The sequence below is a fragment of the Talpa occidentalis genome, unplaced genomic scaffold (assembly GCF_014898055.3).
Source record: "Talpa occidentalis isolate TD23 unplaced genomic scaffold, MPIMG_talOcc4v2.1 talOcc4.16, whole genome shotgun sequence".
In the NCBI taxonomy this organism is placed as follows: Eukaryota; Metazoa; Chordata; class Mammalia; order Eulipotyphla; family Talpidae; genus Talpa; species Talpa occidentalis.
Window position 1 is genome coordinate 35,937,999 of NW_023601653.1, and position 121,896 is coordinate 36,059,894.

The 121,896-nt window shown below is 42.0% G+C and overlaps 1 protein-coding gene and 2 pseudogenes across 1 annotated transcript; all 3 read left to right on the plus strand.

The window, feature by feature from the left end:
- The first annotated feature begins 30,261 nt into the window (after positions 1-30,261).
- On the plus strand, positions 30,262-30,737 carry LOC119246937 (40S ribosomal protein S24-like; annotated as a pseudogene).
- Positions 30,738-32,826: 2,089 nt separating this feature from the next.
- LOC119246938 (acyl-coenzyme A thioesterase THEM4-like) lies at positions 32,827-38,334 on the plus strand (annotated as a pseudogene).
- An 18,536-nt stretch (positions 38,335-56,870) lies between these two features.
- CPM (carboxypeptidase M) lies at positions 56,871-121,597 on the plus strand. The gene is made up of 9 exons (XM_037514017.2): positions 56,871-56,909; positions 57,227-57,389; positions 92,738-92,835; positions 104,293-104,465; positions 107,258-107,442; positions 108,136-108,306; positions 111,524-111,676; positions 114,632-114,780; positions 117,600-121,597. The coding sequence occupies exons 2-9, from the start codon at positions 57,230-57,232 to the stop codon at positions 117,837-117,839; spliced, it is 1,329 nt and encodes a 442-aa protein (XP_037369914.1). The 5' UTR covers positions 56,871-56,909; positions 57,227-57,229; the 3' UTR covers positions 117,840-121,597.
- The last annotated feature ends 299 nt before the right edge of the window (positions 121,598-121,896 follow it).

Below are 121,896 nucleotides of genomic sequence, written 5' to 3' on the forward strand. Positions count from 1 at the left end.
ATTCAGGATCTGCCTGTAAGCCTGGGACACCCCAAGAAAAGAAATTCTTATTTCTTAGCTCTCTACCCCAAGTGTATTCTGTGGGTTTCCAGATACCCTGGATTGTTACCTCCTTGGGTATACCTAGAATTTTTTCTGGCCAACAACAGTAGTTTTCAAAGATAGTCCTCTGCCCAGCAACATTGGCATCACCCAGAAACTTCTTAGAAATCAAAATTGTCAAACCCACCCTCAAGCTACTGAATCAGAAAATCTGGGGGTTGGGAACTGAACCCAATATTGCAGGCTTTAAGAATCCCTCAACCACCCACCTATACAGAATCTTCACTATAGGACAGTGAGGTCTGGTTTTGTTCCATGGTGCAGTCCTGAATCTGTGTCTCCAGATTCTGGTTTTAAATATGATCATGAGGCCCTGATATCAGGCAAAACCACAGGGAACCAAAACTGATATTGGGAAAAACTGAGAGGTACCCAGGCATCCCCAACTGTTTAGGGAGAAAACCCATGTCACCTGTTCTAAGAGTTTGTGTTCACACATTCATGAGAGTAATCAAGCTCAAGTGTGCTTAAAGCTATTTTACTGGGGAGAATTTCAGACGGAATGGAGAGAGGAAGAAAAGGAGGAGGTTTCAAAACACAGACTTCCAATCAGACTCCAAAATCATCCTGTCCTGGACAACCATTTAGGCCAGTAGGCAGGGCCCAAAGCAGAAAGTTCAAGGCCCAAGAGCAGAGCTGCCAGGAGGACAAACCCAACGCATCTCCCAGGAGAAAACACAAGCAAGAAGTTGGGCAGAGTCCATGGGGTGGGAGAGAAGGAAAGAACCAAAATTCAAAATGTGCCACTGTAGGGTAAAGAAAATGTCAGACTTTTCTGCCCTTCCGCCATCAGGATAGATGATGGATCCTTGTCCTGAATGCATGCCTGATGGCGGGCACCTGGAATAGGGTGTGGGCATAGGTAGATGGGATTCAGCTGAGCTAAGACTGTGCTTTTTAAGGGCGGCGTCACGGGGACGCCAGCAGCAGCAGCCAAAGCCGAAGCCGAAGCCGAAAGAGAAGCCAAGAAGCAGCAGAACGAACGCCAGAGAGCCCAGATAGAGTGAAGACTTGCTGGGGGCTGGGAGGCCTGCCAGCCTCCCAGCCCCCCAGCCAGCACCCCTGCCTGCCATATGCCTAGTGAACCCCAATAAAAGACCTGCAAAAAACCACTGAGGACTCTGACTCCTCCTTTACCCGGTCTGCATGGGATCAGAAGACCTGCACTGTGGCCTGTCCTGCCTCTACAGCCACCCAAGTTGGATCTACAAGATCAAAATGGTGGCTGCCACATTCTCTCAAGAATGTGGGATGGTGTTGCCACCTGTCAAAGCACTAAAACCAAATTGTATGCACACACGTGTTCAGTGTTTTAAGCCCAATATGGCTGCTCAGCTCCCCCTTCCTGCCCAGCAGCTCCCCAGACCCCGCCCTGCTGTGGAAGTACAGTTCCACAGCTTAATGCAAGATGCCAGATGCCTAAGATGATGGTGCAACAGATGGGGGGTGGACTGAGTTCAGGAGGTCATGGGGAGGAGCTTAGGGTGTCACTCACTTCCCCAGGCCCCAAGCCAAGTCACCGTACTGCATCCTCATAACAGCCCCATATTGGAAACTGCCATTGGCAGCCTATCAATCTCTTCTGCTTCTCTTCCTGGCAAACTTTTCCACTGTTTTTGTTTATAAGCAGTATCCTGACTAGACTGCCCTCCACATTCTTCTTTCTGGTCTGAGGATAATCTCAACTCTGGCAGAGAAAGCAGAAGTGATACCCCTCATCCCCAGTGGAAGTCAATCCTTCTTGGTCCAGTGCTTCAGCTCTGCACATCCAGATATCTATATCTATATCTATATCTATGCTATATATAAATGATCTTCCACCCTGGTTACTGGCACAGAACTCCCAAAGCGCTTGTAATTTCCTAAGTGATAAGAGAGGAAGGAATCTTTTGTTGTAATATTTAGCTTTTGTCCTTGTTTCTTTAAATACCTCTAATGTGATAAAGGTGCAAGGAACCTATTGTTTTACATAACAAGCCCCTTTCAACCACACCAGTTTATGTTAATGAGGTGACTTTTGAAAAGCTCCTAAGGGGGGGTGGGGGGGTGGCACTGTTGCCAGGGAGACCAGTCTTGCTGTTTCAGGGTTGAAACTTTCTCCTTGATCCACCTTCCCACCACCATCACCTACAGGAAAGGTAGAGGGCTGGAGATAGACTTCATCCCTAATGACCAGTGATTTAATCGGTCTTGCTTACACAATGTAACCTTCATAAAAATCCTAACTGAAGGAGTTCGGGGAGCTCATACTGGGAGTGTGCATCCCTGTGGGGCTTGAAGCTTTTACTGTTCCATCTGCTGTTCCTGAATTGGATCCTTCATAATAAACTGGTAAATATGTTTCCCTGATTCCTGTAAACTACCAAATTATCAAACTTGAGGAGGAACTCATGGGAATCCCTAACTTATAGCCAAGTAGGACAGAAGTTGTGAATGGCCTGGGGGCCCCCTATTTGGGGTTAGCATTGAAGTGGGAGCAGTCTTGTGGGACTAAGACCTTAGCTTGATGCTATCTCCAGGTGTTAGAGGGAAATGATGTCCTGAGCTAATCCCATACAGGCTTTGTGGACCCCACCCCCACTCAAGACTGAAGCCATCAAGACATTGGGAAAGACAAATCCCATCACCACCAAGGGAGGGTGGCTGGGACCTGAGGGTGGAGTTAAGCAGCCAGGTTGGGTATAAAAACCAAACACGTGGGCCTTGGGGTCTCGCTTGCTGTCGCTCGCCTCCTGGCTTCACGGCTCCTGGCTGGCGGCCAGCTCTCAGAGCGCCATTTGGGATTCCAGATCGGGGGATCGGGTAGGACGCATTTAAAACTTTGTCTCCCACTTTTCTCCCTGAGCTGTACATTTCCTCAGTTCCCCTTCCCTTGTAAATAAACCTTTTATTTACCTTTCGCCTGTGCCTGCAGTAGAGCATTGATAAGTCCTTTTAAGCACGCGGGTGAGGACCCACAATCAGGCACCCCGTTTTGTATTGGGGCTGCCCTGTAACACAGGCAGATAATGTTGAAGGAGAAAATTTTTCCTTCTGCCTTTCTAGATTCTTTGACTGGTTTAATAATTAAATAGCTGTAAGACAGATTAAGAGGAGAAAAGCACATTTAGTTTCTTACACACAGGAACCCCAAAGACCTGAGACTGAAGGGGAAGTCAAACAAAAGCAGGTTTATATGCCATCCTGAACTAAGGAGTGGGATAGGGGCCTGGGTCTCCTGAGGGGAGGATGTCGGATCATAGGAAAAATAAAAGAGCAGATATTTGGTAATTAAATGTTTGCCCCACCATCCAGATAGGTCCTTGAGATAAAAAGTTATCTCAGTAATAACTCTCTTTCTGGACCAGGCACTTTATCTAAATTATTTTAGGTAATTAAGGGGGAGGTAAAAGTTTTCCTTGAATCTGCCGGCTCTTGATGGTCTTTAGTTCATAATAACCCATATACCACAAAGGCACATTCTGAGGTGGCTTGTTCTGCTCCTCTTCAGTGTCAGAGTGGAAGTGAATTATAAGGCACTCAGTTGGTGTCTGTAGAGAACTGGAGGGCAGCTTGGTGTGGACAACCTGCACATTTGGTTTCATAAGTGTTGTGAATAGAGTGAAATGGGATTTTCTCTTCTCCCTCAACCCTAAAAATGTGGGGCAGTCCTTCGTGAGTGTCTGTAGGGTAAAAGATTATCAGGCTTTTCTGCCCTCCCACCATTAGGATTAATGATGGATCCCTGTGAACCTAAATGCATGCCTGATGGCGGGCACCTGGAGTGGGGTGTGGGCATAAGTAGGTGGGTACACCTGGGCAGAGACGGGGCTTATAAGGGCAGCGTCACGGGGAATGGGACCAAGAGCAGAGACCACAAGAGAAGGCCAGAGAGCCCAGAAAGAGTGAAGATTTCACTGGGGGCTGGGAGGCCTGCCAGCCTCCCGGACCCCTGCCATCCTTGCCTGCCATGTACCTGGTAAACTCAATAAAAGCCTGAAAAAGCCTCCAAGGGCTCCAGGACTCTCCTTTACCTGTCTGCTTGGCTCATAGAGATCCTGCTCCATGCCTTCCTCCCACTACAGTGTCCTTGAAGATGCAGATATTTATATTTTCTTCATATAAATTCTGTGTTTTCTGGTTTCCATACATGTTCCTAGGTTTTCTTTACAGTCAGAGAGGGAAAGAGCTTTTTTTTTTTAAGTTTTGAAGAAATGGTGCTAGTTTTGTTTAAAAAATGGTGTGTGTGTGTAAGAAGACACTGGCATGGTGGTCATTGCCAATGATAGGATTGCAGTGATTTTAATAGTTTATTTGCCTTTTCATCATTTTCCAAATTTTTTAACAAAACAAATGAATAAGAAAACCAGATACCACACTCATACCATTCTCATTTTCTTTATTATTTCATGGTGATTCAATGAGCCACCAAATTGTAAGGAAATCCTGACTGAGAAGCTTTCAAGTCAGATTGACTTATCTGGAGTCCTGAAACGATCATATATAATCCTAAAACACTTCTCAGAGCTGCAAAAACAAAGGCCTACACAGCTAAGAATCTGGATCCAAAACTAGGTCATCAGCTGTGTTCCCAGTACGTGAACTCCTGACACACCCCTTGGTGCCAGTGTCTCAAAAACTATTCTCTGTTACACCAGGCATGGACTTTGCTCTCTTTTTGGTCCAACTTGGTAGATCTCTGCAGAAAGAAACCTCTCTCCACTTTTCCATATCATGCAGGCTTGGCATACTAGAAGTTCAAAAAAACCTCATTCTTGAAAAGAGTGGTGGAAGCTGTAGGCGACCCTCTTCCATTATCCAGCTTTACTTTCTGTGGTTTTAGTAACTTGAAGTCAACTGCACAACTGCAGTCTGAAAATATTACATGCAATAAGACATTTTGAGAGAGAAATTACATTCACATAACTTATTACAATATATTGTTATAATTGTTCTATTATTTATCACAGGTATTATTAATTTTTACCGTGCCTAATTTACAAATTAAACTTTATTATAGGTATGAATGTATAGGAAATGTGTGTGTGTGTGTGTGTGTGTGTATTTAGAGAGAGAGAGAGAGGATTCAACACTACCCATGGTTTCAGATATCTACTGGGGGTCTTACAATGTACCGCCTATGGATATATTTTCATACCCAAGGAAGGCAAGAAGAATAAGGAAAAGAAAAATAGAAATCGGAAACAAGGAAAAAAGTTTAGTGCCCAGAGTTGGCTTGGCATTTAAGGTTTGGCTGACTAGATATTCTGCCTTTTGGATTGTGAAAAGTTGGTGTTTGAGAAGTTATTTTAAAATGAAGCAGAGCAGGGCCTCCCCGGTGGTGCAGCGGTTGAGCGCTGGGTTGCGAGTCTGCCCGCTGCCCGCGGCCTCTGCAGCGCCGGTTCGATCCCCGGCTGCTCCCCGGCCACGGGAGGAGGCTCCCACATGGCGCGCAGACCTCTCCTGCCGCCCGCTGCTCCCCTCAGCAGTGTACTTCGGTCCTTCTGCCTGTTCTGCTCCCCGCTCTGGCTCTGGTGGGCTCTCTCGCCCTCCCGCGCTTCTGGCTGTACCCAGTGCTTGTATGAATAAATAAATAAATCTTTAAAAAAATAAAATAAAATGAAGCAGGGCAGGCATCACAAAGAAATTGTATTACCTGTTTTCTTGAACTGGGTCAAAGACCTTTGGATGGGGCCGAAAGCAATTGTTTTAAGAAACAATCAAGCAAACAACTGTTCAATAACTGATTTCTGGATTTTAGCGGGAGGATAGAAGACGTCACTTTCCTTTTCATCTTCCTAGAGAATCAGTAACTGATCATGTATAGAGAGAAATAGTTTAAGCCTGTTAACACTCATCCACTCTTCTTTAACCAATTATCTCCTTTTCCTTTTCTTCATAAAAACCTCTTACATTGTCCCTACTTAGGACACATTCTAGGTTTTCTCCCTTAACCTATAATGGGAATTGCAATTCTTTGATCCCCAGTAAATGCAACTCGCCTTATTATTTACCTCCTGAATTTTTAGGTTGACTGGGTCAAGCAGACCATTTACAGGGATACAAGGTCACCCCAACTTTGGTTTACTCCAGGCAGGAGTAGTGCCAACTTGTGCCTAGAAATGTGTTTCAACAGACTAGATGCCATCATTCTAGTCCCCTGTTCCACATTGCTCTGCACATAGGTGTGGGGAACCCAGCTTCACAAGCACATGGCATAGTGGAAAAGAATGCTGCACAATCTAATGCTGATACTGTGAACTACCTTAACCTTATAGTTGGTGTGATATCTGACAGATGCCAAGATTGCTGTGAGTCTCTTAAAATCTTAAAATACGCGATGACATTCCTTGTGTGTTGTGGCACCCCAGGGCAGCTTGGTATACAGTTTGAGAAACATGGCCTTGGTAGTCACTTCATCCTTTTTCATATTAGTGTGTTTTCTCATTAAAAAATATATTTTTCTCAGGCCTCCCCTGGTGATGCAGGTGGTTGAGCGCTGCACTGTGAAGCTGTCCACAGCCTCTGCAGTGCCGGTTCGATCCCCGCCAGCCGCAGAGCAACCTACATGGCGCAGCAGACCTCTCCTGTCTTGCCCGCTGCTCCCCTCAGCAGTGTACTTCAGTCAATCTGCTTGTTCTGTTCCCCGCTCTGTCTCTGGTGAATCCTCTCACCCTCCCGTCCATCTGGCCTGTACCCCGGTTCTTATATAAATAAATAAATAAATCTTTTAAAAAATATATATTTTTTCTCATTTTCTTTCTTGAAGAATTACTAGCCAGAGTTACTCAACTAGTAGAGTCCATTTGGTAAGACAAACACAGAAAGATGGTATTTGGCCAATTAGAAGAAAATGTCATTGAAAATGGGGAAGGGGAATTAAATGAAGAAGTCTCAGTAAATGAGACCGAGTCATCGTCTTAATCATCTAACACATGTCAAAGTGTGCTGGAAAGGACATTTTCCTTTTTGAATTATGAGCAATTTATTTTTTTTCTTTTTAAAGATTTATTTATTAAAGATTTATTTATTTATTTATACATGCACTGGGTACAGTCAGAAGTGCGGGAGGGTGAGAAAATTCACCAGAGCCAGAGCGGGGAGCAGAGCAGGCAGAAGGACTGAAGTACACTGCTGAGGGGAGCAGCGGGAGGCAGGAGAGGTCTGGGCGCCATGTGGGACCCTCCTCTGGTGGCCGGGGAGCAGCCGGGGATCGAACCAGCGCTGCAGAGGCTGCGGGCAGCTTTGCAACCCAGCACTCAACTGCTGCGCCACCGGGGAGGCCTGAATTATGAGCAATTTCAATTGTAGTTTGACTTTGTTTTTTTTGTTTGTTTGTTTTGTTTTGTTTTTGTTTTTTTGTTTTATTTTTATATTCCCTATACAATTGCAATCCCCTTATTTTGACCCCAATCCCTCCCCTCCCCGCCCCCCACCCCCTATAGAGTGTCTCTGGTTCATAGTTTTTGGTTGATTTTGATTTTCACTTTCTTATAGTTATTCATTTTCCTGGTCCCTTATTTATGTTGCTTGACTTTGATTGACAGCAGGTAGACAGAATGACAGATTTAGTGAAAAGACACTTCCAGGGCAAAACTCGGGGTCTTTTTTGTTTGTTTGTTTTTGTTTTGCTTTTGGTTAATCTTTAAAAGTCAAGGCAGAAAGGAGAGGGGGCAAGAAAAGAAAAAAAGACGTGGCTTCCCTTACATGCATGCCTATTTTTTTAATTACATATTTGGCAAATATCTATATTCCCTTGCCTGCAGGCAGTTACATTTACATCAAATGCCTTAATGCAGGATGTTAAAGAAACAATGACTGGTCAGAGCTTGGCCAAAAAGGATTAAAGAATCTTTGGGCTTACACTGGTGCCTTCCCTCTTCCTCATTCTGCCACAGCCTTGCTGAGATGGCCTTGTCCAGACTTGCTCAATTCTTTCTTTTGTTCCACCTAAAGCATCTTTTTATCCCAATCTGGGTGCAATCAGGACCAAAATTGGGTGCAGCAATACCTCACAGGAGGATGGGATTGCTCAGCTTGGGGAGAGTCATTGAATCTTCAGTCCTTCCAGAAGTAGGGACTGTTGTTCTTGACCCAGGAGGAACCTTAAACACTCAAGTGACCGGGACCCTCATGGGTAGTTCCTGAAAAACTTGGTGACTCAGTCCAAGATGAGAAAGCACATCCTGAAATCTACAAGTCATAGAGCACTTTTCAGAATCAGGAGGACATTTTTGCTTTTGCTTCTACATTTCTGATTTTAAGCTTCATTCTATAGAAATCTGAGCGGGTGGTAAAACGAGTGAAAAATGAATGTTATGAGTGCTATGGTTCATAGTCAGCATTTCTTGCTTCCTAGCCCTAGAACAGGAGCAGTGGGAGATTTTGTTCTCATCTCACAAAGCAGCTGTGCTGACACTTCAAGCAGCTGGCTCTGAAGTTAAACACACCAGGCTTGATCATAAGTACGAGCAAGAGGAAAGCACTCCTGAAGACAAGTAGCCAGTGAGAAGAACCAGACCCTCAGCCTATAGAGGTTTCCCTTTCTACAAACGATCTAAAAGGGGAAAGAGACAAGGCATCAAATTTTAAATTACCATTTACCAACTATTGCTTGCTGCAGCCAAAACATTTGTCTGTTGGACCGAACATATCACTGGAATGGTTTTGCTTAATGATGTTTGGAAAGTTAAAATTTTGCAATGTGAAATATTCAACTCATTTGCACTATCACTGGCATTTAGGAGTTGAGTGTGGTGTTGTTACACAGAAAGCATCCTTCAAATATGTCCTCAGAGCCCCAGATTTCAGGGATTGCTGAAAGTTTGGAAATTAAATCATCTGCCCCAAACTCTCTCCTCTGACTTAGAAGCTGTCAATCTCCTAAAGCAAACTGGGAAATAGCTTTTTAAGAAATGCTCAGAAGAAGAATCACTTGTTCTTGATCACTTCGTTAAACAAGCCGAGCATTGAGGCAACTGAAGGATCAAAAAGATACTATTAGGGAAAGTGGAGTCTAGTTTAGACTTGTACATGAAACCTAATTCGGCAATGGGGAAAATGGAAAGAATTTAGGTTCCATGGCTTTGAATTCCACCAGAGGAGAGAAACAAAATTGAAATAGATAGTATTTATATTATTATTAAACCGTAGAGAACTCTGATCATTTCTGGAGGATGCCAGGAACCACAGGTGTTTCCAAGGGTCCAAATGGACAGTGACCTTGGCACAGATCAGGGAAGCATAGAGCCATTGCAGGCTTCAGATCTGAGCTCTCCAGTGCAGATTCTGATGACAGCAGCAATACTAGCAAAACATGAATTCTTTCCTCCATCACAGCCACTGAGCTTGCTCTTCCTTCTACCCCAAACATGCCCCCCATTTTCACTACGACTAGTCATCCACCTCTCCATGAGCTTCCCCAAACCAACAGATACTCTCACCTATCATCCACTTTATAGCTTTTAGCACCACCCAAATTTATATTATTATCTTACTATTTGTTAAGGGTCTGTCTCTCCAGTGGTGACTAATGCTTAACCACTGGCTGTGAGGGAGGGAGAATGGCAATAAATCTATATTGTACACAACTTTCAAATATAATGAAACAACATTCCTTATTATAAATTCCATAAAGTCTTATTGATTCTTGCAGAACGCCTTTGAGGATTTCTGCCAAGCTCTTGTGTCTGTAGCCAAACTATGGTTGCAGTTCTATCATGATTTGACAAATAGAACTGCACCCCAGTCTGCTATCTCTTTTTGTAATAAAAGTATTGCCATTAAATCTGACATATCATCTGTTATTAAACTATTTCTAACCCTCAAACAATCTATATTCACTAACTCAGCATCTCTTTTAGCTTCAGCACTGTTGTTACATCTTTTTAGATTTTTGTCTAGTTGCAAGGATAGAAACATGGTTTAGTAGTAATTTTCAAAATTCTTGAAAATGTAACACTCCATCTTCATGGAGTGAAGCTATTGATAGCTCTGAGCCTTTTCAGCTTCGATGGTTGTGAACTCTATGGGAGGAGGTGGACTCTTGGCACATATCAAACATATACAGATCCTTTCTAATACAAAACATACTAGTATCTTGGTTTTGATTCTCTTAAATACTTCCATACTCAATTCTTAATCTTCCTGGGATGGAGAGACTAGAAATAGTGTTATCATCCTAACTATGGTTGTCCACCTATGAAGGAGGGCAATGATGACCCTAATTATGAGAAGATTCTAATTATCAGAGATTTGGGTTGGACGTGAGCCTTGGAGCTGCAGACATCCAGAGCAATTCTCCTCACTGTCAGACCGCTTTTTTATAGACATGTGTCATAGGTTTCAAAATGTTGAAAGGGTTTTGGTCTCCTGACTCACACTGTCTTAATTCTGCCTACTCACTGAAGTCTGTAACTTCTGACCAGGCTGGACTTATGATTGGCTATGGTGTTCCCTTAGCTCTTAAGATATGTAGACAGATGAGTTGGCTGGGGTGTCATAACCAAGTACCACAAACTGGCTCAAATAATAGAAAGACGGGCCTCCCCGGTGGCGCAGCGGTTGAGCGCTGGGTTGCGAAGCTGCCCGCGGCCTCTGCGGCGCCGGTTCGATCCCCGGCTGCTCCCCGGCCACCGGCGGAGGATCCCACATGGCGCGCAGACCTCTCCTGCCACCCGCTGCTCCCCTCAGCAGTGTACTTCGGTCCTTCTGCCTGCTCTGCTCCCCGCTCTGGCTCTGGTGAATTCTCTCACCTTCCCGCGCTTCTGACTGTACCCAGTGCATGTATAAACAAAACAAGCAAACAAACAAAATAAATAAATAAAACATGCCTCTATAAAAAAAAAAAAAAATAATAGAAAGACATCCTTTGGGTAAATACCTAGGAGTGGAATTGCTGGATCATATGGAATCTCCATCTTTAGCTGGTTGAAGAATCTCCACACAGCTTTCCATAGTGGTTGGACCGGTGTGCACTCCCACCAGCAGTGTAGTAGAGTTCCTTTTTTTCCACATCCTTGCCAATATTTGTTGTTGCTAGTTTTTTTTAATATGTGCCATTCTCACTGGTGTAAGATGGTATCTCATTGTAGTTTTGATTTGCATTTCCCTGATTACAAGAGATGTTGAACATTTTTTCATATGCTTGTTGGCCATTTGCATTTCCTCTTTGGAGAAGTTTCTTTTTAGTTCTTCTGCCCATTTTTGGACACAGAAACACTGATTCAAAAGGGCACCTGCACCCCTATGTTTATAGCAGCACTATTTACAATAGCGAAGCCATGGAAACAACCCAAATGCCCTAAAATAGATGACTGGATCAAGAAGCTGTGGTACATATAAACAATGGAATATTACTCAAAAAAAAAAAGCATTCAAAAAAGATAAACTCATGCAATTTGCAGCAACATGGATGGAGTTGGAAGGGATCATGCTCAGTGAAATAAGGCAGAAAGAAGAAGAAAAATATCGGATAGTCTCACTCATAGCAGGAATTTAGAAAACCTAAATAAGGGACCAGGAAAAAGATTAATTATAATAAAGAAAAATTCAAAATCAACAAGCAACCATAAACCGCAGACACACTAATGGGGGTGGGGGAGGAGAGGAGGGATTAGGGCCAAAATAAGGGGGGTGGGTATTGTACGGGGAATATAACCAAAATGAAAATGCATACATTGTGCAAAAATGAAAAATGATGTAAGAATTATATAAAATAAAATAAAATAGAAAAAAAATAGAAAGACATCCTCTTACACTCTGGATGTTAGAAGTCTGAGATCCAGCAGTTGGTAGAGCTGGTTCCTTCTGAGGACAGTTGAAAAGAATCTGTTGCACACACCGGCCTGTGCTTCTAGAAGTTTGCTCTGTTCCAGGGAGCAGCCTCCAGCTACCAGTAGAATACTCATGCAAATCCACAATATTGGGATAGATCCACTTGTTGGTCAGGCATAGAGCAAAGAAAATATTCCTCCTATGCCTATCAGCTATGTTCCTCTCCAGAGTCTAGTCCCTACTCTCAAATAACCTCTTCCCAGGTAGCTGACAGGTCATTCCCTCTGCAAGAATCTATGGTATTCACTCTTTATTACTACTTTTATCATTTCAAAAATAAAATTATATGTGATATTGTTGTAGAAATAAATTCTAGCCTTTTACCCAGGCAGAGGAAGAACAAGCGGTACTTCAGGAATGGTGAGGTCAGGAGAAGTTTTATGACTCATGCACGAGGTCCTAGACCTGGGTAGCCCCGTAAGGTCTGAGCACCCGTTTAAAGACCAAGTGTTCCTTTTATACACAACTGTGTCCATATCTGTTACGTGGATAACATCATTTTTCACCAGGCACAACCATCGCTGCAAAGTCCCCAGACAAGGGGGGCAAGGCAAGGGGGAAAGATGCAGGAATTCGGGGATGGCCTTGGAGAGAAACCAGTTTGGCTGGCTGCCCAACCTTGTAGATAAAGAGTGCTGAGGCCCTGGCCATGAATCTTGAAAGGGAAGGGGCTGTAAGTAAGCAAACTTGTTGATTATGCCTGCATTGGAAAGTTCATTGCACCTGGGCTGGAAGTTCTGCTGGAATCTTTATTACATTCATTTGCTTAATATTGTATTTTCTCATCAATATATGATATAAATTATATTTAGAATTATAGTTATAGGTATAATTGGCATATAATTCTGTACATTTAGGGTGTACAATAACTGGTTTATGCATTTATATTGCAATATGATTAACACCAGAGCATTAGCAATCACCTCTACCACGTCACATAATCATTATTTTTTTGGTAACGAAAACAATTAAGATCTAGTCTCTTAGCAATTTTGAAGTTTATAATATGATATAGTTGATTACAATCACTGTGCTATGTATTAGGTCTCCAGAATGCATTTAATTATGTGCTTGTTGCAAGTTTGTACCTTTAAACAGTATTTCCCTAGTTCCCCTAGTCCCTAATAATCACCTTTCTAGTCTCTATTTTCATTAGTTTAGCTTTTTAAAAATTCCACATAGAAGGGAGGTCATACAATATTTGTCTTTCTTTGTCTGACTTAATCTGGCTTATTAACATAATGACATGTCACAAATGACAGGATTTTCATGTTTCTCATGGCTGACTAATATTCCACTGTGTGTGAATACACATACACACACATACATACAACATGTTTTTTATCCACTCATTCATTGACACACACTTAGGTTGTTCCCATATCTTGGCTATTGTGAATAATGCTACAATGAACCTGGCTGTGCAGGTATTGCAACAGGGTGGTCCCCAGGAAAGGGGGAGGTTCCCTGCCCCACCCAAGGGAGGGTGGAGCTGAGCAGGAAGGGGAGAAGCTGCAGAAGAGACTGAGGAAGGAAGGAGCAGGATGGAGCCAGGAGACCTGGAAGAGGCGCATGGAGCCTAGAGACATGTAAAGAAACTGCGCTTGTCTTTTGGTCGTGGACTGGGTGACACAGATGTGGGTGAGACCCGTGGGGAGGTGACAATGGCAGCTTTTATCTGGATGTTGATTTTGCTCTTTTCCTTCCGGGCTTGTCCGGTTGTTTGTGACCCTTTTCTGTGGGTCCCCACTGGAAGATGCTTTAGACTTGTGGTGGGCTTTGGGGCCTTGTTCTGGGCCGATCCCATATGGATGGACTTTTACCCACGAGGGGACGGGTAACTTTGGGTGCTTCATTTAGAAACTAGACTCTTTGCCTTTCCTGTATTGTTTCCTAGTTTTATTAAAGTTCCTTCCCATTAAAGTCTCATATGTTTTGTGTTGATGCGGCGGATGGCAGAACCCATTTAGAATAGGCAGGTTTGTGGGGGTCTGGGGTGCCCCTCTCCCTGTCCTATAACAGTATCTCAATTCCTTCAGATATATACAGCTCAGTATTTAGTCTAGTGGCTGTACCATTATACATTTCCACCAACAGTGAATAAAAGTGATTCTGCGATTTCTTGTTTCTTGTTCTTTTCTTATAACAGCCATCCTAACAGGCATGAGGTGATACCTCATTGTGGTTTTGATTGGCAATGCCCTGGTAATTGGTGATGTTGCACACATTTCCATATACCTGTTGGTCATTTGCATGTCCTTGTAAAATGTCTGTTTGGGTTCTTTACCTCCTTTTTATTTGCATTGTTTGCTTTTTTCTTCTATTGAGTTGTATGAGTTCTTTAAATATTTTGGATATTAACCTTTTATCAAATATATAGTTTTGCAAATATTTTCTCCCATTCTATAAGTTGCCTTTTCAATTTATTGTTTCATTCACTGTGCAGAAGCTCTTTTGTTTAATGTAGCCCCACTTATTTAATTTTTGTTACCTGTGTTTTTGGTGTCTTATGCAATTAACCATTACCAAGATCAATGTATAGGATATTTCCCCCTGTTTTCTTCTAGGAGTTTTATGGCTTCAAGTCTTGCACTTAAGTCCTTAACCCACTTTGAGGTAATTTTTGTGAATGGTATAAGATAGGGGTCCAGTTTCCCTGGTGGTGCAAGGGGTTTTGGGTCTTAGCACTATCAGGCTATCAGCAGCCACTGCAGCATGAGTTCGATCCCCAGCCAGGGAGCTAACCCACATGGCACAGAAGACCTCTTCTGTCTCGTTTGCTATGGTATATTTCAGTCAATTTACCTGTTCTGTTCCCCACTCTGTCTCTGGTGAACTCTGTAACCTCCTACACCTCTGGCCTACACCCCAGTTCTTATATGAAAAATAAATAAAATAAATCTTTTAAAAAAAAATCCTTTGGATGTGGACATCCATTTCCCCCAGCACCATTTATCAAAGAAGCTGTCCTTGCTCACTGTGTTTCTTGGCATCTCTGTCCATATGCGCATGGGCTTGTGGCTCTCTATTCTGTTCTAAGTTATTTACTCTTAAAAATAACTTTCCTGTACAGGCAAATGATTAACAAATAAGATGTCAGAGAGGTTATGGGATACATGATCAATATATTAAAACCAATATGGTAATACACAATTCAACAATCTAAGTAGAAAAGAAACCTATGAGATAAAGAAAGAAATTGGTCTCTATCTCCTATTCCTGGCACAGAGCTCCCAAATGCCTTGTAATTTCCTGGGTGATAAGAGCATCTATTGTTTTAATTCGGTGACTCTTGATGTACTCCTGAACATGGGCTGGTCACCAGAAAGACCAAGCCGTGATTAGAAACTTGGAATTTTCATAGTGTGGTATTTAACCCCTTGCGCCACCAGGAAGGCAATCCGCAGCCTCTGCAGCATGAGTTCAATCCCCGGCTGGCCAGGGAGCTACCCAATGGCGCAGCAGACCTCTCCTGATTTGCCTGCTGCTCCCCTCAGCAGTGTATTTCGGTCAATCTGCCTGTTCTGTTCCCCACTCTGTCTCTGGTGGATCCTCTCACCCGCCCCCACTCCCCACATCTCTGGCCTGTGCCCCAGCTCTTGTATGCATAAATAAATAAATCTTTAAAACAAAAAAAGAAACTTGGAATTTTCAGCACCATTCCCATTCTCTTGAGAAAAGAGAAAGGTTGAAAATGGAGTTAAAGATGAATCATGCCTATGCCATGAAGTGTCTATAAAACCCCATCAGTGGGTGTTGGGGAGTGTCCAGGTTGGCAAACACATTCAAACTAGGAGAAAGACACACCCCAATTTCATAGGGACAGAAGCTCCTGATCCAGGAATCCTCCCAGATCTTGCCCCATTTATCTCCATATCCTGCTGTTCATCATATCCTGTCATATCCTTTAATAAACTAGTGAAACTAAAACAAACAAAACAAATAATTTTTTAAAAGCCCACATACCTCTCTACCCCAAACTCTGTCTAGTGTTTTGCATTTTCTTTGTAGAAAGGTTTTATGGAATTTAGTAGAGTGTTTTCATCTGTGATCACCTTGTTACAGGAGAGTAAACCAAGGGTACATGCACGGAGTTATTGTAGTCTGGTTATGGGGGTGAGATGAGCCCATATGAGACAATTATCAAATAGTACAAAATGGAATTATGACAGGATTAAATTGTACAGAAAAGGTTCAAGTTTTCTGTCTGAGTCTCTCAAAGAAAAGGTCAAGATCATTTGTTTCTAGTTGGAGTTGGTAAACCACAGAAGTGACACATTTCCTCTTGGATCATACACCACCAGTTGATATGGGGGTGACACTGTGCATGGACTGAAGGAACAACCCTCCCCCTTCCTCTAACTGCTCTCTCATCCTCCCTTAATAGTTGAGTCTCCTGTCTTTCCTTTGATATCTTTCTTCTATTTCTTCTCCCCTTTTTATTCATTGAACCCCCCTTCTCCCCTTTTTCTTTAAAATTTATGATGTAGTCATATATTCTACACTGAACTAGGTACAAACTCAGGGCTATGCCTTTGGGGCAAGATATATAACCCCTCAAAGCTCTGTCTCCTCATCTGCACAAGTGGAGACACTAATATTTGTGGGTTTTTTTTTTTGAGGGATAAATAATATATGGAAAATGCCTCGCACATAGACAGCTCCCAGAAGATGCTTATTTATTCTCTACTTCCACATTTTTGTTTTTGCAGTACCATGCACGCAGTTGTCATTAGATAGATGCTTATTAATACACTAAGTAGAATGAATATTTAGAGTTTAAATTGGTAGACCCTCATATGGTTGAAATGATTGAGTTTGGGAGTGATTTAATAACAATTATGATAACTCATTTTTTTATTTTGTGCTGTACACTGAAATTGGGGAAATCTTTTTCATTAATAATCTGGAATGACTCTCCCCAAGTGCATAAGGTAGACATGATTTTTATTCTCTAAGATACAGCAGGTTCTTGAATAATGTTTCATTCAATGCCATTTCTTTTTAAAAATCCTGGCCCACTCTGAATGTAATGATGTTGTTCAAGAACCTCCTTTTGTTATATATTATTTAGGTTGAAGTTGCAGTTCCCAAGAATGTATTGACAGTGTTAAGTGAGGAATTACTATACTGTCCTTATTACTCAGGGGCCATACTTCATTTTACTTGTTAACAAACTGAAGCTTAGAGGGGTTGAGTAATTTTCACGAGGTCCATTTCATGTGCAATTACATGAGTAATTTTCATAAGTGGAATCTTGACTCCAGAACCCAAGCCTTGAACCACTAGGTTATACTGCAGGTTGTTTGCTATTCATAAATTTCAGTAGCCCCATAAGAAGGGTTTGTTTCATGAGTGCAAAGTGAAATCATCCTTCTTAAACAAAGTATTAAGTCATGTGCATTTATACAAAACAGAAAGACTTGAAACAGGGCCACATTGTTCTCATAGGAAAGGATGAATATTAAGGGATGGGAAGATGGAAAAATTGGGGATATGAGAAGAAAATATATTGAAAGAGACTATGGAGGCCAGCTCAGAGCTAGTGGATAACTGAATGGTCTAATGGAGAATTTTATTAATTTGTTTGCTGTTTAAAATGCAACATAAGCTTTCTCTTTGTCTTTCACAAAATCTCTAGTAAGACTGACATTGTTCTCTGAAGCTTTGTGAAGAGCGTGTGCTAAGAGCAGATGTTATGCAGAGTGAGCCCTGTTTTCTAAATTGGGAGAGGGATTGTCACAAGGACTCATGACACCTGGTTATAGATCATTGAAGTCCAGACCATCTTTCCCTGTTTCTTTCACCAGCATTTGCTTCTCTTACATCTACAGACTTGCCTTCCATGTTTGTGCCTTTATTCATTCAGATTCTGATACAAAATACTTTAACAGGCCCTAGAAAGGATCTAGATGTGAATATGACAAAGTTTCTTGGGAGTTCATCGAAACTCGTATATCCTTAAGTAAATCAAAGAGACATATTATACAAACATTAAGTGTAGACAACCATTTTAGTCATTAAAACATCACCAAATTGGTGTTGGACTGTAGCTGAGCTTGTCCAAATCAGTTCCTATTTCAACTGTTTTCTAATAAACAGGTGACAAATGCAAACTTTAAAAATTAAGTTGGCAAAATCCTAAGAATGTGCATTCTCATCTTACATAGAAATTGCTGCTAGATCAAACAGCATATTGCTATTCAAAAAGTGAAATAGCAGTCAGAGCAGATTCTGGATCTTGCCTAAAATGCCAGGGCAGAGGTAGATGAATGGATGATAATGGCCAAAGGCACAGACTTCCAGTTAAAGATGAATGAGTTTTAGGAATCTAAGGTATAGCATGGTGACTAGAGTTAGCATTACTGTAGAGTATAACTTGAAAGTTGCTAAGAGATTTAAAAAAATTCTCCCCACATATAAAAAGGTGCAAGTGTGTGAGGTGAGTAATCTTAGTGGTAATCACTCTGCAATATATACATATATCAAATCAGTAAGCTGTGTTCCTTAAACACACACAATGCCACATGCCAGTTATAGCCCAATAAATCTGAAAAACAAACAATAAAATAACAGCAACAAATAATAATAACAAAGCACTTAATCCCAGCAAAGTAGAGACCAATTGAGAAAGACTGGATAGCCTGAGGTGTTTTGTGAAGGCTGAGGTACCTTGCACAGAAATGGAAACTAAGAGACACATCTATTCATTAGAATTGACTTCAGGCCATGTGCTATTCTGGGTGGTGAGAACAGGAGTATTATTCAATCCCATTGCTAGAGTAGATAGGCAAGAAAACCAATATTCAGTGTATTGCAAATGCAAAGGGGGACAGTATGTGAGCATCAGGAATCTGCAAGAAAAAGCTATCTCCCTAAATCACTACACGGAAGTTTATTTCTTGTCTCTCCTAAGAGATGGCGAAGGCAGCTACCTTTTCTTGCTAGTCCTCTTTTTTATAATCAGATGTTTACCAGTGTCTGCACATAGTAGGTGCTCAATACTGTACTTCACTGAAACTGAGACACCATTATTAAGATTATATCTTTCTTTTATGTCCAATCGAAAAGGGGAAAATCCTGCTAATTAAACCACAATGTGTGAGAGGTCATAAACATAAACCGATTCTGATTTCAAACTCGTTAAAATATGGGGGAAATGCTCGTGGTTGCATTGATTTCTAGCAAGCACTCACTGAACTGTTTCGCTGAATTTTTAGAGGGATACCCTAGAAGGAGGGCATTCCTCCCATAGGTGGGACAGAGCAGAGATTTCAGAGTGGATTTCAAAAAATTAACTGTATGCTCCTGGCAAGCGGATAACATTGTTCCCTGTCGTCTCCAACGAGGTTGTCAGAAAACAAGTGCTGGAGAGGGTGTGGGAGAGGTGACCCTTTAGGAATATAAATTGGTGCAGTCGTTACGGAATGCAGTATGGAGATTCCTCAAAAAAAATTGAAGGTACAATTTCTATGTTATTCAGTTATCCTACTTCTGGGTATTTAATTGGAAAATAGAAAAACACTATTTTGAAAAGCTCTATGCACCCCCATTTCACTGCAGCATTATTTTCAGTAGCTAAGAACTAGAAACCTCCTAAGTGCCCACCAACAGATGAGCAGATAAGGAAGATGTGGTAGGTACACACAATGGAATACTCCTCAGCTATGTATGTATGTATATGTATATATATATATATATATATATATATATATATATAAAATGAAATCCTGCCATTTGTAGCAACACAGATGACCTAGAGGGTATTATGCCTAGTGGAATAAGTCAGATGGAGTGAAACAAACACTGTATGATTTCATTTATATGTGGAACAGAGAGAAACCCAACAACCCAATGAGCTAAATAAAACAGAAACAAACGTTTAGACTGTAAGAGCATTCGTGGTGAAATTAGTGGTTACCAGAAGGGAAGAGGGAAAGGGGTGAGAGAACTGAGTAAAAAGGGTCAATTATATGGTGCAGGATAGAAGTGAACTGGGATATACTGATATTGACTGACAGCGATGCCTGGAGGCATGGGCTCGGCTCAGGCCCTGACTCTGGTATCTCTGCATGGTTTCCTGAGCCAGTATCCTCTCATCATCTGTACAGTCTGTCCTGCTCAGGGTCAGGAAGGGGTCCACACCCAGGCTTGGGTGACCCAGGCTTGGGTCAGAGTGACACAGGGAAATGCTGGGTCCCCTCCCTTAAGGTTAGTGGATGGTATCAGCAAAAAACAACTGGGTTCTGCTGAGATACCCCTTGGGAGTGTTGTGACTTTGAGAGTGCCGCTTACTCAAACATTTCTACATCTCCTTGTTGTCATCAGAGTTGGAGAGAAAAAAAAAGAGATGCACAAAGTGACTGGAAGTTATATATTCATTCAATGTTTAGTCATCTCTCCCCCCATTTTTGCTACTTGCCAAGCACCACACTATAGGAAAAAGGCAGCCAGCAAGACAGATCAAGGTCTTGCTCTCTTGACAGTACATTCTAGTGAACAGGGTCACATAGGCAATAAATATTCTGACAGCCTGAGAGGGGATTTTACGTGAATTATTCAGGAAAAACCTGTAAAGTATGGGGGAACCAGGATGGAGAAGGGGAAGAAGTCAAGTGAGGGCAACTTGAAGTAGAATCACACCATTACCTGATCACTAGGGAATCTGATGTGGAATTGTAACAGGGTGGTCCCCAGGAAAGGGGGAAGTTCCAGGTTCCCTGCCCCACCCAAGGGAGGGTGGAGCTGAGCAGGAAGAGGAGAAGCTGCAGAGGAGACTGAGGAAGGAAGGAAGCAGGATGGAGCCAGAAGGAGACCTGGAGGAGGCGCATGGAGCCTAGAGACACATAAAGAAACTGCTTGTCTTTTGGTCGTGGACTGGGTGACACAGATGTGGGTGAGACCCGTGGGGAGGTGACAATGGCAGTTTTTATCTTGATGTTGATTTTGCTCTTTTCCTTCCGGGCTTGTTCAGTTGTTTGTGACCCTTTTCTGTGGGTCCCCACTGGAAGATGTTTTAGACTTGTGGTAGACTTTGGGGCCTTGTTTTGGGCCGATCCCATATGGATGGACTTTTACCCACGAGGGGATGGGTAACTTTGGGTGCTTCATTTAGAAACTAGGCTTTTTGCCTTACCTGTATTGTTTCCTAGTTTTATTAAAGATCCTTTTCATTAAAGTCTTATATGTTTTGTGTTGATGCGGCGGATGGCAGAACCCATGTAGAATAGGCAGGTTTGCGGGGTTTGGGCTGCCCCTCTCCCTGTCCTATAACACTATAACAGATTTGGCGCCCCACGTGTAATGGAAAGAATCTTTAATAAAACTAGGAAACAATACAGGTAAGGCAAAGAGTCTAGTTTCTAAATGAAGCACCCAAAGTTACCCATCCCCTCGTGGGTAAAAGTCCATCCATATGGGATCGGCCCAGAACAAGGCCCCAAAGTCTACCACAAGTCTAAAACATCTTCCAGTGGGGACCCACAGAAAAGGGTCACAAACAACTGGACAAGCCCGGAAGGAAAAGAGCAAAATCAACATCAAGATAAAAACTGCCATTGTCACCTCCCCACGGGTCTCACCCACATCTGTGTCACCCAGTCCACGACCAAAAGACAAGCAGTTTCTTTATGTGTCTCTAGGCTCCATGCGCCTCCTCCAGGTCTCCTTCTGGCTCCATCCTGCTTCCTTCCTCAGTCTCTTCTACAGCTTCTCCTCTTCCTGCTCAGCTCCACCCTCCCTTGGGTGGGGCAGGGAACCTGGAACTTCCCCCTTTCCTGGGGACCACCCTGTTACAGAATCAGCCTTTGGAGTTGTACTTTGAGGCTAGCGGATGAGGCTTTTATGCCCCATTTCTGGCAGTCCTTGGCCTCTCCAGGTGAAGTGGCTCCTCAGTCAAGAGCCAGGCTGCAGAGAAGGTAATAGGTGCAAGTTGTGAGCTGTGGCTTTCAAAGGAGGTGAGCTGGGGGCTCTCTGGGGATCCCATCCACATAGTCACAAGGGAAAAGTCTCATTTTGAGAAGTGCGGGGAGAGAATGAACATTCTGTGAAATGAGAGAGACGATGTGATTACTTAAAAAATGGGTGGCCCTGAAACCGGGGTAGATTCAGATTTTGTGGAACCTGAAGCTTACAATTCAGGGGGCCCTTTTATAGTAAAAGGATATAAATCCTAAATTCAAAAGTAGTACAAACATGAAAATTTATTCAAAAGGAGAAACCAAAACAACACACAAATAATGAAAAGTTAGCAAATGCCTCCAACATCAGAAATCCAGGGGGAAAACCCCCCCTGATATTTATATTAATGGACTCCTGACACATTGCTATAGCACCTTTTCTTACATATCTTAGTTATATATCTTTTTTATTACCTTCTCATGTGATAAGGATCTTTCCCCAAAAAGTTAGGTTAAAAATTGTTTTGATTTCCAAAATCAACAAAAAACTATGAACCAGAGATACTCTATAGGGGTAGAGGGCGGGAGGGGAGGGATTGGGGTCAAAATAAGGGGGTTGCAATTGTATGGAGAATATAAAAATAAAATTTATTATAAAAAATTGTTTTGATTTCATATTGATTTTTTTAAATTCTTTCAGATTCACAACTTATTGTTTGATAAAATCATACGACTTTTTTTTTTTAAGGATTACTGTGAAGTTTGGGAAAGCTGCTATTATGTTTCATTCATATATAAGGGGTAAGATTTGGAAAGTGAAAGGTTCGGCGCGGTAAAGAAAAGGAGAGCCAGGCTACATTTCTCAAAGGGAGGGAAAGTTTATTGCGCCCCGGGCGGACCTCACAGACCCAAGGCGGGGGTCAGTGGAGTCGCACACGTTGTTGGGGGGAAGCAGGGTTTTATAGGGCGAGGAGAGGTCAGGTGGGTAGTTGGGCTCCTACGGCGGGAAAAGTTTGTAGGGCAGGTGGAGGTCCTTTGTCTGAGATGAGACTCGTAGTGGGAGGGGGGAGGCTCATTGTCTGAGTCCTCCAGGCAGGTATCCGCATTCCTGCCCCCCAGGTGGGCTTCCTGGTTGGCTCCTGCATTCCGGCCCCCTGCATGGACCTTTCAGAAAGATGTGTAGATTCTGCCTCCACACTGCAACTCACACTTCTCCATGCTGCCCTCCTCTTTTGATGGTGGATGTGGTGGGACAAGTTCACAGTCGGGTGTGTGGAGGCCACAGCGATGGCAGCGACCCTAATAGTATTCCAGGAAAGGATTACCGTATCAAGAGCTCTAGCAATAATGGACCCTCCTGAGGAAGATACTGAAAGTCAGTTACATATTTCCCCTAAACTCAATGAAATGAATCCTTGAACCTTCCCTTTGACCAGTTATCACTCCAATGTCACCCACCAAGGGGCAACTGGAATAAAAAACAAGAGTAACCTTACATTTTAATCAATGATGGTTAAAATGTTTTACTTTTGCCATGAATGCAAAACAGACAAAGCATCTGAAAAGATTACTAGGCTTCCTCCTAGGACTTAGAAAGGATCCCTGCAAGGGAAGAGGATCTGGAAATCTGGAATACAGCTGCACTACCCTCACCTTAAATCCACTTGTCTTAGAGGGACTCTCTGAGGAGGTGACTGAGAAGTCAAAAACACTTAGTTGACAATAAGTTATTAATTGGAGACTTAGGGTGACTCCATTGTGTTCTTTGAAGACTCAATTCTGAGGCTTAGATCAAAGGATAAGAGGGCTGGAATACAGCATGTTTCCTGGAAAGACTCTTGAAATAGAATTTGCCTGACTCAGAGACCCTCACTATCTCTTCCTGATTTATGGTCAGTGGTCACCTGCAGACAGGCAATGAATAGTAACTAAGTGTCTGCACAGTGTTGGCTGAAATCAGTAAAGCTTTTATACCAGGGTTTTGTTAGGTTGTGATTTGCATCTTCCTCTTCCTCCTGGTCTCTGGCAGACAGGCATGAGTGCCCCAGCCTTGTATTTATTTGTTTACCTGCCTGTCTCCCTTACAAAACAAGCTATGCCAGGGCACTTGACCAATACTTTCAATGAATACATAATTGCCCATCCAGGAATGTATGGAAAAAAAAGAAAACCACTCTACCAGTTTCATTATTTTATCTCAAATTCCCAAGGACAGGTAATACTTTCAATTTGGCAGTTACGTAGTGCTTAACTCTGAACCATTTAAGAATATTTCTGATTTTTTCAGGTATTTTGCAGAAAGCATGAGCAACTTTACATAAATAATTTTCACAACCGGATAGAATGCATTCACAAAATAAAGGATAAATAACACACAAAAATGCAGTTTTTGTTTTGTTTACTCTGCACCAAAATATGGAACAGATTCCCTTTCTCATTTTTGAGGAAGACAAGAGAGCTGCTTGTCTAGAATGACTGTTCCCTTTGTCAATAAATAAAAGATCTTCTGTTTGCAAAGATTTCACATGATGTACTAAAAAAAACTTTTTTTTAAGGCATGTAAGGTTTTCCATAGCAAGTGTGCTTACCATATTTGCCCAAACCACTTAATTACAGAGAACTCACAGAGATAAACCACATTCTGTGCACTGCTAATAGAAAGGCTATGGGGTACCTGGGCGTTTTTTTCCTTTAGATTTCCTCATTCCTTCCTAGTTTTCACAGCTCCAAAAACAACAAAGGCAATAACAAAAACACAAATTATTTTGTAATTACAGTTAAAAATTTAAACCTATTTCTAAGGGACTAATAATAGCAGACATCTCTATAAATTAATAAAGAAAATATTTTCCCTGTATTAAACTACCAACAATGTTTAATAAAAGCAACTTAAATCCTTCATAAAGTTCCTAGGATTCCCAAATAAACCCTGGATTAAGATAAACGTCTACTTAATCCCAAAGATTTCAAAGGAATTAGAGAATATAAATATTTGTATTTAAAAAATTTAAATCCAGATGAAATCTGAAAGTAGTAAGTGAAGATTAACTCTAGATATTTGGAAAAGATAATTTGACAGTTTCAGTGCTCAGGGCTCTGAGCTAACTTATTTTAGTTTCAGTTCATACAGGTTTCCCTCCTTTGGAGAGAAGAGTTGACTTTCAGATTGAAAGAAGCTAAATGGAAGTGAAACCATGTTATTTGACATACTTTCAGGTTGAATCGAGAAGAAATGGATGGAAAGATTGCCCCAACCTCATTCCAATTTCTCCTACAAAACCCTGATTCACCTCTGGCCTTCTGTGATTCCGGATCAACTTCCTTCCCAACCAAATTCAAGGTGGATCATGAACCCAAACTCCCTGCGTGGGCTTATCCTGAAGGCCCACTCATTAAGCCCAGAACTAACCTGCGAGGAAAATTTCAGTCTGTGAGAGAGGGGCAAGGCATACTCTGAAAGACAGACCCATCTGCCCCCAAATCTTGCCCCACTGACTTTTCCAAAATCCCCCTTGGGGCCAAGGATGGTGATTAGCAGAGAATCTGATTTGAACCCCAGACAGCTTTATTAATAAGATGATAAGAGGACAGTAAATGGAGTTCTATTAAGTAAAACTCAATTCATGTAAAAAAAAAATTGAGGTTAATCCACATAGCTTCAGGTGATAGCCCTTTACCCCACCGCCCTATTGCTAAGGGGAATTTTGAATGATATTGAAAGTCTTTACCTAAGTTTCAACTACTTCTCTGCATGCTGATGTGTTAGGTATATGAAAATCGAGCATAGGCCTCATTATTTGGAATCTGCTAAAATAAGTTAGCTTTTAATACCTTAGTTTGAAACAGGCATTGAGTTAGCAAAGAATGAGACAGGAACTCTGTCTTGTCTTTGGTAGGTAGGTGGGCTGCAGGGGTCAGGAAAGGTCACCTGAAAGTGAACACATAAAAAGGTTCTGTAGAGTCACAGCAGGGAAGGTGGTCAGTCTACCAAGGTCATGCCATCCTTGAGTCTTTCCAGTATATGGCTGATAACCTTCTCACAGACCCATAATCTCTTCTGCTGTGACCCGGCCATAGCAGCCAGATTTAGAATTCAGTGGTTTGACCTTGGACAAGGATGATTTTTTTTTTTAATGCATACCTGCCCCATTAAAATGTAACTTTCACCACGGTGTGGATGGAAGAGAGCTTAGTGGATCATGGGTGCTCATACTAACTGAAAGAGTGAATGAAGTATTTAACCTTTCTGGACTAGTTTTCTCATTTGTAAAATGAATATAATAACACTCAATATGATGTATATATACAGGTGGCTTCAGAACAGGGTTTTCCTACCCCAGAGGTCCTTTATGTTCTTCCTGTTCAGGGAGAACAGGGTTTCAGGATGTGCAGCTGCTGACAAAAGGGAGGGTGAAGGGCAGTTAAAGCAACTGCAGGTGGGTCCTGTTATGCCTTGTTTAACCATGTTTACTTGGAAATTCACTCTGCTCTTCCAAGCAGGAGGTTTGGATATCCTTACACTCTCATTTTTGTTTTCTCTGGCCAGCTACTTATAGTTAATTAAATGAAAATGACTCAAAATGTGGTTGAGGAAGGAAGGATAGGACCAAAACTTTTTAGTTACATATCATAGTTCTCATTCTCATTTGACTCATGCCACTTAGGTGGGAAAATATTTTTAGAATAAGTATGCTCAATTACAAAATAAACGTATAAACATTGGTATCTTTCCATCTGGTGTTCAGATGGAAAAAAATAATGGAAATATTTTTATAAAATCAAAACAAAATACTAAACACCAATGAAAGTTAAAACTTAAGAAATATGAAGGCCTATATGGAGAATCCTCAACAATTATTAGAGACATAAAACAACACAAAACAAAATAATAAGTGAAGAGATATACTTTCTTTCTGGATGAGAAGATTCATTATTGTAAAGTCATCAATTCTCAAATCAATTTATAAATTTAATGTGAAATTTTCCATTTTCCAGACTGAACTTAAAAGTATAACCAACACTATAGGGGAGGGCAGGAAGGGAGTAGGATCAAAACAAGGGTGTTGGGAATTGTATGGGGACTATAACCAAGATGAAAATGCATATGTTGTACAAAAATGAAAAATGATGAAAGAAATATATAAAGCAAAACATATGGAAACACACACACACACACACAAGACTATAGTTAAAGAATGACTTGTTCTATCAATTTGTTATAAAGATTTTTTTTAATTTTTAAAAAATATTTATTTATGCATATAAGAACTGGGGTATAAGCCAGAGGTGGGGAGGGTGAGAGGATTCACCAGAAAGAGTGGGGAGCAGAACAGGCAGATTGACTGAAATACACTGCCTAGGGAGCAGCGGGTGAGGCAGGAGAGGTCTGGGGATCTAACTTGTGCTGCAGTGGCTGGCAACAGCTTGATAGTGCTGTCTTTAACCCCTGTGCTACCAGGGGTTAAAGATTTAATACTTAAAGTTTAATAAAAAAGACTGAGTCATGGCCCTTACTTCATGGTTTACTAAGAGTCACTTTGAAATACATTGGTTTATAAATATCAAAAGTAGGCAATTTGGTGAAGAATGTTATAGTATAGTCATAATGCAGAATATATGCAGCAGTTAAAAATAATGTGATAGGATAATACTTATTGGCATGAAAAGGTATTAACAATATATTAATAATTGGAAAATTTATTGAAATTGTCCCATTTTGGGGCCTCCCCGGTGGCGCAGCGGTTGAGCGCTGGGTTGCGAAGCTGCCCGCGGCCTCTGTGGCGCCGGTTCAATACCCCGGCTGCTCCCCGGCCACCGGAGGAGGGTCCCGCATGGCGCGCAGACCTCTCCTGCCGCCCGCTGCTCCCCTCAGCAGTGTACTTCGGTCCCTCTGCCTGCTCTGCTCCCCGCTCTGGCTCTGGTGAATTCTCTCACCCTCCTGCGCTTCTCACTGTACCCAGTGCTTGTATAAATAAATAAATAAATAAATAAATAAATAAATAAAATCTTAAAAAAAAAAAAAAAGAAATTATCCCATTTTGGAAGAACAAAAAAATGCATGTCTATACACACAGAGGCAAAAAACAGACAAATAAGTATGAAGATATTATTAAAGGTTTTAGCCCATTTGTCTCTAGTTCAAACATTATTTCCAGTTTTTGCTACTATAAAGTAATATTATGTTACTAATTTTATGGAGAAAAACATTTTCCAAATTTCAGGTGATGCCCTTCAAAATAGATTCTTAGCATGATAAAACATCTTTAAGACTATATTGCAAATTTGTTTTCTTAAAGGGTTGTAGCAATTTTCACTCCTACCAGCAGTCCTTGTACTCTTCCTCATATTTGTCATCTCATTTTAAAAAATGAAGATACAAAAAAAAATGTTCTTAATGTTTTCTTGAAATTTTTCACTGTTGTTTTAATTTGTCTTTCAAACTCCAGTGAAGTTAAACACATTTCCATATGTTAATCATTTGAATTTGCTCTTTTATGTATTGTTCCAAATGCGTTCTGCCTGGACCATTTCCTTTTGAGTAATAATAGACATTAACATGAAGACACAATTTTTTCCACTCCTAGAAAAATATTATTATATATTTCATATTAAAACTCCGGGTAAAAAATTGTCTCCCATCTAAATTCCTATTGTATTATAAAATGAAACAAAGCTTTAGCTATCAAAGGAACATAATTCCCTAGAAATTTATTATAACCATTCATTGCTGAAGACATCTTTCATCTATGCTGATAATTCAAATATAATTATTTATAGATTTCATTTTTACTCCCCTCTAAATGTGCCTCCAAAAGGAATTTTCACTAGCATGTTGGAACATCTCATTAAGAAATGTTATTTAGGGCCTCGCCGGTGGCGCAGCGGTTGAGCGCTGGGTTGCGAAGCTGCCCGCAACCTCTGCGGCGCCAGTTTGATCCCCGGCTGCTCCCCGGCCACCAGAGGAGGGTCCCACATGGCGCGCAGACCTCTCCTGCCGCCCGCTGCTCCCCTCAGCAGTGTACTTCGGTCCTTCTGCCTGCTCTGCTCCCCACTCTGGCTCTGGTGAATTCTCTCACCCTCCTGTGCTTCTGACTGTACCCAGTGCATGTATAACAAAAACAAACAAACAAAACAAATAAATAAATAAAACATGCCTCTATTAAAAAAAAAAAAAAAGAAATGTTATTTACACAGCATAAACTTCCCTTATGAGCAACACTGAATAAATAAGTTGTTTAGGAAGAAAAATGTATTTTGTGTCCAACAGACCTGAAAAATAAGCTTACTGAACTGAAATGAGTTCTTGGTCTATTTTCAGCAATCAATAGCACTGTCAGGGAGCTTCCAGGACATACCTGTGGTGCCGTGGTGAAGGCAGTCATTACCTTATTTTTTATGAGTTGTTATTTTATTAATTAAAATCACTTTAAATCATTATTTTTCAAACTGTCAGCAGGTCACGATAGCGGTTAAGTGGGTAAGACTTTTTTCTTTTAATGAAATAGAAGGGAAAAGAAAGGAAAAAACACATAAGAGGATCATATAATTTACCAGGTCACTATATTGACTGTACCCCTACTATGGGCTATGGCCTAATGGGTGTCAAAGACTCCAGATAATGGACAATCCTTGTTTAACTCTGTTCTCACCCCATCAATTGCTCTCCATTGACATTAGTGTTTAATGACAAAATTTGTTTTAAAGGCAATTATTCATCAGCTGCTACCATATGCTAGGCATTGTTCTTGATCCCAACTGCCACAGAGCTCCCCTACAGCAGGAAGACAAAGGGTGAACAGCATCAGATGGCTCTTTAAACATCATGCAAAGAAGGAGGGAAAAACAAGAGCAAGTGTCTGCTGTGCAACCACACCAGGCTGGGTAGGTTCATTGTCAATTTTGCAGATGAAAAGAGAATTTTGGAGCCTTCGGTGGATTTTGCAGGCCTTTTATAATGAAACAGGGTGCATATCCACAGCAGGCAGAAAGAGACGAGAGAGATTCCAACACTGAGGAGGCAGAACAGCAGTTGGGTCCCCTTTACACTGCAAGCGCCCGTAGCCACACAACTGATACTTTGCTGTGAATGCAAGGCCCAACTTGTTTGCTAGATGCCTGAAAGGTGGAAAACACAGCATTTCAAGATTATGGGCTGTCTGTTGAGTGCAAGGTGAAAAATAACCTGATTAACTCACTTCCTTCCAGTGTCAGGTACAATGTAAGGTAAGATGGTCAGAGAAGGCAGCACTGAAAATGTGTCATTTGAGCTGAGTTCAACATTAAAATTTTTAATCTAGCATTTTCAACATTAAAATTTTTAATCTAGTATTTTAAAATGTTATTTTAAATTTGAATGAACATCTTAATAATCATCATGAACACCACTGAGATTTAGAATATATGAAAATTATTTTTCTCTGTGGCTGTCTGAAAATCGATCACTAGCATGAATGACACAGTAATCATCCAGACCAGGAAGTTCATGACCAACCGACAGCTTGAGCAGAAATAAATAGTCATTGTCATCCTGCACCCTGGGGAGGCAACAACAGTTCCTAAGACAGAAATGTGTGGTAAACTAGCTAAAATGTGCAAGGCTACCTCCTATGTCATATCTGTATTTAGATCCAGATTTCATTTTGGAGATGGCAAGACAGCTGACTTTGGTATGATTTATAATTCCTTGGATTTGGGGAAAAAAAAAAGTGAACCCAAACTTAGACTTATAAGACATGACCTATATGAGAAGAGAAGACCTCAAGAAAATAGCACAAGAAACACAAGAACAGAATGAAGACAGTCAGAGGGACTGCAGAGGCCATTGTTGGTGTTGGCAAAAAAAGGAGTAAAGATTTTTCAGTGACTTTATCTGTGAGGATTGTGCAAATTTTTAATGAGAGGATTAATAAATTAAAGCTTTAACAAATTAATAAAAAGTATAAGCTATTTAATACCCTATTATGATGTTTAACATTTCATTCATTTCTATATTTAGCCATTTACTCAACAAATGTGCATTTCATGCCTACTGGGGCTCTGCGGATTGAACTGAAAAGCAGATAAATTGAATTGCTGCTCTCAGAAGTCTCCTGTCTAGTGGGGTGCTCAAAGAAACAGGCAAAGAGAATTATAATATGATAAGTATATTATGGGGCTACAGGTTGCATTCTCTCTTTGGGGGCTCAGGGGAAGGCTTCCTGGAGAAATTGTGATTAACCTGAGATACAGAGGGGGAATTTAAATTATTGCAAATTCTAATTTTATTTTTACTCATCCTTGTTTAAAATTATAGCTGAGGGCCTCCCCGGTGGCGCAGCGGTTGAGCGCTGGGTTGCGAAGCTGCCCGCAGCCTCTGCAGGGCCAGTTCGATCCCCGGCCGCTCCCCGGCCACCAGTGGAGGGTCCCACTTGGCGCGCAGACCTCTCCTGCCGCCCGCTGCTCCCCTCAGCAGTGTACTTCTGTCCTTCTGCCTGCTCTGCTCCCCGCTCTGGCTCTGGTGAATTCTCTCACCCTCCCGCACTTCTGACTGTACCCAGTGCTTGTATAAATAAATAAATAAATAAATCTTTAAAAAAAAAAAAAAAGAAATGCTATTTCTATATAAAAAAAAAAAATTATAGCTGAGACCATAGGCATTTTAATAGTGCTTTTTTTTTTTTTTTTAATAGAGGCATGTTGTTTTTTTTTTTATTTGTTTGTTTGTTTGTTTTGTTTATACATGCACTGGGTACAGTCAGAAGCGTGGGAGGGTGAGAGAATTCACCAGAGCCAGAGCGGGGAGCAGAACAGGCAGAAGGACCGAAGTACACTGCTGAGGGGAGCAGCGGGCGGCAGGAGAGGTCTGCGCGCCATGTGGGACCCTCCTCTGGTGGCCGGGGAGCAGCCGGGGATCGAACCGACGCAGAGGCCGCGGGCAGCTTCGCAACCCAGCGCTCAACCGCTGTGCCACCGGGGAGGTCCCATTTTAATAGTGCTTGACAAGAAACTGAGTTATGACAAAAATACTTTTAACTTTGTATAATTCTGAGTCATCATTATCCTTGTCAACCAAGAAATAATCAGACTGTATAAAAGAAAAAGACATCCTGGGCCTCCCCGGTGGCGCAGCGGTTGAGCGCTGGGTTGCGAAGCTGCCCGCAGCCTCTAGAGCACCGGTTCGATCCCCGGCTGCTCCCCGGCCACCTGAGGAGGGTCCCACATGGCGCGCAGACCTCTCCTGCCGCCCGCTGCTCCCCTCAGCAGTGTACTTCGGTCCTTCTGCCTGCTCTGCTCCCCGCTCTGGCTCTGGTGAATTCTCTCACCCTCCCACGCTTCTGACTGTACCCAGTGCTTGTATGTATGTATGTATCAATCAATCAATAAATAAATCTTTTAAAAAAAAAAAAATAAAAAATAAAAGAAAAAGACATCCTCTGGGAGAAAATATTTGTACATCATATATCAGACAGAGAGCTGATATCAAGATAAATAAAGAATACATACAACTCAACAAAACGAAAACAAGTAACCCAATCATAAAATGGGCAAAAGAGTTAAAAAGACATCTCTCCAAAGAAAACAAAGAGACAGCCAACAGGCATTTGAAAACTGCTCATCATCACTTATCATTAAGGAAATGCAAATCAAAACCACATGAGATGCCACCTCATACCTGTGAGAATGGCCCACATAAAAGAGCTGAACAAGTGTTGGCAAGGACCCAGAGTAAAATGAACTTTTGTACATTGTTGATGGGAATGTTGTCCTTATGGAAAACCATATGGAGATTTCTCAAAATTTTAAAAATAGAACCAGCAATTCCACAACTAGGTATCTACCTGAAGAATGTAAAAATACTAAGTAGAAGGCATATATGCACTCCTATGTTTATTACAGCACTATGTACAATAGCCAAGTTATGGAAACCACCTAAGTACCAACAACAGAGGAGTGGATTAAGATGTGGTTCATACACATGATGGGATAACACTCAATTACAAAAAGAAGATGAACTCTTGCCATTTGTGACAACATGGAAAGAACTGGAGGGATAATACCTGCTGAAGTAAGTGAGAAAGAGAAAGACAAATACCAGATGGTAAACCAGTGTTACCTAAAAAAGAAAAGAATCTCACTTAATATAATCAAGAAAGTATTTATTCTAGATTAGGAATCAAGACCTGGGTTCACAACCAAGGATGAAGGTGGAAGGGTTGCTACTGTGTATTCTACTAGGATTAGAACAAAGGAGAATTTTTAAAGGGTCAAGCAGGGACTTGGTCTGAGCTTAGGTCATTTTTGTTAACTTTTACATTGACTGAGAGAGTCTTGAGACAGAGGGTGGCAATGTGGAAACTTATGTTACAAGTGATGTGGGTGGAATGAGGCATATATTTATATTGAAAAATTGGGAGAGCTCACATACAAGTCAGCTATGAAAATTAGAATTAAAAACCCATCAAATTCTGATTGGCAGTCCATTACAAAAATTAGGTGGAAGTCAGTTGAACTCCAATTGATGCAAAAGCATGCAAATCAGGGGAAAAGTTCATTGAGCAATGATTGGTCAAGTTACAATACTTGGAGATGTGTGGTAGACTGACTTTTTTTCAGTTGCTTCCTAGAGGTGGATGTGTCTTAGCATGCCTGGGGCTCTTCCCTCAATAGCCCCCTGACTCCATTTTCATTTAACCATACTTAGATCACTCCATTTTGATTCCTTCCTTCCTTTCTTTTTTTCTTTCTTAATATTTCTTGTCATGTTTTATAGGGAGTGGCTGTTGATGCACAAAATGGAAACGGTGAACGTTTGCACTGCAGAACTACATTTCAAATGTTAGAATTTTGTTGCTGAGAATCATGTTTCTTCACTTGCGGCTGTAAACTATCATCACAGGAGGTTAAATTTGCTCGTCAACCTTGTGATAATTAACAAGACCTCCTTGAGGCTGTTATAACAAACTTGTTAGTGCACAATTGAGGAATACCCAGGGACCTCAAACTGTTAAAGGGTGTACACTCTGAAAGGGATTTGGCCATCCACATGCACAAAGGCAGATATTAGTGTGAAAGAGCTTCAGTGGAATGTGTGCATAGGGAGAGAAAAAAAGAAAGAATATTTCTAATAGTTTCCCAATAAAATGCCCATAATTATCCATCCCCTCATGGGCAAACACCCAGAGGTCAGTCCAAAGTGGGACCTCTAATGCCCAAAAGCCTCATATCTAAATATATCTGAAACTTTTTCCTCCTTTTGTGATTTATGCAAATGAATATAAACAGGTGAGGTATTTAAGGTTCCCACACCCAGATATATCTGTAGACTTCTCCACACCGATTCTCAGCTTCCCCACACAAGCAATTCTTAAACACCAAAGTTGTGGGGGCCAAGAAATTTAACTCATTTCTGACACTATCTATCTGAAGATTCCACAGGTAAATGTCTCAGTCTCCAAGCACTACCCTCTACTTCAGAGACCAGCCACAAACCCAGGCTGTCACCTGTGCTTCTGACTTGCTGCAGATTGAAGGGGTTCATAATTTCCTCCTCAAGTTCAATTAATTTACTACAATGGCTCAGAGAACTCAGGAAACCCATTAACTCACAAGATTTGTTACAAAGGATGTAATCCAGGAAATACCAATGGAAAAGATGTATAGGGCAAGGTATGAGAAAAGGCATGGCGCTTCCAGCCCTCTCCAGACATGTCATTCTCTTGTAATCTTCACATGCTCACTGACCTAGGAGCTCTTCAAAGCCCCTTCTCTTGGGCTTTTATGGAGTCTTCACTACATAAGCATAGCTGATTAACTCACTGGCCATTGGCAATTGAACTCAAGCTCTATCTCCTCTGCCCTCCTAAGAAATCAGTGGGCAAACTGAAGTTTCACCCTTTATTCATATTGGTTTCCCTGGCAACCAGGCCCATCCTCAGTTATACCCAAAGGTTATCTTCAATAACATTACCTCCACTTATCATAACGTTCGGAAAATTCTAAGGCTTTGGGAGCTGTTTGCCAGGAACCATGGATAAAAACAAACAAACAAGAACAACAAAAAATATACAGATGAGAGATATATATTTTGATCATTCTTATCAAAACATTTCTCAATGGGTCAAGCAGGCAAGTGGTCTGAACTTTCATCATTTGCTTTGAAACTTTCAGCTTGCTTGACAAGTCTTTAGGCAGAAGGTTGTAGTGTGGAGTCTGTGGAGACATTGAACTGATGGTCTGTTTACAACACATCTGCTCTCATTTTAAGCTGCACACATTATTACCCAGATAGAGAGCTAGAATTTTAAACATGCCCTTAAAACTAGGTAAAGCTTTGTGATCAGGAGGTTAGTAGTAATCGTGCCACTTGAGGGTTTGAATATGGGCTGGGAACACTGTGCATCTTTCCTGGTCACCAGTTACTGAGTCGATTGCTTCAGCAATTGCCCAGAAATCTCAACATGGCAGTTAGAGACTGAAAGTGGGTTCCACACCCACTGCTTAAAAAAACACAGAGGGGGGTTAGAGAACGTATGAACACCTATTACCATTAAATTTAAGGTAAAGCTATAATAATTCTGTATCTTGCAATCATAAAGTCAGGTTTTGCTCTGTTTCCTAAGAAGGGCAGTGTTTCTGTAACATTCAGAGGTATGTTTTGATAGTTCAAGGGGCTGATTCACAACTTGGAAACTATGAATGTTTGTACTGCAGAACTACACTCTAAATGTTAGAATCCTGTTGCGAAGATTGTGTTTGGGGTTGTAAACTGTCATAGGAGGTTAAACTTGTTCACCAACCTTGTGATAATTAGCAAGGAAGACCTCACTGATACTATTATAATGAATTCAATTAGTATGAAAGACTGGATATTAAGGGCCTATGGAAAATATCTGAAACATTTTCTTTCTTGTGTAGTTTATGCAAATAAAAATAAATAGGTGAAGCTAAACCAATTAATTTTAAACAAAACCCCAACTCTCATTCTTCCAGAGAAGTTGGCATCCAAAGAGGTAGGGCAGAAGATTCTAGCATTCCAGGTCAAGGGAACCCAATTGAGGGGAGGCCTGGAGGCCAGAATAGGCATATTCCCCTCAGGGACTGAAGTTGTTTAGATGTGAAGTTTCTGCTTGAAGATAGCAAAGTGAATAAATGCTCATGATTTCCTTCCTCTATCTGAACTCAGCCTACAGTAGGGGAGCAAAAGTCTGTCACCCCAAAACATGTCTTTGGCAAGAAGTTTACTTTAGGGAAAGGGCTCTGAAGACTGGGTGGAGACTGCTTTTGATGTTTAATATCTGTACTGCTCTTCCAGGAAGACCTAATGCCTTTATCTTTTTTCAGCAGAGAAGTAAAAGTACCTTTCCTTTCCCCAGAAAACACCCTAACTGACACCCATGTTATCCACTGCAACCTCCTTTGTCTTAGCTATTTAAGATGCTGACCCAAACCTATAGGAGTTACTCAGTCATATTGGGTTTCTCCCATGCATACAGAGGGTATATATGCTTTTTTATTAGACTTCTTATGGCTTTTTCTCTTATCTCTCCATGCTTTTTGATCATTACCAGCCTATAAGAACCAAGAGGAGTACAGGACAATTTCCCTTGTACACTAGCATTACTAGCAATACCCTCTAGAAAAGGTGTCTCATAATCTTCTTGTTGCAGAACAGATCTTACTTATTCCCTTTACATAAGGCAAGCAGAAGTCACATGTAATTACTGAAAACCTGTAATTCTAATCAAAGAGGATGAGGTGGAGAAAAGAGGAAGCAAGAGAACTGACTGGAAGGGGACTTTGTAACAGCACATTCAGGATGTTTATGGAAAGTTCATGGATTCCCTTAACTCTACTACATGTATATAAAGGTTCCAGCTGAGTTTACATGAACTTGATGAACTTCATTTCTCCATGAACTCATATTGGCAAGAAAAATGGTCTTCAAAATCAAGACGTCCTTAGCTGAATCTTCCAGCAAAGGTTTCAAGCTACCATGTGCAAATGAACTACAAAGATAAGTCAAGATTACTATTTAGACAGCATTTACCAATGAGGATGCTCTCACATAGGGGCTAATATCTTTCTTAAGTAACAGCAATAGCAATAATTTACCTAATGATGGTTTTACTTCCTTTTTTTTTTTTTAACCTGGCAGCCAAAACCACACATTTGCTGTTGGTAATAGAGAAATTTTATTCAGTAGAATTTCTTTTGGGGAAAACACTGCCCTTGTTTTGAAGGGAGGTCTTGATCAGCCTTTTGGGAGTATCAAACAAAAGCCTAGCAACCCAAATGCTCTTTGACAGATGAATGGATAAATAAAATATAGTATGTGTATACAATAGGAATTATTTAACCTGAGAAAGGAAGGAAATTCTGATACTTGCTACATGGATGAGTCTTGGGGACATAATACTAAGTTAAATAAGCCAGTCACAAAATGACCAAACACTAGAGTATTCAAATTCATTTAGAGAGAAAATAGAATGGTGGTTTTCGAGGGCTGAGGGACATAGAAATGGTTTAATAGGGTTCCTCCCTTTTTTCCTTTTGTTTTTTGTTTAATAGGTATTGAGTTATGCAAGATGGAAAATTGAAAATTTTTCTGAAAATTGGTTGCATTGAATTGGTTCTGAAAATTGGTTTAAGTTTACTGTACTGTAGATTGAAAAGTGTTTACAATGGTACATTTTATGTTATATGTACTTACCACAATTAAAAACCTACTAAAAAAACCAGGAAACAATATTTAAAATAATAAAGCACTTCCAAAATTTGCTGATTTTAGTTAGGATGACCTGCGAGATTATAAAATTGCTTTTAAATTTACATGTGTGTGTATATATCCATACAGGAGTTCAAAGCCCTGAGTGGTTGGTGGGGAGGTGGGTACCTTCTGGGGTGGGGCCTGCTACCCATGTAGATTTGGTTTTCTTCTGGGAATATCATTCACAAAGACCATTCTCTCTTCAACCCCAGCTGGAGCAAAGACATAGGCTCCTCTTTGACCAGTTTATGAGGGATTGTGAAGACAGCTCATGGAAATATTTGCTTTCTTATACTTCTAAATTTCCTCAGAGGACTCAAGATTTCAAAACCCTTTTTCTTGACTGGAACATCATAAAAGAAGAGCAAATGTCCAAGCCCAGTTCTTCTCTGGATGCTACGAAATGGCCTGGGTTTTGAATACATGATGTTCTATAATGATGCTGAGGAAAGGACAATTTGCTTATTTCAAGGAGCTTCTTACCAGCAAGGAGCACCTGGATTCCTTCACGAAAGTGCCACAGTCACCATAATGGATTCTTTGTTGGTATGTCTGTGGTTCTAGCCAGGGTGTTGCCATGACTGCCAACCTCAACATTAATTATAAAAGACCCATTGTCCTTAGTTTTGTTGTGTGATCAATATCCAACTTGATAAAGGTGAAAGACAGAAATTGTTTATTTCCTATAACATTCAATGTGTTGATGAGAAGACCCTGCACTCAGAGGCAACAAGCTTATTTATAAAGCTGGAGCCTAACAAAAGTTGGATATAAAAGAGCTAATGGTGAATTCCATACCCATCGGCGAAACTCTCCCTCCTCCAGAACAAGCTGTTGTCCTTGTTCTGCTCTTTTCCCTGAGTGCTGAGTTCCTGTAGGGTGAAGCCTGCTAACACCAACCTTCCTGAACAAATCTGAATCCAACCCCAGGAGCTGTTTCTACTTTCCGAGCTTTTTAATAAGAAACACTCCCTGTGAGAATCTCAGCAATTCTTTCTGTCTCCTGAATTGAATGGGTTCTCTAAGCTTGCACAAGTGTGGTATCTGCCCATTGCTGGCCAGAGAAAAATTCACATTGAAACTCCTAATCACAAACTTGGAAATGCCAGAAAACCAAAGGAAGGAATAAGTATGAGGGTGCAAAATAAAAATGAAATTAAATATATATAATACAGGTTTAAATACTATGTGTATTTGCCTTCTTTTCCTAATGACTCTTACTGTCCTCCCAACCACTTTCTGTGAACATTCTATTGGGAATTTCTGTATGAACCCAATAAACTGAAACTAACAAAGCTTTCTATTTTCACTAACAAAGATCATTTCTAATACTCAATTTTAAAGGCTCTCAAATAGGCTTTCACTTGCCTCATTGAATAAAGTGAAAAAAAAAAGTCAAGATAAGCATAGGTTTCCCCACTATCTGAAAGTAGACTTTCTTTGGTATATAGGGTAGGTTATTTGGGGGGTTTAGGAATGCTCAAAATTTTTTCCATTCAGATCATTGGTAATAGCATTTCCAGATTCAAAAAAAACCACTGAGGGTTCTCTGGGGGCGCAAGGGGTTAAGCACCGCACTATGAAGCAATCCACAGCCTCTGCAGCATGAGTTCGATCCCCAGCTAGCCAGGAAGTAACCCACATGGCAAGGCAGACCTCTCCTGTCTCCCCCACTGCTCCCCTCAGCAGTGTATTTCAGTCAGTCTGCCTGTTCTGTTCCCCACTCTGTCTCTGGTGAATCCTCTCACCCCCCTGCAGCTCTGGCCTATACCCCAGCTCTTCTATGCATAAATAAATAAAACTTAAAAAAAAAACTAACACTGAATTGTATATCATACCAAATTGGAACTTTACTTTCAGCTATAAGGGGAAACCTACAGGTCAAGAGGATTTTTTTATATATAAATTATATATTACATACATACACACACACACACACAAGAGGATTTTATATATATTAAATATATATTACATATGTATGCATATTCATACATACATATACATACATACATATATATATATATATATATATATATATATATATATATATATACCGGGAATCTAGGCCCAGAGGACTCTAACTGTGTAAGTCTACAGTGGACCCTGGAAGCCATATTTTAAATGGTGCCCAAGTATTTATGATGATCACCTAGACATGTAGACCACCAGACCAGGCAGGAAGCATTAAAATATTTGCATGGGCTCATAAATATTTGGAGCTAATGTTCTGAAAACTCTTACCGAAAGAATCTAAGCTTAAATTAGGAGACCCTTGTCGAAACTCTTACACAGAAAAATTGTTTTAAACATTATTTTCTCTCACTTGATGGAAGTTCACAGTTAAACACTTGATTTTTTTCCCTAAGTTGTTACAGTAAATCAGCATGCTTAACTGAAAGAGTTCCCTTCTTATTGGTTTGGTAAATAGGGAAAAGTAGTAAAAGAATGTTTAACTCACCTGATGGGATCATTTTAAGGATCTAAAAAAGGACTGTGAATAAATGAAAACAGAAAGGCCCAGATTATTAGGCTCAAGACAGTCCAGTCATGTAGGCTCAAGACAGTCCAGTCCAGTCACTGTTTAATGCTCTGCAGTTGCCATTTTGAAAGTCTTACTAAGATTTAAACAAGTAGTCCCACATTTCATTTTGTACTGGGTCTTGCATATTACCTAGCTGGTCCAGGATTTAGGTCACTGATTCCAAAACATGGTAGCCTAGGCTTAACCACAGAAGAGGTCATATCAATAAAGAGATAGTATTGCCCCTTTTCCTCAAGAGTCAGTGCAGCTATTTTATACAAAATACTCATACTGGTTTTGCCATGTAGCATTGCACTACTAATCTAGGAGCTGGAGCACATAATCATTATATTCCAAGCTTCAGTAGCAAATCCTCACAAAGATGAATACAATTTTCTCATAAATATTTACAAGTTTCAAATTGTTGGACATTAGTCATTCCATTTATCGTGATGTTTCCTTGTGAATAAAGTCCATCCACTGTCTACATCTTATTGATAAAAATCTGTGAAGCTAATGCAGAAAGAAGAATCAAGATTGCCAAAAATAAATGTTTCCATCCTGAGCCAAAGAATGAATCACTTGTGCATTCATATGTTATAGAAAATGTGATTCCTTTTTTTTTTTTTTTTTTCAGATTTACAAGGCCAACACCTATCAGAAACATTAATTCTTACTTTTGCTGATTTAAACTAGGTCTCAAAAGTCATAAAAAGGCTGTTCATAAAAATGAACAAAGAATGTATTTGTATCTATATCAGAGTTCTTGGCCAAGTTCATTTCAAACCAGCAGAGTAACATTTACTTTTACATTTGTATGTTGTGTTGAATTTTATAAGCCCTGAAGCTAACGGACTTTTGCTTGTAAAGTAGATACACAAACTGATACTGGGAGAAAAGACTGGGAATGAGGCAGAATGATATATTTCTGCCTTATTTATTAAACATGATGACCTTTTCTTGCCAGAAATCACCATGGAGTGAGCTCTTTCAGAAGGTACTGTGGTCCAAACTCTGTCCCACTTCTTCCATATCCCTAATTCACAGAACACTAGGCTAGCACATGGCAAGTAGCGAGTGAATCTCTTCAACCTCGCTCCAAGTTTGGCCTCTCAGAGAACAACCTCTTCCTTCCAGCTAATTTTTCATCTGTATCATTCTGACTGGGGACTGCCCCCAATTTTTCATATTCTTTCACACTTTCCTTAGAATTTATTGGCTCCTACTCCCTCTGATTCCCAAGATGGAAAATTATCTGATTACTAACTCAGGCTGATGTTCTGATGAACCTTGTCAATATACTTGTCTCCTTTAGGCAATTTTTTTTTTTTACATGACAATAACACTGCACTGATAGTTCAAGAGAGTGGCCAACAGATGAGCCTCCCCAGTGGCCCAGCGGGTTGAGCGCCCCGCTGTGAAGCTGGCAGTGCAGGTTCAATCGCGGCCAGCCAGGGAGAATCCCACATGGTGCCACAGACCCCTCCTGTGCTCCTGCTGCTCCCCTCAGCTGTGTATATCTGTGTCTGCCTATTCTGCTCCCTACTCTGTCTCTGGTGAATCCTCTCACCTTCCCATGCCTCTGGCCTATACCCCAGCTCTTGTATAAAAATAAATAAATCTTAAAAAAAAAAAAAAGCATTTCCTTTAAAGAAAAAAAAGAGTGGCCAATGGAATGACTCTACATGTTGAAATTTCTAGCTAGGCAATCGGAATTTTAAAACACTTCTTAGGTGGAAGCCTATGAACAGAACTGGTTATTTCAGGCATGTAGGGAGGGGTTCCATAAACAAATAGTAAGAAAATAGGGCCTCCTTGGTGGCTCAGGGGTTAAGACAAAACCTATGAAGGGAAACGCAGCCACAGCAGCACGAGTTGGATCCCCGCTCAGGGAAATACCCACATGGCGCAGCAGACCTCTCCTGACTTGCATGCTGCTCCCCTCAGCAGTGTATTTCAGTCAATCAGACTGTTCTGTTCCCCACTCAGTCTCTGGTGAATCCTTTCACTCCTCCCCCACACTTCTGGTCTGTACCCTAGTTCTTGTATGCATAATTAAATAAATCTTTTAAGAAAAAAGAGAAAATATTAGCCATAAGGGCTACCATGAAAATAAGACTTGGTGATGTGAAAAGAAACACAGGGGTATGGACTGGGGACTATGGGTAAATGCCCAACGAAATCCTCTCTGAGGAGATGACACTGAAGTTGAAACCTGAAAGAGAAGGAACCAGACATAGGACAGTTTAGAAAAAACATGTCCGGGGCATCAGAAGAACTAGAGCAAAGGCCCTAATGTCAGAGGTAGTTCTATGTGATCAAAGATTTTATGGCGAGAACATATGACTGATTACCCAGGGTGATCCTGGGGAGAGACGGGTAGGGGTCAGTTCATGCAGACTCAGGCAGAGGTTTGGGGTTTGATTCTTCATATCACTAGGAGCCACTGGGTTTTGTAAGGAGGGAAGTAGGATGATCTGCTTTTGTTTTTAAACAACCCTCTGGCATTTGAGTTGTGATGAGACTACAGAAACCAGAAAGGAAACAGGGAAGGAAGTGGACACAGATGATGGTAGTTTGGGTCAGGTCAGATGGCTCCAGTGGAGGTGTCAGCAGTAGACAGAGTAAGGATGTATCGTGGAGATGGAATTGACAGCGTTAACTTATGCACTGCATATGGTGGAGAGGGAAGGGGAGGAGTCTGGATGTTTGGTTTGAGAGACTGAATGCATGGTGGTGTCATTTCCTGAGATGGGAAATGTGGATGCAGGGCAGCTTGGTGGAAAAGGGGTTTTTTATTTATTTATTTTTTTTTTTTTTAAAGAGGCATGTATTATTTATTTATTTGTTTGTTTGTTTATTTGTTTGTACATGCACTGGATACAGTCAGAAGCGCGGGAGGGTGAGAGAATTCACCAGAGCCAGAGCAGGGAGCAGAGCAGGCAGAAGGACCGAAGTACACTGCTGAGGGCAGCAGCGGGCGCAGGAGAGGTCTGCGCGCCATGTGGGACCCTCCTCCAGTGGCCAGGGAGCAGCCGGGGATCGAACCGGCGCCGCAGAGGCCGTGGGCAGCTTCGCAACCCAGCGCTCAACCACTGTGCCACCGGGGAGGCCCTGGTGGAAAAGGTTTTGAAGGGAAAAATCAAAAGTTAAATTTTGTTAAATGTTGAGTTTGAGATGCCTGTTATACATCCAGGAAGAAATGTCAAGTGAGCATTCAGACATGTGAGTCCAGAGCACAGAGGTGAGGTCAGGGAAACAAATTTTAATTTGGGAGTCACTGGCAGAGATGGAAGTTAAAGTCATGGGTTTGGATGAAAGTATCTAAAGAGATTGGGTGAGTAGAGAAGTTGAAGACTCAGGAATACCACACTTTGAGGATAAGCAGAGAATTTAGTGAAGGAGCCGGTTGAGAAGGATAAAAATGTAGACCAAGTGTGTTTCAGCACCAAGAGAGGGAAGTGTTTGAAGGAAGGGCATGTAAACTGTGCCAGAACAATGGGAGAGGCCACATCAGTTGCAAACAGATATGTAGCCATTAGAGGTCTTTGGTGACCTTGACAGGACAACTCCAGAGTTATAACAAAAGAGTGAGAAACTGAAGAGATATACACCTTCCTCATTCTGGCAGGCAATACTCCCAAATCTGTGCTGGTCTAGGAGCATATGATGTTCTTAAAGGTGCTTTTCCTCTAAACCACGTGGCACATAGAAAATACACAACAAAAAGATGCTATGAAGTTTTCATTGCCACCTACATAGCTCATAAATCTTGAAATGCCATGAAAGAGCTCCTAAATAGCCAGCATTAATATTTTATGGGGTAGCTCTCCAAGACATCATGAAGGAATAACTAATAAAAGCAATTGTAAAAAAGTCTAACAAAAATAGAAAACCTGACTGGGAGTAACTCATGCTGGATGAATTTCTATGTTGTAATGCTAACAACTCTGCCATAAACACATGGTATTGACTTCTGTGGTTGAGACAGTCACATTATAATAAATCCCACAGCTAGCAAAACATTTGTCTAGAATTGTGAAATACTTTTATTTCACTTGTCACAAAGTGACTGAAATTGTATCATAGACGATTCAATTCAAATATTTTTACTGAGCAGATAGTAAAAAGAAGGACTGTGCTTGCTACTGAAGGAGACACAGAAATTAGTAAGAAGCCATCCCCACTTTCAAGAAACTAACAAGAACTCTCTACTGCCAGGCTGCCACAACAGGAGCAGGAACTGAGTCAATCCGGATTACCACTATCATCCAATTCTGAACTCAGAGAAGGCTGCTATAAAAAACACTTATGACTAGGTGGCTTATAAACAACAGGAATTTAGTTTCCATGGTTCTGGAGACTGGGCAGTCCAGGATCATGGTGCCAGCAGACTGGGTGTTCGGTGAGGGCATTCTGGTCCAGATACAGCAGTCTTTCTGCTATATCCTCATTTGGTTGAAGGGGTTGGGAAACCCCGTGGGATCTTCTGCATAAGAGCGATAATCCCCTTCACCCTCATGACTTTAGTTACTTCCCAAAGACCCCACCACTTAGTTCCTTCACCTTGGGTATTAGATTTTCGACAGATGAATTTCAGGGGGGACACAAACATTCAAACCATAGCTGCACTAAAGTCATAAAGTCAAAAATGTGTATAAATGAATGAATTCCAAGTACAGACATATTTTATACACAGTAGATGTTACATATTAAACACCATCTTAGGCTTACATCAACAAAGGGATACAGGACTAGGACAGTCAGAAAAGAGACATAGAAAACTGTGGCTTCTGAAATCAGCCTTGGAAGTCAGATAGACTTCTAACAGGGAGAAGGAAAGATGTTCCAGGTGTGAAAACAAGAAAGAATTGTTTCTATAATTTCTTTAACCACAGGGCCTCTCCTGGTGGCACAGAGGTTGAGCGCTGGGCTGCAAAGTTGCCTGCAGCCTCTGCCACACTGGTTTGATCCCCAGCTGCCGGCTAGGATCCCACATGGCATGCAGACCTCTCCTACTGCTCCTGCTGCTCCCCTCAGCAGTGTATTTCGTCAGCCTGCCTGTGCTGTTCCCCGCTCTGGCTCTGGTGAATCCTCTCACCCTCTTGTGCTTCTGACTGTACCCAGTGCTTGTATAAATAACTATTAAAAAAAATCTTTTACCACAAAAGAAGATCCTTTAAAGAGAAAAGGAGAAAGGATATACATGTTGAAGGAAGTTCTCCATTACCCAATGGGAAGTGCACTTCCTTGAGTACATTACGCAATCCTGAGGGGAATATGTATCAACAACCTGGGCTGGGTCCCGCCCTGAAAACTTGAAGGGAAAGTTTTTTCTATGAACTGGTACCTACCTCCCTAGCCTGAGCTGATCTTCTTGAGAAATAACAGTTTTGGTTAGGATACCTATAAGTTTTGGATGAAGACAATCTGCCATCCAACTTCAACTAGAATCATTCCAAATAGACCAGGATATCACAGTTAGCACAGCTCAAGCCTTATATTCTTCTGACCTAACTGCAAGGTGTGGATGGTTAACCACAAATGGTTTTCCTTCCTACTTTCATGAGGAAATTCAGGCAGGCATCAATGATGCTATTCTAGAACCCTTAGACCTAGACCTTCGTTACTTAACCTTCCTGTTACTGAGCCCCCAGGCTAACAGGAGTTGGTCAATCCATCACCAAAGAAAAACGTCTGCAGAGCAACAGCTTTTGGGGAACTGCTCCAGAACAAGCTATTGTAAAACCTGATAGCTATGCAGATGCAGAGGGCAAAAGACCAATGCAGAAGTAACCCAGGTCTCATTAGTATGCTGAACCACTCACCCCTGGGTGGAGACTTAAGATGCTAATGAGACATACAACATATAAAGGGGCATATAGGCTTTTTTTTTTTTTTTTTTTTAAACAGAGGGACTCTTCTTATTCTTTTTTTTTTAAGATTTATCTATTTATTTATACAAGCACTGGGTACAGTCAGAAGCGCGGGAGGGTGAGAGAATTCACCAGAGCCAGAGCAGGGAGCAGAACAGGCAGACTGACGAAGCACACCGCTGAGGGGAGCAGCGGGCGGCAGGAGAGGACTGCGTGCCATGTGGGACCCTTGCCCAGCGGCCAGGGATTGAACCGGCGCTGCAGAGGCTGTGGGCAGCTTCACAACCCAGCATTCAACCGCTGCGCCACTGGGGAGGCCCCATATAGGCTTTCTATGCATGCCCTAGCATGACCCAAATCATGGGATCATTACCCACCCCTAGTAACCAACCCATTAAAACCAGGTTTCCACTACTCTCAGGTGGACAGTGTGACCTCTCCTAGTGTGTGAGCCCAATAAACATTTCTCACTTGAAACCTATTATTGACTTTTCAAAAATCTGTGGGGGATTAATTGGTCACAGCTAGACAAAGATCCTTCAGAATCTACAATACCGGTAGAGCTAACTGACAATATGGAACCTCTCTTCACTCTTGCTGTCCGTCCTCTTTCCAACAATTTGGAGAAGGCAGAGACTCTGGGAACAGAGTGTGAAAAGAGTGTGAAAAAAGGTGTGAAAAGATGATAAGTAGGACAATAGGCGAGGGTTTCTCTCCCTTCTTCTCAGCTATTGCTTTGCTATGTCTCAGAAATATCCCAGATAAATTTGAAAGAGGGGACAGAAACTGGCAGAGCCAGCTTTGTGTGTGTGGGACTTGCACAGTATTAACAAGCAAAATTCGTTGAAATAAATTTAGAGAGCTAATTGACTTTATCAAACTATTCATGAACTGGGCAACACTCCACCTAACAGGTGGAAAGATGGTGCAAGAAGTTCTACAAAATGTAAGGTTTTTATAGTCAGAAAGAGAGTGAGACAGGTTATTAGCAAAAGAAAAGAAAGATTCAGGCAAAGTCACCTTCTCTTAATGCTGATCAGAAAACTCCAAATTGACTAGCTTAAATTTCCACTTTGGGGAGAGACTGAAACTACAATTAGGCTAGTTAGGTAGAGTTTGCCATAATCAATTCCATTTGGGGTTTGTTGTTTTTAAATAGCAGTCTTCAAGGCCCTTGGTTTTGATACTCTTGGTTTCACCAACTTAAAATTCTTAATATATTGTGAACAAGGCACTTCACATCTTCAATTGCACATCGCCCCACAAATCATGTATAAGTGGGACCTGGCAAGGTGGGGTCTGGCAAGTACCAACTTTCAGGAATAATTAAACAGTCCTGAATCTCACCTGGGCCTTGAGCTGATGCTTCTTGCCAGTTTCTGCTCAAGTTGTTAGAAGAACAATCCACTCCCTGATGTTTTTACAGACACCACCCATATCTCCACACCAAGAGATCTCAGCCACCAAGAATTACAACTCCCAGCACACCATGAACCTGACTTCCTGAATGGGGAGCTGCTGGGAACTAGGTTAAGAGTTAAATGGCCATGCTTACTTTATAACTGAACATATGCCCGCTCTGACTCTTGCTTTTCCAGCTTTGACTTGCACACTGACATTTGTAGGAAGAGGCACATGGGTGAGACACATGTGGGGAGGCTGCTCCTGGTCCTTGGCAGAGACCATGGCAGGCTTTATCTTGACTTCATAGTAGATTATGTGATATATTTTAATTTTGAGACTCTCCTGTACCAGCTTTTTGGGCCTGCCTAACCCTTTCTTGTGGTTCCTTGCCACAGGTACTTTAGACTTGGGGCAAGCTTTCCCGTCTCAGTAGCCCTGTTTCTGGCTGAGCCTGTTTGGCTGGACATTTGTCCACAAAGGGATGGATAATTTTTGAGGTTTTATTGGGAAACTATTATGTTTTCTTCTCTTTATGTACACCAATTCTATTAAAAATCTTCCACACTAAGTGTTTGCTTACTCTGCCTTTGTGCACACTGGTGGTCAGACCCTTTCAGAGCATGCTCCCTTTAACAGTCTGGGGTCCCTGAATACCTCTTGGTTGTACACTAACAAAGTTCTTTCTCTTTCCAGGTATACCCAATATCAGAACAGAAGGATATTGTGTTCACTAACCTGGATCTGAGGGAAGAGGTGGAAGCAGCTCTTCTCAACTGTGACATTTCTTTGAAGGCTTAAATTTTATCCTTAAAAAAATAAAAAAAAGATTGTTACAGGGTTCTTGGGCCTGCTCCTTGTTTGTTGCTTTCCTGTTGTTTAACATCACAAGACCCCCAGCAGCCAATACCCTGCTTCACTGCTGTCCCACCCAGGTGATAAAACCTATAAAACCAGAACCCCACCCCTGCCACTTTCAAGCTGAGAGTGGCTCAGAGCAGTTGGCACCCTGCTACTATTGTGTGATCTGTTACAGGATGTGTCACCAAGTCAGGGGGAGGAGTAAGACCATGGGTATAGGAATGGGTGCTGTTATCCCCACCCTCACTTCCATGCCTCAAACATCTCAGATGCCTTGGACTATAATTGCCATGAACTAACCTTCCAGAATGGGAACACTTGGGAAGGTTAAGGAGCAAGGCACAAATAGACGTGTATGAGTATGTGTGTGTGTGTGTGTGTGTGTGTAATGAGGATCAAGGAGGAAGGAGAAACAAATGAGAGTAGCTCCTGGTCTTTGGTCTTGGCAATTTTAACATTTTGGCAGACAGACTCTTTAGAGACATCGGCAGACATTATCTTGACTCTGTGTTGGATTCGGCTTGAACAGTACATTTTGACCCTCCTTTTGTCCAATTCACTAAGACCTATTCAACCCCTTGCTTGTGGTTTCTGTCAGTACGTACTTTGGACTTGTTCTGGCAATTTGGCAGTTCTGCACCCTCCCTAAAGAGCTAGGCTTTTGCCTTCAATGGAAAGGATGATTTCAGAGTTTGGTAGGGAATCGTATTGGAAATCCTTTTTCTTCTCTCTGTTTTTCTCTACCGCTTGAACTTCTCACCAATTAAAAGTCTTTGAGTAGTTTGCTTTCTTTGCCTGTATGCATACCCTTAAAATGGGCAACGTAGGTTTTTCACATTAACAATTTGGGATTAATGGGCACCCCCTTGGTTTTGCCCAGTATCATTTCTGGTTCCCTGTAAGAGAATGAACTTCCCAGTAACAGACCCACAATAACAGTCTTTGCTTGAAGCTGTTAGTGTGAAGACTGGGGAGTAACCCTCAAACTTGCATACTCTAATTGGGTTCTGCCATTTGCCTCATAAAGATAAAGCATACTTTCAATGTGAACAAACTTGAATAGGATTACTGTGCATAGAAAAAGACAAGAAGAAAGGATAATAGTTTCCCAATTCCTTGTGGGTAAATGCCCAGGCAAAGAGGGTTGGTTCAAAGTGGGGTGGCTGAAGAATAGAAACTTGCCATATGGTACCCTAATACCCTGCAAGAAGGCCTTCTTGCAGGGTACCATAAGAAAGTGACAGAAGTGGTGGGCAAGTGTGAGATGAAAGGAGCAAAATCAAAATACAAGTCAAGGTAACAGCTGCCATTAACAGCCTCTCCATATGTCTCTCACCCATGTCTCTTCTAAGTGTGGGTGTCTCTTTTTTTAAAAAAGATTTATTTATTTTTGAAAACAAGAATTGGGGTGCAGGCCAGACCATTGCAGGGGGTGAGAGGATTCACCAGAGACAGAGTGGAGAGCAGAACAGGCAGATCTACTGAAATACACTGCTGAGGGGAGCAGCGGGGGAGACAGGAGAGGTAGGCGAGGTCTCCTGCACCACATGAGTCAGCTCCCTGGCCAGGGATTGAACTCATGCTGCAGTGGCTGGCAATAGCTTGATTGTACTGTGTCTTTCACCCCTGCACCACCAGGGAGGCCCTTAAGTGTGGGTGCCTTGACTCCATGAGTCTCCTACCATATCCCCTAGTCCCTGGTGCAAGTCCAAGAAGCAAGCAGAGTTCTTCACATGTCTCTTTCCTCCACATATGTCCTCTTTCTGTTCTCCACATTCTCTCTAGCTTCCTCTTGCTGCTCAGCTCAATCCTTCATTAGGTGAGGAGGGGAAAATGGAACCTCCACTTTTTAATGGAGATTCCTCTCTGTAACAAAACCAGTTATTATTGGCTCTTTTAAAATTTGCATGGCATTAAATTGGTGGAAGCCAGAAAAACACCCTTCAGAATCAGTAGCAAGGTTTGCATTCTGTTCCATATTATATCTGGTGGCTACATTTAAAATAATAAGACAGCCTTTCCTTGCTCCATTGCTCTGCCAATAATCTCTAAGTAAAATTGACAATTCAAGAGGCTACACCGTCTTTTTCACTTGGATATGAAAGTCTCTAGCACCCCAAATAACTTCCTGCACTATAGCAAAGGTGGGGATGCACAGGCCCCAAGAACAATGAGATGAAGCCTCAATTCAGCAAATATCCTCACACAGGACTCCAACTTCCTATTCTCACATGATTTCCCCAAAGCATTCACTGGCACATTTTGTAACTCATGGTCTCTGATTCTTTTTTTCTGTTCCTCTTCTGATGACGAAAGTCACATTTACTTGCTAGAACACAGACTGATGTTGCTTTATATTTCCACTCTTAGTCAAGAGGCACATTCACAGCCAGGCCTCTGTGCCCCAGGAGGGCTCAGCAATACTCAGCTCTTCCTATTTCCTTCTTCCCTTTTTGGGCACAAGATCCAGTGGTCAAGGGGCCTGGCAGTGCCATATGGGAAAAGGGAGCAGCCCCCTTTTCTAGGTTTTTCTAGACTGACAAATAATAAAATTCACATCAAGCAGATTGACTAGAAAATAGAAGAAATTTAATAATAATAGTACATATAGGGGAGCAAAAATCTGCCACCCCAAAATGTCTTTGGCAAGGGGTTTGTTTCATGGGAAAGACTCCGAAGACTGGGTGGAAGTTGCTCTTGCTGTTTACATCTGAACTTCACTCTATCCAAGAGTCTATCCCATGAAGATCCAACCCCTTTCTTTCCTGTGGAAAAGGCAGAAGTGACTTTCTTTCCCCCAGTAAACATTCTAACCGACTTCCCCTTTCTCCCTCAACCTCCCATGTCCTAAACAAGCTCCTTAAAGTGGTATCTAAAGTCATGTAGGGCAAGTTACTCAATCATGTTTGTCACTCACATCTATACAGGAAGTATACATGCTATTATTGAATGTCCATATGACTTCTTCTCATCTGTCTACATGATGCTTGTTTATTTGCCAGCCTAGAACAACCCAGACTTACAGAATGATTTCTTCGGGCCCCAGTTTATGCCTATATATGTGGGAGAAACCCAGTACAACTTAGGAATTCATTAAAATGGCTTAACTTATTGCCTTAAATAACTTCAGTTAAAGACAAAGGATATTGGGAGAAAGGAAAAGGTCCATTATGAGATGTTTCCAGGAAAGGCATGTGAGACAAAGGTATGTCTGTTTTTGCCTTTTTCACTGATGAGTCAGAGAAATTAGGTTTTCCTGATAGAGCGAGGGAGACTCCTTTACACATATAAATGTCTCTTACAAATGGCCAACCTCCATCCAGTTTTCAGAGTCCCCCCTATGAAACAAACCTCATGCCAAAGAGACATTTTTTGGGGGGATGGAAGATTTTGCTCCCCTGTTTTGTCAATTAAAATTTCAGGAGTCAATTAAAAAGACAAAGTACACTTATTTGGGATGAAAGAATTGCAGTTCCTTGGTACACAGATTCAGGTAGAAAACCTAAAATGTGACCCAAAAGAGGTCAGTGCGGGAAGGGGGAGGAGGTATGAGAGGAGAAGATGAGGTGGATGATTAAAGAAAAGAGTTGATTAGTGATAACAGGCTAAATTTGTCTTGGTTATACTTAGTTGGTTACTGATTCTCTAGAAAAAAAAAAGGGAGCTGATTGATTCTATCTTAAGACTAAAAATCCAGTTATCGATCAGTCAGTTCCCCAACGATTGTGTGCCTGATGGTTTCTTAAAACAATTGGTTTTTGCCTAGTCCAAAGGTCTTTGGCTCAGTTCATGGAGACAGATAATGTGATTTTTTCTTTTCCAGTTCCATTTTTAAAATGACTTCACAGATGTTAAATTTTCATATTATTGAAGTCTAGGCAATATTATATGATTTTATCTCACAATACTCCTAGAAGATAAGAATTATTGTTCCCATTTAATAAATGGGAAATTAGGACTCAGTGAGGCTGAATAAGTTGCTAAAAGTCACACAGTTGGAGTGGTAGAATCAGGGTTTAAAATTTTAAAAGTCTCTATGATTAACCCTCTGTGCCATTTGGAATTCAATCAGAGAAACAGAACCACTAGGAGGAACACATAGCAGTCTTTAAAAAATTTCATGTCATCAACATCATTACCTTATAACATTGATGAGAAAAAAAAGAATACTCGTTGAGCAAAATAAGAGTATTTGAAGACCTGGTTTATTACTTACAGTCATTTTGCCTAAAGTTAAAGTTGAGGACTTAATGTTGAATGAGGGATTTGTTTTAAAGATTGTGCCTCAAATAAGCAATTATCAGAGCTTTTTAAATGGCCTATATAAGACTACAGCTTCTACATGTAGTGTTGGAGCCTGCAGTCTGCAGGGCAGGTAGGAAGAAAGGAAAGAAAGAGGTGAAGTGAAAATTCAATTATTTTTTTCATGATTTTTGTCTTTGTTGTTGTGTCTCAAAAGATACCCCAGAGGGCCTCCCTGGTGGCACATGGGTTAAGTCTCAGCATTATCACGTTATTGCTACCATGGCCTGAGTTCGATCCTCAGCCAGGGAGCTAACCCATATATGGTGCAACAGAACTCTCCTATCTCACCCACTTCTCCCCTCAGCAGTATATTTCAGTAGATCTGCCTGTTCTGCTCCCTACTCTGTCTCTGGTGAATTCTCTCACACACATACACTGCCCACACCTCTAACCTATACCCTAGCTCTTGTATGCATGAATAAAGTAAATACATAAATTTTTAAAAAAACACAAAAAGCAAACAAACAAAAAAAGATACCACCACAGCCAAGATTATCTAGGCTTTCTCCTGTGTTATCTTCTAGAAGTTTCATAGTTTTGTGTTTTTCATCTAGGCTTATGATCCATTTTGAGTTAATTTTTGGAAGGGTATGATATCTCCGTATAGATTCAATTTTTTTTTATTTTGGACTGTCCAGTTGTTCAAGCACCATTGGTTGAAGAGAATATCTTTTCTCCAATGGATTGTTTTTTCTCCTGCCGAGGCAAAAGGTAACCCCCCACGCCTCTGGCTTCTTCTTGAGTTGGACAAACAATCACAATCTCATCATCATAATGCAGTGGAAAATTTATTTAATAATGTTGGGGGGGAACTAAAATAATTATACCGATCCCATCTTTGGTTAGGGAGAAGGGATATAATTTCAGTGCTGAATGCCTGAGGTGCCTGGGAGAGAGGTGGGGCTGATTTCATTCTTACACCTAACAAGGAAGGGAAATTACTTCATCTTTTGCTCTGAGAATACAGATGAGATGCTGGGACAGATGTTTTAGATGAGTCGCCAAACTACATTCTTCTAGGTCTTTGATTAGGAAAAAAGCTGAAACTTAGGATGTGATGATTTTACTTTACCTTAGCTTAGGGAAAGGTGAAGGACTTAGACAAGCACAGAAGCACATCCTCAGCCTCAAAGGATTTCATTGTTTTAAACCCAAAATACACTGCATGCCAAAATGTGAAGTTTTGGGGATACAAGATCTGAAAATCTTGGGGTGATCTGAATAAGGCACTTTCATTCCCTTGTCAAAGGCCAATTGATTATATTTGTGTGGGGGGGACAATATCTCTGTAGTTTTAGCTCTTTGTAGTTTTTCTCATAGATTTTGTATATATTTTAGATTTACACCTAAGTATTTCTTTGGGTGGGGGCTAATGTAAATAATGTTATATATTTAATTTCAAATTCCACTTTTTCACTGATCCTATAAAGGAAAGCAATTGACTTTTGTATATTAACCTTGCACCTGCAACTTTACAACAATAACTTATTAGTTCCGGGAATTTTATTGTCAATTCTTATGGATTTACTACACAGACTAATATGTCTGTGAACAAAGAGAGTTTTGTGTCTTCCTTCCCTATTGTATATCTTTTCCTTCCTTTTCTTGTCTTATTCCATTAGCAGAGGCATCCAGCATGACATTGGAAAGGAGTGGTGAGGGAAAATCCTTGTTTTCCTGATCTTTGTGGAAAGGGTTAGAGTTTCTCACCAGCAAGTGTAATACTGGCTATAGGCTTGTTGTTGCTAGTCTTTATTAAGATAAGAAAATTCCCATTTATCCTTAGATCACTATGAGCTAATCAAGGAATGGGTGCTGGATTTTGTCTTAAACATTAGTGTTTTATTCTATTAGGCCAGCCTTTTATTCTTCTATATTTTTCACATTCTAACATTAAACCTTTTTCATCTCTAGACCAGTGCCTATCAATTCAAATGTACCTAAGAGTCTCAGGAAATCAAATTAGAATGCATGTTCTGTCCCAGTAGTTTTAGAGTAAGGCCAGGGAGCCTGTATGTGCAACAATTCCCAGCTGATTCCAATGCTGTCTCTGGACTATACTTTATTTGCTAGATTTTAGAACTTCAGCCTTCAGTCCTATCTCCTGTTTCCATTCTCTCTGGCTGTCTACTGAATTTGCTTCCTACCTAGTGTGAACTCCAAAGCTGTAGTAATTTCAACTATACCTCAACTTCTTTGTTTTTCTGGAACAAAAACCTTGTCAATCTCCCTCCCACAACTGATAAAGCCATCACTGCCTCCAGTCACTAATTTTTACACCCCTTAAGAAAATCATATACTTGCCACTTCTAGAACAAATGCATGATTTCTAAAATCACATGAGAGCAATCTTTGACTACATTCGTAGTCAGTTCCTTTTTTCATTCCTTATAGTAATTTGCCTAAATTTAATCTCTTCAAACCCCACACCCCTTCCTTTCATGTCTCATAGTCAAGAAACAAAAGTCAATAAGCAATGAAAGGAAAACTTCTTCAAGCCATCTAGCAGAAATCACATTTAGCATAGTAACTATGCACACCTTTTAGAAAAAAAAAATTCACTCAAAAACCCAGTAATAAATATTTCTTTTAACCAACAGGATAAAGGGGAGGTAGAGAACTAGCAGGACAGAGTGAGAGGCAGAAGGTCCAGTTACCAACCAATAGTGCAAGGTGGAGTGGCAGCTGACAAGGTGTGATAAGGTCTGCTGTTCTCTGCAGCTCAACTCAAGTCCTTCCACCACCAGGGCAGCAGGGTGAGGCAGAGGCCTGCTGCTGCTGTGTAGGGAGGGGGTTGCTGGAGAGGGGGCTGCTAGGACCCTCCACCCTCCAGGTAGGGCAGCTGCCTTTGAAAACAGCTCCAAGGAAAAAGCAATCAAGCCCACGTGTATTTCTCCCTTGGAAAGGTTCACAAAATGGCCACAACTCTTCCCAGCAGTGCCCTGCTCAGGAGACTAGGGGTGTTCAGACCACACTACTGCACACATGCCCTGCCCTCCTGGTTGTTGGTGCCTGATGTCAGTAGCTGGAATCCCACCCCTGGTCTGCACTCAGTTGCTCCAACAAATTGACGCAGCCACTGAGAGTCAGGATCAGGACTAGGATCCATATCAAGTGATGCTGTTGTCTAATTCTGCCACCTCCCTTCTCCACTGCCTGGGAATCACAGCTGGCCTCTGGGGTTCTAAGAGTTCAATTCTACAATACAACCTGTGTCGACAACAAAGAAGGTGACAGCGATTACTAGGGGTTCTCCATTCTTGAAGGCACAGTCTAGTCACTTAAGCAGTGTAAAAAAAAAAAAAAATCAACAACACATTTCTGGGCCTCATTGAAATAAATCCTGTTGAATTTGTCTGAAGTGGGACCCCGACTTTTTATCTTTAATCTGTAAACGAGGAATTTTATCCCAGATCAGTCAGTGGTTTTCAGACTTTTTATACTCACCAGACTGCTGGCACAAGTGCCCCGATTACCCTGACAGATGACGCGGGACAGGTGCGGGCGAGGTCTGCCTGCACCGAAGTCTCTTAGGTTTCGGAGAAGTCCTGTTCTCCTAGTGCCCACAGCGACCACCCAGTCCTTCCAAGAAAAAGCATTTTAGAAAGGGAGCCCTGGAGCAGGCCAAAGGCGCATGGGTGGAGGAAGAGCCAGGTTTACAGAGGTGGCTCTGTTTTCTCGCGTGTGATTTCCAGTTTTAAACTGAGCTCCGATTTATTCAAATCTCATGCACCAAGTAAGAAAGCAGTTTTCCTAGACTCCACACTCGACGGCCTTTAAACCGTCTACGCAAGTTCTTCTCGCTTGAAGACTTCGCTGTCGTGCGCAGTAGGGCCGGGAGCGTGGCCCGGGCGGAGAACCCCGGCGGGGCTCGGAGCAACCGGCTCTCGCGGCGCGTCCCGGGGCCCCGGGTGAGCCGGGTTCGCACCCGCCCGGTGAGGTTTTGAACATCTCCAAACTCGCAGCAGCTGGACACACCCAACGCCCCAACACCCCTTCGGCGGAGCGCCCCGGACCTAGCCAGCGGGTGGAGCGGTGGCCGAGGGGCGCACGCACTTCCCAACCCGGGTGCGCGCCCGGACGGACACTGCGAAGCGGGGCTCGGCTCCCCGCAGCTCCGCGCGCCCCACCGCGCCGGCCGCCGCGCTCTCGGCTCCCGGCGCGTCGCGGGCACCGGCTCGCCCAGGTGCGAAGGTGGCGGGGACACCCGGCCCGCTCGCGCCACCGCGGTCCCCGGGCCCCGCGCGGCGCCTGAGTGGGCCGGCGGGACGTCTGTCAGGCGCCGGGGGCGGGGCCCGGGCGCGCCCGCCCCTTGGCCGGGCTATAATGACAGGCCCGGCCGGGTGACCGCCGGCGGGCGGGCGGACTGACGCGCCGGGGCTGGGGTGAGGCTCGGGACGCGCGCGCCTGGGCGCAGCTGCAGCAGCTGCCGGGCGCTCCAGACGCCCCGAGCAGGGGAGGGACGGAGGGACGGAGGGGCGGGCGGCGGGATGGAGGGCTCGGGAGGCTGCTGTCCGCGCTCGGGTTGCACCGACTCCCCAGGATGTAGTTTCCAAGTTTTACCTCCTTAGGACGCGCGGAGTCCAGTGGCAGGAGACCTGCGACTAGAACGCTGAGCCCGAGCTAGCAACGTCCCTCCACTCTGTCCTTATCTGTCCTCAACTTTATTCTTTTTATTATTATTATTTTTTTTCATCTCCAGAACATGAACTTCGCGCGCCTCTGGCTGGGGCTGCTGCTGCCTTTGGCAGCTGCGCTGGATTTCGGCTACCACCACCAGGAAGCAATGGAAGCGTTTTTGAAGAATATTGCCCATAACTACAGTTCTATCACTCACCTGCACAGTATTGGGAAATCTGTGAAAGGTAGGGTCCGTGGCTCGGCTCTTTGCCACCCACTAGTCCTCGCTTTCATTCATTAAATGTGCCTTCGCCTGTCGTCTGTCCCCTCTCCATGGAGCTATTCAGAGGTCTCCAGGCGGGTGTACTAGTGCCTTGCGTGTGGGTTGCTTTCTGCTTTTGTGTGTTTTGTTGGTTTATTTTGTCGGGAGAGTTGTAGGGAGGTTTGAACTTTACTGTTTCCGCTGTCATTTGGTGTCATTGAATCCTATGCATTAGTGGCGATGTGCTTTTGGGTCTTGCAGACACTGGTAACCTGGAATAAGTTTAATTCCTTTTCTAGATAAACTTCTGCCAAGGAAGTTCGTTTATCTAAGGTTTCCCTTTTTGTTGGCGCCTTTAAAAATGATTTGGACTGTTAGTATCATTTGGTCGCATCTCTTCTAAACTAATAGTATAGTTCTGTTGGTGAAATTTCTGCCTTGTATAATTAAGGCCTATGGCTTAAAGTTATTCCAAACTATCATTTTACAAGTTTCTTTTAATTTTAAATAATACAGTTCTGTGGTATGATTTGTGTCACGAATGATTAGTTTAAAGTTATGCAAAAAAAGAGTCTCTGATACCAATTAAAGACTTTTTAAAATTATTCTTGTTCTGAATAATCGATATGTTAGCTAGCAGTAATTGGTACTGCTTGATCTGAGCTCTTCCACCTTTATCATTTAATTGCTTTATGTTTTAATTTAGGAGTTATTTAATAAATACAAATATAATTATATGAAGAAATTCTCATTTTTATAGGTTGGGGATTTGAGTCATAGAGAAATGAAGTATGTTGTGTAAGATCACTCAGATAGGTGAGCTTTAGAACCTGGATTGTACCCCAGGACATTTGGGGAACAAGGCAAATAATTGGATACTACTTCTTAATTCTCTTTTATAATATGGAACCCCCAAAAAGATTACACAAAAAGTTTAAATCAAGAGTTTTGGCAAGTTTATGCAATTGGATCTCACCTCTTTAAAAAGGTGTGTTCAAACTCTACCTGCATGTTAGCTGTGAGCTTTTGAGCCAACTGGAATTGGTGACTGTATTTTTAATCATTTTCCAAAGATATTTTAAGGTCATGGTTTTTCTATGAAAGAGGTATTATGTAAATTTACTTACATGCAGTGCAAGATAAAAACCTAGGACTATGTGTGTAATGGTATCTTTGTTTTAAAACAACATTGCCAAAGAGTTGGTGCCAGAATTACTGTCTATTGCTCTATAACTCAAAATTATAGAGGTTGGATGTGTGAGAAATCATATCTTGAATCAGCGTATGTATTCAACCTTTTGAAATCATTTCCCTCTAGGGCTAGAGAAGAGCAATTTCAAAAGATCTAAGAATACTAATTATATTAATAAAGGAAATATAGAACACAACCCGTTTGAGTTATTGTTCAGTCATCATTTTAACCACAAGATGATGAGGATGTTGTTAATTTTAAGTACTCTATGATTTGGTAAGCTTTTAATGTTTTCAAGTACAAAGTGTTTTTGAAGGAAAGTTGGGGTCTCCCTGAATGTGAGCCAGCTATTCTGATTTGCCATGATAATATCAAACCACAGTAACAGTGAAAGTCTGCAGGCTTCCCCCTCCCCCCCCTCCCCCCCCCCTCGCTCTTAACCTCATATGCATTCTTGTGGTTATTAAAGGATTGAGGAGTTACCACGTGAAAATAAAATCTGACACTAGTGGTCAAATGTTTGTGTTGAGTATGTTGTTCTGAATAATTACTTGGATTAAGAAAAATCCCAAATCTGTCATTAGGTTCCAAGTGGTATATTAAACTGTACACTAGTACTGGGAGTTGGCTGCCTAAGTATCACTGCATATTAGCAAGAGCATTCAAAGACTGTGCTCCTTTGATGCTCTTTTCACTAAATAGACAATTTTCCCTGGTCATCCTGCCCTCTGGTATATGATAACTTGGCTTGGCAAGCAGGATTTGCTATATGTTATTTTTATTATGAACACGAGCAATCTACCCAGGAGAAAAAGTAATATTTCTACCTGACCAAATAAATGTTTAGTTTTATAAATTCATTTTATTGTTGTAATCATGGATTCTACTCTGCTTCTCTCCCCTGCCCCCAATTTACATCTTTTCATTGCATATATCCACAAATTGACAAAATCAGAGTCCAGTGAATTGGTTACTGTGTGGTATTTTATCCTCTTGATTATATGAATTTTCTTAATCATTCACCTCTTCCAAGCATCTGTAAGGTTTCTGATGATCTTATATACAGTGAGCCTGTAAGGCCATTGACACAGGTCACATTAATTGGTTTAATTGCTAACAAATTTGTTACTTTTGTAATTTTCAAATTTTAATTTTGAAGTCTTTGAAACCTACACCAAAGTTGAGCACATAAATATGCTTCACCTGGATTCAGCCATAGTAGACTGACCATATTTCAGATAAACCTTTTGGAGGAAACCCCATGACCTAACGAAATAGTAAAGATAACATTAGGTGAAACAACAGGAACAGCTCAAGAAAGAACTGAAAACTGAATGGAGAAAAATTGGAAATGATGCAATGTTCATTGGCTCCTTCTTCCATTCCTTCAGTGAAGGGAGCACCTCCCTTTTTTATTCAAACCCCCTTTATTTAGCAGGATGTCTGGCACATTCAATAATCTATATTTACTTATTTATTAAAGATTTTATTTATGCATACAAGAACTGGGGTGCAGACCAGATGTGTAGGGGGTGGGTGAGAGGATTCACCAGAGACAGAGTGAGGAGTAGAACAGGCAGATCTACTGAAATCCACTGCTGAGGGGAGCAGTGGGTGAGTCAGGAGAGGTCTGCTGCACCATGTGAGTTAGCTTGCTGGCTGGAGATGGAACTCATGCCACAGTGGCTGGCAATAGTGCTGAGACTTTAACCCCTGCACCACCAGGGAGGCCCTCAACAATCTATATTTATTTGTTAATGGATTGCAAAAAAACCTGATGAGGCAATATTGTGCCATTCATTCCCTGCCATCAGGTCTTTTAATCTTTTTTATCTTTTAAATTTTTGTTCTTTTAGTTTTTATTGTTGTTTCTTTTTTGCTTTCCTTTAAAGTACAAATATATTTATTATTGATTTTTTTAAGTCAACCTCTGCACATCCCAAAAAATTGGTTCTAGTACTATTTAAAATTAAATTCCCTGCTACCCTGTTTGAGAATTTTTGTCTTGCCTCCTGCTAAGTCTAACCTTTACTATCTGAATAAGGAAGGTTGCAAGGGGAAAGGGGTAGAGAATAAAAATCATTTATTAAGTGTTTTCCACATATTAGGTGTTTTAATGTTTTTAAATTGCAACAACTCAAAGTAGTCATTATCCTCATTACAAACCTGGTCTACGAGGTACAGAAAAGTCAACTTACTGAAGATCACAGGCTGAGAAATGTTAGAGGGTGTCTTCAAACTCTCCCCAGTACTCCCCTTTTTTCCTTAAAGCAGTAGCTTGACACAGATACAGATGGTTACTGGAGATTGAGGTTGTTTTAGAGGGTTTGTCATCACGCTTTGTTCTGAAAGTACAGCGTCTGCCAAGGATCTAGAGCTGTGTTGGCCAATAGGGTAGCCAAGAGGTACTTAGTTATTGAGAGCTGTGAGTGGACCAAATTAAGATGTACTAAAGGTGATTTTGAAGACTTATCACTCAAAAGTAAAACATTTCATTAATATTTTATGCACTATATATTAAAATGGTAACATTTTCGATTAGTAGGTTAAACAAGAAATATTTTCAAAATAATTTCACCCATTTCTTTTGTTAATGTATTATGGTTATGAGAATATTTTATTTTATTTTTTTAAAGATTTATTTAGGGCCTCCCCTGGTGGCGCAGCAGTTGACCGCTGGGCTGAGGATGCTCGCAGCCTCTGTACAACCAGTTTAATCCCCGGCAGCCAGTGAGGGTCCCACATGGCTCGCAGACCTCTCCTGCTGCGCCCGCTGCTCCCCTCAGCAGTGTATTTCATCAGTCTACCTGTTCTGTTCCCCGCTCTGGCTCTGGTGAATTCTCTCACCCTCCTGCACATCTGACTGTGCCCAGTGTTTGTATAAATAAATAAATAAAAATCTTTTTTTTTATTTATACATGAACCGGGGTACAGGCCAAATGTGCAGGGGGTGAGAGGATTCACCAGAGACAGAGCGGGGAACAGAGCAGGCAGACTGACAAAATACACTGTTGAGGGGAGCAGCGGGCGCAACAGGAGAGGTCTGCCGAGTGATGTGGGACCCTTGTCGGCCGGCCGGTATTGAACCCATGCTGCAGAGGCTGCGGACAGCTTCACAGCACAGTGCTCAACCACCTGCACCACCAGGGGAGGCCCAGTTATGAGAATATCTTAAATTACATCTGTGACGTGCATATTTTGATTGAGTTGTGCTGATCTAGAGAGTTTTGTGAATAGTATTTTTCTGAGTTCAAAAGGAATTCAAGTTCATTTAGATAAAATTAAAATCCCATCACCTGAAAAAAAATTTGGTAACTGGAATCATAAGTACACCGTTTCCTGACACTGCCTCCCGCCCCTTGCCTTCACCATCCAATAAGCCAACAGACATATTTCTAAAACTTGATTATTAATGCCTGCTTTGTGTTGCATCAATGGATCTACTGTTCTTAACTTATACCCCACTGATGCACAATTGGTTTCTGAACTTTTCCTGTTCTAAACACTGCTGTTGTGAACATCCTCACAGATGAAACAGTAAAAGTTTTCAGACCAGAGACTTTAGAATCACAATGACTAAGTTCACGTTTTTTTAGACACTATACTTTGTAACATATATCCTTGGGTTGTTGCTAATAGAATAATGCCTGACACAGAGCAAGTGCTACATAAAAGCTGCTATTTGGGATACATTAGCTCTATTATGGATAGAGTTCCAAAAAGGAAATTATTGGGTCTTAAGCAGTTTTATGTATTAAATACATGTAACCAAATTGCCTTCTTTGAACAATGTATTGATTTATAATTTCATGAGAAATATATGCTAAGAAAAAAAATTCTTCTATAATGTATACTTACCATACTGGCATTAATGGTTTGAAAATATACTATGGTATTTGTCATAAGTTCCAGTAATGCAAGATAAGTATCTTCCTAGTGATCTACTGCACAGCATAGTGCCCTTGGTTTACAATAAATGTATAGTATACTTAAAAATTTGCTAAGAGTGGGGCGGGAGGGGAGGGATTGGGGTCAGAATGGGGGGGCTGCAATTGTATGGGGAATATAACAATAAAATTTATAAAAAAAAAAAAAACAAATGCGACATGGAGCACTTTCTACATGGTGTTTTTTAATCCTCATATCACTAATCTTATTCAAACATATTAAAAAAATAAAAGGAATGGAGGCAGGCAAGGAGGAAGGAAGGAGGGAGGGAGGGATAGACAGATGGAGATAATCCCCCTTCGCCTTCAAGGTTAAATGGCACTGATATTTATTCAAATGTTGGCCTCAAAAACCTGGGCTTGCTGCATCCACTGCCTCCCGCCATGTGTTCAATGCAGTCAACCTGTATTCATGGAGAAATGAACATAACACCCACACATGCTATCAAGAAAGTACTTAAGAAAGACATCAGCTCACATAATAATTACATTTTTTTTTGTAATAAAATGGCATTGTTTCTGCTATCCCTAACTAGAAATGTTCAAATTCTTTTCCCATTAATAAAATTGCCTGGACTGGCCAACTAAACTACAAAAAAAAAAAAAAAAAAAAATTTGCTAAGAGTGGTCTTATGTTTTCTTATAGTAATAGTAGCAGCAGTAGTAGTAGTAATTAAAAATAATAATGGAAGATTATTATGTCAGTTTCTCATTGTTACATTTAAAGGATGAGGGAAGGTTTATTCTACATGCATTTCACCTAAGAACTCTCACCTTTCCATATTTATTAACAGATTTTTAAAAATTCTTCTAGCGAGACTCTTCATACCATTTCAGATGCTCAGCAATCGCCTTAGAATTAGCCTATTTTCCTGCCTTAAAGCCATGTGTGCTGTAGTCACATACATAGATCTAGCTCTCGTTTACTGCCTCTTACTGGATAGATTTTGGCTTGCCTATTGCTCTCGAAAAACACATTGAGTTTGGTTTTCTGTCACAGTCTGCTCATTTCTCAAGTATGATGGTAAAGTCAGTTTTCTGGTGGTCCTGTATAAAATGATCTTTGTGATACAAATATTGATATTTTGTAATATCAATATCAATATCACTAAAATCTAGGAATTTCAGCTGTAATATGTATTTTTCTGACTTAAAGTTATATTGGGTTAGCAAGTCCTTCCCCATTCTTTAATTTGAAATACAAAGTCCTTTTCTTAAACAATTTATGGATTTTTGTCAGCCCACGACTGAGGGTACCCCCAGAACCTCCAAGATTGCATGTGCTAAAGGGGTTTTGTCATCTGTGTGCACAAGGCAAAGCAGACTTAGTGAAAGAACTTTAATAGCATGAGTACTCATAGAGAGAGAAGAAAGGCTATTTTCCCAATGAACCACCCAAATTACCCCACTCCTGTGGGCAAATGCCCAGCTGAACAGGGTCAGCCTGAAGTGGAGCCACTGAGGCCTGAAAGCTTACCACAAGACTAAGGTACCTTTTGGTGGGGAACTATAGTTTGGGGGTTCTGAAGAAGGTCCCATTAAGCTGGGACAATGTCTCCTTCCCAGCAATACCAGGGTGCAAGTCAGATGGCAGGAGAAGGAACTATCTTCTGTATTATAAAGCTTTACTTGGCTGATCAGCTTCACCCATCATTAAGTGGGACAGGGAACGTGGTACCTCCCCCTTTTATGGAGATGTCTCTATAACATTATCAGCCTTATTTTTTTTTTTTGGTGCCAAAACCTGGGATATCAGCCTTATTTTTATAACCATAGAGTTTCTTAAAGGCACTGCCTTTGTATTCTTTTTTTTTTTTTTTAAGATTTTATTTATACAAGAGCTGGGGTACAGGCCAGAGGCACGGGAGGGTGAGAAGATTCACCAGAGACAGAGTGGGGAGCAGAACAGGCAGACAGACCGAAAGCAGTGCTGAGGGGAGTAGTGGGCTAGACAGGAGAGGTCTGCCTCACCATGTGGTTTGCTCCCTGGCCGGCTGGGAATTGAACTGGCGCTGCAGAGGCTGTGGACAGCCTCACAGTGCTGTGCTCAATACGCTGTGCCAGCAGGAAGGCCCATGCCTTTGTATTCTTATAAGGAAATGATTTAGATTTTCCCTACATTTGTAATATGACATTTTAAAAAAGAAAATTGAGATAAAATATCCAAAAAGCCATGCAAAATTTTATTCTGTTTCTTAAATCTGGTAACCATTTTTATCCCAAATCTCAAATATATCTAAACAATATAGCAGGGGCAAGTGGCATTTGAATCTTCTTAAAAATACTGATGATGGCCAACATCAAGTGAATTTTTTCTATTTGCCTGACATTTTACATATATGTTTCTCTTACTCATTGTAACCATGGTATGTAATGCCCAACTGAGAATTGAGATTAAACAGATTGTCCCAATTTAGTAAAGGACAGCGGGGTGATTGGGACTCAAGTCTGTCTTGTGCCAAATATTCAACCCGTAATCCTCATGGCTTATAAAGAAATGCTTCTCCTGTTATGTCTCTCTCTGTTCTTGCCCTTACCCCTTCTCCTGCCTCTACCTCTTGCACTTGATCCCTGTGATGCTAAAAATGTTGACAGGCATCCTCTCCAATCCAAGAAAAAGCCTGTATTAAGTGTTTTTTTATGTGCTAAGTGATCATCATTTGAGTTCCTTCATCTCTTTTCCATATTCACAAGTTTCATCCAAAACAATTTAAATTACTTTTCTTGGTGTAGAGTTGAATTTTTTTCTATGTGCACAAACTCCTTGGTTTTGAGGCAAAAGAAGAAGGCTGAGATTCTGGTTTGCCTTCTGATGGGACCTCCACCCACCAAACTAGCTTCTCCTGAGTTGAGAACTATGGATCTTATTAAGAGCAGTACCGCCCCCTAGGGGGAAATTTGGAAATGTAAGGGGAGTATTAGGCCATAATTTACAAGTCTTTGGAAAGGGAACATGCTGATCTTATAGGCAATGCATGAATAGTCCACATAGGAAACAGCTGTTCCCTACATTTCCAATATCTTCCTTAGATGAAAGACCAGCTTATAATTATCTTAGCCTACAACTGAACTATTTTATGTATAAACACAGGCTGCCTTCCCCCACAATTTTGATATATACTAATTTTTCTAGGAATGTAAATATAGGGAAATTAAGGGTAAATTATATTTGGTCTTGCTCTGAACTTTATTAAGAGATATTCTATACTCATAAAATCCTAACACTAATGACTACACAGTCAGTCAACATTTGTGATAGAGGTATTCATGGTGACTCTCAAGTATAAATATAGGCATCTGACTTTCATGTTATGTCTTCTAGCAAATTGTGCCCAAGTTTTTACATTTTCCTACCGTATGTTACTATACACTGCTTTCCTTTTACTTCTTCATATACAGAACAATATGTTGATCCTTTAAAAATTATGCATGTAAATGTATTATATTTTCTATGAATTTTATGCCAGTATAGTAAAGGAGGAGATGCGATATATCAGACATGAAAAAGGAGGCATTCACTGATAGGATTAGCAACTATTTGTCTAAAATCACAGACTTATGAGAGTTGATAAGAACCCACCTCAAACTTACATAGCCAGCATCCAAAGGGGATTGTTACTGTTCTTAATCAATGAACATGTATGTCTGAAAGTCACACTGTGGTGACAGCAGTGTCTGGACTTGAGAGATAACTGCCATTAGCTGCTTCCTTCTCTAGTTTGTGTGTTTAAATATCCCTTTTACAAAGAATACAAGATAAAAAGAATCTTTAAAGAGTTTAAAAGGTTATGGCAAATATCAGCTTGCATTTGGGGTAGGAGGAGATTAAATCAAATCTTCCTATCTAGTGATTTAAAACAATTGATCTTCTTCCTATCTCCTTGGTAATTTAATGCATAGTAGTTTTTTCTAGGGTTAGTATGTCCTAATTTGAATTTATGAAAGGGACTTAAGTTGCACATTCAAAATGTTCTCTCTGGTTTGGGAGGATTGCTGCATATCAGATATTTTTAAAGTATATATTCTCTGGTCTGTAATCCTGCCATAAGCATAGTTTATTGGCTCAATTGGAAGGCTTTGCTCCAGCACATCAGAAAAACTCCACCAACTTCAAACAAGTTCCCTTCAAGTTATGTCCACAGACTTCTCTTGAACTTACCCAGAGCCCAAGATAACAGCCTTCAAGGCACAGGATATGGAAGCATTAATGATAGTGCTTTACATTTAAGAAGTTCACCCTATCACAGAGTTCAGTAGAAGAAATCAACTCAGCAGCCCTTCTATTTGATTAAATTAATTGTTCTATTTGTTTAATTAGTGCTTAGAGAGAAGGAAGCTCTCTGAGAAGCCAGCACCACACTTAAGGAAAACAACTGAAGTCACACAAACTGACAGTTACTGGGACACATAACTGAGACTCCTTTCCAACAAAGGGTACAGGTATGTTATAAATACAGTCAGGTGAAGGTTAGCATATAGTCACATTTTTAGAGCAGGAATGAATAGAGACCATTTGATCATTAATTTAATTAATTGGGGCTTAGTTCAATATGTTACCTCCTCCAAGAAACATTTTTTAGTCCCCTGGGAAGTTACAACCTTCTTGTGCTTTTCTTGCTGAGCATCTTTCAGTAGATCCAGCTAAGTTACACCTGGGGACAGAGACCAGGCTGTGTTCATCTTTGTATCCTAAGCCCAAATATACTCATATTATATGTTACATGCACTCTATGTAGGTCAAAGCTGAAGAGTTTTTCCATGCATGGATTTCCTTGGTAGCCATCCAGTGACAGGGTATTTAGTAGATAGTTGGGTATGAATGTGGATTTCAGAGGAGAGGTTTGACTGCAGAAATAAACTTGAGAGGAATCAACAAGAAGATGCATTGTCTCAGGATAAATAATCTAGCAGAAAGTTAGGAGGCCAGAATAGGACTATAGGACACTCTAACATTTAGAGTCTGGCAGAGATAGAAGCCAACAAAACAAATGAAAAGAACATCAACAGAGGGCCTCCCTGGTGGTGCAAGAGGTTAAGCACAGCACAGCACTGTGAAGCTATCTCCAGCCTCTGCAGCATGAGTTTGACACCCCGCCACCCCCCCCCCCCCCCCCCCCCCCCCCCCCGCCTGCCTGCCAGGAGACAGCCCTGGCGCAGCAGACCTCCCCTGTCTCGCCCACTGCTCCCCTCAGCAGTGTGTTTTGGTCAGTCTGCCTATTCTCTTCCCCATTCTGTCTTGGGTAAATCCTCTCACCCCCACCCCCCGCATCTCTGGCCTGTACCCCAGCTCTTGTATGCGTAAATAAATAAATCTTTAAAAAAAAAAAAAAAGAACTCACAGCACCATTTAGTGGGCAAAGGGCACAGTGCAGGAACAGCAGGATAGGACGCACATAGGCAACAGCTAGAGGGGTCATCATAGGTGTTCCTGCTCCTCCATGAGAATCCCACATATGCATGTTTCACTCCAGCTGTGAACTATACCAACACCCACCAGGGAAGCTTACACAAGTCCCAGCAGCCCAGAGCTCAAGATACAGACCCACATTAGGTACTAAGGTAGTCCTCATTGAAAGTTTCGTTTTTACTCAGAACAACATTTTCAACTTGATGTGTCCTGACCCAGTGCCTTAGGGGTACAACATGACATCACTAATTAGTTAAAATTGCAAGAGTTTGGTGCTCAGAGTTTGGGGAAGGGTCATTGCCATGTCTGTAGTAAAACAGACTGGCTGTGTTAACTCTTTCTTCCTCGTCAAATTCTGTGTATGCCAAATTATTATTATTATTATTATTATTATTTTTAAGATGTATTTATTTTATTTTATTTTTTTTTTATTTATACAAGCACTGGTTACAGTCAGAAGCATGGGAGGGTGAGAGAATTCACCAGAGCCAGAGCAGGGAGCAGAGCAGGCAGAAGGACCAAAGTACACTGCTCAGGGGAGCAGCGGGCGGCAGGAGAGGTCTGCGCGCCATGTGGGACCCTCCTCGGTGGCCGGGGAGCAGCCAGGGATCGAACTGGTGCCTCAGAGGCTGCGGGCAGCTTCGCAACCCAGCGCTCAACCGCTGCACCACCGGGGAGGCCCCCTGTATATGCCAAATTTATGCAGAATCTGATAGAGATAAATGATCCAGATCTCAAAGAGAAATCCCAGAGTATTTAAGAAAATGCTTTATTTTTTTTTCAACAGTATTAAGATATAATTGTCATAAAGAATTGTATAAAGTATGCATGATGATTTGAAATATATATCAAAATGATTACCAAAATAAGGTTAGTTAACACGTCCTTCACCTGACATAATTATTGTTTTTTTGGGGTGGTGGTCAGAGTACATAAGATGTATGCTCTTGGCATCACTAACTATAGTCACCGTGCTCTACATTAGATCCTTAAAACTTACTCATCTTCTGGGCCTCCCTGGTGGCTCAGAGGTTAAAGTCTCAGCACTATCAAGCTACCGCTAGCCACAGCAGCATGAGCTCAATCAAAAAAAATAAAAATAAAAAACCTTACTCATCTTCTAACTGGAATTTTGTACCCTTTGACCAACATTTCCTCATTTCCATGAATCCCAACCCCTGGAAACCACAAATCTATCCTTTGCTTCTATGAGTTTAGCTTTGTTGGGTTGTACATATGAAATGTAGCATTTGTCTTTTCTAACTTATTACACTTAGTAAAATGCACCCAAGGTTTATCCACATTGTCACAAATGGCAGAATTTCTTTCATTTATATAGCTGAATGTCAGCCCATTGTGTTTGTGTGTGTGTGTGTGACATTTTGTTTATCCACTTACCTGTCAATAGACACTTAGGTTGCTTATGTGTCTTGGCTATTGTGAATAATGTTGTGAGGAACATGGTGTGGATATCTCTTCAAGATAGCGTCTTAATTTCCTTTAGATATATACCCAGAAGTGGGATTGCTGGGTATTTTGGTAGTTCTATTTTTAATGTTTTGGGGACTATCCATACTATTTTCTGTAGTAGCTATACCAATTTATATTGACACCAATAGTATAACATAGGAGCAGATATTTTCTATTTAAAAGTAATTTTGGAATAATATTGTTATTACAAAATAAAGTCATTTGTATTTGGGGGGAGACTTAATCTTGGTCTCATTTTCCAGGAAAACTATTCAGTAGGATTACTGAGCATGGGAAAATAAAAGAAATTCAACTGCAGTTTAATGAGGCCCTATTATCTGCCAGATACTGTGCAAATTTCCCTCATTTAGGAGGAATGTAGAGGATCCAAATAAGGGACAGGAAAAAAAAAGTAATTATAATAAAGTAAAAATCAACATCAACAGGCAACTATAAACCAGAGACATTCTGAGGTGGGGTGGGGAGAGCAGGGAGTAGGATCAAAACAGGGGTGGGAAGAGCACAAGGGACTATGGTGATGGTACATGGGTGACTGCATGGTGGGAATTTTATGGGGACTATAACCGAGATGAGAAAGCACACATTGTACAAAAATGAAGAATGATGTAAAAAATATATAAATATATAAAGAAATAATTTTTAAAAAGAAAATAATAATAAGCTATATATAAAGTCTGTGTTACATTATTTAAATTACATTGTAGAGCTGAGAAAAAATAGACTTTATAGATGAATTGGTGATGTAAAGTTATATCTTTAGATATGGGTTATTAATTCAAATATGTCTTTTAGTATTTCATTTACATATTCATTCAATAAACATTTATTGAGCACCTATTGTTTACCAGATCCTATGTGGAAAGATACAAAGACCAAGACCTGGACCTTCTCCTTTGGGAACAAGGGCGCGGAGCCTTACACCCAGTCACTATAGTGGGAAAAGCATTATAACGAGGCTATGAACTTTCAGGAGTCTGAGGTTCCCATGTGCTTGATAGAGTTGCGAAAGACTCATCAAGAAGCTGATATTTGAGTAAAGGTGTGAGGCAGTCAGGTGAGGGGTAGGAGTTCCAGGTAAAGTGAATGGGAAAACATACTGAGCCTAAGGATGAGGTGGGATTGTTCTGCCCTTTATGCTTAGGAGACCAGACTACATTGTGTATATGGTCAAGGGGAAATATTTGGTGGTGATTTCTAAAGCATCCTAGGAACTAGGCTCTCTTTGTTTGTACGCAGTGGAAAACATAAAGTTTTAGAAGGATTTTGTCACTGTAGAGTTTTTTTGGGAAAAGATTAAGGAACAGTGATAAATGGGGAAAATATTTTGACTCACGTAACTTTTCACTAAAATTGCAATCCTTGGAGCCCCAAGGGAACTGTTCATAGGACATTCTGTACTGTCTTTGGGAAATGGTTTTTTTTTTAAAGGAATGCAAATGGGTATTTGAGGATAGCTATAAAGTTGTACACATGATTGACTACTTCTATGTACTAGCCACTTTTATTATACAATTTAAAAAATCCTAACATAAATCTGGGATTTAGGTAATATTTCTATTTTACAGACGGGTAAGTGAGGTGAGGAATGTGTGACTTGCCCAAGACAACTTAGCTAGTAAGTGGAAGTGCTAGGAATTCAAGCCTTGGTCTCTCAGGATTCAAAGTCCTGTTCTTCCGGTTTTTTAATAGTCCCTAGAGTCTGGAAACTTCTGTCGAGGTGACTTGGGATATTTCTGTGGGTAAGAAGACAGAAGACAGCTTTAATTTTTTTAAACAAGATTACTCAGAAGACTTTATGAGACTAAATTCCCATGACCAGAGTGAGTAGAATGAAAATGTTTGCATTTGGCAAGAATAGACTGAAGATGTACCATAAGCCAGGCAAGGAGCTGGACTCTGGCAGGTGCCAAGGGCCACTGTTCCTGTCCTTTGGGATTTAATGTTCTATGTAGTGGCACATGTATATGTGATGACTTCCAAAGGTTCATAGCCCCCTAAAATGGATCAAAATAAGGTGTGTGTGTTAGAAAATATTGGATATTTCCTGTATAAAGCCAAGTGCTAGGAGCTTGTGTAAATAACAGATTGTTTTGGCTAATCACCTATGTATTGAGTTAGGCAAAAGATCTCACTCTTGACCGTCCACACCCATATCCTTGCTGTACTGGGGGATGATATTTTCTCTAAATATGCCAAAATTTTAAGAAACACTTAACTGCCTCTACTGCTTTGCCTGGCCTCTGGAGTTACTGCCTCACAACTGGGATTCAGACTTTTACAGATGCCATTGATAAACAAGTTGGCATCTGTAGGGTAGTGAGCAGATCTGGCCATTGGGAACTTTGAATTTTCCAATGTGCACCCACTAAGATACCTTAGATGCTAAGGCAGCAGGAGCTCTGGGGAAGTAATGCGCATATGGCATCAAATTGCCCAATGCGTAGGACCTCCACTCAGGTTCTTTAATATCTGGGAGGAGATGATGATGCATTAGGGGGATGCTTGACCTATCCTGACCACCCTCAGCTCCTCCTGTTCACCCAGGAATCACAAGGTCTGATCAGATAAGTAACTGTCCTTCTCACCTCTGAAGGGGGAAAGCTTTATGTGTTGGAGGTATAGCTAGAAATGCAGTAAGGAAGGAAAGCAAAATAACATTTAGATTGGATAAATTAACAGAATCCCAGGTTGCCAAGCACTAAGACTTACTCTATCAGCAATCCAAACTATATTTTCTCTAACGGACATATGAGCAGCATGAATTTGCATGTGGTATAGTGAGGAGCAGTTCAGTTTGGAGATGGAAATTCTGGGGAAATAGAATAAACTAATGGAAGAGAGTGCTGCCCAGTAGGAGAAGCTAACTGTCTGAGCATTTGAGTTCCAAAACATCTAATAGGAACCATGGTGTGATCTTACAGGTCATAGGTAGCTTCTAGTTTCAAGTATTTTAAACAGTGCCATGTTTCTAAGTTGCCAATATCCCAACTTACGTAACAAACACGTGAAAGATCCCAGTTACTAAATAGCAGACCAGAGTGTAGCCAGCACCCAAGAAGCACATTTATGCCTACTTCCAGGCACTATACCCTATTGTGGATTCACTTATACTGTTGTGTGTAAATGTAAACCATTTTCAGGGCTGTCCAGTATTCCTTTAAGTGATGCAAACCAAATTGAGAACCACTGCATTCCAGACTGAAGCATAAACTCTGTACTCTGTACAGAGGCACTTTGTACAGGCACTCTATACTCATCAGGGTCTGTGTTCTGAACCACTAATAAATTGTATTATTATTGTTTACAAATATATTTAGGGGTATAAGTAGAAATATGTTTTCCCTTGTTCTGATAGCTCCCCAATTTTAATACCTGTACCCATTTCTCTTTCTTACCAAGATTTCAGAAATTAAGATTACTAAACACTTAATTTTTACCCTGCCATTTAAACTTAAACTTTTTAAAATGATTATATGCTTTAAAGGTAGCTACATATGAAGAATAAACTTAAGAAAAGACATTACTAAATTCTCATTGGCCTCTTATGACCTGGAACTTAGTTTTGTGAATAGACTCATGTGTGAACAGATTTGACATCCTCCAGTAAATATTTTTAAGTGCTTATATTTTTAAGTGCTTAAAAAGTGTATGATTTTTGTAAGCAGAAAGAACAGTAAAGATTTATAAAAGTCACTTAGGGAACAGATAACAAGAGGAGAAAAGGTAAAATGGTGGGGAAGAAGCCTGTAGCTTCAGTTAAATTTGGGTCAAAATAACTCTAGGTAAAGACAGAGGAACAAAGAAGACCCTTGGCTGAAACCCATGTCACCAGAGTTACACCTGAAGAATGTGGGAACTATCTCAACTACACAGTGTCACAGCTTCAGAATACAAGAACCTGTAAACAAGCCAGAATGAATCTGAGTCTGGATTCTTTGGTATTTCTAGTTGAAATGTAATAGAATTATTATCCTGTTCTGTGGGTCAAAAATGAGGTTGGGATAGTACCCTATCTAAAAATAATCCGGGCCTCCCCGGTGGCGCAGCGGTTGAGCGCTGGGTTGCGAAGCTGCGCGCGGCCTCTGCGGCGCCGGTTCGATCCCCGGCTGCTCCCCGGCCACCAGAGGAGGGTCCCACATGGCGCGCGGACCTCTCCTGCCGCCCGCTGCTCCCCTCAGCAGTGTACTTCGGTCCTTCTGCCTGCTCTGCTCCCCGCTCTGGCTCTGGTGAATTCTCTCGCCCTCCCGCCCTTCTGACTGTACCCAGTGCATGTATAAACAAAACAAGCAAGCAAACCAGCAAACAAATAAATAAATAAAGCATGCCTCTATAAAAAAAAAAAATAAATAAAAATAAAAATAATCCAACCTTCGATTAATGATTGACTTTATTTCCATTAATTCTGGCTACCAGACATTAATAAAAGTGGACTACTAAAGTATGTAGCCATGTTAAATACCAGTTTTTAAATTTAAGGAAGAGAATGTTATATAAATATGGGCATAAATATGGGCAACAAGTGAACAAGACTTCACTAGATAATTCTCTAAAGGGGGTGGAATGGGAATCAGTTTGGATTAATCGAGTACCTTTCTTCACTTCAGGACCTTTCTTCCTCTGGCATTCCACCCTTTAGTGTCTATGTTACACTGATGAGCTTAGAGATACCAATTCATCTACCAAACATGATATTTGCTTGCTATGTACCACGCCCTGTTCTAAGTGCTTTTTAAGTGTTTGCTCATTTTCACATCATAGCAACCCCATAAGGTACGGCTGTAAGCCTTATTTTATACATGAAGGAACTGAGATGCCAAAGAATTAAAGAGGGTACCCAGTGTCACACATGAAATTGCAAAATTGCAATTTGGACCCAGGTAACCTGGCTCTAGTTAAGAATAACCACCAGGCCTCCAAACTGGCTATTTGAGCAGAAGCAGTACTCAGGAAAGAATTATGCTCTGATGAGCTGAAAAACCTGTCAGGAAAAGATACTTGTAATGCCTCCATGGTTATCAGACTCTTTGGAAGGAGCTGCTCTGAAATTGAAAAACATTCCTGCCTCTCTGGCCCATCTGCACTTCATACCAGCTCTGTGACTTCAGCGACTGTGTAAGTTCTAATTTCTGGCGAGTCTAGCCTTGTGGCAAAAACTTGAGGCAAGAATGTTTAGGTACAAGATACGGCATATCCAGGCAGGGATAAGTTTGTTTATGCTTCAGTCTGGAATGCGTGGTTCTCAGTTTGGCTTGCATTACTTGAAGGAATAGTAGACAGCCCTGAGAATGGTTTACATTTACACACAACAGTATAAGTGAATCCACAATAGGGCATAGTGCCTGGAAGTAGGCACAAGGGTGCTTCTCGGGTGCTGGCTATGTTACAGGGCAGCCCTGATACAAAACGGGGTGCCTGACTGTGGGTCCTCACCTGCGCACTTAAAAGAACTTATCAATACTCTACTGCAGGCACACATGAAAGGTTAATAAAAGGTTTATTTACAAGGGAAGGGGAAATGAGGAAATGCACAACTCAGGGAGAAAAGTGGGAGACAAAGTTTTAAATGCGTCCTACCCAATCCGCTGATCAGGAATCCCAAATGGCGCCCTGAGAGCTGGCCGCGAGCCAGGAGCCTTGAAGCCAGGAGGCGAGCGACAGAGCGAGAGACCCCAAGGCCCACGTGTTTGGTTTTTATACCCAACCTGGCTGCTTAACTCCACCCTCAGGTCCCAGCCACCTTCCCTTTGGTGGTGACAGGATTTGTCTTTCCCAATTTCCTGATGGCTTTGGTCTGGAGTGGGGGTGGGGTCCACAAAGCCTGTATGGGATTAGCTCAGGACATCCTTTCCCTCTAACAGCTACACACCTACTTGTACAGTTTATGAAATCCACACTGTACAGTGTACAGTTTCCTATGCATAGATTGTATTTTACTAAACAGAGTGTTTTAATCATATATGTGATAGTCAACTGAAGTAAATAAAAATGCAAGCTCCTGAATTCACATCCAGAGATTCATCTTCTGGGCAGGAATCAAGACTTTACGGTTTTAACAGATACCCCCAGGTAACCCTGCTGCAGATGGCCAAGAGATTCACTTATAAGAAACACAGTGGTGCTACTGGGTGAGACTGTTGTTTCTCTGCTTAATGCTGACAAGCAACAGGACTATATAAGCTGAGCAAAAGAATTGAGATAACTGAATTTACACGGTAGGCTATATCTTAACCAGTAACATTTTTTTTAATCCATAAAAACAGATAAACTCTGTATAAAGTGCCTGCAACATGGCTTATCTGAATCCTTCTCATGCCTATAAGGTTAAAAATCTTCCTGCAGGGCCTCCCGGTAGCGCAGCGGTTGAGCGCTCAGTTGCAAAGCTGCCCGCAGCCTCTGCAGCGCCGGTTCGATCCCCGGCTGCTCCCCGGCCACCGGAGGAGGGTCCCACATGGCGCGCAGACCTCTCCTGCCGCCCGCTGCTCCCCTCAGCAGTGTACTTCGGTCCTTCTGCCTGCTCTGCTCCCCGCTCTGGCTCTGGTGATTCTCTCACCTTCCCGCGCTTCTGACTGTACCCAGTGCTTGTATAAATAAATAAAAATAAATCTTTAAAAAAAAAATCTTCCTGCATCTTAATAGACAAAGGATAAATGCCACGCCTGGCTCTGTTCTACCAAAGTTGATCTCCATTAGATGCAAGTCATGACTGTCACCAGCTGTACCCCCAGTACCTCTTTTTCCCTTTCCACCCAAATAAAAGGCTCTCCCCAGTCTTCCCACTGAGCCTTCATCATATGATTCATGACTATTTACATGTGCACTAAAATGGAAAGCAGTACATTGTCTTGGTCTCTAAGAGCTCATGTAATTCTGAGTGCTATCTCGAGATGTTGTCCTGTTAGTAATTCTAGCTGAGCCCTGCCTACTTGAGCAATGAGGAAACCCTAACAGCTCTCATGGCCCATCTTTTTTTAAAAAAGATTTATTTATTTATGCTTATAAGAACTGGGGTACAGGCCAGAGGTGTGGGGGAGGGTGAGAGGATTCACCAGAGATGGTGGGGAGCACAACAGGCAGACTGACTGAAATATACTGCTGAGGGGAGCAGTGGGGGAGACAGAAGAGGTCTGCTGTGCCATGTGGGCAGCTCCCTGGCCAGCCAGGGATGGAACTCATGCTGCAGAGGCTGCGAATTGCTTCACAGTGCTGTGCTTAACCCCTTGAGCCACCAGGGAAGCCCTCTCATGGCCCATCTTCCCTTAAGTATCAGCCTCATCCTTTCAGTTCAAACATTTGATTGTGTGTGAAGTGAAATAGGTGACAACTTAAATACAGTCACTGTCTACACATTTCAACTCAACTGAGGTTAAGTGAGGCACATTGTCAGAAACAATAAAGGTTGGCCACCATGTTCGGCAAATGAAGGGTGAGAGCTGATTGTCCCTGCAGACATGAAGTGAGTGAAAGTTACGGTCCCCCCTTGTGAGAAAGTGCCTAATAGAGCCAAAAAGAATCTGAGATGATTCCTTATAATCATTTGGTTTTTGCACTAAGGTTTCTGTGTCACAGCCCATGGAGAAGTAGATGCTTTCAAGAGGCTGACTTATATCATTCATGTGCATGAAATCACCTGTAGGCCTTTTGACATGTCAGGTGGCCCACTCATTCCTGAAATTAGTCGGCCAGTGAGCAACGTGCTATGTGACCAAGATGCCTCCTATCCTCTGTTAAGCTGGCAGGGCATACATTGTTAAATACATACACACTAACAGAGATCCAGATATATTTCAATAGGTAAGTAAATTCAGATGGCTTAGTAACAGCTGCATTTCCTCATGAGCCTTCAGAAACAGGCCTATCTCAACACTCATTTTAGAGGTAGGAGCTGATCTGAGATAGAACCTAATTGCACAGTTTGATGAAGCTTAAGACTTGGGCCTGGGAGATTTTCTGACCTTAAAAATGTTCAGTGTCAGTGACCCATAGAATCTTGGGTCTGCTCTGATGGACATTTCAAAGTCTGAGCTCTCAGTGTTGCTCAATTGCACACATTGAGTAAAAGCTGCCCATATGGGGATGAGAGACCATTGTTAATGCTGTGGCCTTCAGCTTAGGAAAGACTTATGGTCAGTCAATTGTAAAAAACACAGCCAAACAGTTGGGAAACAGTGACTTCCAAAATAAATGCTGGGTTTTGTCTATGTGTACACAGGTCTGCTTTGCAGCTATAAAATGGTCTTTAAAGGGCAAGGAATTAGTGTCCTAAAGTTTCTAGACACACAAAAGAAAGTAAACACATCACAAAAGAAAGTAAATACATGACATTCCAGAAAACCTTTGCTCATCAAGGAGTCTAATGCCACTGCTTGAAGAAGCAACTAAGTGATAGTTGCCTTTGTGGGGTGGGGAGAGGGCCATGGAAGACCAAGCTTTTGCTTTGTTTTGGGAGTTAGATGCCTCATGGATTTAAGAGTTACATTCCTCAAGTTCTTTGCTGGAGGAAAGGTTAAGTATCTATGGCATCTAAGGTGGTCACAAAGGAAGTTTGGTTTTACCTTGCAGAAGCAATGCAGAACAACCTTAGAGTAAATCAAACAAACAGTGAAAAGCCCAGGGTGCCTGGGCCTGTTTCTCATCTCTAGAGTGAAGATAGTAATGTCTGCCCCACCCATCCATAGGGTTCTGTTATAGATTAAGTAAGATGAAGTGTGTGGAAAAAAAAACTTTGGAAATTATGAATACTATCATTATTTTAAGCAGGTAGATTTTTCTGAAATCTTGAGTTCTTCCTCAGATTCCAGATTATGATGTCATTTCAATAGGCTTCCCCCTTTGTAACCCTGAAATTCTCAGTGAAACTCCAGAAAAGTTCCAAGACAGTAGAACTTGTGACTAAAGCACTTAACCCATGATGCCCCTTGATGTTGTTCAGAAATCCATTGGTAATTTCTGAAGGGTGTTGCAGTGATGTGAATGCCTGGTACTGGGCTTGTAGTGTTGGTTTTTTTTTTTTTTTTTTAAGCAAATAGTTATATTTGTATTGACTTTGCAATGGTAGGTACAGCAAATTTAATATCCTACTTTATTACAAAAAAATAATTAGCACCAGCTCATGGTTTAAATGATCAGGGCTATGGTGGCATATATGCTCATCTTCTTCTTGGCTATATTAAAAATAAACAGAGGGCCTCCCTGGTGGCACAAGGGGTTGGGCGCCACGCTATGAGGTGGTCCGTGGCCTCTGCGGCATGAGTTTGATCCCCGGCTGGCCAGGGAGAGACCCACATGGTGCAGCAGACCTCTCCTGGCTTGCCTGCTTCTCCCCGTGGCGGTGTTCTTTGGTCAGTCTGCCTGTTCTGTTCCCCACTGACTCTGGTGAGTCCTTTCACCCCCTGCATCTCTGGCCTGTACCCCAGCTCTTGTATGCATGGATAAATCCTTAAAGAAATAAAAAATAAACAGAAACAGGTAGGTAAATAAATCTCATATTCACCACTCCTTTGAAAAAGATTAGCATTTACCACATAGCTTCTTGAGTTTGTTGATGCAAACAATTGCTGTGATTTTGTTAAAGGATACATTGAAAGGGGCTTTGAAAGCCGCAAACCTATGGTCTTCACATGGTTTAATATCTACTGGATGAGTTAGGGTTTCTCCTTTGTTCACAGACTGGTGGCATTCAGGCCTCTGCCTCATACTTTCCTCTGCCGCAGCCCCAGTCCACCTCCCCTTCCTCTTTTTTTGCACTTTGGCAAGGGAGCCATGTGAGAAAATGTTGTGAAAGATGTATTGATGGCTAATGCTTTGGCACAATTAGCCAAGGTAACCTGCCCTTGTGGCAACCTGTACACCAGCCTCAGGCATTTTGTCCTGGGTATCTTGAATAAGATTCAGGGCCTCCCTGGTGGTGCAGGGGTTAAAGACAGCACTATCAAGCTACTGCCAGCCACTGCAGCACAAGTTTAATCCACAGCTGGCCAGGGAGCTACCCACATGGCACAGCAGACCTCTCCTGTCTTGCCCGCTGCTCCCCTCAGCAGTGTATTTCAGTCAGTCTGCCAGTCCTGCTTTCCACTCTCTCTGGTGAATCCTCTCACTCCCTGCTCCTCTTGCCTGTACCCCAGACCTTATGCATAAATAAATCTTTTTTTTAAAAAAAAGATTTACTCTGTGGGCTAAAAAAGTAAATCACCTGCACCTGCACCCCTATGTTTATAGCAGCACTGTTTACAATAGCTAAGCTTTGGAAACAACCCAAATGCCCAAAAAATAGATGACTGGATCAAGAAGATGTGGTACATATACACCATGGAATATTACTCAGCATTCAAAAAAGATAAACACATGCAATTTGCAGCAACATGGATGGCGCTGGAAAGGATCATGCTCGGCAAAATAAGCCAGGAAGAAAAAGAAAAATACCGGATGGTCTCACTCATAGCAGGAATCTAGAAAACTTAAATAAGGGACCAGGAAAATGAATAACTATAAGAAAGTGAAAATCAAAATCAACAAAAAACTATGAACCAGAGACACTCTATGGGAGGGGGTGGGGGTGGGGAGGGGAGGGATTGGGGTCAAAATAAGGGGGTTGCAATTGTATGGGGAATATAAAAATAAAATTTATTTAAAAAAAAAAAGTAAATCACCTGGTGTCTGTTGGTGTGAAAGCTTATGACAGTTTTTGTGGCAGTAGATTTTGAAGGACATGATATCTCCAGACAGCCCCCTCCACTTTCTGAATCTACACTTCAGTGTCTTCAAAACCTAGTAGATGTTGGTCTACCTGAACTGATCTACAGATCATCTGGAACATACATTTCTTTCTTTTTTTTTTTTATAATAAATTTTATTTTTATATTCCCCATACAACTGCAACCCCCTTATTTTGACCCCAATCCCTCCCCTCCCCACCCCCACCCCCTCCCATAGAGTGTCTCTGGTTCATAGTTTTTTGTTGATTTTGATTTTCACTTTCTTATAGTTATTCATTTTCCTGGTCCCTTATTTAAGTTTTCTAGATTCCTGCTATGAGTGAGACCATCCGGTATTTTTCTTTTTCTTCCTGGCTTATTTTGCCGAGCATGATCCTTTCCAGCGCCATCCATGTTGCTGCAAATTGCATGTGTTTATCTTTTTTGAATGCTGAGTAATATTCCATGGTGTATATGTACCACATCTTCTTGATCCAGTCATCTATTTTTGGGCATTTGGGCTGTTTCCAAGGCTTAGCTATTGTAAACAGTGCTGCTATAAACATAGGGGTGCAGGTGCTCTTTGGAATTGATGTTTCTGTGTCCTTTGGGTAAATACCTAGGAGAGGAATTGCTGGATCATATGGAATCTCTGTTTAGTAGGTCAAGAAATCTCCACACAGCTCTCCATAGTGGTTGGACCAGTTTGCATTCCCACCAACAGTGCAGGAGAGTTCCTTTTTCTCCACAACCTCGCCAACATTTGTTGTTGCTAGTTTTTTTAATATGTGCCATTCTCACTGGTGTAAGATGGTATCTCATGGTAGTTTTTATTTGCATTTCCCTGATTACAAGTGATGTTGCACATTTTTTCATATGCCTGTTGGCCCTTTGCATTTCCTCTTCAGAGAAGTTTCTTTTTAGCTCTTCTGCGCATTTTTTGACTGGGTTATTTTCTTTGTTGTTGTTGAGTCTCATCAGCTCTTTGCAGATTTTTGTGATCAGTCCTTTATCATTAGTGTTGGGTGCAAAAATGTTCTCCCAGTCAGTGGGGTTTCTCTTTGTTTTTGTTATTGTCTCTTTTGCTGTGCAGAAGCTCTTTAATTTGATGTAGTCCCAGCTGTTTATCTTTGCCTTCACTATCACTGCTTTGGGTGATGTGTCTGTAAAGATGTCTTTGATGTGCAAATCACGTAGTGTTTCGCCTGTATTTCCTTCTACATATTTTATGGTTTCAGGTCTTATGTCTAGTTCTTTAATCCATTTTGAGTTGATTTTTGTGTATGGTGTGAGGTAGTGGTCAAGCTTCATTCTTTTGCATGTAGCAACCCAGTTTTCCCAGCACCATTTATTGAACAAACTTTCTTTGCTCCAATGCAGAGTCTTTGCTCCTTTGTCAAAGATTAGTTGACCATAAATCTGTGGGTTTATTTCTGGATTTTCTATTCGATTCCATTGGTCTGTATGTCTGTTCTTGTGGAACATACATTTCTGCCGACTGTTGTCATAAGGTCTCTAGCCATATGTATGGACACTGTATTTGAATTTTCTCTTTAATAGCAGTGACGCTAGGGCTTATTGTTTGTCCTCGGACAATTCTGTGCACTTGAGGTCCTCAAACAAATGCATGCATGCTTACCATGTTTCTGGTACTCTTGGCGAATTTTGAATTTTGTGAGGATTAACTGACATAGGAACCCCATGAGGAGTTGGTACCATTAACCCCACCTCACAGATGAGAATGCTGCTTCAGGGAGATTAAGCAGATTGCCCAATACCACATAGCTAGTTGTTGCACCAGCAACACCACACTGGTAGAGAAACGGGAGTTGTGGAGCAGGCTGCACAATGCAAGATGGATGCTGACAAGCAAGATCCTGGCCTTTTTATTGATAGAATAATCATACAACATCAGTTACATGAAGTAGGAGGACAAGGAGAAAAAGATGGGTGAAACTAAAGAATGTGTTTTTGTCATCTAGGAGACAAAAACTCATGGGGAGACATGAGTCTGCTGACCAGATAAATCTTATCTGCTTGACGACCAAGTGTTGTAATCGAAACCAGACCCCAGACCCCTGGCCATGGTTCCAATCTTATCAACAAGGCATTCCCTTGATCAGCTTCTGGTGTCCCTTGTCATACATCAGTTCTCGGCTCCCCGGGCATTCCCAGTCATACCTCATGATATATAAGTTGGGAGCATGTTTTATGCATTGGTCCTCAGCCCCCTGGGTGTTCCTGGCCATACCTCATGATGCATAGACTTCCCACAGTGAGCAAGCTTTCTGCTCTTGATTGATTTGATAGGCACCTTGTAAGGTTTGGCTCTATGACTGATTGACTGGTTTCTGAAGGGCAGTTCTGACCTTGTAAAGGAATGTGGAACTGCAGGTAACAAGGAATGGTGGCCCAACAGGCTGCTTAAGTCTAGCAGACCCACGCTAGTAATGGCAGAGCTGGGATTTAAATCCCAAATTTGATTCTAGAACCTGTGCACTTCACCATTGTATAAGGTGCGACTAATAGGGTATTGTAAATCTTTTAGGGTACTGTATATCTTTTCAGAAGTCTCAGATGCTGTTTTGAGGCAGTCGGTGTGTTGCTGAAATGCCAGATTTGATGTCCTTATTAAACTGTTGATTCAGTTGTGAGGTTTAAACCTCAGAACGGTGATACTAGTGAGAAGCCTGCCTATGTTAGCCCCACTAATCCATCAAGTGTCCTGTGGTAAGTTTAGTCCTTGAAGCAACCTCATGTTGGCTTCTTCTGTTATCAGGTCAGTCTCCCCTGTCTGGGTTCTGGTTTGCTTCACTTCACAAAGAAAGCTTTTTAGGGCACAAACTCAGGGAGCAGGGTGACTGAAAAAGTCTTCATTCTCCAAAGCAGTTTATGGGGAAATTACTATTAATTGCCACTACTTCCTGACACTGAAAGATGTTTTCTTATGGTAGCAGTAAATAAGCAGTGAGGATAAACAGGCTTCCAACAAACTTTTTTGGCGGGTCAGATGACCTCATCATAAATTGCAGCTGTGTGACACCTACAGGACTCTTAATAAAAAGGCCAACAGAGAAGGAAGCAAAACATCAACACTGAACCAGAATGCCCCGATCAACCATAAAGGAGAAAACTCAAATGGAGAATAAATGTATATGCTAGCTGTAATTATTACATCTTTTAATATAACATAAAAATGTATCTTTCTGTACTTAATTGTACTTTAATACTCGACTTGTCTATTATTATTGCTGAACTATTTTCTTCAAAGAGATGAGCTGATTATCTGTGACATCTCTCCCCAGGGACCAAAAAAAGGAAAGTTCTCAGCTTTTTATAGTATGAGGTCTTTAGGGGTTTTTACCTTGGGGATTTAAAAAGTTTCCTGTCTTCTATATGAAAAAAAAAAAAAAATGGCTAGAAGGGGACATGGAGAAGTTATTTCAGTTGGGACATTAGAATTATGGTCAGTTTTTAAAACCAATTTTTTTTAATTACTATAATCTTATAGGAATTTTAAAAATTTTAGAGCAAGAGAAACTAATTCATCATCCTCTGAACCAGGAATGGATTAGTGGGAATAATGACAGTAGAGTTGCAAGAAGGCAGAAGATTCTCCTACCATCTTGTTTGGTCAATGGCTAGTAACTGAGACAAGCCACTCTCCTCTGGAAGTTTTGACGGTCTTGAAATCAAGAATGAAGGAAAAATTTCCAACTCATCTTCATATTTTTCCTTTCCTTTTTATAATTGAAAAAGTATCCCTGAGCAAGCTCAAGAATCTCTTATTTATAAACTGATATTCCCAAACCTGGTGGACTTTTCTCTCATTCATGTTACATGTGCAATGTCAGTAAGTTGTGATTCTTCTCCCTAGCATCTTCCTTCCATATCCTAAGCTGATAGGCAATATTTTAATAGAGGCTGCTCTATGTTGTGATAAATGGAAAAGAGATGGCACCCATGCATTGGCTCGTAAAGCTTCTTTCTCAAAGTAGCATGTCATTTTCTACCCACACTTCATTAGCCAGAGCAAGTCACAAGGGACCACATCTGAGATCCATAGGGCATGGATGGTTGGACCAAGAATGCAGAGACCTTTGCTAGGAAGGTGACCTAAGTTCTGGAGGATGACCAGGATGCACATGGTGGACACAGTAGAGGAGAAGAAGGGTATGACAGATTAGGCAATGCTGACCCAATTGAGAAAACCAGACTCAGGCCTCCCTGGTGGTGCAAGAGACTAAACACCACACTATGAAGCAACCCCAATCTGAAGCCTCTGCAAAACAAGTTCAATCCCCGGCCGGCCAGGGAGCAACCCACATGGTGCAACAGACCTTTCTTGACTCGCCTGCTGCTCTCCTCAGCAGTGTATTTCAGTCAGTCTGCCTTTTCTGTTCCCCACTCTGTCTGGTGAATCCTCTCAGCCCCCGCATCTCTGGCATGTACCCCAGCTCTTGTATGCATAAATATTTAAAAAAAAAAAAAAAAAAGAAAAGAAAACCAGACTCTTCTACACGAAATAGAAAGCTAACCAAGAGGCAGAATTTTTTTTTGCTGATGTAACTGACTAGATTTTCAGTGGCAATGGTTGAGATGTCATTTTAAAGATCTAATCTAAAGAGGGAGAAATCAGGATGAGTGAATAATCTAGAGAGCTTCATCAGAGTTAGGTTTTGTGGAATACCTAGGATTTAGAAAGGCAAGAAATCCAGTGATGCATTTTAGGTTAAGCATGATACAAAGATTGAGGCTGAGCCTGGGGTACAGAAAGAATCCTGACGCCAGTGGGAGCATTTGTGTTAGTGGGTAATATGATGAAAGTGGGGTGATAGAGGACCTTGAAAGCCAGCGAAAGGAATATGGAGCTGATGTGCCAGTATTGACTGAAAGACCATAGCTCTAGAGATGTGCCAAAGACTTTGGAAATGCTACAATAGATATTTATTGAACACTGACTATGCACCAGGCACCCTTAGGAGCCAAGGATATAGCACTGAACAAAACAAGCAAACCAAACAAAATGGCGAACACAACAGACAGTGCTCTTGTGCATTACTCTAATTGAGACAGGCATTATACAAGTAAGCAATTACATTTACAACCTCAAAGAATGAAAAATGTGAAGGTAAATTACACAGTTCAGAGAATGACCACTGGGCAGTAAGGAGGGGAGGGATTAGGATACAAGATGCCTGTGAAGACTGATGAAGGTGCAGCAATCCTAGGTGACAGTCTCTACCCCCAAGCCCCAGCCCTGTGTTCATTAGCAGGTTTGCTACACTCAGCTGACTGAGGCCTCCAAGTGCAGGCCGGGTCCATCAGTGTATACAAGAAGCCAGGAATGCTGGGTGTAAAGGTGGCCATTGGGTCTACTGCTGGTGGACTAGTTGAAAAGGTGCAAGTAGAATGGCTCTCAGATTGCAGACACACAGCTTCACCCCTGAAGCAGCCGTGGTGATGACCACTGAGTCCCCCAGCCTCCTCTGGCCCAGGCTCACACTCACAGCAGATAGGACACCACACAAAGATCTCTGTGCAGTGGGAAACTACAGTGCAGCAAGAGTTAGAGTTAAAATCTACCTAGAGGTAGGGCACAGATGCCTCCTGTCCCTCTGTCCCAACACCCATATGTTAAACTGAGTCACAAAAGAGGACCCTAAGTAGAATTTAGACTTGCCCTCAGCACACATAACCCAGTGCCATCACTGCTGCCAGGCAGAGCAGGCACTTGCTCATAGCACAGTAGCAGCAGGACCCTGAGCTCCTTTTTGACAAGTTCCTCTATTCATAGGCAAGTCTGGCTCACTCAACAGGAAATGTCAGTTAAGCCTCATGGAATGAACACACACAGAGGAATATTATTCAGGTATTAAAAAAATATGAAATCCTGGGGCCTCCTTGGTGGTACAAGGGGTTAAGACGCAGCACTATGAGGCAATCAGTAGCCACTGCAGTGCAAGTTTGATCCCTGGCCAGGGAGCTACCCACATGGCACAGCAGACCTCTCCTGTCTCGCCCGCTGCTTCCCTCAGCAGTGTATCTCAGTAGATCTGCCTGTTCTGCTCCCCACTCTGTCTCTGGTGAATCCTCTCACCCACCCCCCACACCTCTGGCCCATACCCCAGTTCTTGAATGCATAAATAAATCTTAAAAAAAATGAAATCCTGCCATTTGGTAGGACATAGATGGACTAAAGGAAATTATGTTTCATGAAATAAGTCAGACAAAGAAAGAAATACCATATGATTTCACACAGAAGTGGTATATAGAGAATACAAGCAAACAGATGATCTAAATTAAACAAAAATAAAGCTGAGGCTGTGAGATCAGTGAGTGGTTACCAGAAGGGAGAAGAGAAGGGAAAATGGGCACTAGTAAGGTGAAGGATAGATTTGAACTTTAAGTGGTGCACTTAATATAGTTGATACCCATGCTGATTCTCAATGATGAGCTCCTGAAACGTATGTGATGATGCAATGACTTCAACCAAGGAAAAAAAGAATTTCATTAAGTTTACCTTTATTGTGACTATAAAATCTGATTATAAAAGTTATTCATATAAAAAGTAAAAGAGAAGTGGGGGTTCTCCCTGGTGGCACAGGGGTTAAAGTTCAGCACTATCAAGCTCTTGCCAGCCACTGCAGCATGAGTTCGATACCCCGCTGGCCAGGGAGGTGACCCACATGGCGCAGCAGACCTCTCCTGTCTCGCCTGCTGCTCCCCTCAGCAGTGTACTTCAGTAGATCTGCCTTTTCTACTCCCCACTTTCTCTGGTGAATCCTCTTACCACCAGCACCTCCAGCTTACACCCCAGTTCTTGTATGCATAAATAAATAAATCTTTAAAAAAAAAAACGAAAGAAAGAACAGCATGTGTTAACACCAAAATATGCTCATGATTATATGTAAAATGAGATGGTTTTACATAAAGATCAACTGCTTCCCAAATCTGTCTGGAGGTTCATTGCTTCGGTCTTAGCAGTTTTCAAACTTCACTGGGCCTCAGAATCACCAAAGGAGCTTGTTAAATGCAGGTTTCAGACTTTTCCGTGGAGTCTGATTAAGGACATGGAGGTTGGAGTTCAGGAATTGGCATTTTATAAGGACCCAGGTAATTCTGATGTGGGAATTACTCCTTCATTCCCCACCCACTGAAGCTATCCATCATTTTTCCAAGCTTCTCCCACTTCTGAACTCCTGCAGAATCTTGTAGCATGCATTGTCTGCTTGCTTGTTTTTGGATCTTGTGAATCATTCTAAATTGTAAACTTTTCCTGAATCCCCCAAGCAAACCCAGTTAGTTGGAGACCCATGCCACATCCTGGGATTTGTGTCAAACCCCCAGTGAACTCCTGAATACACTGAAATATTTGGAATCAAAATTTAGTTTGTAGTAAAGAAAAGAGGCTGAACATTTGAGAACTCTTTGGCACAACTGGAATTAGCTGTTGCTTTTGCAAATAAAGGTAGCCTTTGCAACAATGGTAGAAAAAAAAAATCTTGTTTAAATTACCTTTACTTTGGCCATCAGGCTACTGAAAGAGTGCCATAGGGCAGGGAGAGGGGGGTTATAGTAGGTCAATATTGTCAAAAGGACAATGGCCAGATAGAGAACAGGTCACTGTGGTTCTTCACCCACGCACAATTGCAAGACCACTCAGGCTCAGGGAACAACAATGCAGTTTATTTAACAAACGGGGAAACAGAGAGTTCCCAAGGCCACAAGTGCCGGGCTAGCTCATCCCACGTAGGGTCCATAGTGACCAGAAGTCCTAAACAAAATGCTTGTGGCCTGCAGGCCAGGAGCCAACTCACCGCAGCTGGATGTGCTCACAGGCGGAGCCACTGAGATGATGCCACGGCAGTCCACAGCAATAGTCTGAAGTCAGGATGGACAGCACCGGATGCTGGACTGGACAGCAATGGAGGCAGCAGCACTGAGAGGCACTGCCAGACAATTAACAGCTCTTGGAAGTGACCCAGACAGAGTGTGGGTCACTCATCAGCAGTGCTGGACAGCTCTGGTCACCAGGACGTGGTAGTGTCAGAAACGCCGTGTTAACAGCTCTCCATGAGTTGTTGGCCCACACCAACAACTCTCTGAGACACCAGGCCCAGGGCCTTTCAAGCAGTGTCAGAGGCAAGCCAGAGGCAGGTGTGGCAGCCTGGCCTCTGCAAAGTTTTTTGGCTTCTCTTCTTTCTTCAGAGGTCAACTGCTGGATGCTTCTTTTTCTTCAGAACTCAGGAACAGAGTCCAGCTCAGGAACAGAGTGAGCCTGAGTATGCCAGTCAGAGCATCTAACTGGTCCCTGCCCTGCCTTATATCTTCTTTCAGGGATTTCCTCCCTCCCCCCAAAACCCCTACTCTGCCCCTACCCCACAGGTCTGACTGGACCATTTTCAATCCTATCACTGATTGGACAATTTACTAACCAGCTTACAGCTCACACCTGATCAGTCCATTCTAGGATCCAGGCACCAAATCCACGGGCCTCTCTACTGCCTGCAGCTGGAGGAAGCCACAGCGCTGGAGCTGGCCCAGTGGGGTCCGGTGCTCCTCCCTGCAGCCCTGAGCCAGGGCCTGCATGCCCTGAGGTGGCTGGTAGGGAAACCACTGCTATCTGCCATCATTGGTAGCCTCTGCCTGTTGCCTGAGCCCTGGTGGGTGGCAGTAAAATGCCCACAACCTACTGCCACTTGTACTGCCCGCATGAAGCTTTCTGGGGCAGGACACCGATTTGCCCACTGTTTGTTCTGAGGGAGCCCCAGTTGCAAAAGAACCAGGCTTAATAACTCAGTAAAAGTTCTTTGTGTCAGGGCACAAAAGAAATCATCCCATACCCCTCTGGGTTATTCTCGGACTACATGACTAATCAATTTGACTGGTTAGCAAAGGAGAAACATATTATAACATATGTATGGAGAATTTGATTGTTCATTCTAAAGACAAATGGAGAAACCAGAAGTATTTGTCTTTGTTTTGAGACCTGGGGTTTCAAGGACAGAGAAGGGGAGACTTCACATGACTGGTAAGGAGGAGGTGACCTCATCCTTACTCTGAAAGTAGAGATGAGAGTCTCGGAGAAGACATGTGTAGCGGCAGGAAGGGCACAGATCAAGATCTCTATGATCCAAGCAGACAGGTAGAGTCCTGGAGCCCTCAGTGGCTTTTCAGGCTTTTATTGAGCTTTTAGCAGGTACATGGCAGGCAGGGGTATCAGGGGGCCGGGAGGCTGGCAGGCCTCCCAGCCCACAGCGAGTCTTCACTCTTTCTGGGCTCTCTGGCATTCCTATTCTCCTCTGCTGCTACTCTCATTCTCTCTGCACTTTTTCTCTTCTACTCTTTCTGCTGGTTCCACTGGCGTCCCCATGAGGCCGCCCATATAAGCCCAGTCTCAGCCCAGGTGCGCCCACCTATGCATGCCCACACCCTACTCCATGTGTCCGCCGTGAGGCATGCATCTAGGATCCCAGGGATACATCATTAATGCTAATGGCTGGAGGGCAGAAAAGCCTGATACTTTTCACTTACCCTACAACATGTTTGCTGATATACCTAGAACTGGGCGAGACTCCCAACTATTCTAAGTCATGAAAAGGAGAGCAGTGATTATTTCAATTAGGGCATAAGGATCTTCTTCAATTACGTAGGAATAAAAGACTTAGGCAAGAACAGAAGCTTACCCTGTGCTTCAGCACCCTCACTACTCTCAAAGCAAAACAATCTGCAGTCTTTAAGTAATGGTAATAGACCTCCCAAGGCTCAAAGAACTCTGATTGATCCCTAGTTCCTATACCCAGGGAACAAGAGGCCTACTCTGGGCTTATTGAGCAAAATCTATCTGAACCTTTTGGATAGACTAACCTCACTTGCTTCAGAAAATGTGAGCTTTGAAGAACTGAAGCTCCAAATAACCTGAGAATTGGGAATGGAAGATTCTAATTAGGTGATTCTGGTGGGAGATCACTGGATGAATTGTGCTTGTCCACATGGTAACTTCAATCATCTTTAGAACTCTATTCAAAAGTAAGTTATAAATACCTACATCTGTAAAGCTTTCATGATCTCCTCCTTGGAAAAAGTTAACCATCTCTTCTTAGTCTGTACCTACAACAGTGACTTACACACATTTCTGTGACCAGAGGTCACACTCTCGTGTAATTATATTTGCATGTTGCTGTTCTCCAGTAAATCAGCAACTCCCTGGACATAGGAGATGTGACACTTCTATGTAATCTGATCACCTGGTTAAATGCCCTTATGTAGTCATACTAAATAAATGGGTGTGTTTTTTGGCTGTTGGCTCAGAGGTGAAAAAGGTGACTCTTTCTTCAGTTGTCCCAAATCAGGGCTCATCTGACACCAGCTGCCTCCACTGCACCATCTAAGTTCAACCCCAGTGAAATCAAAGAGAGGAAGCCATGGGGAAGTCAGTACCAAGTCTGCCCTGACCCACAAGATTGACAACCTGGGTCTGTCTCCCAAAAAAAGTTAGTGATGATATCACCAAGGCAACTGGTGATTGGAACAGTCTGAGGAGGCAATGAAAATGACCATTCAGAACAAACGAGCCCAGATCCAGGTGATACCTTTGGCCTCTGCCCTTACAACCTTCAGGGACCTGCCAAGAGTCAGAAAGAAGCAGAAAAACATCAAGTACAGTGGAACTGCCTCTTTGATGAGACTGTCAACATAGCCCCACATAGTTCACCAATAGTGAACTAGAGAGCTCTCCGGCACCATTAAAGAGAGCCTGGGGCCATCAGTGGGCTGCAATGTTGACAGGTGGCTTCTACCCTCCCAACTTCATAGATGACCTCAATAGTGGTGGGGTGGAATGTTTAGCTAGTTAATAGCTAAAAAGGAAATGTTTCAGAAAAGGATCATTTGACAAACAATAAATTAATTGGTTAATTAATTAATTAATGGACATGTAAGTGAAGGAGTGAGGATTTTGCCCTGAACAGGTAGCACTGATTTGATCAGCTGCATTTTCTGGGTCTTTTCTAAGAATTCAGTAACTAAATTTAACATAACATGTCACCTTAGCATGACAAATTTCCCTCAAGTACTGTCGTAATAAAGTAGGAATAAATGGTAAAATGCAAATCAAGTATCAGTTTCACTTTGCTTTCTTCATGACAACTGAGTGTTCCTCAGCCTGTGGGACCCCTGATTTAAGGACCTAGAGGTGAAATCCTTCAGAAGCCAGCTCAACATCAACCCATTAATTCCTTTTGTGGGCTCTTGAATACTGTGTGAGGTTTAGATATCATAGATATTTGAACTTTGTGTATATATAATATCAAATATAAATATCCCAATCTCTAGTTTTATAGTGTTTTATTAAAAGAGATTATTTTAAAGTTGAAAGGTATCCCTTCATTTAATTGCTTAGGAAGCCAAGCCTCTTGAAGAAGGGGCAGTCTTGTTAGTGATCAGGATACTGGACTTGAGGTCAAATAGGCCAGGATTCAAATCTCAGTTCTGCAGTTCAAATCATAGCCTCTTATTGGCTGTCTGTGGTCATAAGCAGATTACTTAATATTTTCTTTTTTTTTTAAGATTTATTTATTTATTTATACATGCACTGGGTACAGTCAGATGTGCGGGAGGGTGAGAGAATTCACCAGAGCCAGAGCGGGGAGCAGAGCAGGCAGAAGGACCGAAGTACACTGCTGAGGGGAGCAGCGGGCGGCAGGAGAGGTCTGTGCGCCATGTGGGACCCTCGCCCAGTGGCGGCCGGGGATCGAACCGGTGCTGTAGAGGCTGCGGGCAGCTTCGCAACCCAGCACTCAACTGCTGCGCCACCGGGGAGGCCCTACTTAATATTTTCTAAAGATTCATTTTCTCATCTGTCAAGTTTCATTAAATCTCCATCTTAGTGTGTCTGACAAGGGGACTACCTGAGAGATTGTGAGCCAGAGACCAACTGTATCCTCTACACAGAGCAAATCCTCGTTGATCTTTAGTCTCCACCCATCTATGGCCACACTAGAACTTAGAGATTTTTCCTGAGGCGTTGGTAGGATGGATGGTGTCCCCAGTTTACTGGACATGACTCACCCACATCCAGCATAGCCAGGGGCTGTTATGTTAGCGTTTGAATATAAGATTTAGGACCTATTAATTTAAAGCCATCTCCCTCGTTGTTACATGTTTCCTTGTTGCTGCTTTTATTTCCCCCCTTTCCTTGCACTGTGAGTTAAAGGCTCTCCTCGGCAACCATCACCTATATTTGAAGTTTGCATTATTGTGTGAATTAGCAAGATTGTTCCTATAAAGCACTAGGAATCGGAGCAAAATATATAACTAATTTGGAAAAATGAGAACTACCTTCCTTAGTAACTAGTCTTCAACTTTGAGGAAATCACATAAAAACATGAGTTTAAATATCTGGGCTAAATTGAAATGGTTTGACTGGCTATAAACTAAGCATTTTAAGGAGGTGTTAGTGATCTGAGTATCAGTCGCTATGAAACCTCCAAGTATTTAGGAAGGAGAAACTACGTTGTTTTCAATTTTCATTTTCCTATAGTTCATTTGTCATTTTAAAAGACAACTTATTTCTTTTTATCTTTTTCTTTCTTTGTAAAGGCAGAAACCTCTGGGTTCTTGTCGTGGGGCGGTTTCCAAAAGAACACAGAATTGGGATTCCGGAGTTCAAGTACGTGGCAAATATGCATGGAGATGAGGTATGTATGTGACCTGAATATCTGAAATGCGACAGAGAAACTTCCCCTCAAGTCTTTTTGAGCTTCTGTGTAAATGTTCAGAAAGCAGCACATGATTTTTAACAAAGAATCTGGAAAGGTCCACCTGTGAAGTCTTCAGAGGGAACTTAAAGAAGTAGGTCAGCAACTAAAGCACCATTTGGCTATTTACCTGGGGCCCTGTCACGGCAACTCGAGCTTGTTTTGTCTGTGGGGCAGGAAGACCCACAGCGCCGCTCTGAACTGTCAAGTCCCTGCACGCCTTCCTTCCTGGGTCTGTGTGCCGTCCCAGGTCAGCACCCCGGGGCCCCAGCAAAGGAACTGTATTATATTTGAAGCCAAAACAATCAGAAGATCCAAGATGCCTAATAACTATCCAAATGCCTAATAACTTTTTTTAAAAAATGCTTTTGTCACTTTTAATCGCAAAGTCAATGCTTAAACTTAAACTGTCACTCTGAGGGTTCTGTCATGGCCTCCACACACAAACACTATTCTGTTCTGTAGTCATGTCTTGCCGCTTTCCCAATCTAGCAGGAATAAATTCTGGTTTTGTTTTGTTCCAGGTCTTTGTTTTTTGTTTTAAAGATTTATTTATTTATGCATACAAGAACCGGGGTACAGGCCAGAGGTGTGGGGGGTGAGAGGATTCACCAGAGACAGAGTGGGGAACAGAACAGGCAGATCTATTGAAATACACTGCTGAGGAGAGCAGCAGGCGAGACAGGAGAGGTCTGCTGTGCCATGTGGGCAACTCCCTGGTTGGGGATCCAACTCGTGCTGCAGCAGCTGCAGTAAGCTTCATAGGTTGCATCTTAACCCCTTGCACCACCAGGGAGGCCCCTTGTTACAGGTCTTTGCTTGCTTGCTTGCTTGCTTGCTTGCTTGTGTGGGTTTTTTTTGTGGGGGGGAGGAGGAGTAGGCTTGTTTTTTTTTTCTTTTTTTTGCAAAATACCTTTTTACCATTCCCTCCTTCCTAGGCACATCACTAGGCATTTGAAGACCCTCAATTCTATTTCTTACCTCCCTTCCTCGTGGTATTTTAAGATAACAACTGCACTATGCCCTGGTCACCAGAACTCCACACAACTGGGCCATCAAGTAGAAGGAAAAGGGAGTTCCCAATCGTTGGTGAAGAAAATTTACATAGGAATAGGCATAATACCCTATAGGTTACACTTAACTTTAAGGAATGTAGAAGTAAATGCATATTCCAGTAAGTCCCACTTGCTGGCTTGTTACAGCACTTGTGAGTTTGCAGTAGCGTGGGTGGCGCGCTCTAGTCCGTGCCCAGCTTCCTGTCCCAACTTCACCCTCCCCTAACCCAGGCTCTATTGGAGAAGGACCCACCTGGTGACACATACAGCCTGCCCTTTCCAGGTATGCCACCCAACCTGTCCTGCTGAGAGAGGCTCCTTGCCACCCGTGCTCAGATGCAAACATTTGCCTCTAAGAAAGGCAATCCTCCTGTTCTGCTCCCCACTCTGTCCCTGGGGAATTCTCTCACCCCCCCCCCACACCTCTGGCCTAAACCCCAGTTCTTGTATGCATAAATAAATAAATCTTAAAAAAAAAAAAAAAAGAACAATGAAAGAAAGAAAGAAAGGGAGAGGTCTTTAAACCTGACTTGTGGTGTGGATGGAAGTTCAACCCCCTGTGACTTTTTTGTGCCTTTAAAGGCCTTACTGTTTCTGAGAGTCTGACCAAAGTTGTTTTTAATAAGACAACTGCTCAGTACAGACAGCAGCCCAGACTTCCTCTCCTGCTTGCTATCTAGTCTATTGATCAAGGTCCCCGGGAGTCCATTTTTAATAAGAGACATGTGGGGCTCACTGACTTCTGTAGTTTATTTATTGAATTCCTGGCATTTCGGAGGTCGCAGTCTGCTATTCAGAAATTAACCCTCTGAAGTGATACTTTGAAACACGGGCAAGAGTCCATTCCCTCACTCACCCCTGTGTTTGCTTGTTCCTTTCATGCACTTTCCCAATTGCCTGGCATCTAGCTCTCTGGGTAGTTAGTGTATCTCATCAAGTCAGGGCTCTCTGGTTCACTTTTATTCTTTGAGGACTGAGATTAGGCAGGGGGGAGAAGCCTGTATGTTTTGGGGAGGGGATCTGAAGCCCGGTTGCCCCCATGTAGCCCAGATGGTAGCAGTGTCCGGGGGCTCTGGGCAGCTGGAAACTTCTGATCCTTCTATATTCTACCCTCCTCCTGGTGCCGCTGGGAACTGGGGCTGGTGAAAACATAACGCAGGAGCAGGGAGGGCTCACTCCAAGGGGCTTAACCACCTTATTCCTCTGTCTAGATCTTTCTGAAGTCAAAGAGATTTTTCAAAAGCCTGCTATTAAAAGCAGCATAGCGGGCATTTTAGGACAGCAGTTCTTAACCTTCCCTTGCGTCTCTGCCACAAACTTAGAAACTGATCTCAGGGTCTGTGAATCTCTTAGGCGTTGGTTTGTGGGCCTCATGTTGAGGATCCCAGCAGCAGGTACGTGTGCTCCCAGGATAGAATTAACCACATTATTTTTAAATGTTTCTTCTCTCCCGGATTTAACCCCAGAGAGTTTGTGCACGTGTGTGTGTGTGTGCGCGCGTGCGCCCCACACATAATACCTGGGCTGGATGACAGTGCACATCAGTGGCACCAGGAAGGCCCAGTTTCGTTGGTCACGTCTGCTTGTGCACCCCCGTGACATTTTACCTGACTTCATTATGCCTTGTTGTAGAAGCAGGACTTTATGAAGTGAAAAATAACCTGTTATTATTACTAAATCAACATGTGTACATCTTAGAAAACATACAGATTTTTTTAAAAAGTTGTATACTGGGCCTCCCCGGTGGCGCAGCGGTTGAGCGCTGGGTTGCGAAGCTGCCTGCAGCCTCTGCAGAGCTGGTTCGATCCCCAGCTGCTCCCCGGCCACCGGAGGAGGGTCCCACATGGCGCGCAGACCTCTCCTGCCGCCCGCTGCTCCCCTCAGCAGTGTCCTTCGGTCCTTCTGCCTGCTCTGGTCCCCGCTCTGGTGAATTCTCTCACCCTCCCATGCGTCTGACTGTACCCAGTGCTTGTATAAATAAATAATAAATAAATAAATCATTAAAAAAAAAAAAAAAGGCATAGTTTCTAAAAAAAAAAAAAAAAAAAAAAGTTGTATACTGACCTTTGAGAAATGAGTGCTTTTAATTCCTTATTCTGTAGCCTTCCAGATGCTTGCGTGTGTGCACTTTTATCTAATAAGTTATATATTAATTTGCTAGCTGTAACATTGTAAAGTTAATATTACAATACTGTGTCCCGGGGCAAGTTAGGGTTAATTAGACAGCTTCTGGGACAGTGCAGGCAGGGGCTTGGGCAGAGTTAGAGGCTTCTGAGATAAGGGCAACAAACGGAATAAGGGAAGCTCCAGAGATAAGGGCAACAGCTTCCAAAGGGGGTTAATCAAACACCCCTGGACAAGGGCAATAAAGGAAAGGATGCTAAGATAAGAGATTTAGTTCTGGGCACAGAGACATTAAGACAGAATGAGTGAGACCACCAAGAACTAACCAATCACAAAGAGACTGGTGGAGCTTTAGAATAACCAGGGAAAGAAGATATATATTCCCTGAGGCACCACTCTACTTTTAGGCCTGGCAGTCCCACTTTATTTTGGATCCTTTTCTCCTTAATGAACTTTTTCTTTCTCTAAACAAATCTCCCTCTTCTCGCTTGCTTGCCTGAGCGTCAGCGAAGTTCCTGCTGCGGCTTTGTGAGACACCAAACGTGGGGGTCTAGTGGCTGCAACTCAGTGCTGCTGCAGCTGCAGCCTGGGATCCGTTCCTGGCTGGGAGACTAGGCTGGAAAACCTCCAATTATGGTATCAATACTACATACCCTTTGTGCCAATAAAGGTTTATTCTTTTTTTTTTCACTGCTCCAAATTTTTTTTATCTGTTGGAATCTGACAATGTGGGAGGTAATGTCTGGGAATTCCATTGTGACCTTTTACGATTTTATCAAAAGAAAAATATTGATGGTTTCACTTCTAGGAGGAATATAGGGGAACCCAATAAGGGATCAGGGAAAAAAATAATAACAATAAATTTTAAAAAATTAACAGGTAACTATAAATCAGAGACACTCTGCAGGGGAGGAAAAGGAGAGGGATCAAAACAGGGGAGGGAGGAGCACAAGAGGTAGCGATGGTGCACAGGTGACTTGGTGGTGGGAATTCTATAGGGACTACACCTGAGAGGAGAAAGCAAATATTGTACAAAAATGAACAATGATGTAAAATATATATAAATTATATAAAAATTAAATAAATAAAATTACTTTTATCATTATTATTTATTTTTGCTATAATATTTGTTTACATTGTATAACAACACCCCTCAGGTGTTGTTACCATAACCACACCCACCACTCAAACACCCCTAGTCTACCTTGCTTTTGGCCCTCCCCTCCCCAGTTTATCCTGTCATATATTCTGCTTTCTGGTTTCTCCAGTTCTCCTCAAAATGCCCCCACAATTATCCAAATCAGGATCCAGTGCAGGACCATGCATAGCATTCGTTGCTATGTACCTTGAATCTCTTTTAATCTAGCATTGAAAGATCTTTTCATGACACTAGTTTTAATCAGGACTTCAATAGTTTCACAAGGAGATCAGTTATCAGTCCTACAGAATGTCCCAAATTCTGGATTTTTTGTTTCTCTTCTTGTGCATTGAATTGTGGCTGTATTTACTTCAAGTCGGAAGATAGATCTAAATGCTTGTTGGATTTAGGTGAAACATTTTGGTTAACATGCATTTAGAAATTGTGAAGATGAGTTAATTTGGCTGATGGTAAGTGTCAGGCTGATTAGCTTGGTTACACTCAGGATGCAAAAAGGCAAACTGTGGTTAGCAAAATCAACTGAAAATGCCCATTTGTAGGCAAATATTGTTACAAAAGAAATGAAGTTAAACCTTCTCTTTTCTGTATGATTTTCATTATTCTCTTATTCTTACAAAGGGTAAGGCACTATTGCAGATATTTTTCTTGCCTGCTTGAGGCACGGACGAGTTACAGAGCCTTACAAGAAAGTAGTAGCAATCACCAACACTTGTAGCCACAGAGCTACACTGCGTGCTTCAGTGGTCACTTCTGACCACCTCTACAGAAGGCATATTTGTTTGTCTCATTTACCAAAAAGGGAATCCGGGTCTGTGTTTTGTTATAAACTGAATCCAGTGTTGGCAGTGAGCAGACCCAGCTATGGATCTGCCTCCTTTGCTCTCCCCAGCCTTTGAAATGTTCTTTCTATTGATTTTAGCACATAGATGTGTGATTGCTAATTAACTGTGTGGATGGCTATGCAGTTCTAGAACTGTTGAGATGAGGGTTCATTCATCACATAGAAAAGTAGTCAGCTCTTACAGTAACACTGTCCTCAAGTCCCTTCTCTGTCCTTTCTGCCCCTCCCCCTCCATGGTTGCTGCGGAATCACAATGAGTAGCTTATGACAGAGTTCCCACCCTCTGCCACTTGGTGTTTATGCTGTTTTCAGAATAAGGAACAAGTGCCTGAGATTCTACCATCCTCTTTTTAATGAGACTGGCAGCTGTTTTTCTAGATCATCCAGGTCCTCCTTTGCATACACATGTATGTGGAATTGTAGAAGCTCTAATTCTAGGTTTAATTTATGTAAACCCCTAATTGGCATTGCTGACACACCTCAAGTCTTATCACTGGTTTTAAATGAAGGGATGATGCCAGCACACTCTGAGTGGGCGCCACCGTTCCCTCACTCCACAGATACTCAGAACATTAGGGAGTGCGTCTGTGTACCCCTAACCCTACTGATGAGCTCATTCAGCTACTGGCTGATTTTGTAGTAAAGTGACTAATAACATACAATAAGAACTTTACTGAAAACTGGAATTGTGCCCTGAAACTGGGAATATCTACTACTCTCAGCCTGAACATGGGTACAGGCCCTAAACGTGGGGCCTAGGAAAATCACTCCTTGCTCCTTTCTAAAGCCCTCCCCCCTCTGTTTTGTGCCTGTCCCCTATCCCATGTGCTTAAAATTTTTTTTTAAGATTTATTTATTCATGCACACAAGAACCAGAGTGCAGGCCAGATGTGTGGGAGGGTGAGCAGATTCACCAGAGAGGAGAGTGGGAAACAGGCTGACTGAGCCAAATACACTGCTGAGGGGAGCAGTGGGTGAGACAGGAGAGGTCTGCTGCACCATGTGGGTAGCTTCCCGACCTGACGGGATGGAACCTGCACTGCAGAGACTGCAGACAGCTTCACAGCGCTGTGCCCAACCAGCCTGTGCCACCAGGGAAGCCCTGCTTAAAATTTTATAGGGAAAAAAATTTGGTACTGGGCAATCTCTAGATTGTTAATACAGCTCTAATTCCTCTCCAATGGAAATACTGAAGTGAGGATTGCTCTATGCTTAAGGTTGACAGCTGTAGGCCTAAACTAATCCAGTGACAGGTAAAGTACAGGTTGGAGGATGGGCTCACAAGGTGCCTGGGCCTCCCAGGGTCCATGGTCTGAAGAGGTGTAAGTGTAGGTATCCCATATGTGTCTGTTCAGCTTAACTGAATTGCCAATTCTGAGTCCTGATTTCCCACTAGAGATGTTTTAAAGTTTCTGTTTGTAAACAACAGTGATTTCTCTTTTTACTGTGATGGTTTATTTGGCCTGGACTTTTGAAATATCCATGTAGCCCTCAGATTTTCACATTTTATAAATGTTCACATTTATAGTTGATTGTATTCCAGAGGTATATAGGTTGAAAGGAAAAACCTTTCCTGGACAACAGTGTCCATAATTTTCAACCTAAAAATAAAGGATACATCATTTTCACAAGCCTGCCAGGTATGAAAGAGTTTGTGAGATGTAGTTGTGTGTCTAAATGCCTTTATCTAGAGGGTATTTTAATAGTTAACATAAGTAGCAGGACATATCTGAAATCATGCCTGCCCTGCCCTGATAAAGGCTGACTGTGTTGTCACCTCCAATAGAAGTTCTACACTTACTCAGATGAAACAATAAAGCTTGTCCTTCCAAATGCAACTTCCCAAGCTTTTTTCTACAATTATCTCAGATGATAGCAAGATGTCCTCAGTTAGGCAATGTGACTTTGGGTAATTTTCTTGCTATCTCTCACTCTCAACACATTGCCTAAGTTGTAGTTGTTTCCTCAAAAATATTCAATTGTTTATAAAAATTCTCTGAAAAACAAGAATAATCATTTTTATCTAGTTAGTAAATTCTTTTTTAAAGCTTTATTTATTCATGCATCCGAGAACTGGGGTATAGGCCAGAGGTGCAGCAGGGTGAGAGGATTCGCCAGGACAGAGTGGGGATCAGAACAGGCAGATTGAAATACACGGCCAAGGGGAGCAGTGGGCGAGTCAGGAGAGGTCTTCTACGCCCGGGTATCTCCCTGGCTGGGGCTCGAACTCGTGCTGCAGTGGCTAGGGATAGCTTCAGTGTTGAGACTTACCCCCTGTGCCACGAGGGAGGCCCTCTAACTTGACTGAAGTGAACCAAAATTTATTTTCTGCTTCCTGGGTTATTGCCAGTTTAACTACTGGGTGAATTATCAGTGACTCCAGAGAATGGTGAGCTCCTCCAGCCTATCAGTCTCTGAATTAGGGATTCCTTGATTAAGTCTACATGCTTAGAGAGAGAGTGTGTTCTAAATGAGAGACTGGTGAAGTTAATGGAGACAGTTTTGACCACATTCTTTTTCAAAATTTGAACTATCTAAGGTTTCATATTCAAAGACTTTATGTTAAATGAAGAGAGGTTTATACATAAAACATGAATGAGTGTTTGCAACATATTAAGGTTGAAAAGAATTAATTTGAATAATATTTGGCATGAATCTGCTTTTACCAGGGCAGCAAAATATGGCTCAACAACAAAAAATGGGACTTTAACTCCCTCTGAAATTTCATCTCTTTACCTCAGCATTTTTTAAATTGTCTGACTCTTAATTGGTTCTTTTATTATATAGCCAAGATTTTTATTTTTCCTCTGCAATTGAGAAATTACTGATTTCTGTGGGAATATAGAGACAAATAGAAAATACCTTGGTTACACATTTGTTTCCTGGAAACACTCAGGATTTTATTGTTGTGTGTGTGTGTGTGTGTGTGTGTGTGCGTAAATAACAGGTTTTCTTTAAGAAGTGACACTGGAGAAATAAGTAGAAATAAAAATCATCTAGAATACTGTCACTCAGAAATAACCACCATTATATTTGCCAAACATTGTTCTAGACATCGATGTATTTCTGTAGTAAGCAAATGAAAAGAAGTAGGATATAAAATTTAAATGTGTCATGTATAGTATTTTTAAATAAATACAAAATTCAACTTTACTTGAGTTAAACATAATAAACTCAAGAAAATTTGAACTGAAATGTAAATTGAAGTGAAACTTCAATGAAACTAAAATTAGTGAACTTGATATTTTCTCAAAATAAGAAATTACGGGGAATATAATTCCCCTGTGGTGCAGTGGTTGAGCGCTGGGTTGCAAAGCTGCCCGCAGCCTATGCAGCGCCGGTTCAATCCCCGGCAGCCAGGTGAGGGACCCACATGGCTCGCAGACCTCTCCTGCCGCCCGCTGCTCCCCTCAGTAGTGTACTTCGTCCTTCTGCCTGCTCTGCTCCCCGCTCTGGCTCTGGTGAATTCTCTTGCCCTCCCGCGCTTCTGACTGTACCCAGTGCTTGTAAAAATAAATAAATCTTTAAAAAAAAAAAAGAAAGAAAAAGAAATTATGGGCCTCCCCTGGTGGCGCAGTGGTTGAGCACTGGGCTGCGAAGCTGCCCACAGCCTCAGCAGTGCAGGTTTGATCCCCGGCCGCCGGCAAGGGTCCCACATGGAGCACAGACCTCTCCTGCCGCCCGCTGCTCCCCTCAGCAGTGTACTTCGGTCCTTTTGCCTGCTCTGCTCCCTGCTCTGGCTCTGGTGAATTCTCTCACCCTCCCGCGCTTCTGACTGTACCCAGTGCTTGTATAAATAAATTTTAAAAAAAAAAGACTAGCATCTGTAAGGGTCAGGACAGGACTGGACATGGTGTAGGTTTTCTGATCCCATGCAGACCGGGTAAAGGAGGAGTCAGAGTCCTCAGTGGTTTTTTGCAGGTTTTTATTGGGATTACCAGGTACACGGCAGGCAGAGGTGCTGGGGGGCCGGGAGGCTGGCAGGCCTCCCAGCCCCCAGCAGGTCTTCACTCTGGGCTTTCCGGCTTTCTCCCAACTTCTGCTTCTCTTGCTTCTCTCTCAGCTTCTGCTGGTGTCCCCATGACGCCGCCCTTAAAAGCCCAGTCTTAGCCCAGGTGAATCCCATCTGCATATGCCCACACCCTGTTCCAGGTGCCCGCCATCAGGCATGCATTCAGGACCGCAAGGATCCATCATCTATCCTGATGGCGGGAGGGCAGAAAAGTCTGATACCTTTTACCTTACCCTACACCCAGAAAACTCATTTAAATCACATTCCACATTTCACAAATTAAAGTCACCTGGTTTGAGGGTAGCAAGTACGTATTTCATGGAAGTTGCTTCAAAAATAGCTTGAGCTTCCAGGGCCTCCCTGGTGGCACAGCGGGTTGAGCGCCACGCTGTGAAGCTGTCCACAGCCTCTGCAGCACAGGCTCAATTCCTGGCCAGCTCAGGGAGATTCCCACATGGCGCAGCAGACCTCTCCTGTCTCGCCCACTGCTCCCCTCAACAGTGTATTTCGGTCCGTCTGTTCTGTTCCCCACTCTGTCTCTGGTGAATCCTCTCACCCTCCTGCGCCTCTGACCTGTACCCCAGTTCTTGTATAAAAATAAATTTTAAAAAATTGCTTGAGCTTCCAAAAGACAGAATTGGAAATCCAGTATGTGGTTTAGCTTGACTTTTTGTTGTTAGTTTTTTAAGGATTTTTAAGTGACAATTTGGATTCTGAAATTAAAAGTCAGTGAAGTCAAAGAGGAGAGAATAGTGAAAACTGATGTCGGAATTGAGTATATTTCCACTGAATTTTATGGCTCCCTCTGAATATATAATTCACATTTGAAATTTTCTCAGTCCAAATTTCAGCTATTTTCTACTCATTAGAGTAACGAAGTCATGAAGTGCGCTCTCTTTGCTTTCCAGGGAGGGGCATAAAGTGCAGAACTGCCATTCAGAGGTTGCCTATCCTTTGTCACAACAATGAGAAAATTGAGAGGTTCTCAGTCTATTATCCGTCAAGACATGTACATGGCTGTCATTCACACCGGGCATCCTCAGGGACACGCACAACTCCCGAGCCTGCTCTGTAACGCTACCGCCTCTGCCACTCTAGAAAGTATTTTGGAAGGCGAGCTAATTGGAAACTTGACAATAACTTTTGCTCCAGTCTAATTTATTTTTTAAAAGTATACTACTTATAGGGCCTCCCCTGGTGGCACAGCGGTTGAGCGCTGGGCTGCGGGGCTGCCCGCAGCCTCCGCAGAGCCGGTTTGTTCCCTGGCCGCCGGCGAGGGTCCCACAAAAAAAAAGTAAACTACTGGTCCTGGTGGCGCAGCGGTTGAGCGCTGGGTTGCGTAGCTGCCCGCGGCCTCTGCGGCGCTGGTTCAATCCCTGGCTGCTCCCCGGCCACCAGAGGAGGGTCCCACATGGCGCGCAGACCTCTCCTGCCGCCCGCTGCTCCCCTCAGCAGTGTACTTCGGTCCTTCTGCCTGCTCTGCTCCCCGCTCTGGCTCTGGTGAATTCTCTCACCCTCCCGCGCTTCTGACTGTATGCATGTATAAACAAAAAACAAACAAACAAACAAACAAATAAATAAAAAACATGCCTCTATAAAAAAAAAAAAAAAAGTAAACTACTTATAGATGAGTACTCTTTAAAAAATTAACTTGTTCTATCTTTTAAAATAACTGAAAAATGGAGGGCCTCCCCCGTGGCGCAGCAGTTGAGCGCTGGGTTGCGAAGCTGCCCGCAGCCTCTGCAGCACTGGTTCGATCCCCGGCTGCTCCCCGGCCACCGGAGGAGGGTCCCACATGGCGCGCAGACCTCTCCTGCCGCCCGCTGCTCCCCTCAGCAGTGTACTTCGGTCCTTCTGCCTGCTCTGCTCCCCGCTCTGGCTCTGGTGAATTCTCTCACCCTCCAGCGTTTCTGACTGCACCCAGTGCTTGTATAAATAAATAAATAAATTATTCTCACTATTCTCACGAGTGTGAGATATATCTCATTGCTATTTTTTAAAAAATAAATAAAATAAAATAACTGACAAATAATTTTTAGCACAGCTAGTGATTATCTCTTGCCCAGGGTATCAGAACACTTGAGAAACAGGGATCTCACAGCTGGGTTTAGCCTTCGATATCAAGTGTAGAGCTCCTGGCTAGGAAATATGGCTATTTTCCTCTGATTAAGTAAATAATATCCCCTTTTTTCTTTATCACACACAGACTGTAGGCCGAGAACTGCTGCTTCATTTAATTGAGTATCTCGTAACTAGTGATGGAAAAGACCCTGAAATCACAAAACTAATCAATAGTACCCGGATACATATCATGCCTTCAATGAACCCAGATGGATTCGAAGCTGTCAAAAAGCCTGACTGTTATTATAGTAATGGAAGGTAAGGATGCACCAGCCTACTTTTATTTAAAAATAAAACAAAGCAACACAACGTCCCCCCATCAGACCTGTCAGTGAACCAGCTTTTAGGCTGTGTCCTGTCATTGCTGTGCTGAAAACTCTTCAGGGCTGCCCATTGCTTTGAGGAGGAAAAGTAAAATCCTGAGTGAAGCTGCTTTACTCCTATGCCTGAAACAGTGCAGTAGGGGTGCGATAACGAGTCAAAGGGCAGTGGCAAATAGGGGACAGGTCACTCTCTGTGGGCTCTCACCTGTGCACACAATCGCAAGACCACCCAGGCTCAGGGAACAACAATGGGGTTTATTTAACAAACAGGGAAGCAGAGTTCATAAGGCCACACGTGGACAGCTCTCTTACCCCAGATAGTGTCCACAATGTCCAAAAGTCCTAAGCAAAAGCCTGCTCATCCAAGATGGCACTGTCCCCATTAATGAGGGCCGGGAGCTTGTAGCAGTCAGCGAGCAGCGGGCCAGGACCCAACTCACCACAGCTGGAAATGCTCACAGTCGGGGCCCATGAGATGAAGCCGGCGCCACCCACGGCCACAGCAGGACCAGACAGCAATGGAGGCAGAAGTACCAGGAGGTGGTGCTGGATGATTAACAATGCTCAGTGGTCACCAGGACACTGAGTGCTGGTCACCGGTCAACAGTGCTGGGTAGCACTGGCCAGTAGTGCCTGTCACCCGGTCACCAGAGGCAGTGTTAGAAACACCAGCGGTGGAGCTCTTTGTGAGTCTTTGGCCCACACCAAGACGGAACAGCTCTTTGAGACACCAGGCCTGGGGCCTCTGGGGCTTCTCTCAGCTGGTGTCAGCAGCAGACCAGAGGGAGGGGGCTTCTGGCCTCTGCAAAGCAATTTGGCTTTCCCATAAAGCTTTTTGGCATTTGGAGGTTGGCTTCTGCATGCTTCTCCTTTCTTCTTTGGCATCCAGTCCCAAACTGGCTCGTGCCCGCCATATATCCTCTTTCAGGGTTCCCCCCACCCCACCCGCAAGTCTGATTGGACTGTTTTGGGGATGGTGGACCTAACAACAACCAGCTCACAGATCGCACCTGATCCACAGCCCATTCTAGGATCCAGGCACCAAATCCGCAGGCCTCTCTACTGCCTGCAGCTGGAGGGAGACACGGTACTGGAGCTGGCCCAGTGGGGTCCCATGCTCCTCCCTGCAGCCCCAAGCCAGGGCCTATATGCCCTGGGGCAGCTGGCAGGGGAGCCACCCATTTGCCTTCCTTGCTGGCCTCTGCCTGCAACCTGAGCCCCACCTGAGCCCCGCTGGGTGAAATGCCACCACCAGCTGCCCTTACACTGCTTGCAATCCGCTCATGGGGCCCAGCGCTGGAGCCATGGGTTGGGGTGGAAGGTATCTCCAGTTTCATGCCCACCCCACTTCTCCCCCTGCAACCCACCATCTTCTTCGAACTTCCAGGTTCCTTCTCATCTCTGACGCTGTGCACCTACATTTTCCACTCCTCACTCCTTCCACTGCTTAAATAGCCTTTCCCTGACCTTTCACAGATGAGGTCCCCAGTTACATTCTCTCATTACCTGGCTTTTTAACTTTATAACACAAATTTTAAAGTCTAATTGCTTGCATAATAAATGCCTCTCTCCCCACTGAATGCTTGGCTACCTGAGGGTAGGAATCCTGTGTGTTATGTTTACCATTGCTGAGTCCCTGAGGCCATGCATATGCCCAGGACCTCGGTAAATACTCGTTCTTTCATTAGGCCAGAAGGAACCAGACCTAGTGAGAAATAGAGTGAGTCTTACAGTTTTTCTGATTTCAACAGTTTATTTTGTTCCAATCTGCCTCAGGAAGTTTGGAATTTCTCAAATGTAATATGTATTTGTGCAGTTTAAAATTTGCTTACTTTCATCAAAAATAAATAAAATCGGGCCTCCCTGGTGGCGCAGTGGTTGAGCGCTGGGTTGTGAAGCTGCCCGCAGCCTCTGCAGCGCCGGTTCAATCCCCGGCTGCTCTCTGGCCACCGGAGGAGGGTCCCACATGGCGCGCAGACCTCTCCTGCCACCTGCTGCTCCCCTCAGCAGTGTACTTTGGTCCTTCTGCCTGCTCTGCTCCCCGCTCTGGCTCTGGTGAATTCTCTCACCCTCCCACGCTTCTGACTGTACCCAGTGCTTGTATAAATAAATAAATAAATCTTTAAAAAAAAAAAAAATAAACTGTTTAAAAAAAAAAAAATAAATAAATAAATAAAATCTCACCATTTGGTTCCTTTCAACTTTATTTTAAACATGACCAGTGCACTTTCCAGAAATTTATTTGTATAAAGTAGCACATCCCTGTTGTTTCTGTTATCAATCACTATGTAACCAAAAATCAGTATGTAACCCCCGAATTTACTCTCAGTTCTGTAAGTTAGGAATTGGGGCAGGGCGGGGATGGCTAATCTTGATGCCATGATGTCTGGGGCCTCAGCTGGGGTCGGCTGAGACAGCTAGCCTGGGACCACGTATCCGGAGTCACCCGGGTTCTGTTTCTTCATGTGGCGTCTCCAGCTGGCTAGTATTGGGAGTCTCAGAGTTCCCTGATTAAAAGCGCTGAAATGCAAACATTTATCAAATCCCTGTTTACATCAAATAGCTACTGGCCCATGGGCAGAGCAAGTCCCCCCAGAGGTGTGAGTGCCAAGTGTGGCTCATTGGAGCCCCTGAGTGGCCACCCACCAATTTCGTTTTCATATTTGGGAAAACACCTGAGTCCAGACACATACTATCCGTAAACCCTCAAACTTCTTTCTTTTAAAGGGAAAATAGTAACGACTATGACTTGAATAGAAACTTCCCTGATGCTTTCGAATTTAACAATGTAACAACTCAGCCTGAAACCAGGGCAGTCATGGAGTGGCTGAAAACAGAGACATTCGTCCTCTCTGCGAACCTCCACGGCGGTGCCCTGGTAGCCAGTTACCCGTTTGATAATGGTGTTCCAGGTAAGCGCACACAGGCCGGCTCCAGAACGAGCTGCAAACTCTGCCTCTAAATGGTGAAACTCCTCAAACTCCTCCCCTCCCTCCACCCCACTTAACTGCTCTGGTCGGGATAGAGAGCGCCTCCTTTTCCCAGCCCAAAGCCAACCTTCCTGCAATTTATAAACAGTAGAAGGGCAGTGTGGCAGAGCGACAACAGGATTTCTGGATGTTCTTCAGTGAATAGTATAGTCAGGATGTGGATTATCACACAAGGGGAAACAGCTAAAGTTAGAAAAAATCTGACTTTGCTGATCAGATGCGTAATAGCTTAGAACTCCTTTTCAAATTCTGTGGGATGCAGTATAAACTAAAGACTTAAAACCTTACAGAGGCTTCACTTAACCTAGTCTGTAGGACCTAAGGACAGTTGACTGGCTTCCAGAAATCGGCAAGATTAAGTAAGAGAATATTTAATTTTTAAGCTGGCTTTGGAGGAGTTTGAATATAATCTACCTTTTGTCCATCACTTTGTGTGTTCATTAAAAACTAGGAAGAAGAGGAGAGGGTGCATTGGTGGAAGAGGGTAGAGGATTTCTCTCTGGGGAAATTAGAGCCTTGGTGTGTGATGAGATGATGTCCTTGCTTATTTGCTGGTGCATATTCCCTCTTACTCTGAAGTCAACTGAAAGGTCCCGGTTTGTCTTTCATGTACAGCAACTGGGACCTTACACTTGCGGAGTTTAACCCCTGATGATGATGTTTTTCAATATCTTGCACATACTTATGCTTCAAGAAATCCTGTCATGAAGAAAGGAGATGAGTGTAAAAATAAAATGAACTCTCGAAATGGAATTATAAATGGGTATTCTTGGTATCCACTTAAGGGTGAGTTTCTCTTCCTTTCTACCATTCTTATTGTCTCCACCCAGAGGTACCAGCTGGTTTTTGTTGACTCCAGCACTTGATGAAAGTTTGTGAGGCATAGTGCAGCCCCTTCAGTTCTTTAGTTATGTCTCTGTCACCTAACATCACAGAGCAGCAGGGGTAACTGGTGTTTGAGGGATACTCAGAATTGTTCATTACTGCCTGTTCCTTTATTCATTCTGAGGCTTATTCAGCATTTACTTACGACAAGCCAGGAACTGTCGGGAAAGATCTTAGGGAAGAGTAATATACAAATGAATAATCGTGGTGACAGTATAATTAGGATACAAGTAGAGATTTAGAGAAGGTGCTGTGTACCACATGGGTATAAAGCCAAAGTAACAACATTGAGTAGTGAAGACCTTGGAGAAATTTATTGCTTATGTGTCACGTAATGGGGGACAGCTGCTACTTCCAAATAATTGCCATCTTGCCATGGGGCTCCAATAATGCCAGCTCTTCCGGTTTGTAAAACAAGCTGAATTTGTACACAAAATATTGTGATTTTGAAGTCACTTTGCAGCCTAAACAAAAGAGCTCTTCCAGCTGGATGTAGGAGGGGGCTCCCATTTTCCACCCTTGGCAGAGGATGGCCAGGTGAAGAAAAAGCTTGAGGACATAGGAAGGGGAATGTTCTTAACAGAAGGAATAAACAGAAGAGTTTGTCAGAGAGCTTGTGCTAGTCCGGGAACTGAGAGAGAGAAGGGACCTAGGATGGAAGGTGAGAGGGCAGATGGGCTGGAACTGGGTTTCCTTTGCTTCCATGAGAAGTTCCCCCACGGAGACTGGTTATGGCCTGACCCATCCAAGAGCAAGCTGCAGTCTGCATTTCTACACACAACCAGTTCCCCACTTGTCACTTTGGATGCACAAGTTAGTCTTGCACAAACTGGTACTTTCATTTCTAGTACTTTTGTGTCCCGGCAGCACTCTGCCAGTTTTCTGGGTAATGTAAATAAGCAGAGACCACGACTGACCACAGCAGGGCCAAGCAGACACTACTACATCCCAAATTTCTGTTGTCCAAGAGACGGCCTCTCCACCCCAACCTCGGGCTTTTGGAATAGTTCCTTTGTCATTTTTCATAATGAGGACAGTGTCCCCTCTGCTCAGTGGCAGAGCTGTCTTTTATGTGTACTGCCCGAAACTGCCAGGACAAATTCAGATGTATGGGTAGGAACCTAATTTTGCTGCAGGGAATTAATTGTTGCCAGGTGTACCTGCGTGTAAGCTGTGTATCCTTCTGAGAAAAACAGCAGGCAGAGCCAATTCCTTTGAGCTTAGAACAAAGCATTCTGCTTAAGCTCAGAGGCCTAACTTACCTTGTCCAGAGCTGCATGCTCTCCACACTTGGTATTTTCAATCCTGCATGCTTTACACATCTGTTTTGCTATTTAAGTTCATTCGACGTGAGACACAGTCTTCCAGACAAGGGCTTTTGTTTTGTTTTTTCTCTCCACTTTTTTTTTCCCTTTCTATTTCTTGGTGGAAATGAGATCAAAGAGAAATATAAAAACAGATAAAAGAAATAGAAAGTTCTTTCTGGCTAGAATCTGGACCTACATGATATTCAAATAATATTTTCATATAATATTTTTTTAAAGATTTTTTTTTTTAAGATTTATTTATTTTTAAAGATTTATTTTCTACAATAGCTGGGGTACAGGCTAGTGGCGCAGGAGGGTGAGAGGATCCACCAGAGACAGAATGAGGAGGAGAACAGGCAGACGGACCGAAAGCTCTGCTGAGGGGAGCAGCTGGCACCACAGCAGAGGTCCTGAGCGCCATGTGGGAATCTCCCTGGCCGGCCGGGAATTGAACCCGCACTGCAGAGCCTGCGGACAGCTTCACAGCACTGCACTCAACCCGCTGTGCCACCAGGGAGGTCCTCATTTAATATTTTGATAATTTTCTTGAGTTTTTTTCTATTTCAGTAGTCCCCAGGTACCCTAAAGGAACTGAGAATACATAATACACATCTTCTTGCCAGATATCAAGTATAACTACTTCCTTCAAAGTTACTGTATTTTATCAAATCCAAGATGTCACTGATTGTAAAACAATGTACCACCAAGAAAAAAGTAGAAAGTTGGGCCTCCCCGGTGGCTCAGGGGGTTGAGCACAGCGCTGTGAAGCTGTCCACAGCCTCTGCAGCAAGGGTTCCATTCCCGGCCTGCCAGGGAGCTACCCACATGGAGCAGCAGACCTCTCCAGTCTCGCCCGCTGCTCCCCTCAGCAGTGTATTTCAGTCGGTCTACCTGTTCTCCTTCCCACTCTGTCTCTGGTGAATCCTCTCACTCTCCTGCGTCTCTGGCCTGTACCCCTGCTCTTGTATAAATAAATAAATCTTTAAAAAAAAAAAAAAAGTAAAAAATTTCCAAACTGATGATGTGATGTTTTTTCAGCCATCCAATTTAAGACATACCAATTTAGAGATTTTAAAATATAAAAAGTTTTGTTTATAACCCTTTGAAAATAGGGTCTCCAGAGATAAGCACTAGAAAGCGAGCAGCCCCAGAAGCAACAGGGGGGTCTTTGCCCTTGAAGAGTTAGCTCCATGCCCCTCTCTTTCAGCCCCAGAAGCAGCTTGGTGAGATGGGTAAGAGCCTGTCTTGGGTCTCTGCCATTCACCCATTGGAATCCCTGGGCAAGTTGCTTACCATCTGTGATCAATCCCTCCCTGTAAAATGCAGGTAATAATTGCTGTGAGGATTTAATGAGTTGATACAAAGTTCTTCAGCCAGTCCCTAGCAATAATGAACACTCAGTAAATGTTGCCCATTAATGGTCTCCGAAATTAGAATATACTTAGTATTACATAATGTTTAATGAATGACTTAGAGTAATATTTCTGTTAAAATATTTCTAAATCTGTTTAAAATGTAATTCAGTAATCTGAAGAATCCTTTTTGTAATATTAGATACACACACACAGAAAAAGGACACTTCCTTTAACTTTGGTGCAGTCACACTTCACTTGGGTCTGCTCCATTACCCATATGGGAATATTTAGGATTACCTGTCATGCCTTGGTAATAGAATGGTTTTCCATGCTAGTATGTCAAATTCATCTTTTCCTGTTTACCTGTACTTTCCTTGCAACTGTCTTATTCACTTGTCCATACTTGTCTCCACTCCAATTTTAGACCTTAAAAATATGAAATATGCTTGTGTTTAGGTGGAATGCAAGATTACAACTACATCTGGGCTCAATGTTTTGAAATCACATTGGAGTTGTCGTGCTGTAAATACCCTCGTGCAGAGAAGCTTACATCTTTCTGGAATGATAACAGAGCCTCATTAATTGAATATATGAAACAGGTGCACCTAGGTTTGTAAGCTTTCCTTAGTAATTCTTTGTTAACAAAATACAGCATCTGGTAAACTTTTGGGTTGAGAAAATGCATGCCCCTGTTTTTTCTAGGCGCTGCCTCATTTTTAGAACCAGAACTAATGGTAAAAAATTCTCTCTGCATAAATATCTACAGCGTGTGAGAAAGGCAGTGCCCATCAATTCATATAAGAGAAAGCATGGTGCATGTGACTTTTATATAGGGGTGTAAAATCTGGAGTACTTTCATTCATACATGTTGAATTACCTGGAAATCTGGCAGAAAGAGCAGAAAAAAATGGGTTCTTGTTTTGTTATATGGTCACTTACTTAGAAAAACATCAACATTGCTTGTCACTTGCCACACAGTATCACAGACCCGGAAAATAGTGGACATTCATCTGCACTTTTCCCTAGAACTGGGATGGTGACCTAGCACCGTTAGCTTCAACCCCTCTGACCCTCGATTATGCCAGATCATTTGGCACTGGGTGTTGTCCCAGCCTGTTATTTGACTGTTGTCTGGCCTGTATCACAGTGGACAGAATAAATGGGAAAGAGGGTAGTTCTCAATTTGTGTGCAGCAGACTCACTGGGATGGTTTGTCAAAACATAGCTACTAGGCCCCACTCCCAGAGTTTCTCATTTAGTGGCTCCAGAATGTTAACATCATCCCAGGTGATGCTGATGGTGCTGGGACAGCCACCACACTGTGAAAACCATTGCACAGGGGAGGAACACACTGCTGGTGATGTGGATGGAATCTTCACAGTTCAGGTTTATTTAACCAGACTGTGTCTCCCCGGGCAGGGTGTGCAGGCTTGTGTGCATTGCCAGAGTTAAAGTTACCTTTCTTCATTCAGAACAACTTGGAGGAAGAATCAGATCAGGATCTGACACGATAGTTACGTTACCATATCAAGTCAAAGTGGAAGATGTTTGTGTTGCGGAGGTTTCCATCCTGGGCTTGCTGCATAGTTGCATAATTCTTAGAATTTTCAGCATGTTTCACATCAGACCTTCCCACTTGCTAAATAAAAGAGAGAGAGAAAAGTCAGAAGCAGAATATTAGGGCCAAGTACAAAGCACAGGGTAAGAGTAAAAAGCTAACTACAAATTTCACTTGGCCACACATCCCTAAAATGGATGTCCCTTCTCCCTTTCATGCCTGCATCTCCAACCCGAGCCCCACATTCCCTGAATACAAGTTCACAGAAGTTATTGGTAAACTGGGAGGAGTCATTTATGAGATAGGTTACAAAAAGATCTTTTCCACCAGCATCTTAATAATGCTTATTAAATTATTAGTCTTTCTCCTTTCCCATTATGTCTTCAAACTTTGTTTTGGGTCTTTCTTGCTTAGCATTCTGGTGTTTCTCCACTAGACTTTCCTCATGAGGCACATATTAATTAGTCTTTCTATTGTATTTCTATCTATTTTGATCCTTTAGTGTGTTACTCTGCCTATTTTCTAAAATTCTTCCTTCATCAGCGTCAACATGGGAATGCAACTGAACATGAAATATGCTCCAGGTAACTGCACTACTGTTTTTGGAATTTCAATCTTGATGTAAAGGTTGTTTGCCAAGTGCTGAATTAAGGTGGACTCTGAAGTATTGGACATAATATTGCCAGTGAAGGAGATTTATAAACTGTTTAAATAACATACAAATTGCAGCAAAACTGTTCATATTATTTTGGAGAGCTTACAAGTCCATTTATACTAGGTGTTATAAAAAAATAACACATTTATCTAGCTGTTTGCTCCTATAATCAGATGTACACAACTCAGTTAAAAATATGTCTGTTAGCATGTCAACCATGCCCCCTTGTGGTTTAAGACAGGCATTTGTTTCTAACTTAATGAAACCTTATTTCAAAAATACTGATATCGTGTGGTTATTGTTACTTGGTAGAAAGTTCTCTCCTTATCAGTGCTCAGTAGGAAGCCAAAGAATATATTTATGAGTAATGGGAGCAAACACCTTTTTGTCTTTCCTTACATAGTATTGGTATACAACGCTGTGTAAGTTTCAGCTGTACTCCTTGACACCTTGCAACTATATATGCCACACGCACCACCAAATACCTAGTTACCTTCCATGGCCACTTAATCTACCCTCTCTACCTTCTCTACCCCTATCACCTCCTTCTTTCCTCTGGTAACCACTATTCTGTTGTCAGAACTAAAGGTTTGTTTTTGTTTTATTGCTTTATATTCGCCAAGTAAAATCATGTGATAGTTGTCCTCCTTCTGACTTGTTTCACTTAGCATAATGCCCTCAAGTTTCATCCATGTTGTTGCAAATGACAAGATTTCACTAATGTATATATGCATCTGTGTGTGTGTGTGTGTGTGTGTGTGTGTGTATGTCTATGTTGCCCATCGTGTATATACATCACATCTTCATTTAATAACTCATCAATGGGTTGTTTCTATATCTTGGCTATTGAGAACAGTGCTGCAATGAACATAGATGTGCACATCTTTTTAAATTAGTGCTTTCATATTCTTTATATAAATATCCAGAAGTGAAATTGCTGGATCATACAGTAGTTCTGTTTTTTATTTTCAGAGGAGCCTCTATACTAAAGATAACATGGTATATATACATGCTGGAATTATTCAGCCAAAAAAGGGGAATGAAATCCTGCCATTTATGACAACATGGATGAACCTTGAGGATATTATACTATATGTAATAAGTCAAAGAAGACATAGACATATAGTCTCACTTACACATAAAATTTTTAAAAATCAAGTTCATAGATAAAGGGAACAGATTCGTGGTTGCATGTCAATTATATCTCAATTTAAAAGTTTATCTTCCTTCTCAAACACTTACAAAACTCAAAAAAGGTAACAAATTTCAAGCATATTTTTCTTAAATAATTATGTTTTTTCATATGCCATGAAATACGGCATCAACATTTATTTCTCTTTTTGTCTTGCAGGTGTAAAGGGTCAAGTTTTTGATCAGAATAAAAATCCATTACCCAATGTGATTGTAGAAGTCGAAGGCAAACAACATATCTGCCCTTATAGAACCAACAAATTTGGAGAGTATTATCTCCTTCTGTTGCCTGGGTCCTATAAGATAAATGTAAGTATGCAGTCCTATTTATTATTATTAAAATATAGAACTCACAATAATTACTCACCCAGAAGAAATCTAAAGTAAGTCAGGAAAAGTCCAAAAGTAGGTATGTCAGAACAGAAGCAAAGGACAGCATCAAATGTACAACTGGCAAGAGCTGAGAAAGGTAGGAGTGACAGAACAAATCAAGTTTCTTCCCAATTGGCCACTGACTTTTAAAATAAAATCCTTTATCTTGGGATAACCTTTTATGATAAAAATAGGAATAAAGATTTTTTTTAGAAGAATTAACAGCACAGCCAAAATGCTTCCCAGATTCATGGAATACCATTTTAATATCCATTCCATGAACTATTTCTGCTATCAAAAAGTGAATGGGGGGGCCTCCCCGGTGGCGCAGCGGTTGAGCGCTGGGTTGCGAAGCTGCCTGCAGCCTCTGCGGCGCCGGTTCAATCCCCGGCTGCTCCCCGGCCACCAGAGGAGGGTCCCACATGGCGCGCAGACCTCTCCTGCCGCCCGCTGCTCCCCTCAGCAGTGTACTTCGGTCCTTCTGCCTGCTCTGCTCCCCGCTCTGGCTCTGGTGAATTCTCTCACCCTCCCGCGCTTCTGACTATACCCAGTGCATGTATAAACAAACAAACAAACAAACAAATAAATAAATAAAACATGCCTCTATAAAAAAAAAAAAAAAAAAAAGTAAAAAGTGAATGGGGACACATTCCTTAGAATTCATTATAAGTGAAATTTGATCCGTAAGTTTTACCGCTATATTAAGGAAAGGATAGATCTATTTTGCAGTTCTTTCATTAGAAGATGAGAATGAGTTTTTTCAATAGGTGCAAGTAAAATTCCAGTTTTTCACTCTATTCAGATGCTAGTTTCTAAGTCATTTCATAGTGCTGGAAGAGGCATGGACTAGTTTGAGCCAAAACTAGTTGAACAAACTAAATTACTGTGTACTTGATTTTGGTCAGATTGTGCTTCCTCTTCCTTGTTATGAATTTCTCTAAGATACTAACAATTCTTCTACTTTGCTAAATGGTTCTGATGTCAATGGTAGCAGTCATTCTACTCCTGGGAGAGATGGCTGTAGCAAAACTAACTTCTAGTTCATTTCATCTTTAGATGTAATGAAAGGGGCCTCTCCGGTGGCGCAGCGGTTGAGCGCTGGGTTGCGAAGCTGCCCGCGGCCTCTGCGGCGCCGGTTCAATCCACGGCTGCTCCCCGGCCACCAGTGGAGGGTCCCACATGGCGCGCAGACCTCTCCCGCCGCCCGCTGCTCCCCTCAGCAGTGTACTTCGGTCCTTCTGCCTGCTCTGCTCCCTGCTCTGGCTCTGGTGAATTCTCTCACCCTCCCGCGCTTCTGACTGTACCCAGTGCATGTATAAACAAAAACAAACAAACAAACAAATAAATAAATAAAGCATGCCTCTATTAAAAAAAAAAATTAAAAAAAAAATTAGATGTAATGAAAGGCATGGCTTTCAGATTACAAAACTGTGGGAAGCAGAGCTTCAGTGAAGTATAGCTTTTCACCATAGTGCTCAATAGAGGGGTTCATCAATTGCTAATACTCTTCTTGAGACTCTCTCTTCCTACTGAGAAGATGACTAGAGCTTGAAAGACCTCAACTCTCTGCAATCTTTGCCTAAAAATGCCCTTTGTTACCCTGTTATTTACTGAGACTTTCCTATTCTGTGAAAAAAAGAGGATTTTCTTTTATACCTAAATCCAAATTTTTTATGCAGTCTGAGAAATGAGCCACACCTTTATACAATAAAATTACGAATTGTTCATTTTCCATTAGACTAATATAGTACATGTTGCCTTTAGCTACTAGTTCTAGAACAAGATTAGAAGGTAAGACTTTGAAAACTAAAATGAATGGCTAAAATTAATAGCAATTAGTGATTCTATAATGTTGTTCTCCATTTGTTTCCCTCTCTACCATACATAATAAAAGTATTTCTCAGTGGACATGGTCTATAGTTAGTTTAGCATTTGTCCTATTTTTCCTGATCATTTTCTCCACCAAGAAACAAATCTGGCTGAAGATTCAGACTTTTATGAATAAAGCCAGATAAAACCAAGCTTTTTAAGGAATCAATAAACTTGTACTCCTAGATCAGCTGCAGGGAAAATGAATTGAGGGTCTCCCTGGTGGCACAGGGGTTAAAGTCAGCACTATCAAGCTATCAGCAGCTACTGTGGCATGAGATCTATGCCCCGCCAAGGAGCTGACCCACATGGCACAGCAGACCTCTCCTGTCTCGCCCGCTGCTCCCCTCAGCAGTGTATTTCAGTCAATCCACTGTTCTGCTCCCCACTCTGTCTGGTGAATCCTCTCACAATCCCCCCTTCCCGTACCTCTGGCCTATATCCCAATTCTTGTATGCATAAATAAAAATAAATCTTTTTAAAAAAATGAATTGAGAAAAAAATTCCACTTATAAAATCTTGATACCCAATGAGGATATTAAGTACAGACTTGAGACAAAGGGAAAGAGTCTACTCTTGTTCACCTTTGCTCTCCATGAAAATGATGGGGGCAAAATCAGTCTGCTTCCTTCTCTTGACTTACATCTCTAGATAAATCTTCAAATCTGTTTTTATTTCACTTGGTAATTCTTGGCAATAGCATTGAAAACTATGGTCCATATCAACAGACATCAGATAACTCATTCAGCAAGCAGAACTAAAGCTGTTACTAGCCATGGAAGCCTGGGAGATTGTTATATATGTTTCATAAAAGCTGCATTTTAGTTCTGTGTCAATGTTTTCAGTGTTAGCACCACAAAACATAATTGTTTCTTATTTTCTTTTAGGTTACAGTCCCTGGACACAATCCATTCCTAACAAAGGTGATTATTCCAGAAAAATCCCAGAACTTCAGTGCTCTTAAAAAGGATATTTTACTTCCATTGAGAGGGCAACTGGATTTCATTCCACCATCAAATCCTTTGTGTCCTACCATCCCTCTATATAATTTGCCAAGTCACTCGGCTGTAACAAAGTCTAGCCTGTTAGTATTTTTGGTGACTCTTTTTCACATATTTCTCAAATAAAGCAAAATGTGAAACTCAGCTCTCATCACCGCCTGGAATCAGGGATCACTCACGACAGGTTACTGCAACGCTAAGGCTCTCCGTGGGATCTTGACTCGATAAAGCCCACCATCCTTTCTTCAGAAGAGAATTGGTTGCTTCCAAATCCTGCAACAACCAGTGTGTGGTGATACAAAAGTAATGATTTGGTCTTGATGATGAATGGAAGACATCAACCTATCAAGTACTACCCACTTACATGTAATCTTGAAATAATCTTAGAAATTTGTAAGAAAGTAAACTTCAGAAACAAAATGTTCCTACAAGAAAAAAGGACTTAATGTTGTATACAGAGAGCCAGATGAATACAAGTATTGAAGATGAACATTTACTAATCGCCTTGCCATGAGGGTTATGTGTGAAGAGAAAGTGCCAAATGTTAGTTCTCAGTGCAGGAGGAAAATGAGAACACTGGGGAGTTTTACAAATCTTCTAAGGAAATATGAGGAAAAAAGGCAACCATATCTCAGTGGCCCAAGAAAATATGAGCCTCAGGGGATGACAAGGTTGCGTCTATAGAGCCCCAGGTCAATTGAGTCCTTGCCTTTCTGCAAGTCTGTTATGCTGATGACTCCCAAATGTGTAACTGTATCCTCTTACCTGAGCTGCAGACTTATGTCCAACTGGGCATATTCACCTGGTGTGGCCCAGATACCTCAAACTCATGTTGAAAATCAAACATACTTTTCTCCCTAGAGTTGCTCTTTCTCCTGTATTCTGTCTCAATTACTTGAAACCTGAAAGTTATCCTTCATACTTCTTCCTCCTTTATCCCACATATCCGGTCAGAAAAGTCAACTTTTGTATTATAAATTGGTTCTGCCCTCTTTCCAAGGCTGCATAGACTGCCTCATTTCAGCCGCCATAGCTCACCTGCACCACTACAACCACCTTACTAGTCTCCTGCTCCTATTCTCTTCAAATCCATCCTACACACAGTACTGGTGAAGGGATTAAGGGCTGCCTAAAACAACATCAAACATCAAGTGCTTGTGGTTCCTACTCACATAACATGCTGTTTGTGTCCCCTGTGCTTGGTGTGCCATTCTGACCCACTATATTGCCTTTCTACTCCTTTAATAGTTCAGGTATCAACTCCTAGGAGGCCTTTACTGACCATCCATTTCACCCTCTCCCAAACTGAGGTTAAAGGGCCTTTCCTCTGCTCCCCAAATTATTTTTGAATTTATAACAGTCTTAAGATCTACTTCCATTTGTGATTTTTTGGGGGGAGGAGGGGGGGCAGACTGAGTTCCTAGAAGCCAGGGCTTATTGAAACTTTTCATTTCTGTATTCTCAGAGCCTAGCACATACTAGGGAATGAATGAATAGAATTCCTGCAGCCTGCCACTCCCAGTCTACCCCATACAGGCTTTGAATCATTTTATGAAAGTAGTATTCTGTTTTGGCAATCTCTAGCTCATTAGTAAAACTGTCAGAATATTTTCATATGTGTATCAAAAAATAAATGTAAATACAGTGCTTTTACTGGATTTTGCATTTACCCAAAGGTTCATAATAAAATTGTGTGTTACCGGTTAACACACTACAAGCTACCTTTTAAAATCAGAAAACAAAATATTTACAACTAGTACTCAATTTGAAGCAACTGTTCTCCATTATGAGAGCCTGTACTTAACCTATCTAAAAACATTTTATGTAAGAATTGACGGAGGGGGCCTCCCTGGTGGCGCAGGTGGTTAAGCACAGCGCTGTGAAGCTGTGTGCAGCCTCTGCAGTGCCGGTTCGATCCCCAGCTTCGGAACTACTCACATGGCGAGCAGACCTCTCCTGTCTCGCCCGCTGCTCCCCTCAGCAGTGTATTTCTTCAGTCTGCCTGTTCTGTTCCCAGCTCTGTCTCTGGTGAATCTTCTCACCCTCCCGTGCATCTGGCCTGTACCCCAGTTCTTGTATAAATAAATCTTAAAAAAAAAAAAATTGACGGAGGAGCATCAAACGGGATAAAAGCAACTCTGGCAAGCAAATTTCTAAGTGTTGTATATTCCATATGGAAAATGAACTGCCTTTGTTATTCTATAAAGTTCTATAGGATCTGGAAATGTAACTATACTGGACTTGTTACGGAGTGAATGATGAGAACCACAGATGTATGGGAAACACTTGGGCATTTAGGAGCTACCCCTATGCTAAGCTTATTCTACACAAACAAAATCACACATTAATATAAACAGAATTTGTGGCCTCTCAACCTCATCTTATAAAATCTGGTAACCTCAATATTTTGACTTTTACTTAAATAAAAAGTAATTTATTATATACTGAAAGTATCTTAATATTGCCAAAAATGATTTTGATATATTACATATGAAAGTATATAAAACTCAATTTGGTTTACCATCAAGCCCTTAACAACTTTTCAATCAGGCATTCCAAGTTCTCATTTTTTCTTGATAGCAGTTTTGTTTTGTTTTTTTGAGATTTATTTATCCATACAAGCACTGGGTACAGTCAGAAGCACAGGAGGGTGAGAGAACTCACCAGAGTCAGAGCGCAGAGCAGAGCAGAGCAGGCAGACTGACGAAGTACACTGCTGAGGGGAGCAGCGGGCGGCAGGAGAGGTCTGTGCACCATGTGGGACCCTCGCCCGGTGGCCGGGGATCGAGCCGGAGCTGCAGAGGCAGCGGGCAGCCTCGCAACCCAGCGCTCAACCACTGTGCCACCGGGGAGGCCCCCTTGATAACGGTTTTTGAAGGGGCAGGAACCAAAATCTGAATTGGTTCACCATCCTTAAAATAAATTTAAAAAATGTTTTTAAAATCAGAAATGTTATTAGTATCAACTTAAAATCATTCAGACAAGCAAAGTAAGTCTCCAAATCATACCTGAATTAATTTAGCAGATTTAGGATAGATATTATGTATCAATGACACCATGCTTGACAGTTTGTAATGAAAGTATAGAAGAACCCATTATACCCTCCACTGATCAAATGAAGTATCCAGTAGAAGAAACAATAATGGAATTCCAACCATAGTCAGACCAGCTCCCCAAGTTTCTGCCATTTCCTACTGTTCCCCACTCTCTAACCTGGTAGTTATGCTCCCCAGGTTCTCAATAAATTCAGGTATTTCTTTTATAGAGAAACCAACATGGCAAAGCTTTCAAATGGGAGAAAAGATAGCATGTGAAAGAATAATTATAAGGCAGGAGCACTGGTTTAAAACCCATCTAACATTCAGTTTCTTTACCTGTAAAACAAAAGTTCCTGCTTGACTGATCTATGACTGTCAGTAGCAGCAGCATATGATAGTCACACTTTGGTTCGATCTTGGTGCTACATTATTAAAGACCAAATTGCCTCAAATACAAACAGAATTGGCCTGAGAACTGAAACACTGACTAGCTAGAATGATGATTTAATAATATTTAAGGAAACAGCTTTTTTTCATGTACCTACTCAAGATAAATTGTAGCATGAATAAGTGCTGGGAGGTGGGGAGTATTTTGGAAAAATGTTAAGTTGCTGCAATAAGTATCAGTGTTGATTTTGGTGCTTAATTTATCACATTCAGATGTGAACTGTTGGATATAACAGAAGTATTAAGAGCCTCTCCTCAACATTTCTGAAGTCTTTCTAAAAAAACAACCTTGGGCCTCCCCGGTGGCGCAGCGGTTGAGCGCTGGGTTGCGAGGCTGCCCGCAGCCTCTGCAGCACCGGCTCGATCCCCGGCTGCTCCCCGGCCACCGGAGGAGGGTCCCACATGGCGCGCAGACCTCTCCTGCTGCCCGCTGCTCCCCTCAGCAGTGTACTTCAGTCCTTCTGCCTGCTCTGCTCCCCGCTCTGGCTCTGGTGAATTCTCTCGCCCTCCCGCGCTTCTGACTGTACCCAGTGCTTGTATAAATAAATAAATAAATCTTTAAAAAAAAAAAAAAAAAAAAAAACAACCTTGTGGCTTTTTTTCCCCCAGAAGCAAATTTACATTTGTAACAGTTCCCCCAAAATGATACAAGAAATTAGGTCTATTTTTCAGTGTAAAAGTATCTGACTCTGGACTAT

Coding starts and splice junctions, on each gene's coding strand:
- CPM (XM_037514017.2), top strand. CDS start 57,230: ATGAACTTCGCGCGCCTCTGGCTGGGGCTGCTGCTGCCTTTGGCAGCT. Junction 57,390..92,737: donor TATTGGGAAATCTGTGAAAG/GTAGGGTCCGTG, acceptor TTCTTTGTAAAG/GCAGAAACCTCTGGGTTCTT. Junction 107,443..108,135: donor GTTTGATAATGGTGTTCCAG/GTAAGCGCACAC, acceptor TTTCATGTACAG/CAACTGGGACCTTACACTTG.